General features: G+C 40.8%; 4 protein-coding genes and 1 long non-coding RNA gene across 5 annotated transcripts; 2 read left to right on the top strand and 3 right to left on the bottom strand.

Moving 5' to 3' along the window:
• Positions 1-13,434: 13,434 nt before the first annotated feature.
• LOC118885023 lies at positions 13,435-22,506 on the bottom strand. Its single transcript, XR_005017430.1, has 3 exons — positions 22,403-22,506; positions 14,155-14,281; positions 13,435-13,518 (listed from the first exon to the last, which is right to left on the bottom strand). It is a non-coding gene; the product is annotated as an uncharacterized LOC118885023 (long non-coding RNA).
• A 32,846-nt stretch (positions 22,507-55,352) lies between these two features.
• Positions 55,353-77,005, bottom strand: ZNF146 (zinc finger protein 146). Its single transcript, XM_036832987.1, has 4 exons — positions 76,898-77,005; positions 75,292-75,340; positions 66,656-66,893; positions 55,353-57,526 (listed from the first exon to the last, which is right to left on the bottom strand). Exon 4 carries the CDS (start codon positions 56,743-56,745, stop codon positions 55,867-55,869), a length of 879 nt encoding a protein of 292 aa, XP_036688882.1. The 5' UTR covers positions 56,746-57,526; positions 66,656-66,893; positions 75,292-75,340; positions 76,898-77,005; the 3' UTR covers positions 55,353-55,866.
• An 11,139-nt stretch (positions 77,006-88,144) lies between these two features.
• On the top strand, positions 88,145-108,496 carry LOC118884828 (zinc finger protein 565). Its single transcript, XM_036832858.1, has 5 exons — positions 88,145-88,530; positions 93,853-93,926; positions 98,179-98,305; positions 98,963-99,058; positions 106,413-108,496. Exons 1-5 carry the CDS (start codon positions 88,362-88,364, stop codon positions 107,681-107,683), a joined length of 1,737 nt encoding a protein of 578 aa, XP_036688753.1. The 5' UTR covers positions 88,145-88,361; the 3' UTR covers positions 107,684-108,496.
• A 22,827-nt stretch (positions 108,497-131,323) lies between these two features.
• On the top strand, positions 131,324-132,969 carry LOC118884892 (cytochrome c oxidase subunit 7A1, mitochondrial). The gene is made up of 4 exons (XM_036833032.1): positions 131,324-131,428; positions 132,146-132,232; positions 132,356-132,440; positions 132,838-132,969. The coding sequence occupies exons 1-4, from the start codon at positions 131,414-131,416 to the stop codon at positions 132,891-132,893; spliced, it is 243 nt and encodes an 80-aa protein (XP_036688927.1). The 5' UTR covers positions 131,324-131,413; the 3' UTR covers positions 132,894-132,969.
• Positions 132,970-133,712: 743 nt separating this feature from the next.
• Positions 133,713-141,971, bottom strand: CAPNS1 (calpain small subunit 1). The gene is made up of 11 exons (XM_036832996.1): positions 141,859-141,971; positions 140,768-140,982; positions 139,806-139,839; positions 139,437-139,526; positions 139,211-139,268; positions 139,049-139,113; positions 137,113-137,181; positions 136,933-137,011; positions 136,679-136,795; positions 134,397-134,455; positions 133,713-134,213 (listed from the first exon to the last, which is right to left on the bottom strand). Exons 2-11 carry the CDS (start codon positions 140,962-140,964, stop codon positions 134,187-134,189), a joined length of 795 nt encoding a protein of 264 aa, XP_036688891.1. The 5' UTR covers positions 140,965-140,982; positions 141,859-141,971; the 3' UTR covers positions 133,713-134,186.
• Positions 141,972-144,179: the final 2,208 nt, after the last annotated feature.

Raw genomic sequence — 144,179 nt, forward strand, 5'->3', positions numbered from 1 at the left:
AGATGTATAGAACTGCAAGAATTTATCATGAACTAAAATTCTGAATAATAATAGCATATGAGTCAGAAGATGGGGGACTGGAATTATAACATTTAAAAATCTTTATATTACTTGAGAAGATTATAATAAAGATACTGATTTACACTTTAAGTTAATTAGGTATGATGAAATTTCAAGAATAAGAAGTAAAAGAAAAGAGAAAATAATAGCTAACAAACTGCTTGCCATGGGCCAGGCACTATTCTAACTGCTTTATACATATTTGAACTCATTTAATCCTCACAAGAATCCTATAAGTAGGTATCACTACTATCTATATTTACAAATGAGAAAGTAGAAGCCCAGAGAGGATAAGTGAATTGCCAAAGGTCACACAGCTATTAAATGGCAGAGCCAATGACACCAAAAGCAACAAAAGCAAAAATAAACAAGTGGGACTACATCAAAAAAAAAAAAGTTTCTGAAGATGGCGGAGTAGAAGGACGTGCTCTCACTCCCTCTTGCGAGAGCACCAGAATCACCACTGGCTGCTGGACAATCATTGACAGGAAGACCCTGGACTTCACCAAGGAGGATACCCCGCGTCCAAGGACAGAGGAGAAGCCACAGTGAGACGGTAGGAGGGGCGCAATCAGAGTAAAATCAAATCCCATAACTGCTGGGTGGGTGACTCACAGACTGGCGAACACTTATACCACAGAATTCCACCCACTGGAGTGAAGGTTCTGAGCCCCACGTCAGGCTTCCCAACCTGGGGGTCCGGCAACGGGAGGAGGAATTCCTAGAGAATCAGACTTTGAAGCCTAGAGGGAATTGATTGCAGGACTTTGACAGGACTGGGGGAAACAGAGACCCCACTCTTGGAGGGCACACACAAAGTAATGTGTGCATCGGGACCCAGGGGAAGGAGCAGTGACCCTGGGGGAGACTGAACCGGACCTACCTGCTGGTGTTGGGGGGTCTCCTGCAGAGGCGAGTGGTGGCTCTGTTTCACCGTGGGGATAAGGACACTGGCAGCAGAGGCTCTGGGAAGATCTCCTTGGCGTGAGCCCTCCCAGAGTCTGCCATTGACCCCACCAAAGAGCACCGGTAGGCTCCAGTGTTGGGTTGCCTCAGGCAAAACAACCAACAGGGAGGGAACCCAGCCCCACCCATCAACAGTCAAGTGGATTAAGGTTTTACTGAGCTCTGACCGCCACAGCAACAGGGAGGGAACCCAGCCCCACCCATCAACAGTCAAGTGGATTAAGGTTTTACTGAGCTCTGACCGCCACAGCAACAGTCAGCTCTACCCACCACCAGAGCCTCCCATCAAGCCTCTTAGATAGCCTCAACCACCAGAGGGCAGACAACAGAAGCAAGAAAAACTACGATCCTGCAGCCTGTGGACCAAAAACCACAGTTACAGAAAGATAGAGAAGATGAAAAGGCAGAGGGCTATGCACCAGATGAAGGAACAAGAAAAAACCCCAGAAAAACAACTAAATGAAGTGGAGATAGGCAACCTTCCAGAAAAAGAATTCAGAATAATGATAGTGAAGATGATCCAGGACCTCGGAATAAGAATGGAGGCAAAGATTGAGAAGATGCAAGAAATGATTAACAAAGACCTAGAAGAATTAAAGAACAAACAAACAGAGATCACCAATACAATAACTGAAATGAAAACTACACTAGAAGGAATCAATAGCAGAATAACTGAGGCAGAAGAACGGATAAGTGACCTGGAAGACAGAATGGTGGAATTCACTGCTGCAGAACAGACTAAAGAAAAAAGAATGAAAAGAAATGAAGACAGCCTAAGAGACCTCTGGGACAACATTAAACGCAACAACATTCGCATTATAGGGGTCCCAGAAGGAGAAGAGAGAGAGAAAGGACCAGAGAAAATATTTGAAGAGATTATAGTCGAAAACTTCCCTAACATGGGAAAGGAAATAGCCACCCAAGTCCAGGAAGCGCAGAGAGTCCCATACAGAATAAACCCAAGGAGAAACACGCCGAGACACATAGTAATCAAAGTGGCAAAAATTAAAGACAAAGAAAAATTATTGAAAGCAGCAAGGGAAAAACGACAAATAACATACAAGGGAACTCCCATAAGGTTAACAGCTGATTTCTCAGCAGAAACTCTGCAAGCCAGAAGGGAGTGGCATGATATACTTAAAGTGATGAAAGGGAAGAACCTACAACCAAGATTACTCTACCCGGCAAGGATCTCATTTAGATTTGATGGAGAAATCAAAAGCTTTGCAGACAAGCAAAAGCTAAGAGAATTCAGCACCACCAAACCAGCTCTACAACAAATGCTAAAGGAACTTCTCTAAGTGGGAAACACAAGAGAAGAAAAGGACCTAAAAAGACAAACCCAAAACAATTAAGAAAATGGTCATAGGAACATACATATCGATAATTACCTTAAATGTGAATGGATTAAATGCCCCAACCAAAAGACATAGACTGGCTGAATGGATACAAAAACAAGACCCATATATATGTTGTCTACAAGAGACCCACTTTAGACCTAGGGACACATACAGACTGAAAGTGAGGGGATGGAAAAAGATATTCCATGCAAATGGAAATCAAAAGAAAGCTGGAGTAGCTATACTCATATCAGATAAAATAGACTTTAAAATAAAGAATGTTACAAGAGACAAGGAAGGACACTACATAATGATCCAGGGATCAATCCAAGAAGAAGATATAACAATTATAAATATATATGCACCCAACATAGGAGCACCTCAATACATAAGGCAACTGCTAACAGCTATAAAAGAGGAAATCGACAGTAACACAATAATAGTGGGGGACTTTAACACCTCACTTACACCAATGGACAGATCATCCAAAATGAAAATAAATAAGGAAACAGAAGCTTTAAATGACACAATAGACCAGATAGATTTAATTGATATATATAGGACATTCCATCCAAAAACAGCAGATTACACGTTCTTCTCAAGTGCGCACGGAACATTCTCCAGGATAGATCACATCTTGGGTCACAAATCAAGCCTCAGTAAATTTAAGAAAATTGAAATCATATCAAGCATCTTTTCTGACCACAACGCTATGAGATTAGAAATGAATTACAGGGAAAAAAACGTAAAAAGGACAACACATGGAGGCTAAACAATACGTTACTAAATAACCAAGAGGTCACTGAAGAAATCAAAGAGGAAATCAAAAAATACCTAGAGACAAATGACAATGAAAACACGACGACCCAAAACCTATGGGATGCAGCAAAAGCGGTTCTAAGAGGGAAGTTTATAGCTATACAAGCCTACCTAAAGAAACAAGAAAAATCTCAAGTAAACAATCTAACCTTACACCTAAAGAAACTAGAGAAAGAAGAACAAACAAAACCCAAAGTTAGCAGAAGGAAAGAAATCATAAAGATCAGAGCAGAAATAAATGAAATAGAAACAAAGAAAACAATAGCAAAGATCAATAAAACTAAAAGTTGGTTCTTTGAGAAGATAAACAAAATTGATAAGCCATTAGCCAGACTCATCAAGAAAAAGAGGGAGAGGACTCAAATCAATAAAATCAGAAATGAAAAAGGAGAAGTTACAACAGACACCACAGAAATACAAAGCATCCTAAGAGACTACTACAAGCAACTTTATGCCAATAAAATGGACAACCTGGAAGAAATGGACAAATTCTTAGAAAGGTATAACCTTCCCAGACTGAATCAGGAAGAAACAGAAAATATGAACAGACCAATCACAAGTAATGAAATTGAAACTGTGATTAAAAATCTTCCAACAAACAAAAGTCCAGGACCAGATGGCTTCACAGGTGAATTCTATCAAACATTTAGAGAAGAGCTAACACCCATCCTTCTCAAACTCTTCCAAAAAATTGCAGAGGAAGGAACACTCCCAAACTCATTCTATGAGGCCACCATCACCCTGATACCAAAACCAGACAAAGACACTACAAAAAAAGAAAATTACAGACCAATATCACTGATGAACATAGATGCAAAAATCCTCAACAAAATACTAGCAAACAGAATCCAGCAACACATTAAAAGGATCATACACCACGATCAAGTGGGATTTATCCCAGGGATGCAAGGATTCTTCAATATACGCAAATCAATCAATGTGATACACCATATTAACAAATTGAAGAATAAAAACCATATGATCATCTCAATAGATGCAGAAAAAGCTTTTGACAAAATTCAACACCCATTTCTGATAAAAACTCTCCAGAAAGTGGGCATAGAGGGAACCTACCTCAACATAATAAAGGCCATATATGACAAACCCACAGCAAACATCATTCTCAATGGTGAAAAACTGAAAGCATTTCCTCTAAGATCAGGAACGAGACAAGGATGTCCACTCTCACCACTATTATTCAACATAGTTCTGGAAGTCCTAGCCATGGCAATCAGAGAAGAAAAAGAAATAAAAGGAATACAAATTGGAAAAGAAGAAGTAAAACTGTCACTGTTTGCGGATGACATGATACTATACATAGAGAATCCTAAAACTGCCACCAGAAAACTGCTAGAGCTGATTAATGAATATGGTAAAGTTGCAGGATACAAAATTAATGCACAGAAATCTCTTGCATTCCTATACACTAATGATGAAAAATCTGAAAGAGAAATTATGGAAACACTCCCATTTACCATTGCAACAAAAAGAATAAAATACCTAGGAATAAACCTACCTAGGGAGACGAAAGACCTGTATGCAGAAAACTATAAGACACTGATGAAAGAAATTAAAGATGATACCAACAGATGGAGAGATATACCATGTTCTTGGATTGGAAGAATCAACATTGTGAAAATGAGTATACTACCCAAAGCAATCTACAGATTCAATGCAATCCCTATCAAATTACCAATGGCATTTTTTACGGAGCTAGAACAAATCATCTTAAAATTTGTATGGAGACACAAAAGACCCCGAATAGCCAAAGCAGTCTTGAGGGAAAAAAATGGAGCTGGAGGAATCAGACTCCCAGACTTCAGACTATACTACAAAGCTACAGTAATCAAGACAGTATGGTACTGGCACAAAAACAGAAACATAGATCAATGGAACAAGATAGAAAGCCCAGAGATTAACCCACGCACCTATGGTCAACTAATCTATGACAAAGGAGGCAAAGATATACAATGGAGAAAAGACAGTCTCTTCAATAAGTGGTGCTGGGAAAACTGGACAGCTACATGTAAAAGAATGAAACTAGAATACTCCCTAACACCATACACAAAAATAAACTCAAAATGGATTAGAGACCTAAATATAAGACTGGACACTATAAAACTCTTAGAGGAAAACATAGGAAGAACACTCTTTGACATAAATCACAGCAAGATCTTTTTTGATCCACCTCCTAGAGTAATGGAAATAAAAACAAAAATAAACAAATGGGACCTAATGAAACTTCAAAGCTTTTGCACAGCAAAGGAAACCATAAACAAGACGAAAAGACAACCCTCAGAATGGGAGAAAATATTTGCAAATGAATCAACGGACAAAGGATTAATCTCCAAAATATATAAACAGCTCATTCAGCTCAATATCAAAGAAACAAACACCCCAATCCAAAAATGGGCAGAAGACCTAAATAGACATTTCTCCAAAGAAGACATACAGATGGCCACGAAGCACATGAAAAGATGCTCAACATCACTAATTATTAGAGAAATGCAAATCAAAACTACAATGAGGTATCACCTCACTCCTGTTAGAATGGGCATCATCAGAAAATCTACAAACAACAAATGCTGGAGAGGGTGTGGAGAAAAGGGAACCCTCTTGCACTGTTGGTGGGAATGTAAATTGATACAGCCACTATGGAGAACAGTATGGAGGTTCCTTAAAAAACTAAAAATAGAATTACCATATGACCCAGCAATCCCACTACTGGGCATATACCCAGAGAAAACCGTAATTCAAAAAGACACATGCACCCGAATGTTCATTGCAGCACTATTTACAATAGCCAGGTCATGGAAGCAACCTAAATGCCCATCAACAGACGAATGGATAAAGAAGTTGTGGTACATATATACAATGGAATATTACTCAGCCATAAAAAGGAACGAAATTGAGTCATTTGTTGAGACATGGATGGATCTAGAGACTGTCATACAGAGTGAAGTAAGTCAGAAAGAGAAAAACAAATATCGTATATTAATGCATGTATGCGGAACCTAGAAAAATGGTACAGATGAGCCAGTTTGCAGGGCAGAAGTTGAGACACAAATGTAGAGAATGGTCATATGGACACCAAGGGGGGAAAACTGCGGTGAGGTGGGGATGGTGGGGTGCTGGATTGGGCAATTGGGATTGACATGTATACACTGATGTGTATGAAACTGATGCCTAATAAGAACCTGCAGTATAAAAAAACAAACAAAACAACTAATACTAAACTTTCATTGGGTTATTTGTATGGAAATATGTTAATATAAATGTTTCAGACATTACATGAAATTTCTAAAAATCTTATATTTGTATTTGTATGGAAATATGTATGGAAATATGTTAATATAAATGTTTCAGACATTACATGAAATTTCTAAAAATCTTATATTTGTATTTGTATGGAAATATGTATGGAAATATGTTAATATAAATGTTTCAGACATTACATGAAATTTCTAAAAATCTTATATGTTCTGGTATAATGTTATAAGTAATAATCCTAGTTATTACTTTAAAATGTATATCTCAGAAATAACTAATTTTCTTGTCAACTGCATTATTATGAACTTTCATCAAATCTTTAACCGTGGTCATTTTTAAGTCTTTTGTCATTTACAGACAGTTCTGGGTGTACTCTGATGATTTTGCAAATATGTTCCTATAAAAGGGTTTCATCTTCAAGAAATTCATGGAAAAGACTCTGACAAGTACAGGTTTCTGGTAACTGACTGTACTGCTGAACTGAATGAATAAGCATTTTCAGAACTCTAATGAAAAACTGATGAACTCATAAAAGTGCTAACAAAAGATCAAGATGAAAAAAAAATTAATTACATGGGACTGAGTGAACTGATGAGGATGAGTATAATTTTTGTGACTTTCTGTCTGAATTTAAAAAAAAAAAAAAAAAAATCCCACAAGGACTCAGAGGCAAAGAATATACAAATCAAATTTCACTGCAAAGTAAAGGAGCTGTTACAGTGGAGGATTACTGGACTGAATGTCAATATTATGACATAGTATGAGTGTGTTTCATGTTTGGTAATTGCAATCATTGTTGCTTTTGTTGTGGTCATCCATGTACAATGCTTGGTGTCAGTCTATTTATGTCTTGTAAAAATAAAATACAGTGTGTGTGTGTGTGAATAAAAAAAAAAAAAAAAAAAAAGCAACAAATAGAAATGCCAAGCTTGAAAGTAAATAAAACCACATACCTTCAAAAAAAAAAAAAAAAAAAAGTTTCTGCACAGCAAAGGAAACCGTCAACAAAATGAAAAGGCAACCTACTGAATGGAAGAAAATATGCAAATCATATATCTGCGGTTAATATCCAAAATCTCAATACATAAAGAACTCATACAACTCAATAGTAAAAAAATAAAATAAAAAAGTTTGATTTAAAAATGGGCAGAAGAGGGACTTCCCTGGTGGTCCAGTGGTTAAGAATCCACCTTCCAATCCAGGGGATGCGGGTTCAATCCCTGATCAGGGAACTAAGATCCCACATGCCACGGGGCTACTGAGCCCGCATGCCTCAACTACTGAACACGCAAGCCACAACTAGAAAGCCCACGTGCCTCAACTACAGAGCCCACACGCTCTGGAGCCCACGAGCCACAACTAGAGACAAGCCCGAGTGCCACAACGCAGAGCCGGCGCGCTGCAGTGAAGATCCCACGTGCAGCAATTAAGACCTGACGCAGCCAAAAATAAACATAATAAATAAATTTTTCTTTTTTAAAATGGGTAGAAGATCTGAATAGACATTTTTCCAACGACATACAGATGGCCAACAGGTAAATGAAAAGATACTCAACATCACTAAGCATCAGGGAAATGCAAGTCAAAACCACAGTGGGGAATTTCCTGGCAGTCCAGTGGTTAGGACCTGGCACTTTCACTGCCGGGGCCCGGTTCAATCCCTGATCTGGGAACTAAGATCCCGCAAGCTGTGAGACGGGCCAAAAAAACGCACAATGAGATATCATTTCACACCTGTTAGAATGGCCATTATCAAAAAGAATATAACAAGTGTTGTCAAGGATGTAGAGAAAAGGGAGCCCTTGTCATTACTGATGGGAATGTAAATTGATGCAGCCACTGTGGAAAACAGTATGGAGGTTCCTCAAAAAATTAAAAATATAACTACATATGATCCAACAATTCTTCTTCTGGGTATTTTTCCAAAGAAAATGAAAACACTAATTTGAAAAGATATATGTACCCCCACATTCACCGCAGCATTAACCAAGACATGGAAACAGCCTAAGTGTTCATCAATGGATGAATGGATAAAGAAAATGTGTGTGTGTGTGTGTGTGTGTGTGTATACACAAAATTAAACAGACAATTACCATATGATCCAGCAATTTCACTTCTGGGTATATACCCAAACACTTGAAAGCAGGGACTCAAACAGGTATTTGTACACCCATGTTCCTAGAAGTATTATTCACAATAGCCAAAAGATGGAAGCAACCCAAATGTCTGCTGATGGATGAATCAATAAACAAAATGTGGTAAATACATACAACAGAATTCAGCCTTAAAAAGGAAATTCTGACACATGCCAGAACATGGATGAAACTTGAGGACATTGTACTAAGTGAAATAAGCCATACACAAAAAGACAAACATTGTATGATTCAACTCATATGAGATATCTAGAATAGTGAAATTCATAAAGACGGAAAGTAGAATGGTGGTTGCCAGGCCCTGGTGGGGAAGAGGAATTGGGAGTTATTATTTAATGAGTACATAGTTTCATTCTGGGAAGATGAAAAAGTTGTGGAAATGAATACAGTGATGGTTGCAAGAGAATGTGAATGTACTTAATGCCACTGAATTTACACTCAAAAAAGGTTAAAATGGGGCTTCCCTGGTGGCGCAGTGGTTGAGAATCTGCCTGCTAATGCAGGGGACACGGGTTCGAGCCCTGGTCTGGGAAGATCCCACATGCCACGGAGCAGCTGGGCCCGTGAGCCACAACTACTGAGCCTGCACCTCTGGAGCCTGTGCCCCGCAACGGGAGGGGCCGCGATAGTGAAAGGCCTGCGCACCGCGATGAAGAGCGGTCCCCGCACCGCGATGAAGAGTGGCCCCCGCTTGCCGCAACTAGAGAAAGCCCTCGCACGAACCGAAGACCCAACACAGCCAAAAATAAATAATTAATAAATAAATAAAGTAGCTATAAAATTAAAAAAAAAAAGTTAAAATGGAACACACTTGTTATTCATTGTTTTAACACAATTTTAAGTAAGTAAATAAATAACTCCTGCAAATTAATTAATTATTAAGAAAATAAACCTAAACAATCTAGTGGAAAATATGGCAAAATTTTACATAAAAAGAAAGTATAAATAACAAATATACATTTTTTAAAAAACATTTAACCTAGTTGATAAAAACTAGGAAAATGTAGAACTTTACATTCACTATTGTATAGTGAAGAATTAACTTTCCCTAAAGAGAGGTCTGGCCTCTGTCCTGGTTCCTGAGAGGTAACCTCTAAAGCCTTGGAATTTCTCAAGTGATAGGAGTATCTCTGTTACTCATAGTGAACCCCTTGGACTACACCTACTCCTGGTGGCAGCTGCCCATGCCAGAAAGATGAACCATATATTTAGAGAGCTGGGTCTTTGGGCCAGGTGAAATCAGCCTCCATAGAAGGGTAGGGAGCTGGAGGCCAAGTTCAACCACATGGGTGATAACTCAACCATGCCTATGTAATAAAGCCTTGATAAAAACTTTGCACACTGAAACTCAGGTGAGCATCCTAGGTTAGCAATATTCCACGCGTATTGTCACATCAATGATGTGAGGGCTAAGCATCCCTGAGGACATGGAACCTTCGCATTTGGGAACCCTCTCAGATTCTACCCTATGTGTGTCTTCCTTTGGCTGGTTCTAATCCTTTTGCTGGTATTCTTATGCTGTAATAAAACTAATTATAAGTATAGTGCTTTCCTGAGTTCTGTGAGTTATTCTCGTGAATTATAAAATTTGAGGGAGTCCACGAAGATCCCCGAATTTGTAGCCAGCTGATCTGAAATGAGGTTGACCCTGTGGACTCCTAAACTTTCAGATGGTGCCAGAAGTCTTGTGCCAGAAGTCTTGGGCAAATTTGGCAATCTGGAGGACTGTGCCCTAACCTTGTGTTTCACTAACTCTGGGCAACTGCATTGGCACAAATTATAATGTGTGATTATAAATTCTAAGTGTAAATGAGGAAATGCATCAAAGAAAACTCTGGTACTGGAAGAGCAGAGTGGTACAGTTACTTTCAAAAAGAATTTGTCATTATCTTGAAAAATTGAATATTTACATACCCTATGAACTAGAAATTCCACTTCTAGGTGTATATCCTAGAGAAATTCATACACATGAGCAACAATAGAGATTTACAAGAATATTCATAGCAACTTAGTTCAAAAGAACCCAAATTCCACTGACCCAGAGAACAGACACATAAATTGTGATACATATGTGGCACATAATGGGATAATAGTAGACTACAATGAAAATTAATGAACCACAGCCACATGCAAAGACATGGATGAAAAAAAATCACCTAAAAAAATTTTAGGTGAAAAAAATTGGGTTAGAGAAAGCTCCATATAGTATGAAACCATTTTTATAATATTCAATAACAAAAAATCTAAATCCATTGCTTATGGGTACTAAAATTATTAAATCACATAAAAGGGTCAAAGGAAGAATAAGCACAAAAATCAGATTAGGTGCTATGGGGACATTGCGGGAGCAGTGAAACAGAATAAAAAATGAGCACGAGTTAGGTGCAGTGGCATTGTGAAGTATGCTAGTTCTTGAGATGTATGGCAGGGTCACAGATTTTTTTTATTGTTAGGCTTTAAAATTTATATATATTCTTTTTTATATCATTACCTTACCTAGTAAAAAGAGGTTTTTGAAACACACAAAAATAAGTAGAATGTTCTGGGAAGACTTTATACAGGCTAGTCACAAAAATAAAATTGCTCTTGAATTATATGGAGAGAAATCAATAGTGAAAACCTTGTACAGAAGAGAGGAACTGTCTAGAATGATAGAAATGGAACAGAACTTTCTGAAAAGCTGGAAATGCTCTGAATCTGCACTGTCCAATATGGTAGCCAGTAGCCACATGTGATTACTGAGCACATGAAACATGGCTAGTGCATCTGTAGAATTAAATTTTTTATCTAATTTTAATTACTTTATAAAGTTTATCTTAAATAGCCACATGTAGCTAGTGGCTACCGTATGGACAGCACAGCCCTAGAAGATTCTCTATTCACACTGGTTGCAAGAATCTTTATGTTGTCCCTTCATGTAAAAAACTGAAAGCTTAAATTGTGATTCACGCCTTATGGGTTTAATATGTATGAAAAATAAGGCAGAACTCCAAATAGGGAACACGTTTTCAAAGAAAATGCCAGGACCTAACATCAGAATATGGGTAAAAAATCTGTAATTAACCCTGGATCATGCATTTCTATGCTAGAATATCAGGAGCTTTAAAGGGTTTAAATTTTTTGGCCCAGGAATCTCATATCTGATCATCAAATATGAAAATATCCATCTAAATAAAGATGCATCAGAGTAGTAATTTTAAATAGAAGATAACTGTAAAAAGCAACTTATATATTTAATAGTATTTAAACGTATGATATCTGGGACTTGCTTTAAAATACTTCAAGGGTGGGGGATGCAGAGGTCAATGAGGATAGATGAAATAAGATCAAAAACATGTTAATAACTGCTGAAGCTAGGGCATGAATTCATGGGATGTCCATTCCTCTGCCCGTAATAAAGTAAAAAAAAAAAAAAAATTTAAACACGTTTGTAATGTTCTGTGAAAAAAATTAAAATCATCTCTATCCTACAATTAGAACACTATTTTAAGTCAATAAATGTTGACTAAAAGTAAATGAATATCCGTTAATGCACAGAATTGCTGCATCAAAACAAAACTAGTCAGAGGGGGAAAAAATTCAAAGATCAGTAGGAAAAATGAACAGTAGGGCTTAAAAATGCATTTCAGAAGATTTTTTTAAAAACACATGAGTTGGGCTTCCCTGGTGGCGCAGTGGCTGAGAGTCTGCCTGCCAATGCGGGGGACACGGGTTCGAGCCCTGGTCTGGGAAGATCCCACATGCCGCGGAGCGGCTGGGCCCGTGAGCCACAACTACTGAGCCTGCGCGTCTGGAGCCTGTGCTCCACAACGGGAGAGGCCGCGACGGTGAGAGGCCCGCGCACCGCGATGAAGAGTGGTCCCCGCTTGCCACGGCTGGAGAGAGCCCTCGCACAGAAACGAAGACCCAACACAGCCATAAATAAATAAATATTTAAAAAAAAAAAAAAAAAAACACATGAGTTTAGGGGCTTCCCTGGTGGCGCAGTGGTTGAGAGTCTGCCTGCCAATGCAGGGGACACGGGTTCAAGCCCTGGTCTGGGAGGATCCCACATGCCGCGGAGCGACTAGGCCCGTGAGCCACAACTACTGAGCCTGCGCGTCTGGAGCCTGTGCTCCGCGACGAGAGAGGCCGCGATAGTGGGAGGCCCGCGCACCGCGATGAAGAGTGGCCCCCGCTCGCCGCAACTGAAGAAAGCCCTCGCACAGAAACGAAGACCTAACACAGCCAAAAATAAATATAAAAATTAAAAAAAAAAAACACATGAGTTTAAAAAAGGGAAAGAAGTGGATCTAAGTTATATGATATAAAATGGCTCTTAAAGAAAAAGGGCTTTGAAATGGGAGGGAATTATGACAGATGAATAGCACAGAGAGTAAAGGTGGGGGTAAAAGGGAAGCACTTTACTTTTTTCCACGTGTTTTAGGGCTTTTCTTCACAACCCTTGGATGGGCCTTCAAGGAAGAGATTCCTCAATCTATACCTTTAAGGTGCTGCCTCCCTCCCCAGCTGGGTTCTTTTTTTTTTTTTTTTAATATGTATTTATTTATTTTGGCTGTGCCGGGTCTTAGTTGCGGCATGTAGGATCTTCTTGGCGGCATGCAGGATCTTTAGGTGCAGCATGCAAGATTTTTAGTTGCGGCATGCAGACTTTTTGGCTGCGGCATGCATGCGGGATCTAACTCCCCAACCAGGGATCGAACCTGGGCCCCCTGCATTGGGAGAGCAGAGTCTTACCCACTGGACCACCAAGGAAGTCCCACCAGCTGGGTTCTTAACTGCAGTGCCTTTCCCTACCTGTTCAATCTACTCACCTGGGCACCATCCTCCCACCATGTTCCTTGAAAAAATCCAGGGCTCTTTCCCTTGCTCTAATAAGAAAATCACATCAGGCTTAGGAATAGAGAGTCCTGTTTGTAAGAAAAAATAAGAAGACATAATCATGCTGTTCCTGAATTCAAACCCAGTCCTCAAGAAAACAGGCAACAACATGAAGGACAAGAGGAAGGTGTAAAGCAAGGAGAAGATAAAGGTACCACAAAGTGCTGCTCATCTCCGAATCTACAATGTACAAAATAATTCCCAAGGAAATAGGTAGAAATCCACCCAGACAACTGAAAATACACCCAAAATTCACAAGTTATTTGGGAATAGAAATCCTTACCTAGGACTTCCCTGGTGGCACAGTGGTTGAGAATCCACCTGCCAATGCAGGGGACACAGGTTCGATCCCTGGTCTGGGAAGATCCCACATGCCACGGAGCAGCTAAGCCCGTGCACCATAAATACCGAGCCTGTGGTCTAGAGCCCGTGTGCCACAACTACTGAGCCTGAGTGCCACAACTACTGAGGCTGCGTGCCACAACTACTGAAGCCCACGCACCTAGAGCCCATGCTCTGCAACAAGAGAAGCCACCGCAATGAGAAGCCCGTGCACCACAATGAAGAGTAGCCCCCGCTCGCCACTAGAGAGAGCCCACAACACAGCAACGAAGACCCAGTGCAGCCAAAAGTAAATTAAATAAATAAATAAAAGAAATCCTTACCTAGTAAGACCAGGTTGCTGTAATTCTCCATCATTACATCTCTATATAAATCCCTCTGAGTAGAGTCCAGGCATTCCCACTCCTCCTGAGAGAAGTCTACAGCCACATCCCTGAACATCACCAACCCCTAAAATGACAAAACCATGTAGTCCAGTTAAAATTAAAGGAAATGTTTTTCAGATGAAAGAAGAGATGGAAAAGGACACTGAGGGATGGAGAAAATACACTGAGCAAATGGGCTAAGCCAAAGATAGGGCAGAGTAAAAAAAATTAGTATAATTAGAACAAAGTGCCTCCATCTTCTTGAATATTCCTATTGCTGTAGACAAACCTCCTTCATACAGTGAGACATTCCCATTATCCCAAGGCTAGGGCTAGGAATGAACAAAACACACATTTATTTACAGTTTCCCAAATAATGAAATAGAGTAGAAAAACACACAGCAACCTGTAGGCCTGGAAAATTACTATTTATTTTAATGATCATCCCTGACTTACCAATATTTTTATTGTGGAAATTTTCAAACATACAGAAAGTTGAAAGAACTGTATAGTGAACATCTGACATGCTAATTACTACTTACAATAAACTCTTAAATATAAGCTCCTCCTTTCCCTTTTTTTTTTTTTCTTACTTCTTAAAGGAAAAAGTCAGAATCTCTCTAAAATATTTACCAAACAAACAAGCAAAACCTCTATTGCACATAATAGGACTTCGATCTAATTAAAGTGTACACCAAATACTAAGAATCATCATTTTCAGAAAGTATCATAAGTATTTTTCCTTATAATGCAAGTTCTTTAAGAAACTCTTTTTAACTGAATGTATCTTTCATCTTAGGAAGGCAAGACATAACCATTCCATTATTTTGGATATTGAGATTGAACAAGATCTCTAAGTTCCTTTACAGCTTTGAAAGTCTAAAATTCTCAAAAACTTATGCATCTGGCTAGTCTTACTTGTTAAAAAGTTCAAAACTATAGAAAAGCTAACAGTATATTGTTTAGGGATAAATAGCAAAACAATTGTGAAAAGCAAGAGAATGATGACTACAAAATTTTCTATACAGGTTACACTTTGAGAGGGAAGGCAGGGTACAAAAGGGTCTTCAATAGGCCTTCCTATTCTATGTGTTAAGTACATGAGTGTTCTATTATTCTTTTGTGGTAAGAAATACTTCATATTTTTTTTAAAGGGGAACTCAAAACTTAACAAAAAATAAACAGGCCTGTGAAGATGAGTTATCCCATTCAACAATCATTTCCACTTCATTAAACCATAATTCTGAATCAAAAAAAAAAAAAAAAACCCACAATTCTGATATGGGAGGCCCAGTGGAATGTATTTAGGCTCCATCATAGAGCACTGCACACAAATGGGAACACTGTTAGAAAAGAGTGGGATGCTAGAACAGAAAAAAGAGCGCACACATTTATGGTCAATTAATCTACGACAAAGGAGGCAAGAATATACAATGGAGAAAAGACAGTCTCTTCAACAAATGGTGATGGGAAAACTGAACAGCTCCATGTAAAAGAATGAATTTAGAACATTCTCCTATACCATTTACAAATATAAACTCAAAATGGATTAAGACCTAAATGTAAGACCAGAAACCATAAAACTCCTAGAGGAAAACAGAGGCAGAACGCTCTTTGACATAAATCAGAGCAGTATTTTTTTGGATCTGTCTCCTAAAGCAAAGGAAATAAAAGCAAAATAAACAAATGTGACCTAATTAAATTTAAAAGCTTTTGCACAGCAAAGGAAACCATCGACAAAACGAAAAGACAACCTATGGAATGGGAGAAAATATTTGTAAATGATATGAGCAATAAGGAGTAAATATCCAAAATATATAAACAGCTCATAGAACTCAACATTTAAAAAAAAAAAAGCCGATTAAAAAATGGGCAGAAGAAGTGAATAGACATTTTTCCAAAGACGTGAAGATGACCAACAGGCACATGAAAGAATGCTCAACATCGGCTAACCATAGGGGAAATGCAAATCAAAACCACAATGAGATACAAAATGGCTAAGTCTTAAATATAAGACAGGACACCATAAAACTCCTAGAAGAGAACACAGGCAAAACATTCTCTGACATAAATTGTACCAATGTTTTCTTAGGTCAGTCTCCCAAGGCAATAAAAATAAAAGCAAAAATAAATAAATGGGACCTAATCAAACTTATAAGTTTTTGTACGGTAAAGGAAACCACAAACTAAATTAAAAAAACAGCGTACAGACTGGGAGAAAATATTTGCAAATGATGCAACCAACAAGGGCTTAATTTCCAAAATATACAAACAGCTCACACAACTCAACAACAACAACAACAACAAAAAACCCAGTCAAAAAATGGACAGAAGACCTAAATAGACATTTCTCCAAAGAAGACATACAGATGGCCAACGGGCACATGAAAAGATGCTCAACATTGCTAATTATTAGAGAAATGCAAATCAAAACTACAATGAGGAATCACCTCACACCATAATTTTAAAAATCTACAAATAACAAATGCTGGAGAGGGTGTGGAGAAAAGGGAACCCTCCTACATTGTTGGTGGGAATGTAAACTGGTACAGCCACTATGGAAAACAGTATGGAGGTTCCTCAAAAAACTAAAAATAGAGTGGCCATATGATCCAGCAGTCCCACTCCTGGGCATATATCTGGAAAAGATGAAAACTCTAATTCGAAAATATACATGTACTCCAGTGTTCATAGCAACACTATTATATACATATATACACATACCTCATCTTCTTTATCCATTCATCTGTCAATGGACATACACATACACACACACACACACACACACACACACACACACACACACACACACTGGAATACTACTCAGCCATAAAAAAGAACGAAATCTTACCATTTGCAACAACATGGATGGACTTGGAGGGTATTATGCTAAGTGAAATAAGTCGGACAGAGAAAGACAAATACTGTAGGATATCACTCATATGTGGAATCTAAAAAATACAGCAAACTAGTGAATATAATAAAAAAAAAGCAGACTTACAGATATAGAGAACAAATTAGTGGTTATCAGTGGGGGAGAGGGAAGGGAGGAAGGATAATATAGGGGTAGGGGATTAAGAGGTACAAACTATTATGTGTAAAATAAGCTACAAGGCTATATTTTACAACACAGGAAATATAGCCAATATTAATAACTATAAATGGAGTATAACCTTTAAAAATTGTGAATCATGTTGTACACCTGTAACATATCATATTGTACATCAACTATACTTCAATAAAGAAAAAAAAGAAAAAAGAAAAGAATGGGATACTAAGGGACAAGACCCTGCTGCTGGGTGCCATCACTCGCTCCCTAACAGAATGGGAGGACCTGAGATGGGTTCATAGATGAAGCTCAGTTGGGCAAGGAAGTCTCTAGATAAAGAAAAGAAATGTTGGGACTTCCCTGGTGGTGCAGTGTTTAAGAATCCGCCTACCAAAGCAGGGTACACGGGTTTGAGCCCTGGTCCGGGAAGATCCCACATGCCGCAGAGCAACTAAGCCCGTGCACCACAACTACTGAGCCTGTGCTCTAGAGCCCGCGAGCCACAACTGCTGAGGCTGCGTGCCACAACTACTGAAGCCTATGTGCCTAGAGCCTGTGCTCCGTAACAAGAGAAGCCACTGCAATGAGAAGCCCGCACACCGCAACGAAGAGTAGCCCCGGCTCTCTGCAACTAGAGAAAGCCCGTGCGCCGCAACGAAGACCCAGCACAGCCAAAACAAATAAATAAATAAATAAACTTTTTAAAAAATGCTTTATTAAAAAAAAATGAGATTTCACCTCACACACCTATTAGAATGGCTACTGTTAAAAAAACAACAAGGGCTTCCCTGGTGGCACAGTGGTTGAGAGTATGCCTGCCAGTGCAGGGGACACGGGTTCGAGCCCTGGTCTGGGAAGATCCCACATGCCGCGGAGCAACTAGGCCCGTGAGCCACAACTGCTGAGCTTGCACGTCTGGAGCCTGTGCTCCGCAACAAGAGAGGCCGCGACAGTGAGAGGCCCGTGCACCACGATGAAGAGTGGCCCCCGCTCGCCACAACTGGAGAAAGCCCTCGCGCAGAAACGAAGACCCAACACACCCAAAAATAAAAATAAGTAAATAAATACATTTATAAAAAATTAAAAATAAAATGTTAAAAAAAAAAACAACAGCAACAAATAACAAGTGTTGGTGAGGATGTGGAGAAAAGGGAGCCCTTGTGCATCATTGATGAGAATGTAAATTGGCACAGCCATTATGGAAAACAGTATGGAGGTTCCTCAAAAAGGTTTTTTTTTAATTACCATATGATCAAGCAATTCCACTTCTGGGTATTTATTTGAAGAAAACAGAAACACTAACTTGAAAAGATACATGCATCCACATGTTCATAGCAGCATTACTTACAATAGCCAAGACGTGGAAGCAACCTAAGTGTCCATCAGTGAATCAATGGATAAAGAAATTGTGATAGACACACACACACACACACACACACACACACACACACACGAATGTTATTCAGCCATAAAAAAGAATGAAATTTCGCCATTTGCAACAACATGGATGGACCTTGAGGGCATTACGCTAAGTGAAGTAAGACAGAGAAAGACAAATACCATATGATCTCACTTATATGTGGAATCTAAAAACAAAACAAAACAAAAAACCAAATTCATAGATGCAGAGACTAGATTGGTGGTTGCCAGAGGTGGGGCAGGGGCAGCAAAAATGGGTGAAGGTGGTCAGAAGGTACAAACTTCCAGTTATAAAGTAAATAAGTCCTGGGGATGTAATGTACAACATGGTGACTATAGTTAATAATATTATATTATATATTGAAAGTTGCTAAGAGATTAGATCTTAAAAGTTCCCATCACAAGAAAAAAGTCTGTAACTATCTGCAGTGATGGATGTTAACTAGACTTTCTGAGGTGATCATTTCATAATATATACATATATTGAATCATTATGTTTTACACCTGAAACTAATATGTTTTACGTCAATTATATCTGTTAAAAAATGGTAATAAGAGCTATGAAAAAATAAAACAGTATAAGGGAGATAGGAAGTGCACTGGTTGAGATGCTATTCTATGTAGGGTGGTCAAAGAAGGCTTTTCCAATTTGGTGACAGCTGAGCAAAGTCTTGAAGAAGTGAAACAGTAAGTGATGCAGATATCAGGAGCAAGAAAATGCCAGGCAGGGGAATCGGCAAGTTCAAAAGCAGAGGGGGTAGAATTAAGTTACCTAAAAATATATAGAAAATCAAGTCAGAGAGGCAGCCGAGAGCCAGATTACACTGGGCTGTGTAAGCCATTGTAGAAACTTTGGTTTTTACTCTGAGTGAGATGGGCAGCCACGGAAAGTTTTAAGCCAGGGAGTGATGACCTACATTTTGGAAGAATCACCCTGGCCGCTGTGTTAAGAAGGAATGTTAGGCAGGCAATGAAAGAAGTAGGGGGATCAGTTAATAGGCTGTTGCAACATCAAAGGAGAGATGCGGGTGGCCTAGATGAGGACCAGCTGAACTTTTACATGCAAGGCTTTCAAGTTCCGAGTCGCCCTCACTCAGCTGGGCAGAGGCCTATCACCTTTCTCTCCACTATCTGGAACTGCCCCCCCTTGCTCCCAATAATAAATTAAGTCTAGCTAGAATTCCAAACTGTGGATGTTTGATAATCTAATTAAGTGCTATGTGAAGTTTAAAATGTCCAGCATTGCCTAAGCAATTCGATACATGCTGTCCACCTACAATGTTTTGATCACCTTATAGCCCCTCTTTGCCCCTTCATGGCCACCCCCACCAGGGCACTATGGGGGCACGGCCCTCTGGAGAAGAAAAAGGTTTTTGTCATTTCAGAAGAAGGAAGTATTCATGGATGTGGTCAAATCCATGAGTGGCTGTGGAGGCCAAATGGATAAATCCTTTCCAGAGGAACTTCTTCAAGGATGTGATAATAGAGAAGTAAGGAAACATAGTTCTACTAATTGAGAATAGTTTCCCCTATTATTCATAATCTGCCCTTTAAGACATCTATTTTCCTTCATGTGAATCTCCAGGGAACTTCTGAAGAGCTTGACTCTAGCTAAGAATTGGTTTGATATTTACTGAGCTTCAGTTGACAGCTCTAAAGCTTCTTCATTCTGAGGACCTCACATTCCTTTGGCCCTTTTACAAATAACTTCTGTTCCTAAAAAATTAGGGAGGAGATTTAACTATAACAATTTCTTGAGTATTTTCTATTTATTTTATTTTTAAATTTTATTTATTTATTTTTGGCTGCGTTGGGTGTTCGTTGCTGTGCGCGGGCTTTCTCTAGTTGCAGCGAGCGGGGGCTACTCTTCGTTGTGGTGCACGGGCTTCTCACTGCAGTGGCTTCTCTTGTTGCGGAGCACGGGCTCTAGGCATGCGGGCTTCAGTAGTTGTGGCTCGCGGGCTCTAGAGTGCAGGCTCAGTAGTTGTGGCGCACGGGCCTAGTTGCTCCGCGGCATGTGGGATCTTCCCAGACCGGGGCTCGAACCCGTGTCCCCTGCATTGGCAGGCGGATTCTTACCCACTGCGCCACCAGGGAAGCCCTTCTATTTATTTTAAATTGCTTAATGTTAGTCATAATAATGAAAATGGATATGTTCTATCTCAAACATATTTTTACTTAGCTGCATAAAATGCCACCTTATATTGGGATTTACTTAAAATTTCTCTATTTGTGAAAAGTAATTTTGGATTTTATTATCTCAAAGGTTGTCCCAAAGTGTTATAGTCTCTGCTTTTAGATCTATCCGTGGTTCTACCATTTTTGTAACCCTTAGTGAATTTCATTCCAGCCCTCCTTCCCTTTAGATATCTGGTGATGGAGTCCATGGATTCCAGATTGAGAACTCCAATGAGGACCATTTGAGAATTTAATTCAAAATAGACCTGGAAACTGGCCCAAGTATTTACTCACAAATTACCTGGCAAATCCCTTGTCCTATTGGTATAGAACTCTTTGATCAAGCCCCCATGTCATTCCTACTTCAAGAATATTGGCAAAGTGAAAGATCTTATCACCCGTTTGGACTGAGACTAACCAAAACCAACCCATAAATTGCATGGCTTTTGCTTGGTGTGTGGTGTGGTGTGTGCCACATATGCACTCATCTTATTTTCAACAATTCAGTTGTTATGATGAAGCCTCTTGTTTTTGCCTCACTAGGCCAGCAGAGATCTTAGAGGAGATATGGCACACAGGAGAAACTGCCAAATTAATACTAAGACGGAGGGGACATACAGGAAACTGGGTCTCTGGGTCTAACCCCAAGGCCTCCATTATGTATCCAAATGGGAAGTACTAAGGATAAGGTCTCTTGAATGGGCTTTTGGTAGTCAGGAATTGTCAGAAGAGGAAAAAAATATATACCTTGAAAAACAGAGATTTCAGGGAAGAAAGAAAAAATCCCAAAGCACTTTGATCTTGGCCTTTGGATGTTCAAAAACCATTCTTTCCTCTTAGTGAGGTAACTGAGGAAAAAAGAAGAAACTGATGGGACACTTAGCTTTTCTTGGGATCCCACACTTTCTCCAGCCCCTCTCCACCCACACACACATACAGAGGAAGGTCAGGGAAGACTGAAGAATCCAGCCCAATGCAGTTACAGGAAAAGAGCTAGAATCTATCATGGGCTCACAAATGACTCCTAGGTATGGAGTGGTGAAGCCACACTTGCAGCATCACAACCCACCCACCATGGCACACATAGTGCTATACAAGGTCACCCGGTTACATATAATCCCACATAAATACCTAGGGGACACACAAGGTCTCTATCGCACGGCCACAGGACTCCCCGCACCCACACACTAATGTCATATTAGTTGCACCTGCACAGTCACAGGCGCCTGACACCACAGTCTCAGACCTCCAAATCCTAGGCACACGGTGCTGCACACATTCAAACAATCACACACCCATTACCGGGACACACAGTTCCAAATGCAAAGTCACCTGCCCTCTACATCCCCCACAATGGCGCACAATGCAGTAACAATCACATACCCTTTCTGGGAACAAGGACCCCATACAGTCACAAGCACCCCACTCCATCACCCAGAGTGATCACCACATACTGTCACCATCACACTGCGAAGACACACTGTAACAATTACACACACACACACACGATCTCCTCTCTTCTCGCTCCGGACACGAAAGGCCGGGGCCCCAACTCCTCACCCTAGTCCTTCCCTAGTTCCGGTCTGGTCCAAAGTAGCTAAGTTGCACCGGCTTCCAAAGGCCCCTCGGCGTCTAACTCCGCGGAGCCAACAGCCCCACCGCTGCGAAACGCAGCAGCGAAATCCCGCGGGACAGAGCGTGGGCCTGCGGAGTTCTCTGGGAAATGTAGTCCAGAGGCTGAAAACGGGCCCCCAATTCCGCTCAGCGCGGAAGCTAGGTTTGCGCTCATCCACCGCCTCTCCGCACCAATCAGAACCGCAAGGGCCGGACGCCAAGCGGTTCTCAGATGGAACCGGCATACCTGCTGGAGTTGCCAGTCCTACCCATCTCTGGCAGCTCAGTTATCGCCCGTAAGCAAAAGGTGAGACCGCAAGTTCGCGGCTTAAGTAGCTCCGAGTCGCAGAGCCTCTGGGAAATGTAGTTCAAGCCAGAAAAGCAGCCAATCGGCCAGAATGCAAGTGAACTGATTCTTCTCAGCTGGTCCTGGCACCCGTGACCCAACCCGCCGGGCCCGGGAGATTTCTGGAGGTTCTAGTTCGCCCTCGGAATGCAGAGGGGATGACACACTTTTCATCTTTGTCCGTCGGGTGAGTCCAGGCCTCGGTCCGCGCAGCGCTCAGGGTGAGAGTGAATGTGGGACCTAATCTTCTTTCTGGACTGTATTGAAGAGGCGACAGAGAAGAAATCACGATCTTGAAGAGTTTGTGTGCGCGCGTGCGTCTCCGCACTCAGGTGAGGAAGAGGGCGGGGCAGAGGATGCTGAAGATGCTGAGTTGTGACCGCAGGTGTGACTGGGTGTTGTGTGTATGTGAATGTGGGTCACCTGTTTGGGAGACCAGGCTTGTATATGTGTAACAGAAATTAACCTCTGAGCCTCCTGTTAGGCTTTTGTAAAATGATAAAAGAGGGTATCTTTATGGGGCATCAATTTTATTTGAAGGTTGACAGAATTTTTTTTAATCTACTATATGCTAAACAACATTAACGGGTTATGTTAAAATAGGCACTTTTACTATGGATTAGAATGAAAATTCAACATGCTTTTAAAGCAAGAAGGAAGATTGCAAAGTAATTTATTACGAGATGCTTGGTTTTATCTGTCCCAGACCCTCAAGTATAGACACTCTTCTCTACAGTGAAACTACTAAAATATTTGGGTTTAAATCTGCCACCTTACTATTTGTTTTCTGTTTATTCCACCTGTTCACAATCTTAACATTTTCAAAGAGTACAGATTAGTTATTTTGTATAATGTTCTTCAATTTGGGTTTACCTGATGTGTCCTGATCGTTTATACATTTTGGGGAGGAAAATCCCATAAATGATGCTATGCTCTTCTTGGTTTATTTTATCAGGAGACACGCAATGTCAATATGTTCCATTACTGGTAATGTTAACTTCCCCCCCCCCCGCCCCCAGATCTTAGTTCCCGGACCAGGGAAGGAACCCGTGCCCCCTGCATGGGGAGCGCAGAGTCTTAAACACTGGACCACCAGGAAAGCCCCAGGTTTTATTACTTACAGTTTAAATGGTGTCCTTAAGATTTCTCCACTGTAGAGTTAATTAATGAGTATGTTCGATTTATCAGTGAATAAATAAAAAGAAGCCAGCTGGCAAAGGAGCCTGGGAAATGTAGTGTGCAGAGTCCCAATCCCAACATTACAGAGAACCATATAGAAGGTTCAGTGTGGGACTGAAACACAATAAATGAATAACTAGCACATGACCATCTTGGGAATTTCCTTCACCTCTTATGTTGAATTACTGGTTTCCTGGAGCTTATGTCTTCTTTTTTTCTTGATTTAGTCTCACATTTTTATTTTTTAAAAAATCCTCCATTAGCACCTTGAGAAAGATTAATTTGGAATACAATTTTGGGGCCCTTACAAGTCTAAAAACGTCTTTATTCTAACCTCTTTTGGATGATAGCTTAACTAGGTTTGGAATTTTAGGTTGGATATAATTTTCCCTTAGAATTTTGAATTATACCATTGTCTTCTAGCTTACAGTTTTTATCTTAAAGTATGATGACAATTTGATTTGTATTTTGTTGTTCTTCTTTCTCTTTAGAAGCATTCTTAAATACTTCTCTTCACACCTAGTTTTCTGAAACTTCACAAAGGTGTACTCTGGTATGAGTCTTTTTGGTTCATTGTATGGGGTATTCAGTGGACCCCTTTATGTTGAAGAATCGTGACCTATATTTCTAGAAATCTTAAATTTTCTGAAATTTTCCTCCATTCAGTTTTCTCCTCTCTCTTTCTGGAACCTTCTCTTTCTGGATGTTGAAATTCCTGATTTTATCTGTTATCTTTCTCATTTTTTATTACCTTATTTTTTAACTTTTTTTCCCCCTACAACTGAGTGATTTCCACAACTCTTTCCTATATCTGCTATTAAATTTTTAATAATAGGTATTTTATTTTTAATTTCCAAGAGCAGTTTTTATATACATGTTAATTGTTTCCTGGATATAAGATCTCCTCTTACCTCTTGGTGCTACTGTAGGGGGATTTTGGGTGGCTTTTTCCTGTGTGTGTATTTTTCTCTTCCTTAACTGTATTCATTTCCTTAGTTCTTTTTTTTTATTGTTTTCATCTGTCTTTCATATTACTAGGTTTACATTTACATATTGCTAGGCTTTTCCTAGTTTGTTGATTATTACTGTCCATTCATCATTTATTAATAATGTGCTAAAAAGACGACTGTTGTTGGGCCTCAAAACAGGCCACCCCAAGAAATGCCACAATGGCATATTGATTGTTTTGAATTAAAGTTACTTGAGAAACAGCTAGTGGGGAAAAATGATATAAAAAACACTCTGACCCCCTTCTTTCCCCTGAAAGCAGGAAATAAATCTCCCATGTAAAACTATCCTCCCTATACCAAGAGAATAAAAACCATCCTTATCACCAGAGTGAGGGAATTCAAGGCTAAGAAAGCTGTATAAACGAACTTTTTTACTGCTTCGTTAGTCTGCTCCGCCAAGCACAAGGCCCTTTTGTTAAATCTTCACAAATAATTGTTTCTTTGTCAGGGGTCCCATTTCTATGAGACTTTCATGCATATAAATTAAATTGTTTTTTTTTTCTCCTGTTAATCTGTCTTGAGTCAATTAAATTATTAGACCAGCCAAAAGAATTCAAGAGGGGTCGGGGGAGGGATTTAATATAATAACAATAGGTAGATAGATAGGGCTTGTCAACTTGTGAACTTCAGTATAGATTTCAGACATTTCTTTGTCAGCCCCAAAATGTTAATATTATAGCTTTTCTCCTAGGCTATTCCGTTTCTCCAGAGAAGAGCCTTCTCACCTCTTGACTGCCAGAATTTTGAGGGTCCAATAGTGATGAGGTCCCACCATTTATATTTTATTTATTTTTTTAAATTTATTTATTTATTTATTTTTGGCTGCATTGGGTCTTCGTTGCTTCGTGTGGGCTTTCTCTAGTTGCGGCGAGCAGAGGCTACTCTTCGTTGCGGTGCTAGTGGCTTCTCTTATTGCGGAGCACAGGCTCTAGGTGCGCAGGCTTCAGTAGTTGTGGCACACGGGCTCGGTAGTTGTGGCTCGCAGGCTCTAGAGTGCAGGCTCAGTAATTGTGGTGCACCGGCTTAGTTGCTCTGAGGATGTGGGATCTTCCTGGACCAGGGCTCGAACCCGTGTCCCCTGCATTGGCAGGTGGATTCTTAACCATTGCACCACCAGGGAAGTCCCCCATTTATTTTTTATTATAATTTTTTATTAAAGTATAGTTGATTTACATTCCACTATTTTTTTAATCCCCTGATTTCAGCATGGTGCCTCTGCCATCTGCTTTTCTTCATATCCTTGTGTCTAAAGCTTCCCTGATTCAATTTCTCTAGGGAATAAATATTCTATTCTTTGCCTGGATGGTGTGGTAGTGTATTATCTATTTCTGCATAACAAATTGCCCTACAATGTAGCAGCTTAAAACAACAAATATTTATTCTCTGAAACAGTTTCTGAGGGTCACAAATCTGGAAATAGCTTAGCTGGGTGATTCCAGCTCAGGGTCTCTTGTGAGGTTGCAGTCAACCTGCTGGCCAGACTTGACTGGGACTGGAACATTTGCTTCCAAGGTAGATGGCTCATTCACATGGTTTTTAGTAGTTCCTTGCTGGCTATTGTCAGAAAGCTTCAGTTCCTTGTTACCTGGGCCTCACCACAGGGCTGCCTTAGTGCCCTAACGACTGGCTTAATAGATTACCCCAACAACTGGCTTAATAGATTACCCCAAGAGCAAGTGATACAAGAAAGACCAGAGTACCTTTTATGATCTAGGTTCAAAGGTCTCATCCCATCACTTCCACCATAATCTGTTCATTACAGGTGAGTCACTAAGTCCAGCCCACACTCAAGGCAGGGGCCAGGGAGAGTATAAAAAATTTGTGGACATGGTTCAGAACTACCACAGGTGGTAATCACTTGGCTTAAATGGGGTTGGGGGTGCTGAGTTTGAAACTACTTGTAAGTCCTTTTTTCAGCTCCATGCTTTAACCACCTTTTGAGACATTTGGTTTCTCCAGTCCATGAGTTGTTGTAGTGATTTGTTTATAGCTTATTTTCATTGCACTGTTTTCTGTGTGCACTTTTATTTGAGCTACTTGGTTCTGCTGTTAGCTAACAGTCTTGCTTCTGCTTGCCACCTTTGAAAACTATGTTGACATAACTCATCAATTATACCAATTCTTTTTTTTCTTGTGAGTTTATATTGTCCCACTCTCCCATTTACATAACTTGAAGTTTCTGGAGGAAGCAAAAATAAATGCATGTCAATTCACTATGTTTAATACACTATGTCCTCTTTGTATGTTTATCCCTCTGGTCATTCTATCCTCTGTCCAGTCTTCTAAATAGACTTTTTTTATTAACTCACTTTCATCCTATTGGTTACTTACTCATTTTGAGATCTGTTCATTTTGCTGATTTCTGAGTTATGGAAGGTTAATTTAAAAACATTCAAAGCTATACATACAAATTAAATGTCAGTGTACTACCCAAAGTTCCTCAGTAAGAGTTTCCTCCTCAAAACTAAGGGCCATGAATTGGGATAGTGGGATTGACATATATACACTACTGATACTATGTATAAAACAGATAACTAATGAGAACCTACTGTATAGCACAGGGAACTCTACTCAGTGCTCTGAGGTGACCTAAATGGGAAGGAAATCCAAAAAAGAGGGGATATATGTATACATATAGCTGTTTCACTTTGCTGTACAGTAGAAACTAACACAACATTGTAAAGCAACTTATACTCCAATAAAAATTAAACAAAACTAAGGGCCAGTAGATATGAGCACTTGTGATTTCATTCATATTGGGTGATTCTTTAGACCTGAAACTGAAGCGTCTACCCCGTAATAACAAATATGTGAAATTTTATTAATAAAATAATAATACAAAAAATTTAAGTGATGATGATTACAATAATAATCATTTTCTGCATACTTACCACATACTAAACAGCATTTTAAACAATTTTCACATATTAATTTTTAATGCTTATTCTTTGCATTCCATTTTAGAAGAAATCTTGGAAGTTAATAAGCAGATAAGAGAGGCAACTGAAAGATTCATGAGTCAAATTGTAGATATCTCCAAGAAAATACAGTTTGAAAAAGGCAGTGAATTTAAGTGAATCAGAAAGACATCCTCTGAATTTCAGCTTCTTCAAGACAAGGCTTGTATCAATGTGACTCACTTGAAAAGAGTTGAAAACTTAATTTAGACTTAAGATATTATGAAAGAATTTATGTAAGGAAGAAATGCTATGAATAAAATTAGTATATTATAATTTATCTTACCTTATAGTGACCCCGATTAAGTGAAATCTGTATAAACAGGGATTTAGCAATAAACTTCATCAAATACCTGAGAATACACAGTGGAGAGAAAGCCTACAAACCCTGTCCATGTGGGATCCTTATATTCACATGCTTAATCTTACTAGTCACTAGAGAAATAATGCAGTAGAAGAAACCTGTACATGTAAAGAATATTGGAAAACCTTCAGTTATTCAAACTAATTGAATATGAGAAAATTCAAACTGTGGAGAAACTCAATGAATGTAACAAATTTGGAGAACTGTTTTTTCCAGAAGGAAAACTTCATAGAACGTGAGAAAATTTTAAACCTTATGAATATGAGAAAGGTTCCATTCAGATGTCACACCTCATAAGTCACCAGAGAATTCATATTGGAAAGAAATCTTATTCATGTAAGAAATGTGTGAAAGCCTACAGCCACAAATCAAATATCACTGACCATAAGAAAATCCATATGGGAGAGAAAACCTTTGAATGTAATGAATATGGAAAAAACTTCAGCCAGAAGCAATACCTCACTAAGCATCACATTGCTCACTTTGGAGAGCAATCCTGCAAATGTAAGGAATGTGGAAAATCCTTTCTTTCAATCAGAAAGAAAATCTCATTACCCATCAGAAAATTCATACTAGAGAGAAACCGTTTGGATGTAATGACTGTGACAAAGTTTTAATTCATAAGTCAAGCCTCATTAAACACCAGAAAATGCACAAAAAACTAAAAATAGAATTACCATATGATCCAGCAATCCCACTACTGGGCATATACCCAGAGAAAACCATAATTCAAAAAGACACATGCACCCCAATGTTCATTGCAGCACTATTTACAATAGCCAGGTCATGGAAGCAACCTAAATGCCCATTGACAGACGAATGGATAAAGAAGTTGTGGTACATATATACAATGGAATATTACTCAGCCATAAAAAGGAACGAAATTGAGTCATTTGTTGAGACATGAATGGATCTAGAGACTGTCATACAGAGTGAAGTAAGTCAGAAAGAGAAAAACAAATATCGTATATTAACACATGTATGTGGAACCTAGAAAACCTAGAACCTAGAAAAACCTAGAACCTAGAACCTAGAAAAATGGTATAGATGAACCAGTTTGCAGGGCAGAAGTTGAGACACAGATGTAGAGAACAAACGTATGGACACCAAGGGGGGAAAACCGCGGTGGGGTGGGGATGGTGGTGTGCTGAATTGGGCGATTGGTATTGACATGTATACACTGATGTGTATAAAATTGATAACCAGTAAGAACCTGCAGTATAAAACAAACAAACAAACAAAACAACTAATAAACTTTCTTTGGGTTATTTGTATGGAAATGTGTTAACATAAATGTTTCAGACATTACATGAAATTTCTAAAAATCTTATATGTTCTGGTATAATGTTATAAGTCATAATTCTAGTTATTACTTTAAAATATATATCTCAGAAATAACTAAATTTCCTTGTCAATTGTATTATTATGAATTTTCATCAGATCTTTAACCGTGGTTATTTTTAAGTCTTTTGTCATTTACAGACAGTTCTGGGTGTACTCTGATGCTTTTGCAAAAATGTTCCTGTAAAAAGGTTTCATCTTCAAGGAATTCATGGAAAAGACTCTGACAAGTACAGGTTTCTGGTAACTGACTATACTGCTGAACTGAATGAATAAGCATTTTCAGAACTCTAATGGAAAACTGATGAATTCATAAAACTGCTGACAGAAGATCAAGATGAAAAAAAAAATTAATTACATGGGACTGAGTGAACTGATGAGGATGATTATAATTCTTGTGACTTTCTGTTTGAATAAAAAAAATAGAATGAGGAAGTAAAATACTAGTGAAACATCTATACCAGTTAATGGTATTATTATTATTATCATCATCATCACTATTTATTTATTTATTTTTGGCTGCGTTGGGTCTTCCTTGCTGTGCTTGGGCTTTCTCTACTTGCAGCTAGTGGAGACTACTCTTTGTTGTGGTGTGCAGGCTTCTCATTGCGGTGGCTTCTCTTTTTGCAGGGCACGGGCTGTAGGCGCACGGGCTTCAGTAGTTGTGGCTCACGGGCTCCAGAGCGCAGGCTCAGTAGTTGTGGCACACGGGCTTAGTTGCTCCGTGGCATTTAGGATATTCCCGGACCAGGGCTCGAACCTATGTCCCCTGCATTGGCAGGTGGATTCTTAACCACTGCGCCACCAGGGAAGTCCCATCACTACTATTTTATTGTTGTGATTAACACCAGTTAAGCACTAACTAAATAGAACATGATTAAATAACTAAATGGTAGAAAAATTGGACCTATAAATAAAGATGGAGGATAAAAGTAAATATTTAGAAAGCTATATCTAGAGGGGAAAAAAGCTGAACTCTCTCGCATTTCCCCACATGATCTCCCGAAGTCACCAAGGCTGGATATGTTTATTGCTTGAGGAGAGACTTGCTTGTGTTGGGATTCTCCACTTTTAGACCTACTAGGTAGCCAAAGGGGTGTGGCTACCTTGAGGACACAGAGGGGATTTCTCCTTTGTTATAAAGTACACAGCTGGGGGACTTCCCTGGTGGCACAGTGGTTAAGAATCCGCCTGCCAATGCAGGGGACACGGGTTTGATCCCTGGTCCTGGAAGATCCCACATGCTGCAGAGCAACTAAGCCCGTGTGCCACAACTACAGAGCCTGCGCTCTAGAGCCCTCGAGCCACAACTACTGAAGCCCACGTGCCTAGAGCCCGTGCTCCGCAACAAGAGAAGCCACCGCAATGAGAAGCCCGCGCACCACAACGAAGAGTAGCCCCTGCTCGCCACAACTAGAGAAAAGCCCGCGCGCAGCAACGAAGACCCAACGCAGCCAAAAATAAATAAAATAAAATAAATAAATTTATTTTAAAAATAAAGTACACAGCTGGGATTTCCCTGGTGGTCCAGTGGTTAAGACTCCGTGCTTCCACTGCAGGGGAACTAAGATCCTGTGTGCCGCACAGCGCAGCCAAAAAATTTAAAATAAGCAAAAATATAAAAGTACACAGCATGCTGTACTTGTATGGTTTTACTTACTAGAGTCTCTCATAAAGCCTATGAAGGAAGGACTGGATCTTGTTCACCTCTGTGTGGTTTACAACACCTCTCTCGCGGTAGGTAGGGAAGGAAGGAAAGAAGGAAGGTAGGCAGGCTGGAGAAAAATTGACAAGCTTTCTGATTTTGAGGTCTCTGATTAGGCTTTCTTTCTGGAATGGACAGAGCAATATGTATTTCAAAAGCACTCAAATAAGGATTTCCTTGGTGGTCCAGTGGGTAAGACGCCTCGCTCCCAATGCAGGGGGCCCAGGTTCGATCCCTGATCGGGGAACTGGATCCCACACGCTGCAACTAAAGTCTGCATGCCGCAACGAAGATCCTGCGTGCCGCAACTAAGACCAGGTGCAGCCAAAAAAAAAAAAAAAAACAGCACTCAAATAAGCGCATGTTGAGTGATTAAGAGTAATTAATTATGTGAGAATTTTCCCACCTGCAGGAGCCAGTTCCGCCAATGTCCCCCATACCCCTTTCCCTCAGTCATCTCAGCAGGAAATTACTATACTATGTCTCTCACATGGGTGATGAATGTTAGAAGCATTTTAGCAGACTGTGATAGGGCCCAGAATGGGGTCAAGTAAAAGTAAATACCAGTCCTTATTAGGCGATCCTGGCCTCCAGTGGTGCATTTGCCCTGAGACACACGCAGCTTCCTGCTCTGTCATAGAAAGCAGACCTATCAGGTCACCACCTCCAGGTGACAGTTTCCTGACCTCCAGAAACTTCTTTAGTCAGGCATCACTTCATTCCTCACTCCTACACTCGACTCCTACACTTGACTCGATTTTACCACCGTGCACTATGCTCATGACAGTGCCCTGGTGTGGCCACAGGAGGAACTCAGCAGAGCACTGGGGAGTCTCCATAACGGCGGCAATAGGGCTGTTTTATGGAAACCCAGCAAGGCTGTGGCTGGCCCTCAAGAATCATTTCACACGTTCATTTTCTACCTAGTCATATGTCAAAGGGGAGCAGAGGGGCAAATGGATGGACTAGTATTCACACACGAGCTGCGGCTGACAGAATTCTGATTTTCCAGAACTAGTCCTATACAGCGGTGGATGTGGTGGTGTTAGTTGGGGTGGGAGAAGCTTCATACCATGTATTTGTTTAGTGACCCCAGGTTAAATTATATTATGATTTTTATTTAATGGCTATTAAATGCTCAGAAACTAATTAAGGTAGCATGTATTGATTCACAATTTTTACACCAATCCATTTCTTTTTGTGTTGTTCTTCTAAAAAATTCTAGGATTTACCTGTGATTATATTTGCATTTATCATGCCTATGTTGATATTTTAAAATTTGTATCCATGTTTTTTTCCAGCTCATGAACGTTTTCTTCAACTACTTCTGTTCAGTTGCTCTGGAGCCTGCCTTAGGAATATCTCTAATTCTTTATTTTGTATATCTGATCTCTGTTCTCTGTATCTATCATATTCATTCTTTTTTCTTTTGTCCCCTTCCTCTGAATCCGGAGAGAAATTTGTCTTTGACATCACTGATATGATTTTTTTTGCAGTGTCAATTTTTTAAAATTAAGTTTTAGCTCTTATCAGCTAATATCATTGCTTCCTATAGTGGTGAAGTTTTTGGTAGTTACTCAAGACTGTTAGATTTGATTATTTGCAGTTTTGTTTTTTAATGGGGGAGAAAATTTTTTTTTCTAGTAGTATTTCTGAAAACTTCTAACTGCTTACTATATAAAATTAATTTTTTAAAAATGAAATCAGAGCGGCAGTATAATAAATAAAACAATTTTAATTTGCTGTTTTAGTGTGTCATGATATAGTATACATAGTTTATTTTCTCATCATTTCTAGCATTGTTTTGGAACAGACTGGTTGGATTCATACATTTGTATTTATCCTAGCATTAAATAATGATACATGCAGTGTCTTTGAGAGAACTCAGTTTTTCAGAGACACTGACTTTGGAGTATTCATTTCCTGATTTGTTCTCTTTAATTTGAATAGTAAAGTTTCAGAAATTTAGCATTTTATTGCAATGCTTTAAATAAAGAAAACTGTTCTACTTTCTAGGTCCTCCATTAAGCCATTGAGTAAAATGCCAACCCATTCATCTCAGCTTCAATCTTATCTTGCAGACTTTTTTCTCAAAAAATTCTGACTAATAAGGTTTTCTGAAAGACCACATGTTTCAGAATTATTGCCATCCCTCCCAGTGGTGAGGGAGCTGGGATATTTATATACCAACCCTCAGGGGATGTTAATTCCCTTTCACTTGTGACCTGCTGCTCACTCATGGGCAGAGCAGTATTTCACAGGTATGAAAAAAGTCCCTAAAGCACAGAGATGCAGATATAACAGCAGAAAGTTGTCTGCAGCATACTGCTTCTCTTTGCTCCTGTTTAAAGTTACTCATGAACCCATTCTTTTCTCTATGTTCCTGAGTGCCCCATCTCCCTGCTAGGGAGAACTATTCATAAGTTGGCAGCAACCCCCCATTTAAATCAAGGTGAGTTAGAAATCAGTGTGCCCCTGGAGAGGGGACCAGAGCTACTTATGCTATTAGCTGATAGGAAAGAAGTTTCTACTGGGAGTGACAAGACTGTTGAGCTATCAGGGGTAAACCCACAGATGTGGGCACAAGGGGACATGGGCTAGGCCCTTGGGGCCAGCCTGTAGTATTCCACTTAAAATCTGGACATAGCTGCCCAAATAAAAAACAGTACCCTTTGCACCAGGAAGGCCTACAAGGCATAGCTCCTGTAATCCAGAAGCTAATAGAACAAGGTCTTATCCAACTTTGCCAGACTGCCTGTAACACCCCCATCCTCCCAGTAAAAAAAGGCAGTGGAGAATACTGCATGGTACAAGATCTGAGGGCAGTTAATGAGGCTACAGAGGACATTCAACCAGTAGTCCTAAACCCTTATACTCTGCTAGCTACTCTCCCACTGTTCCCGGACCAGAACTGGTACTCTGTCCTGAACTTAAAAGATGCTTTTGTTTGTTTGTATTCCCTTGGCTCCAGAGTCCTAAGAAATTTTTGCCTTTGAATGGCAGGACCCCAACAGTCAGCAAAAGCACCAGTACCTCTGGACAGCCTTGCCACAAGGATTTAAGAACTCTCCTACTCTTTTGGGGGAAGCCTTAACAAAGGACCTAAGGGACCTTCATTTAGAGGAGGGGACTCTCTTGCAATATGTGGATGATATTTTGGTCGCTAGCCCCTCAAAGCAACTATCAGATAAGAACACCATCATGACCCTAAACCACTTGGCAGACAAGGAATATAAAGTTTCAAGGAAAAAGGCTCAGATATCTCAGATAAGGGTCATCTACCTGGGGTTCACATAGACTGAAGGGAAAAGAAGCCTGCCCAGGGAAGGAAAGAGGCCATCTGTGGCCTCGGGCCACCAAAAACCCAGAGACAGCTCAGGGGGTTTCTAGGAATGGCTGGGTTTTGCCGAATCTGGATTCCCAACTTCGGCCTAATAGCTAACCCCCTCTACAAGGGAAAGACAATGACCGCTTTGAATGGGACTTCACCTGTGAAAGGGCCTTTAAGGAACTAAAGTTGGGCCTTTAGTTCCTTAAAGGCCCCGTTGCTTCAGGCTCCTGCTCTGGGTCTTCCAGGTCTTATCAAACACTTTAATTTGTACCTTCATGAAAGACAGAAAGTAGCCCCAGGAGTGCTCACCCAGAAGTTAGGCCCCCTTACTTGAGTGGTGGCATACTTCTCCAAACAGTTAGATCAGACAGCCAAAGGATGGCCGCCTTGCATGCAAGCGGTGTGGCCACCACTACCCTCTTAAAAGAGGCAGAAAAGTTGACTTTTGGACAAACCACAACAATTTGGACCCCACATCAGGTACCAGGCCTTGATTAATTCTAAGGGAACTGAATGGCTATCGCCTGGGAGATCCATTCAAGTTCAGGCCATGTTGCTAGACAACCCTGTCATGACCATAAAGACTTGCCAAACCCTGAACCACATGACTCAGCTTCTGGCAGAATCAGGAAATCTAGAGCATAATCCTATAGAGACAATAGACAGTTTATTTCAGTCAGCTTGACTTCAAGAATAAGCCAGTCCCCAATGTGGAAGAAGAATGGTTTACAGGTAGTAATTTTATAAAGGAAGGGAAGAGCAATGAAGTTAGTTATGCCATTAACACTTTGGGAGAAGTAACAGAAGCAAGTGCCCTTCCCCTGGAGACCTCCACTCAAAAGGCTGAGTTAAAAGCACTAACCTGAGCCCTAGAGCTAGGAAAGGGGAAGAGCCTCAACATTTATACCAACTCAGTATGCCTATGGCATTTTACATTTTATAATTTGGAAAGGAAAATGTATGCTTCTGACCACAAGCAGGTTAAACATGGGGCAGAAATCCTAAGGTTATTACAAGCCGTCATGCTGCCTAGAGAATTGGCATTCACTGCAGAGGCCACCAAAAGGGAGATGCGGAAGTAATAAAAGAGAACAGAGCAGATGCAACAGCTAAGGAAGATGCACTGAGATCTAACTCCCCCTTGGTCTTGCCCTTAATGCCAATAAAACCTGACCCTCTGAATTACACCCCAGTCTATACAGAGGAAGAACTTGGTAAGGCCGAAAGATGGGGATTCTCCCAGGAGCCATCCCAAGGTGGATGGCTGACTAACCAACATGGACAGTACTTCTTTCTCAAACCCGCAGCCTACCATGCAATAAGAGAAGCCCATCAGAGTACCCATTGTGGGAAAGAAGCCCTCCATAACTGGCTTGTAAGGATGTTGTTGACCCCAGGCCTAAGAGTCCTGATAGAGCAAGAGGTCAAGTCCTATCCTATCTGCAACACTAACAACCCAAACACTGGGCCTCCGCATGGGCCAAATGTCCAGGCAATCCAGGTAAGAGGTAACTACCCTGGGAAAGACTGGCAGATAGATTTCACTGTCATGCCCCGAGCAACAGGAAACTTCACGTACCTCTTGGTGTTAGTAGACACTTTCTCCAGGTGGACGGAGGCCTTCCCACAAGAAAAGAGACTGCCATCGAGGTCTCCAAGATATTATTAAAGGAAATAATCCTGACATTTGGGCTCGCCAGGTCTCTTCAGAGTGACAATGGGCCTGCCTTTGTGTTCCAGGTCATCAAACATACTGCCCAGGCTCTAGTGTGGATGGAGGTTACATTCTGCCTGGAGACCTCAATCTTCTGGAAAGGTTGAAAGGACAAATCAAACCCTTAAGAGGACACTGGCTAAACTGTGCCAGGAAGCCCAAGAAAACTGGATTAAGTTTTTACCTGTAGCCTTGCTTTGCTTACGCCTGGCCCCACAGGGAAAGTTAAAATTAACTGCCTGACGTAGAGAAAGGACTTGAGGACATGGGGTGGGGGGGGGGTGAGGGTAAGCTGGGACGAAGTGAGAGAGTGGCATGGACATATATACACTACCAAATGTAAAGTAGATAGCTAGTGGGAAGCAGCCGCATAGCACAGGGAGATCAGCTCGGTGCTTTGTGACCACCTAGAGGGGGTGGGAGGGAGGCGCAAGAGGGAGGGGATATAGGGATATACGTATGCATATAGCTGATTCACTTTGTTATACAGCAGAAACTAACACAACATTGTAAAGCAATTATACTCTAATAAAGGTGTTAAAAAATAATAATGGTAATAAAAACGGGAAAGTGTGAAAAAAAAATATTAACTGCCTATGAGCTAATGTATGGTAGGCCAGTTCCCTCCATGGAAAAAGAGGGACCCTTGAGTCCTTATGAAATGGAACAACTCAGATATGCCCTACAGGTGGGAGAAGCTATGAAGGCCCTCACTGCCTATGGAAATCAGGTGCTGCCTGCTCCCACAGATCTCATGCTATATCCATTCTAGCCAGGGGACTGGGACAACTGGGAGTCCTCAGGACCAATTATCCTCTAAATGAAAGGGATCATATTGAGTAATTTTGACAACTCAATCTGCCCTAAAATTGCATGGTGTCACTCCATGGATACACCATAGCAGAGTGAAGCATGACCCTAAACCCAAGACGGGAGAATCGCCCTCACAATATTCCTGTGAACCCCTTTCAGACCTGAAGCTGCTATTCTGCAGGGCTGCCTCAAATAAGTGGTGCGGCTATGAATTCACAACCTACCCACCAGAGGCTTGCACCCGCTTGTGGTCTTTGCCTACTAATAAGCTATCTTATCATCCTTCTCCTGACTCTCACCTGTGCTCCCCAGGAACTCCCCTATTGGAGTGGCTTTGAAGTTTGGCCAACTCTTACTACTGACGTGGCCAATGACATCTCCTTAACTGGCACCGCCCTTCACAAAAGTGAGAGCTAATGCCTGGATACCTGGATGGTTCAGGGATCTTATGCATAATATTAATCCTTATCCTGTTCATACTATGCATACTTCTAATACTTTATTCAACACTTAGTTAAGATGTATCAGATTCTGACTCTTCCTTTACTTATATGGGCAATTCAGACCATAGGAAAACCCTACCCATGGGCCAATAACACACTAGTACAAATAACTGCTGATATAATATGGGGTCAGAATGTCACTAACTGCTGGGTTTGCCACAATCAACCAACTAGTGACTCAGGGAGACACTCAAGGTAGGACAACCTGCACCATGGGAGGAAGTGTTGCTTCACCCCATATATTGAGGGGACCAAAACACCTCGAGTCCCATTGTCTGGGTCCAACCTACCCTGGCCAACCAGTCAACCCATAAATGTTACCAGCCAAGTGCCCTGAGCTGTTACACCAATATTGATGAGAGGTTCCAGGACACTCATAACACCTCCTGCCCCATGTGTGGCATCCCGTACTGCAAGCTTCATGATGGGGTGTGTAAGAATACCCCTCCATGCATGTGTGCCATTGGATCATGGACATCAACCCCCTATCCCCCCAGGGTATAATAGGATGCAAAACTCATTAGTGGTGAGCAAATGGGCCCAACGGATAGAAGTCCCCAGATCAGCAGGGTGGGGAAAAACCTACACAGGATGCATTCAATCAAAATCACTGGTCCAAATGGGTACCCCCTGACCACCCCATCTTGAGCCCTGCTAAGCTAATCCCCAGTCACGGGAGGACTATATGTCTTGGAAAGGGGATGATATTCTTAGGATATAAGGATGGTCAAGGTATGGCTACACAATGCCTGAATTGGAGTTGAATGGCTGGACAATGGACCACTGGGCATGTATACCCCCATCTGAATCTATTAATTTTCACTAATGATCCTGTCCCCTTGCATCCACAGCAAGTCCATCATTGAGAGACGATGGGAATTGGATTACTCATATTTGGGAGAGTAACCCTCATTAGAGCCTTGATTGGCCTGGTTGGGAGAGTCATATACAACAATGTGGTAGCCAGGAAGCTCACAGGCACAGTGGTAACCATAGCTCAAGAGGCAAGATTTTAAGATCATAAAAAATCCCTAGATTCTCTGGCCCAGATGGTAGTTGACCATTGCATTGCTCTGGATTATCTCTTGGTTGAACAAGGGGGCATATGTGCACTGGCCAACACTTCTTGCTGTTTCTATATTAATGTAACAGGTGAAACTGAGATTAGTGCAGATAAAATTCTGCAACAAGCTGTCTGGCTTAGGAAGTCTGGGGAAGATCAAACCACCTCGACCATTCGCGAAACAGTGAGAAAGGCAATTCTAAGTTTAACTTGGTTCCTCCCTTTTCTGGGGCCCTTAGCAGCCATTATTCTTCTATTCCTTTTTGGACCTTGCATTTTTTTTTTTTACTAAACACTTTCTAAAAAATTGAAGTATAGTTGATATACAATATTATATATGTTACAGGTATACAATATAGTGATTCACAATTTTTAAACATTATACTCTATTTATAGTTATAAAATATTGGCTATATTCCCCATGTTGTACAATATATCCATGTAGCTTATTTTATACATAATAGTTTGTACCTCTTAATCTCCTACCCCTATATTGCCCCTCACCCTTCCCTCTCCCCACTAGTAACCATTAGTTTGTTCTCTTTATCTGTGAGTCTGCTTCTTTTCTATTATATTCACTAGTTTGTTGTATTTTTTAGATTCCACATATAAGTGATATCCTACACTATTTGTCTTTCTCTGTCTGACTTATTTCACTTAGCATAATGCCCTCTAAGTCCATCCATGTTGCTGCAAATGGCAAAATTTCATTCTTTTTCATGGCTGAGTAGTATTCCATTATATATACACATATATATGATACCCATATATTCAGAATATATATATATATGTTTTGTAAATAAGTTCATTTGTATCATTTTTTTACATTCCACATACAAGTGATATCATATGGTATTTGTCTTTCTCTTACTTCACTTAGTATGATAACCTCTAAGTCCATCCATCTTGCTGCAAATGGCATTCTTTCATTCTTTTTTATGGCTGAATAGTATTCCATTGTATATATGTACCACATCTTCTTTATCCATTCATCTGTCAATGAATATTTAGGTTGTTTCCATGTCTTGGCTATTGTAAATAGTGCTGCTATGAACATTGGGGTGCATATATCTTTTTGAATTAGAGTTTTCATCTTTTCCAGACATATACCCAGGAGTGGGATTGCTGGATCATATTGTAACTCTACTTTTAGTTTTTTAAGGAACATCCATACTGTTTTCCATAGTGGCTACACCAATTTTCATTCCCACCAACAGTGTGGGAGGGTTCCCTTTTCTCCGAACCCTCTCCAGTGTTTATTATACATAGACTTTTGGATGATGGCCATTCTGACTGGTGTGTGATGATACCTCATTGTAGCTTTGATTTGCATTTCTCTAATAATTAGCAATGTTGAGCATCCTTTCATATGCCTATTGGCCATCTATATGTAGTCTTTAGAGAAATGTCTATTTAGATCTTCTGCCCGTTTTATGATTGGGTTGTTTTTGATATTGAGCTGTATGAGCTGTTTGTGTATTTTGGAAATTAATCCCTTGTTGGTCTCATTTGCAAATATTTTCTCCCATTCTGTAGGTTGCCTTTTTGTTTTATGATTTCCTTTGCTGTGCAAAAGCTTTTAAGTTTAATTAGGTCCCATTTGTTTATTTTTGCTTTTATTTCCATTACTCTAGGAGACTGATCCAAAAAAATATTGCTGTGGTTTATTTTGAAGAGTGTTCTTATGTTTTCCTCTAGCAGTTTTATAGTATCCAGTCTTACATTTAGGTCTTTAATCCATTTTGAGTTTATTTTTGTATATGGTGTTAGAGAATGTTGTTGTGATGGAAATGGGGTTGTTTCCTTAATTTCTCTTTCTGATCTTTTCTACCTACTCTGAATATTTCATATTGAATAAATCATAGAATATGTGACATTTTGTGTCTAACTTCTTTCACTTAATTTTTTTTTAAATTCTGTAAAACAGTTATTTATTTATTTGGCTGCACTGGGTCTCAGCTTCAGTATGAGGAATCTTTGTTGCCGTGTGAGGGATCTTCATTGCAGCATGCTGGTTGTTTTTTAGTTGTGGCATGCGGGATCTTTAGTTGCGGCTTGCAAACTCTTAGTTGCGGCATGTGGGATCTAATTCCCTGACCAGGGATTGAACCCAGATGCCCTGCGTTGGGAGCACAGAGTCTTAGCCACTGGACCACCAGGGAAGTCCCTAACATAAAGTTTTTGATGTTCATTGATGGTGATGATGTAACATGTATCAGTATTTCATCCCTTTTTATGACAATATTATTCTGTTGTATGATGGATATATCACATTTTATTTATATATTCATCAGTTGATGAATGGGCTTTTGGCTATTGTGAAAACTGCTGAAATGAACATTCTTGTACAAGTTTTTGTTTAATCACCTGTTTTCAATTCTTTGGGTATATCCCTAGGAGTGGAATATTTGGGTCGTATGGTAATTCTATGTTTAAGTTATTGAAAAACCAACAAAGTCCTTTCCATAGCAGCTGCACACCACTTAAAATTACTTCCAGCAATGTATGAGGGTTCCAATTTCTCCACATCCTCATCAACATTTATTATTTTATGTTTTCTTGGCTATCACCATCCTAGTGGATGTGAAGTGATAACTCATTATGGTTTTGATTTGCATTTCCCTAAAGAATAGAGATGTTGAACATCTTGTCATGAACTTGTTGAACATTTGTATGCCTTCTTTGGAGAAAAAGGACTTAAGTTATTTGCCCATTTTTTATTGGCTTGTTTGTCTTTTTTTATTGAGTTATAAGAGTATTTATATATTCTGGATACTAAACTCTTATCAGATATATGATTTGCAGATATTCCTCCCATTCTGTAATGCTGCTGTCTTTTCACTTTCTTTATAGCATCCGTTGATGTACAAAAGTTTTCAATTTTGATCAAGTTCAGTTTATATTTTTCTTTTGTTGCTTGTGCTTTCGGTGTCATATCAAAGTAATCATTGCCAAATCCAAAGTCATGAAGAATTTACCCTTATGTTTTCTTCTGGGTTTTATAGTTTTAGCTCTTATGTTTAGGTCTTTGATCGATTATGAGTTAATTTTTGTATATGGTGTGAGGCAAAGGTCTGACATCATTCTTTTGCATTGATTTTCCCAGCACAGCACTATTTGTTTAAGAGACTATTCTTTCCCCGTTGAATGGCCTTGGCACTCTGGTTGAAAATCAACTGACCATAGATGTATGGGTTTATTTGGGGACTCATTCTATTCCATTGATCTATCATCTCTATCATTATTCTAGGAACACACTGTTTTGCTTTGTAGTAAATATTGAAATGTATCTCTTCCCCAGTCTCTTCCTTCCTAGGCTTTTCAGTCTGTCTGCTGCTTGCTCTATTATTTTTTTTCATGGATAGCTGTGTGTAGTATATGCCTTTGAATACTTTTGACAAAGGCCTCCCAGGGGGGCCACTCCAGCCCTTATGGACCAAACGGGTCAAAATAAGCACAATTCTTTGGGAACAAGTCTGTATTGTCCACTATGGTACCAACAAGCTGCACGAGGAATGCAGGCCACCATACCCACAGCCACCTGAGGTGGGAGATAGTAGGTTGGTATGCCAAAATACCACAATTCCTTCTACTGAAATTTAGCAGCTTCTTTCTTCATTAAGTACTCCCTTGGTTTTTGTAAATTTTAAATTAGATTCCATAGTTATGAAAAGTTGATTCTGACAATTTTTGCCAGCTTAATCATTGCTTCATTGGAGGGATGGATCCATGGAGCCCCCTACTCCACCATTCTCAGTGACATCACACCCATTTCTACCAGTTATGCTTTACATATTCTACAACTCTGTTGTTTGGTACATACACATTTAGGATTTATACATTTGAATAAACATTCCTAAAGGATATTTTCACTAGGTAGAGAATTCTGGGTTGGACAGTTTTGCTTTTTCTTTCACCACCTGAAAAATGCTGTGCCACTTCCTCCGTCTCTGATGAGAAATTTGTTGTCATTCAAATTGTTTCCTCCTATAGATAAGGTGTCACTTCTCTTTTTGCTTTCAAGATTTTTTCTTTAGTTTTCAGAAGTTTGATTATAATGTGTCTTGGCTGGGATTTTTTTTTTTTTTTTTTTTACCCTGTTTGAGTTTTTCTCAGCTTCCTGAATCTGTATGTATGTCTTTTGCCATATTGGGGACATTTTCAGCCATTATTTCTTCAACTATTTATTTAGCCTTGCCCTCTTTTTCCCCCTCCCTGTGGGACCCCTGTGACACAAATATTAGATCTGTTTTTGTTTTCAGTCCATTTTCTCTTTGCTTTCAAACTGAATGATTTCCATTGTCTGTCTTCAAATTCATTGAGTCTTTCCTCTGTACTTTTCACACTGCTATTGAACCCAGCCACTGAGTTTTGTTTTGTTTCTTATATTTTCAATTATTGTATCTTTCAATTCTAAAATTTCCATTTGGTTCTTATGTTTTCTATTTCTTTTTTTTTTAAAGGGAATTTTTTTTTAATAAATGTATTTATTTATTTATTTTTGGCTGGGTTGGTTCTTCATTGCTGTGCGCGGGCTTTCTCTAGTTGTGGAGAGCAGGGGCTACTCTTTGTTGCAGTGCACGGGCTTCTCATTGTGGTGGCTTCTCTTGTTGCAGAGCATGGGCTGTAGGCATGCGGGCTTCAGTAGTTGTGGCACCTGGGCTCAGTAGTTATGGCTCACAGGCTCTAGAGTGCAGGCTCAGTAGTTGTGGTGCACAGGCTTAGTTGCTCTGTGGCATGTGGGATCTTCCCGGACCAGGGCTTAAACCCGTGTCCCCTGCATTGGCAGGCAGATTCTTAACCACTACACCACCAGGGAAGCCCTATGTTTTCTATTTCTTGCTCAAACGTTCTATTTCTCATTTGTTTCAAATGCGATTTTAATTGCTCATTAAAGCATATTTATGATGACTGCTTTAAAATTCTTCATCAGATCATTCTAACCTGTCATCTATGTTGACATCTATTGATATTTTTAATAGAATTTATTTTTTAGAGCAGTTTTAGGTTCAAAGCAAAACATCTTCATTTTATTGGACTTCACTTTATTGTGCTTCACAGATATCGCATATTTTACAAATTGAATGTCTGTAGCAACCCTGCCTTAAGCCAGTCTATCAATGCCATTTTTCCAACAGCATTTGCTCACTTTGAGTCTCTGTGTCACATTTTGATAATTCTTGCAATATTTCAAACATTTGCATTAATATTGTATTTGTTATGATGATCTGTGATCTTTGATGTTACTACTACAAACTTGCTGATGGCTCAGATGACAGTTAGCATTTTTTAGCAATGAAGTATTTTTTAACTAAGGCATGTATATTTTTTAGGCATAATTCTGTTGCACACTTAACAGACTACAGTATGGTGTAAACATAACTTTTATATGCACTGAGAAACCAAAAAATTCGTGTGACTCACTTTACTGTGATTTTTGCTTTATTGCGGTGGTCTAGAACTGAACTCACAATATCTCCAAGGGATGCCTATATTGATTTTTATTCAAGTTGAGATTTTCCCCGTTTTCTGAAATTTTCTAGTTTTTCTGTAATTTTCCATTGAAGTGTGGACATTTGGGGCATTATGAGACTAGATCTTATTTAAACCTTCAGTTTGGGCTGGCTTCCTCTGATACTGTCATAGCTGAGAGACCTGGAGACACGACCTTGTTTCTGCTAGCTGTGGGTAGAAGTCTAGGTTCCCAATTCAGCCTTCTTTGACACCTGAGGAGGGGAAGGCCTCCTTGTTATTGCTGAACAGGGATGGAAGTTCCAGCTCTCCTTTAGGCATCCACTGGTAATCACCATGGCTGGGATGGATAAGACTATATATTATAACCATCCCCCAGGTGGTCTCCACTGACACTACAGGGGTTTGTGTGGGCTCATTAACACAGGGCAGTGGTGAAAGTCCTGACTTTCCAGTAGGTCTCCCTGAGACCACCCAGTAGAGAGGTTGAGGGATGCAGGTGCCTCATTACTGCTGGGTAGAAGTCCTAGATCCCCAAAGGGTCTACACTGACACCATGGGTGGGAGTGCTGTCTCATTACCACCCAGTGGGGATAAAAGTCCCAACTCCTTAGTCGTCCTTTTCTGAAACCACCCCAGTGAAGGAGAGGTAGGGTTGGAGCACCTTTACAGCCTGGTGAGGCTTTATTCGGCCTTTGCTGGTGTGGGTGGGGCCAATCTTTTCTGTGGTGTTTGGCTTGAGTAGAGCAGCTATTACCTAAAAGTTTTTTGTCTTACTAGGCTGTCCCTTTCATTGTTCTTTGGTTAGAGAGAATGGGCTTTTTTCTGAGGCTTTTTCTTTCTACATCAATTGGCATTCCAGGGTTGCCAGCTTCTTCAGCTCCAAGTCTCAGATGTATAAGGCAAAAAGAAAACCCAGAAAACTAACCACCATGTTATTCCTTAGGTCCCATGGTTCCAACCATGTCCACCTTTCAAAGTCTTATGTTTGTTTTCTATAAATATTCAGAGTTTTTATTTGTTCTCAGCAAGAGAAATAAGGAAAAGTACACCTACTCAATGTTCTCTGAAGCAGAAGGCCCTCTTCTATTATTTTTAAATTATTACTTAATCTTATACTGTTCTTTTTTTTTTCTGGCTGCATTGGGTCTTCATTGCTGTGCGTAGGCTTTCTCTAGTTGCAGCGAACGGGGGCTACTCTTCATTGTGGTACACGGGCTTCTCACTGTGGTGGTTTCTCTTGTTGCGGAGCATGGGCTCTAGGTGCGCAGGCTTCAGTAGTTGCGGCTTGCAGGCTCAGTAGTTGTAGCACACAGGCTTGTTGCTCTGTGGCATGTGGGGTCTCCCCCGACCAGGGCTTGAACCCATGTGCCCTGCACTGGCAGGCGGATTCCTAACCACTGTGCCACCAGGAAAGCCCAATATACTGTTCTTTTCTGGCTCTTTCAAATGTCTATTATACATATAGAGCATATTCTAGATGTATTTTTATATCTTTCCTTTCATAATTTCAGTGTCATTTTTCTCAGTCCTTATCAAGCTGTTAAGATTGACTGATTTGGTACTCTGCCATAACCATCCTGCTAATTATAGTTGCTGAGTCCAATTGCTTCATTTTATTGGCCTCTGTTCACTTGTAAAGGGATTGGAATAAATAGCCTTTAGCTTCCCAATTTATCTCTAAAGATGCTCTATTACAATAATGGTTTGAGAACTAATGGTTAATTCCTAACTATGTAAAATTCTATTTCATCTGTAAAAAAAATGAAAATGGTTAACTACTAGCTATGTAAATTCTATTTCCTCATCTGTAAAATGGAAATAAGTGACTACACTTCATAAACTTGATGTGAATATTGACACATTATAAAAGACTCAATGACTGGTAGTTATTATACAAAAACCTATGATTCCTGAGAGGAAAAAGGCAGAGAAGAATAGGAAAGGCTCAGTGGAAGAGTGACAACTGATCTCTGCCTTTGATGAATATATTTTGATAGCTGGTAATTGACAATTATAATGGATGGACATTCCAAACAGAGGAAAAGGCACAAGAAATGTTGCTAATGTGGAAAAGAGCAAAGCAAGTTCTGGGACCATTAAGCAATCTATGTTTAGTTGACATATAAAGTACATGCGCTAAATTAGTGATGGATTAAATTAGAAAAGTAGAAAGTAAATAAAATATGAAAGACCTTGAATAATGTGGTAAGGAGTTCAGTGTTCTTTTCAAGAATTGAAGAATGATAGACATTTATTCTTCATATGGCAATGAGATAAAGTTGTCTTTCAGATTTCTCTGGGAGATAAACAGAGATTGCATGTTTACCCAAAGACCACATTCTGCATAGCTCTATCATCTCAAAAAATTTGCTTCTCTGGCAATTTCCTTCCTGGATTATGTATCAGACTGGAATCTTCCAATTAACTCAGCAACCCAGGCAATCATTTCACTGTTTCCACTAAATGAAGTTAGGAAGAATAAAAATTGGTTCTGGTTACATGTGAAAAGGATGGATGACTGTCTGCAATGGTCCAGAGTCCTTACACCAGAAAGCCAAAGAGAACTGTGAGGCCTCTTAAGCCCCACTTTTCGGTCCCGTCAGCACAACCTTTACAGTCAATCATACTAACCCGCACTTCCGCTCGAATACTGTCTGTGCCTACATTTCATTTTGCCCTTGGAAATGCCAGTTGTATCACAAACACTGCAAATGTGCTAAACTCAACAGTAAAGGTTTTACCTCTATTTTCTGCCTTAATTTAGCCATACTTTTTCTAAGGATTTCTCTTCCTCTTTAGGCCTCTAGAGTTGATGTTGCTCATTTCCCATGCTTCACATCCCATGGATCCCAGAAAAAGGGTGGGTGTTATTTTTTATTGCCTACACATTTGTATCCCTCATATAGCTATAAAAGCTATATAAAAGCTATGTCATATGCTTATATATCACTTCCTATACTTCAAACTACTGTAACCTGTTCAAAACTCATTCTGGGAATATAGTTTTGAGAAAAACTTATGGATCTAAGGTTTTTTGTTTTTTTTTAAGAAACTGTTGCATTTCAGCTAGACTTGCTCTAACTCATGCTGGTAGTTTTAAGGACTTATGTATCTAAGCTTATTTTCACAGAAACTGCTGTTTCAACTAGGTTTACTGATTTCCAGGTTGTGGGTTATATTATGCCTCCCAAAAAGATATGTTTAAGTCCTAATCCCAATACCTATGAATTTGACTTTATTTGGAAACAGGGTCTTTGCAGATGTACTCAAGCTAAGATGAGATCACACTGGATTAGGGTGGGCCCTAAATCCAATAACTCTTGTCATAAAGAGAAGTTTTGGACACACAGAGGAGACAAGGGGAATGGGATCATGTGAAGAGATTGGAGTGATGCAACTACAAGCCAAGGAATGCCTGGGGCTACAAAAGTTGTAAGAGGCAAGGAAGGATTCTTCCCTAGAACCTTCAAAGGGAGCATGGCCCTGATCACACTTGTGGGTTTTGGACTTCTAGCCTCCATAACTGTGAGAGAAGAACAAAATACCACAAACTTGGTGGCTTATCAAAATATTTGGTGGAAAAAAAAAAAAATATTTGGTGGCTTGTTTTAAGCTTTGTGGTACTTTGCTATGGCAGCCCTAGGAAACAAACATTCCTCAGTGACTGAAAACATCAACAGCAGTTTCTGAATTTTCTCTCTAGTTCCATTATCATTATCTGCATGGAAAACTTACCCAATTGGCTTGTCCGCCTCTTCTGTCATATACTTTCACAATGGTACAGAATAGTAATGAAAGAGCACATATCATGTGCATTATAAACTTAAGTTTAAAAAGGGAAAGTATATGTCACTTTCATTTATGCAATCAGATTTGAAAGCTTAAATACTACCAAACTTATTCCAGTAGGACTCCAAATTGGCCAAACAGGAATTCTACAAGGAATGCCATAAATGGACTTTTGTTGTTCACTTTTATTACACAATAAAAGATAGAAAAAATAAAGACACATTTTTTTTAATTTTTTTTTCATCTTGATCTTTTGTTAGTACTTTTATGAGTTCATCAGTTAAGACACATTTTTTAAAAGATAGAAAAAATAAAGAAAAGGAAAAAACTCAAAATCATCCATAATCCCAGCTATTCGGGATTACCACTCTAACATTTGCTAACCATCCTTCTTCATATTTTATTCTGAACGTGTACAGAAAGTATATTTGTATAGAAATGTATAGAAATGGTTACTTATTTTAGATCTTGTTTTGGTGGCTTCCCTATCACACTGTAGAAAATTATGTATTTCTATTGCACTGTAAAAACACATAAGGGCAGTGGAGAAAGTGACCTGAGGGTAATAAAATGTGCAACTTACACACAGCCCTCTGAGAAGGCCAGGCCTGAATGGTTATATATAATTGATGGGTGAGGAAATAGTGCCCTGAGTAGGAAAAGCCAGGTCTAGGCCATGACACAATTTGGGCCAGCTCCCATCTCTTTCAAAGAACTCCGTCTCCCATCATTTTAGGCATTCAATAATAAGGGATTAAAAAATGATGGAAATGATCATGAGTTTCTCTTGAGTTGGCTTTGCTCCTGATAGTTTTAAAATACCTGGTTGATTTGTCAATTTCTCTCTGTAGTTCTTTTGATTTGTTTTATTAATATTCTCAGGCTATATTATTTAGCAACATACATGATTAGAATTATATCTTCCTTAGTGAAGTGAAATGTTTACTATTCTCTAGTGACTTTATCTCTAGTAATGTTTGCTTAAAGACTACTTTGTCTGGTATTTAAATACAACAGCTTTCTCTTAGATACCATTTGCCTGGCATATCTTTTTCTGTAATTTTCACCTTTCTGTCCTTATCTTTTTAGAGATACCCTTGGTAAAATGGCTTATAGCTGCTTTAAAAAAAAAGAATTCTATTTCATGATCTTTACTTTTAACTGAAAAGTTGAGCCTATTTACATTTACTTGATTAATGATGTACTCAGATTTATTTCTACTATTCATTATGTGGTTTCAACTTACCTCCCATTTTTGTTGTTGTTTCCTCCTCATTTTCCTGCCTTTCTTTGCGTTGGTTTTTTTCTCACTCCATTATTTTCTTCTAGTTTAGAAGTTTTCTCTCCCTGCCACCCTCCTTCCCTTTCTTAGTGGCTATCCTGGTTATTTCAGCACGTACACTTAAATCAGTCCATCTGCCATCTTCCTGAAATAAAAGGATCTTACAATGCTTTAACCCAGTAACTCATTCACAAAAGTTTGCGTCTCAAAACTTTAGTTCTTTTGTTAACGCCACAAAACAGACATTATCATGGTTTTATAGTCACTATTCCTTAATAAAAACATTTATATTAAACATTGTCTTGTATAAATATTCAACCCTTGGTATATTTTAGTCTGGTCTCCAGTATTTTCTCCTGTTCTACATATCAACCTATTTTCTACAAGATTCCTGATGCAGTATTGCTAGGAATTGCCCTAAAGTTCACTCCTCTAACCATCTGCGTTTTCAGTTCTGTAGGATGGTAATCTCATTATATAGAACTTTCATTCAATAACATACTCTCAAAATTTCATGTGGCAGGATATGTGAATAAATGTGTCTCAAGTCTGATATTCATCTTAGGGTAGAAAAATAATCATTAGAGAAAAGCCATCATTAGTATGCTCTGGGTCAACTCCACAATACCCCCTTCCCTGCCCCAGGGCAGGCAGTTCAAATTGGACACATCTTAGGAATGTCTGAAATGAGGGGTGACTGTTGAGGAAAAAGGAATTTTTACTGAAAAATTCGAGACTTAATTAAGATATATTTTGTTGGGGACCTATGAGCATGCTTCAACACTTCAGTATGAGAGACCTCCTTTATCTCAAATCTTGCACATTCCTTCCTCTGCTTTCGTTCTAACCCATTTCATCTGATATTACACTGAGAAAATACAATTAACTAAACAGAAACTTCCTTTTATTCTCCCCACCACCAAATTCTCAGATCTGCTTGCACTGACACTTATATTCTCTTCCCTCCTGTTCAGAGAAAGTAACCCAGTTCCTATCAACCATTAACTGGGTCATCTATGCAACAGCTCATCTTCTCCCGGCCTCTCAAATACTCTTGTCCTGAAGTTACCTTACAGTTTACAAATATATTCTACCCAGCTTTAGTAACAAACCAAAACCAAAGAACCAAAACTCCCTTCCTTTATCTCACATCTGCCTCCAACTAACTTACCTCTGGGCTTCTTCTAGTGGAACACTTAAAGGGTAGTCTACTCGTGCTGCCACTCTTCCTGTCTTTCCGTTCACCCTTTAACTCTAAGAATGATAAACATTTATTGAGCATTTAACGTGCTGAGTACTGTTCTAAGATTTTTTTTTAATGTTAATTATTTATTAATCCTTACAACTCTATGAGAAGATGATGTACTGGAGATAAGGCAACTGAGGCACAAATGTTACAAAATTTGCAGAAAGCCTCATAAATAGTGGCAGGAACAGTTTTCAAACCTGATAGCAGAGCCAAGTTCTTATCAATTTACCCTATGCTAAACCAATGTGGTTTATGACCCCCGCAGTCCACCAAAAAAGCTTTTGAACAGGTTTACAGTGGCCTACATACTGCCAAATTTAAAGGACACTGGCTCATCATTTAATTTTGTAGTAAAATCAACAGAATGACCATTTCTATCTTCATATACTTAGTTTCCTTGGCTTCTAAGACACCATACTCTAAATAGGCTCCTACCTCATTAGCATAGGCGATCAGCTGCTTTTCTTTCCTCTGCGTGACTTCTAAACATTGGAGAGTACCAAGGCTCAAACCTAGGCCTTCTTATTTCCTCTAAAGACTGTATTTTACCTCAGGGATCTTATCGTATCACCTGTCTTTAATACTATCTGAAGGCTTATGATTCCAAATTCTCTGATGCCCACTTAGTGTCAAACAAGTTTTTCAAATCTAACAAACACACCTCAAACCAATTTTTTTTTTTTCTTAAAGGAAACTTTTTGATTTTTTTTTGACGTGGACCATTTTTAAAGTCTTTATTGAATTTTTGCTACAATATTGCTTCTGTTTTATGTTTGGTTTTTTGGCTTCAAAGCATGTGGGATCTTAGCTTCCCGGCTGCATTGGAAGTCTTAACCACCGGACCGCCAGGAAAGTCCCTCTCAAACCAATTCTTGATTCTATTTCCTCCCAAACTGCTTCTCCATGGCCCCTAATATCTTAATCAGCTAGCTGTAGAAGTTAAAAGTTGGCATTGTACTTGATGTCTTCCTGTTATCATGTACCTCATAAGTCCTGTCAGCTCGCCTCCAAATAAATCTCATAACTACCCATTTCCATCCATCTCCAATGCAACATCTCTATCCTAACCTCTATTACCTTGCTTCAGTGATTGATTACTCAGCCTCTAAAATGGCCACTCTGCCTCTCTACTCTTGCTCCCATTTCAACCCACTCTTCACAAAGCATCAAATGATCTCGTCAAAATGTCAATCATACTGCCACACTCAAGTCTCCTTTGGCAGATTCTCCTGGCACTTAATAAATCAAGTCTTTGATACAATGGCCTATGACCCTTACATTATATGCTACATGGCTGTATCTTCAGCCACATCGTACACTTCCCCTGCCTCCCCAGCACACACAAGAGCACTAGTAAGATCTTAAGAGGGCAGCAGCATGTTGTTTTGATATTCATTATGTATCGATGGCACGTAACAGGTAGTAGGCAAATTATTCACCAAAGTTTGCAAGAGCCATCTCTCCCATCTATTACACTGAAGTTGTCACAAAAAGCCATAACTTGCTTTATAGTCTTAGTTCACCACTAAATAGATATAAAACACTAAGCTTGTCACTTACCTCTCATTTTTTCTAGATATAAAATGGAGAAATAATACTCTCTACTACCCAGTGGAGCTGCTGTGAAGATCATCAGTTCTCAAAGAGTGGCCCCTGGCACAGCAGCACCTGGGAACCTGTTAGAAATTCAAATTCTCAGCCCCCCTCATGCCAGATTTACTGAATCAGGAACTCTGGAAATGGGACCCAGCAATAAACCCTCTAGGTGATTCTAATGTACACTGAAGTTTAAAAATTTAGATGAAAACACTGGGGGAAAAAAAAAAAAAAGTAGAGATAAATAAGTGCCAGGGTATGTTGTTATTACTGCCTTGTATGACAAAATGGTGTTTGTTATGCAGCAGTGGTAAACAGTAAAATTACAAAGTCAGGTTTTGCATAAAATAACTTGTGCTGGCTCATAGTATTTTAAACACAGAACACCTTAAACGTGAAATACATATGCAGTATGTAAGCAAGGAGAGCAGAGATAGTACTGCTTAAATAACAGATATAACTAAGGAATACCTGAAACAGTAGATGAAAGGTTATCACTGAAAATTAGGATACTTGAGATTTTGTTGGGCTTGGGGCAAGGATAAAGATGTTTTATGGTCCCTCACGTGGTTTGGGTATGATATAAGGTAGCTATTAATATGTATCCTGGCAACGTGGGCAATGTGGGAGTAACAATTTATTTTATAAATCTTGACTAACAATGATTCAGGTTTCCAATAATCTGGTCACTTGTATCTATTAGGATGGAGTAAGACAGATGTACTTAGGAAGTTCAGGTCATCTGCCTCCTGACATACTGAGTAAAATAACGATTCTGATTTTCAGATTCAACTTCCCTCTATGGGTCAACACTACCAGCCAAGCTGGATGGGGGTGAGGGGTATCCCAAGCCGCAGTCAACAGACACATTAAGGTATCCTCTTGGTTTTGTCTTAGCGTCAGGCTTTATTTACTCTGTTGACTCCAAAGCTGCAAAAACACAGGAGCAGAGTTAAGAGCTAAGTGAAGCATGTGAGATTGAGAAAAAAGTAGTTCAGGAAAATGCCTTATGACTAAAATCTTTGTTTTTCCTACTGTGGTTGATAAGCAGAGGCAATTTTTTTTCTTTTTGGCCGTGCCGCACAGCTTGTGGGATCTTAGTTCCCTGATTAGGGATTGAACCCGTGCCCTCGGAAATGAAAGTGCAGAGTCCTAACACCGCTGGACCACCAGAGAATTCCCTGAAGGCAATTTTTAAATGGTGTACAAACATCTGGTGCAATTCCTTAGTAGATATAGTATATAACATCCTTTTTAAAAAGGGGGTTGTGGAACTTCATACTAGAAAGGACTAAGACTCACATATTTAAGTGATGGTCATTCCTCCAAAACGGCTAATAAAAGATACACGGTAATGTTGTGGCATTTAGCTGAGTTTAAGAGTTGTTTTTTTGTTTTTTGGCTGCACCGCATGGCATCCAGGATCTTAGCTCCCCAACCAGGGGTTGAAGCCTGCACCAGGGATCGAACCCATGTTCCCTGCATTGGAAGCACGGAGTCTTAACCACTGGACCACCAGGGAAGTCCTTAAGAGCTTTTTAAAAAGCAGTTTAAAAAGTCAACCTCAAATGCTGTATTGCTGATGTTCACCATTCAAGAAAATTTTAAAACATTATTTATATCAAGTTACATTGTGATGAGGGACTAAATAATAAGTATCTTCAGGAAGGATTGGTTTACACAATAGATTTCTGCCTGGAGTCTGAACCACTTTTTTCATACCCATCTCATCCTCTCCACCTTTGTAAAAGAAAACAGTAACTTGATGGGGAGAATCCCTTCACAGTGTATACGTATATCAAATCCTCATGTTGTACACTTCAAATATCTTACAATTTTATTTGTCAGTTATACCAGAGCTGGAAAAAACAAACAAAAAAGGTGTATTTGTCAAAGCAGGGGGAGGAATGAAATAATCTGCAGGTTAAAACTGAGATCCAGGTGTTGGCATTTAACTCGAATTGTGAACATTCTGGGAAGATGAATGGTTTCTCTTTTTAAAAATGAAATAATCAAAAACTTTACTTTTAATGCATATGCTGTTCCCATGGAAATTTACAGGACAGGAAAATGGTCATTCCAAAGTCAGTTTATCTGAAAAACACAAATTATATGAAGTCTGTGTGTGTATCCTTATTTAAACTAAATGTTCTTAAAAATTCCTAAGCTCAAATGATATGTCACAAAATAGTGTTAGAAACGTGTAGACCATATAGTGTACACTATATCATGTAAAAATAAACTAAAACAGATTTGGATTATGCTGTCATTTTTAATTTTAATAAAATAGATAATTTCATACTACATAGAGAGCAAGTCCATCCACTCATTGATAAAATTTTAGAAATATTTTCTATAAAAAGTTTAGTAGCTGATTGTGAATGAATCCATTAGAACATGATTTCTATAGGTACAGTGTTCCCATCCTCACCCCCATTCTTGTTAATTTTGAGAAAATTTAAAAATACAGAAAAGTACAAAAAATAAGACAAGATATCCATATACCACAATCCAGAATTAACCAGTATTTCAATATATTTTCTTGCAGTCTTTTTTTTTTTAAGAGAAATGAACGTTTATATATAAAACTGAAGTCCCCTCTAACCAGTCCAATCCCCCCCTCTCCCACACGCATTCCCTTCCCTTCTCCACTCTTCACAGGCAACCACTATCAAGAGTTTGGTCTGTATCCTTCCAAACCATTTCAAAAACATTTAAAAAACATACATACATATATGTATCTATTACCAATATATAGCACTGAAATTTTGAGGGAAGTTTTATTCAAATTTACAAAACTCATCGTATTATATGTCATTCTGCAACTTTATCTTTCCCCCTCAACATGATTTTTGAGATCTTTCTCTGTAATACATATAGATCTCATTTATTACATTTTACAGATATACAGTATTCCATCATAAGTATTTTCCATTTTGTTGCTGATGGGCATTTAAGTTGTTTCCAATTTATGACTACTACATATCATGCCACAGTAAATAGCCTGGTACACATTTCCTGAGCATACAAACTCAGAGTAGAATTGCTAGGTGTTTTTCAATTTGCTGTAAGGAATGTTTCCCAACTCCCAAGGTCATAACCATTTTAGTATATAGCTTTTTCATATTACTGTTTTTAACCTAACCCCCTTGGATCTTACCTTTGTGTATAGTTCTTGGTTTTTTTTTTTCCCCTTGGAGAACAAATTTCCTCCAAATCAAATCATTTTTTAAATAGTCCCATTATATTCTCATCTCGTGATGCCATTTCTATATTATAAATTCTAATAAATGCATAGGTGTTTCCAGAATCTCTTCTGTTCTGCTAAATCAATATCATAAAAGTCTCTTCCTTCCTAATACTTGCAACCTTTTTTTTCTTTTACATTGGTGAAGAGCTCCAGATCCATGCAGATGGCAATGTTAAACATGTTTTTCCATTCCCAATTTTAGTGGAAATGCATCTGAAGTTTCAGCATTAGCTTTGCTGTATGTTTTTTTTTTTTTTTTTTTTTTTTTTTTTACTGAATATTATCATACAAATGTCTTTCTCTTCAGGATGAATTCTCTGGTGTCCTTTAAGTTTTTAGCTTTTGTTTCTCTCATTTGTGATGCTTTCCTTCAGAATGATTATTTCTGATATGTTATGAGATGTAAATTCCTGATGAACACCTTTCATGATATCCACAGGTTTTTAATGAGTATGAATTTTCTGGTGTCTAATATGGTGTGATTTCTGGCTGAAAGCTTTCCCACATTCACTACATTGATAAGGCTTCTTACCTGTGTGTATTCTCAAATGTAGAGCAAGGGTTGAGAATTGAGAGAAAGCTTTCCCACACTCATTACAACCATAGGGTTTCTCACCTGTATGGCTTCTCACATGCACCGTAAGAGATGAACTTTGAGAGAAGGCTTTTCCACATACATTGCATTCATAAGGCTTATCACCTGAATGAATTCTCACATGTACAATAAGTGACGTTCGCTGAGAGAAGGCTTTTCCACATTCATTACATTCATAGGGTTTCTCTCCAGTGTGAATATTTTGATGTTTTATGAGGTACTTCTTCTGACCAAAAGCTGTTCCACATTCACTACACTTAAAGGGTTTCTCTCCAATATGAATTTTCTCATGCTCTGTAAGGTTTGACTTGCCACTGAAGGTTTTCCCACACTCCTTACATACAAAGGGCTTCTCTCCTGTGTGAGTTCTCTGGTGTCTGATGAGGTTCGACTTCTGAATGAAAGCTTTCCCACAATCCTTACACTCAAAAGGTTTCTCTCCAGTGTGAATTTTCTGATGGGTAAGAAGGTTTTCCTTCTGGCTGAAGGATTTTCCACATTCATTACATTCAAAAAGCTTCTCTCCAGTATGGGTATTTTGATGTTTAATAACATACTGCTTTTGGCTGAATGCTTTTCCACATTCATTACATTCAAAAGGTTTCTCTCTATTATGAAAATGCTCATGCTCAGTGAGAGTTGATTTGTGGCTGAAGACTTTCCCACATACCTTACAGGCAAAGGGGTTTTCCCCACTACAAACTCTCTGCTGACTGAGGTGTGACATCTGAATGGAAGCTTTCCCACATTCACAAGATTTCTCTCCAGTATGAATTTTTTGATGAATGAGAATTTACTTTTAGCTGAAGGTATTTCCACATTTCTTACATTTGTAGGGCTTCTCTGTGTATGACCTTTCAAATGCAGAGTAAGAGATAAGGTTCAAGAGAAAACTTTATCATACTTAGTACCTTCAAAGCTTTCTCTTCAACTCTAAATTTTCTAATACTCAAATGAAGTTTTGTTACATTCACTGGTTTCTCTCCAGTATGAATTTTCTTCTACTCAATGAAATTTGTTATCTAGCTAAAGGCTTTTCAATATTCCTTAGAAGCACAGGGTTTCTCTCCAGCCTGACTTCTACATTTATGAGGTGCAACATGTGAGTGAAAGTTTTACCACATTCAGTAAATTCATAGGTTTTCTCTCCAGTATGAATGCTCTGATATCATATGGGGTTCAAAATTTTTTAAATGAAGGCATTTCCACACTGATTTACACCTAAAAGGGGTTATTACCACAAGGAGTAAGCTGTGGCAGGATTTCCAAACTAATTGATGATTCTTTCCTACACAACTAAGTCTAAATTGTGTTTCAAACTCTTTCTAGGTTAAGTTGAAAAAGGTGTTGCCTTAAAAGATATAAGGTTTGAGATCAGAGGAAGTATTTTTCCAATTTTCTTATATTCACTGCTTTTTTCCTCAGTCTGTACTTTACTGGAGCTGGATGCAACTTGCCTCCCAAGTCTTGTTGCCTCTCTATCTGCTCATCATCTTCTCAGGCTTCTTCTAAAATGGAGTACAAAGAATCATCATTTAAAGGAGTCAATGTGCTTAGAACTGTGGCTGGCACATGGTAAGCACTCAATGTTAGCTTTATGTTATCATCATTATTTATGAATTTTCCCATTACTAGTAATAAAATTTCAGATTGTGCTTTTGGGGATGAACTCGGGTAGCCCACCTCAACAGTATGAAAGAATCCTCATGACCAATGTCTCCAACTAAATTTTGAGAAGGAAACCCTTATAGAGGACCCCTGGTTGAAAATTAACATTCATATGTACATAAAGCTTAGATTATTCTTGAAAAATAATCTTTCTTATTTCATAATCCAGCAAATTGAATATAACAAAAAATGAGGAATTAACAAACAGGATAAAGAGATGACCACATAAAATTAAGAAAGTCTACCTGGGATTCCTAAGAAATGGAAAAAGGAAAAATCAACTGCTTCCTTCTAAAACTCCATTAAAATGACAAGAAAAGGGAAAATGGTACAAACTCACAAGAAAAAAGAATATGATAGCAGACATCAATACACACAGGTGTTAACAAAACTATTGGTAACATAAAGTACATGGAAGATTTTCAACACACAGAAGAGCTCAGGAAGTTCAAATAACATAAAGGTATTCCAGAAGAGGATGCCAATGTCAAGCAAGCCAATTTGTGCCACAAAATATCAGAAAGACTCAGGAAATGAAGGGAAATCAAGTATCTCAAAAGAAGGAATGAAGGATGGTTGCTGGGTGGAAAAAGAAAAGATTGTGTGAGTTGCAGCTGGACCTCTACTGTCAGTCGGGAGGACAAAGGACCACTACTCTGTAAGAAATTGAAGTTATTCTTTGCAGAAATTTAATCAGAGTAGCTCTAGTCTCAGGGACACTCAACAAATGAGATGACAGGTGCTATACTGAAATCAATGGGATCTATATGCAATATGGTGAAACCTCCAGTTCCATTATGCAGCTGATGCCAAAAAATGTTGGCAACCTGTGAGCAGGATATGAAAGGACCCTTTTCTGGACAAACTGAAAGGCCAGTGAAAAACTTAAATAGGATGCCCACCATCTAAGATGATACTTGTTGCTTGTACCCTTTTTTTTTTTTTTTTGCCAAAACGAAGTACCTGGCCACACCTGAGCTCATGAGAGGAAGGCAGTATAACGCTTCTGCAGGAGGAGACCCTGAGTCCATGAGGCATTCTATTTTTCATCCACTAAAGCCTACCAGCTGACTAGAAGCACCCAGGCACGAAAGAGCTTACATTTTAGTGAATCACTCTTAAGTATGACTGTGCAGCCAGTGTTCCACACACATTAGAGGAACCCCACTAACATGACAGATCAACATTGAGAGAAAAAAGAAAGTCTAAGGAAATAAAGGTAAGGCACAGCAAACAACAAAACCCTAAAACCAATCACAGTTATGAGAAGATATTTTATCAGTGAAACAATAACAGGATTCTGTAAGCAAGAAGCAGAAAGAAAAAGTTCCCTTACAAATTAAGACTGGGGTTGAGGGGGTGGTGAGGGGGAAGGTGGTAAAGTAGACTGTATTACCATTTACCAATAACAGGGTCTCCTAAGTGCAGAGGGGTCATACCGTTAATATGAGCACAGGTGACAAGTGTCATTTCCTGGTAGAAGTTTTGTTTGTTTGTTTGTTTTAGGGGGGCACGCCTCGGCTTGCAGGATCTTAGTTCCCTAAAACCAGGCGTCCAACCCGGCCCCCAGCAGTGAAAGCGCAGAGTCCTAACCACTGGAATGCCAGGGAATTCCCTCTCTAGACTTCTTTTTTCCCTCTCTTTTTTTCTTTTTCTTTCTTTCCTTTTTTTCTTTGGCCACACCACGCAGCATGTAGGATCTTAGTTCCCCGACCAAATATCGAAACTCTGTGCCCTGCAGTGGAAGTGCAGAGTCTCAACCACCTCCAGGGAAGTCCTCTCTAGAATTCTTAAAAGGCCCACTTGGTACCCCACAAAATGAATAATAAAGATGCATACCTAGACACATCACTGTGACATTTCAAAACAGAAAAGAGGCCATAAATGTTTTCAGAAAAAAGAACATATATCATTCAAAGAAAAAGGAATCAGAATAAAATTTCCCAACAGAAAGACAGGAAGTTAGAGATAAAATTCTGAGAGAAAAATTTTACGCTTAGCCTATCAATCTAATAAGACAGTCAAATAAGTCCATTTTTCAGATATGCAAATGCCCCAAAATGCACCTTTCCTCCCAGGGTGGTACTAGAAGATGTGTTCCACCAAAATTAGTAGACAGAGAAGGCAACAGATGTAGAATCCAAATAAGAGGGGATGCATAGGGGAAAAAATGAAGAAAATCTCTATGATAATGGTGATGAAAACCTATAAGTAAGAGCTGACTATCAAGTCAGAGTACAGCCAGTCTAGACTGAAGCAGGAGGACAAAAATTCTAGAAGTAATATCTCTAAGGGGAAAAATGGAAGGAGATTTCCCAATGCATTTGACCAGGTGGAAACAAGTATTGAGAGGGCTTTGAACTATTCTGAAGAAAGTCCAAGGGAGTCTGTGCTAAATATAGGAAACCAAGCAAGGAAAAGCACTTGGGCAAATCATCTAAGTTGTGAGCTAAACCTAGCCACTTTTCTCATGAAGCACCATTTTTTACTTTATTTTATGGAGCACCACTAATTTACTTTAAATAAATTAAAAAATGCCTTACAAACTATGGTTATTAAGCCTTGGGTATTGTTTGCCAGGAACTTCCTTCAGACAGAACAAAGTAAGACATCATCTTAAGGAAAACAACTGACAGTATATGTTGCCAATGATAGAATTCGAGTTTCAAACAAAAATTAGAATTTTGGAAAACCATAAATCCTCCACCATGAGACTGATAGCTTCCCAATACTTAAAAAACTTTTCTAATGAGACTGGTGATGTTAACAAACTGTGATGTTTTGATACTGTATAATGAGATACATCAACATTTGAAAGATCTCCATAATTCAACAGACAAATGCATGATATTACAAAATCACGCATGGGTAAGAGATCCATTCACAGTTTAAGACAAACCAATGGATTTTATGTAAGAGAACAAAAAAATGTGTTTCAAATTTCACATTATGGCTAATCTTAAAAAAAGTGATCACTTGTCAAGTGTTGGTATAGTACCAAAGAATATTCACAATTATCTGAAAAGGCTACTAAAATACTTCTCCCTTTTCTAACTACATCTGTGTGAAGCCACAATTTTTTAACATACTTCAACCAAAACAACAGGTTACAATAGCAGATTCTGCTATCTCCTATTAAGCCAGACAATAAAGATATTTACAAACATGCAAAACAATGCCACTCTTCTCACTAAATTTTTTTATTTTGGAAAATTGTTATTTTTATTAAGAAACGATATAAGTTTATATGTAATGGGGTTTTTTTTAAATTAATAAATGTTTTTAAAAGTTTCCATTTTTTGTTAAATAAAGTAAATATCACAAAAGTCCACATAATAAACCAAAACTCTTTGCGGGTCCTCAAGTTTTAGGACTGTAAATTTTATTGCTATTGGGTACTGGGTTTCCTTCTGTGGTGATGAAAATGTGATAGCGGTGATGACTGCACGACTTTGTGAATATAATAAAAACTACTGAACTGTATACCCTAAAAGGGTAGAGTTGGTTATCTGAATTATATCTTAATAAAGCTGTTATGTAAGAAAAAGAAAAAAAAAATGTGAAGAGTTCCTAAGACTAAAAACTTTGAGAACCTGATGCTCAAAACACTTCTCATCATTCATTCCACAAATACCTTCTTCCTTCTTTACTATGTGCCTGGCACAGTTCTAAGCTCCAGGGATAAACAGTACTGAACAAAACCGACAAAATTTTCTGCACCCATCAAGTTTACATTCTAGTGGACAGAGACAAATAATAAACAAATGAAGGAGATGGTTTGTTAACAAGTTTTAAGTGCTATGAGATAAAATTAGGGAAGGGATAGAGTTTCAATTTCAGATGGAGCGGCCTCTGAGAAGGCAAGATTCAAGACATGAAGGAAGAAAGAGTGATCTGGAGGAAGAGCATTCTAAGCAGTAGTTAAGTAAGTTCAGAGGCCCTGAGGAAAAGCCTGCCAAGCATGTTAAATATGCTATCAGTGAGTCACAATTACACATATTATGTTCCTTATGTCCTTTGGCTTAGCCTGATCCCCTAGTTTTTACACTTCTTAGAATCCACGGAACCTCCTGGAAGCAGCTCCAGTAACATGCTCTTAAAAAGACTTCTCCAATCTTTTCTCTTACTTCTAAACATCTTTCCCTTAACTACTAATCACAATCACATTCACTTTTCTTAAAATAAGTGTTTCATATGAAATATTTTTAAACCCAAATTTGTATGTAGCTAAGTCTTAACATGCTAACTATAATCTGAGATGCTGGATTGCAGTAACAGCTCCACTCTTTTTTTTGGATGGCTGATAGCAATTTTTTTTAAAAATAGGGGGCATTACCAAGGGGGAAAAAAGGAGGGGAGGAGAGTTTAGAGTTTAAAGACTAAAAAGACAACAACCAAACCCAAAGTTTAAACCTTGACTGGATTCTGGTATTTAAAAAAAAGCTATAGAGGGACCTCCCTGGTTGTCTAGTGGTTAGGATCTGGCACTTTCACTGCTGTGGCCTGGGTTCAATCCCTGGTCAGGGAACTGAGACCCCACAAGGCTCAAAGAGGCCAAAAAAAAAAAAAAGAAAAAAGCTATAGAAAGTATTCTGGAGATAACTGGGGAATCTGAATATGGACTACTACATAGTATTAGCACATTATGACTAATCATCTAAGGCGTGATAATGGTATTTTTGTTATATAGAGGGATGACAGTATTTTTAGAAAATGCTTAATTTTTTAGGAGTGAAGTGTCATGCTGTTTGTGTGCTGTAATGCACACAATACACACGCACTGGGATACAGATACATCAAACACGGCAAAATACTAACTACTGAATCTATGTGGTGGGTATAGAGGAGATCACTGTACTCTTCTTTCAGTGTTTTATGGTGTTTGAAGATGTTAAGAATTGATTAAAAAAAAAACCTTCCACAATAATAATTCAGATTTAACAAGTTACCACATGTGTAATCAAAACTGCAAACAGAAAATATAAAACATGGGCCTTCCTTTCAACAAGTTCGTAAGATATCCAGACATAAAAACAAAAAAACACGTAAGATGGTATTTACTAAGGACTTTTGAATTTCTGTGGGAAATGTGAAGTAGGATGGACAATCAGAGGGGAGATCAAAAAAAGAGGAAGTAACAGGTTTAAATAAGCAGGAACTGAAAAGGTAAGGTATTTCATAATCAAAGGCCAATATTCAAATAATTTTATAGAAAGGAAATATGTTCACATTTATATTCACATGGTTAACATGCCCTCTCTTGATGAGAGCAAAGTATATCTTTTAAAGGGTTTGACTGACCATATCACAAGGACCATAAGAAAAGAAATAATGGAGACCTAATTTGAAAATGGTTTGAAGTAACGTCTGGACCTGAAATAATGAGCTGAAATCTCTAATTTGTGTAGAATATTAATGATTTCACAGTCTGACACAATGAAAATGAAGTCAATTGGACAGTTGTTTATCCCGTAAACAGGTAAAATTATGGTGGGCAAGACAAAAAGGCTGGAGGTGCCAAAATAAAAATTGATATTTATAGAAAGAGTTACTTCTAACTTCAGAATGAATGAGTCACTTTCTAGGAATTAGTTTATAAAGGGAAGGAGGAAAGGCAGAATGCAGAGTTCCAGAAGCCACCTCCAGTAAGAGGATGAGGGGGGGAGGGCGCAAAAGATAAGGAAACACTTAAGACAGAAAAAGCAACATCTCAGGCCATCAAAGCACCAATTAAGCTTAAGTGGGAGAGAATTCCTAGAGGAGGGACTCAAACATAACATAAATAGATGCTTTCTTCTAAAATGATAGACATCTCTGCTCACTTTATGCCTGTGAAGGAGAAAGATAAAGAGGAAAAAAAAAGGGAAAACTGCATTGTTGATAAGAGTAGGAAGTAGCTATAATTCTAATGTCTTATGAGAAAGGATATGAGTGGGCAGCTGCCACTGCTGTTTTTAGGAAGAGCTCTCATGCACAATGCTCTCCAAAAACAAAAGGCACAGCTTCAAGGGCCATTATCACCACCTCCTTGTTTCTAACAACAGAATCCAGGAATGTAGGCTGGATGCAGGAGACTTGTTGGACACACTGGCATCCCTGAGTGGTAAGAAAAGTTAAGACTGAGCAAGAAAATGCAGAGACACCATCAATAAATAAAGCAGCTTATTAGTACAGCAGAACAGAAGTCATCACAACTTTCTATCTCCCTCAATTCCTGACTTGTGCATCCAACTGTCTACCTGAATATGCACTTAGATGATGGACCAGTAGATATGTCACAATTAACGAGTCCAAAAGGAAACTCTTGATCTATCTCCCCAAATTCCTGAAGTCTTCCTATCTCAGTAAATGGTAATTCATCTTCTTCTAGTTAAAGAGTCATCAACAACTCTTCTTTCTCTCGTAACCAACATAAAATAAGTCCATCTTGTCAGCTGTTCCTTTAAAATATCTTAAGAATCTGACTATGTGTCACTAAGTACAATTACTACCTAGATTACTGCAATAGCCTCCCATTAATCCCCTCTACCATGTTTTCTTTATAGCAGCCAAACTGTAATTCTGATCTTTTCACTCCTCACCTCACACCCCACCCCCCGCTTTTTTCCCCAAATATTTCATTTTTATTAGAATTTTTTTTTTTTTGGTGGTAGAGCATATTACGATCTCAATTATCCTAACAGGCTTTTAAAGGAAAGCAGTTCTGGGACGTCCCTGGTGGTGCAGTAGTTAAGACTCCAAGCTCCCAACTCAGGGGGCCTGGGTTCAATCCCTGGTCAGGGAACTAGATCCCACATGCATGCCACAACTAAGAGTTTGCATGCCACAACTAAAGAGCCAGCAAGCTGCCAACTAAGGAGCCCACGAGTAGTGCCGCAACTAAGGAGGACACGAGCTGCAATTAAGGAGCCGGTGAGCCACAACTAAGGAGCCAGCAAGCCACAACTAAGAACTGGCACAACCAAATAAATAATAAATAATAAATATTAAAAAAACAAAACAAAACAAAAAACCAGGATTCCTTCAGGTTCACATGCCTGGGAGGAGCAGGAGAAAAAAAAAAAAAAAAAATAGGAAAGCAGTTCTATCTGCCAAGGCGAGAAGAACCAATGTTTAGAGAATGGTTACTAAGCAGAGAGGAGTAGAGTGACTCTTCCTCCATATATGTCAGCGAACTTGAATACGCTCAGCTTTGATACCTTGACAACTTGCAAAGCATCTAATGGTGGCTTGAGCCACAAGGGATAACTGAATTATGGTATTTAACAATATTTATTGCTTGACTACTGGCTTCATACAATTTGGTGATTTACCTCAAAACCCTTTGATGGTCTACCAAAATCACTCAGAATAAAGGCCAAAGTCTATGGTTTAGACTGTTAACCTAACCAAACTTATTCTTATTCCCTTTGTTCACTCTGCTCCAGCCCACTGCCCTGATCATTATTTCTTGAACAGCACGCTTCAGCCTCAGGGTTTTTAAGACTTTTTGTTCCTTTTGGCTGAATGTTCTTCCACCAAATACTGCATGCCCCACTCTCATACTCTTAAATGCCATCCTCTTAACGAGACCTTTCCCTGACCAACTTATTTAAAATTATAACCCCCAACTGGCCCTCTCTATGCCAGTTTTCCTTGCTTTTCTCTTCTGCATAGGACTCACCACCGAATATATCTTTTACCCATTTATTCATAGTCTGCCTTCCCCAATTAGAATATAGGCCTCAAGAGGGAGGAATTTTTGACTGCTTTGATCACTGACATTTCCCTAGTAACTGAACTGGTGCCAAATACAAATCATTCAGTAAATATTTATTGAATATACGAATATACCATGTTGGTAGAAATGTAAATTGGTTTACTTCTCTTGAGAACAATGTGCCTATTTCTATCAAACCTATAAATAAACATAACTTTGACCCAGCACTTCCACTTAGAGTAAATTATGATGTAACTATATCTGCACATCTCTGCAAAGCAATATAAACAAGTATATGCACTTGCATCTTCAATTGCATAAGCCTGGAAACAACCTAAATGTCCATTAGTACGAGATAGGTTAAACAAATTAAATGTTGATAGAGAAAAAAAAGAAAACTATGTACACAATAGAATACATACCACCATTTACATGAAACGGAAAACTGAGGGCTTATATATATTCATATTTGCAGCACAGATACATAATATATGCTGGTTTATTCGTAGACTACCTCAAGAAGGATACATGTGAAACTCTTAAAAGTGACTGCATCTTTGAAAAAGAACTACAGGACTCAGGGTCAGAACAGCAGACTTTTTCACTGTATACCTGATGTTCAAAAATTTTTAAAAATTCATGTATTACATTAAAAAACAAATACTGACTCATACATCCATACACACATACACAGCAGAAAGGTAGAATTGACTTCTAAGGCAAAAACTTCTGAAAGAGGTTCATGGGGGCAGAAGGGAGGGAGGCAGGAGTTTGTTGACGTATAATGGGGGCGTTGGATAAGAAGACAACAGGAAGTGTGATTACAGATGTAAAATATAATGCTGAGGCATTTAACCACTGAAAGAATGAGAGAAATTGGTAAGTAATAAAAAGGAACCTAAATATCAGATAATATATAAAGACTTAAGACATATAAAAGAATGCACAAGGAAAGGAGTCTATACATATCAGGGGATATGAGACTGAGGGTATCATGAAAGAGAGAACAATCACACAGATGCAGTACAAATGAAGTGCGAAGTGCTGACATGCAGAATAAAGGTAAGACGGGAACCTGGTCCTCTAGCATCTGATTAAAGGAGTAGACTACTAAAAGAAAAAATGACTGGAAATGTCCTTCAGGTTTCTAAAGAATTCGTATCAAGTGATACTCTAAGACTAGGGCCTGTAAGAAAACATCCTTAAAAGCATTTCAGAGGTGGCAATGCTGACTGAACAACTGTGACCCGCCTGGTTGTGATGCACTCACCTGGACAAATTTCCTTTACACTTCTTTCTCCACCATCCAGATTTCGTCTTCTTGCTTCAACAGAAGATCACATACAGCTTGGCCAGCTTATAACCTGCTATTGGGGAAATGACACAGCACTAGAATGTTAATGCTGGAGCCAAAGTTCTGTCCTAGAACTCAGGCTGAGCCCTGGGGCCTCCTGGCCTTCCGAAGGATGAGGAAGGTGCAGTCTCCAGGAATGCACAAGGAAGCGACCCTGTGAAAAAGAACAAAGTAATGACTTTTTGTCTTAGAGATTAAAGCACACACAACTAATACGAGCAAAGGGACTATTTGGGTCCTGAATTTCAAAGCCATACACTCATTAAACCTTTTAAGGCTCCACACATCCAGAAATGGAGGAAGAAAGAGGGAATGTATTTTGAAAATTTGACCTCCATAGGAAAAGCTGTTCATACCTTACATGACTGGCTGCTACTGTTCTCTAGCACCACATTCCTATGTAGGCTCCTAAGTGGATTTTAACTGTGGCCCTTATTCCTGGATGAAATTCAATACTCATATCTATGACTATAACAACATACACCTAACAGAACTAAGCCACATGGATAAAGTTGTTCTTGACAGTATTCAGGAATAAAAACTGAAGTTTACCTGGAGTCCTAATATTTACTTTGCTAGCAATATACTCTGAAAGAAACTATATACTAAAAATATCCTGTAAATATATGTTCATCCACACATTCAAAAAAACGTTTTTAAGAACATTATTCAGACAATGGACAAAATATGAATATGGATTTTGAATTAAACAATAGTATTGGCATTATATTTTCTGATTTTGATTACTGTACCATGGTTATGTATAAGAATGTTCTTGTTCTTAGAAAATTTATGCTGAAGTATTTGCAGATAAAGGGAGCATGTATACAACTTAGTCTCAAATAGTTCAGAAAAAAAATTTACACACATATTTGGAGAATAAGAGAAGGAAAAATAAAGCAATAAAAAAGTAAACGATTGGTGAATTTGGGTAAAGGGTATATGGGACTTCTCTGCACATGTACCCTTCTCTAGAAAGGGTACATGCAACTTTTCTATAAAATTGAAACCATTAAAAAAGAAAAGCAAAATCCTAAAAAAACCTAAGTTACTACTTATACACTCTATCTACTATGTGTGTTGAAAAAGCTTGGTCACCAGCTTGTACTGGGGTGTAGCAGATGGAAGGCTTAGAGCCTACTTTAAACAGTAATGTACACAGAGATAAACATGAGAGGGCGAGTTGCCTAGAAACAGCCTGCAAAAGGAGATCAAGTTTGATCTTCTGGACATTCAGAGTGTCAGGTTTCTGAGGATCATGCAGGCAAGTATATCCATTACACAACTGCATATATAAATTAGGAGCTCAGAACAGCCTAGAATGGAAATGGGAATTTGTCAGTTGTCAGAATATCACTGCTGTTGAAGACAGGTGGAATACTACTGTGACTACTTATAGAGAACATACACAGTACGTGAAGATGGTCAAGGACAGAATCCTAGGAACACCAAAGGTCAAGGACACAAGGAAAGGTTTCACAGGAGCATGGTCGCTGCTTAGTTTCAATCTTGCAAATACTTTTCCTGAAAACCATATAAAACATCCAGAATAATGGGGTAATGGGGAGGGTGGAACAAGGGGGCAAGAAGCTAATCCATACACTACATCTGTAGTGAAACTAGTAGGGAGAATTTATGTTAACTCTAAATTATTTGTAAGTGCGGCCCAAAAACCCAAAATAGCCGAAGTGGTACAGGAACCACAATAGTGTAATAAGTGTAGCAAGAAAGACTAGATAATGGCGAGAAGTCCTTGAGGTAACAGATCTCAGAAATAACTAGCAAATATTCACTCTCAGAATGAGGGATTCACCCTGAGTGAGAACTGTTGTAATGAAGTCTAATCATGAACAACAAGACTAGCAACAAAAGAAAAAAAAAAAAAAAGCCAAACCCCCAAACTCCATATATCTCTGCCAAAGGGAAACCCAAACAGGAGGCCTAAAGAAGTTACAAAGAAGCCTAGGAAGAACTCGAAATGCTGAGGGAGATTCTCAGGACTTATGGAGTTCAGAAATCTGCAGCTAGTATTTCCTTCCAGAACGAGTAGGCCTTACCCTAAGACGGAACTAATGAAAGCAAGACCTAGATTAAACAGAAAGAGACTGCAGGGAAAGCAGAAAGAGCAGGCTTAAAAAGTACTTGGGGGCTTCCCTGCTGGTGCAGTGGTTGAGAATCTGCCTGCCGATGCAGGGGACATGGGTTCGAGCCCTGGTCCGGGAAGATCCCACATGCTGCGGAGCAACTAAGCCCATGCGCCACAACTACTGAGCCTGCGCTCTAGAGCCCACTCGCCACTACTGAAGCCCGTGTGCCTAGAGCCCTTGCTCCGCAACAAGAGAAGCCACCGTAGTGAGAAGCCTGCGCACGGCAACAAAGAGTAGCCCCCGCTCGCCACAACTAGAGAAAGCCCGCACACAGCAACGAAGACCCAACACAGCCAAAAATAAAATAATAAATAAATAAATTTATATATTAAAAAAAAAAGCAAATGCATCATCCTGGAAGGCAAGTACTATGAAGATTTATGGGAAACAGAGAGATGGAGATAAAAGTCTGCCTCAACCAGGTTAGGGTCATCTAGCCAGAGAAGGTGTGGAAGCCCTCTGCTTTTAAACACTAGAAGAGGCACATGAGCTTTGAAGTATAGAATGCTACTATGTTTCCTTTTTCCTGGTACTTGTCTATGAATATCTACCTCATACAAACATGAGAAACACAAAATATTTTGTCTGTGTCCATACAAGGATGCTTTAAGGAAAACAGTGGCAATGAACAGCATAATTTTCCAACAGTTAAACTCACCTGAAAATTACTGCCACAAGTAGATAAAAAATGAAACACAATGTAACAAAATTAATTTTTTTAAAAAGACATAAAAACTTTAAGAAGCAAGCAAAGCTATAAAAAGAACTTAAAAGATAAATGGAGAAACTGATTTAAGAAATGGTCACCCAAAAGGAGGAAATGAAAAGAAAATAGGAATGGACATCTTACTTTTGTTATATTTGACTTTTTTAAAGACTGCAGCTGGACTTCCCTGGTGGCGCAGTGGTTAAGAATCCGCCTGCCAATGCAGGGGACACGGGTTCGAACCCTGATCCGGGAAGATTCCACATGCCGCGGAGCAACTAAGCCCGTGCGCCACGACTACTGAGCCTGTGCTCTAGAGCCGCGAGCCGCAACTACTAAGCCCGCGTGCCACAACTACTGAAGCCCGCGCGCCTAGAGCCCGTGCTCCACAACAAGAGAAGCCACCGCAATGAGAAGCCCGCGCACTGCAACGAAGAGTAGCCCCCACTCACCACAACTACAGAAAGCCCGCAAACAGAAACGAAGACCCAACACAGCCAAAAATAAATAAATAAATAAATGTATGTGTATATATATATATATATATATATATAAAAGAAATCAACAAGCTTTATATATAGCACAATGACTCCATTCATAACAGCAATATAAAAGATAAAGTACCTAGAAATAAACTTAGTAAAAAGTGCCTAAAACCTATATGAAGAAAGTATTAAAACACTCTAGAAGACCCAAAAGTAAACTGGAATATATACAACACATATCACGTACATGGACAAGAATATTTAACATTATAAAGATCTAATGTCCCTTTCCCTAAATTATTTTACAAAATTTAATACAATATCAGTAAGTTTTTTTTCTAGAACTAGACAAGCTGATTCTGAAGTTTACAAAGAAAAATAAACAAGAATTAGGAAACTGAAAAAGACAAGCAATAAGAGAAGAGTAACTATAATAGATATTAAAACAAAATTATAAAACATCTATACTAAAAAGATAAATACTGGTACACGAATATAGGCTGGAAGATGGATGAGAATATAAAGTCCAGAAATAAGATCAAAAACATGAGAATTTAGTATATGATCAAAATGGAATCTTAAAATAGTAGAGTTAAGGCCTTTTAATAAATGGTGTTGGAAGAACTGGGTAGCCTACTGGAAAAACATAAACCTGGATGCAAACCTAAATATCATACACGAGGATATGAAAACCCATAGAAATTATAATCTTTTAAGGATTTGAAAGTATAGGTGAAACCTGGAGTGCGAAAGGCTTTCTATGACCATAAATGAAAAGACTGATAAATCTATTACATAAAAATAAAAACTACCTGATTCCACATGGTTTAAAAAAACAAACCACTGTGAACAATATCAAAACACAAATTTAAAACTTGGAAAAAAACCTGCAACTCATTTCACATAGGGCTAACCTTTCTAATGTAATTTAACAGCTCCTAGAAGAAAGAGATACCCTATAGTAAAAGGAGGAAAAGGATATGAACAGAGTTCCCAGATAAGTACATGTGGCCCTTAAACATATGGAAGATACTCAACCTCACCCATAATAGAGATGTAAATTAAACCTACACTGAGATACCAATTTTCACTCATACCTTTGGCAAAAAAAATATTCAACTCTACATTCTGATGATAAGGTTCTAGGAGGAAAGGTGTTCTTGTAGATTGCTAATGGAAATGAAAGTACTTAGCCCTACGTGCAATTCTACTTGTAGCAATCTACTTTGGAGATAATCTTGCATAAGTACAAAATGACACAGATGAAAAATTATTCATTATTGCAGTAACAGCAAAAGATTGCAAACAACCCAAATGTCCAAGAGCAGAATCAACTACGGTACACGCACACAATGGCATCTTATTTATAAGGCAGTTAAAAAGAAAAATATATATATAATCATTAATAAAGGATATCTCCAGGACATACTGTTAAGTGAAGAAAGTGAGGAACACAGATGTACATAGTATATCTTTTACGTAAGGACAGTGGGGGATAGGAGGGAAGAATAAACATACACTAATGGCCCAACAAACAAAAAAAATCTACTTGAAGGATAAAGAAACAAAAAAACAAGAAACTATATTTAATTGGGACAGAGAAGAATGTGATGGGGAGGGGAGCAGAATGAGATATCTCTATGAGATATAGTTTTTGTTGAATCACAGAAATGCATTATTTACTTTTTATATGATAAAATTCATTTTTAAAAAAAGCAATCCCTGAACTTGAAATTGAAACAAATGAACTCAACTGTACATTAACCTGGTAACATAATTCCTCAAAGAAAGGATTTATAACAGAGAACTTTGACTACACATCTTTAGTGGGATGCATTCTAAGGACAAAAATAGCTACAAAGAAAATTTTCACATGATACAGTATGTTTATGGTTACTACTATCAACATTGTTATTTTTGAAACCATTTTTTTTTATAGTGCAGGATAAAGCAAATAATCCTATACTTATATTAACCTGTTCCAAAATTTTTACCATAAAATACAATTAGGAGCTAAGTATGAGGTAAAAATACTGAACCATTTAAACTGAATTATAAATATTAATATGAACTCATGGTTTTTCAAAATGGGTTTTCTAGTTCCGTCTCTGAAATGGCCTTGAAACAATGTTACCTCTGCAACAATAAAATAACATCCAGGAGCTTCCCTGGGTCTGCCCGCCAGTGCAGGGGACATGGGTTTGATCCCTGGTCCGGGAGGATCCCACATGCCGCAGAGTGGCTGGGCCCGTGTGCCACAGCTACTGAGCCTGCGCTCTGGAGGCCACAAGCCACAACTGCTGAGCCCGCATACCACAACTACTGAGGCCCACGCGCCTGTAGCCGGTGCTCTGCAACAGGAGAGGTCACCGCGATGGGAGGCCTGCGCACCATGGCGAGGAGTGGCCCCCGCTCTCCGCAACTGGAAAAAGCCCACGCACAGCAATGAAGCCAAAGAAGCCGAAAGTGGGGGGCAGGGGGGAGAACGAACATCCAGCACCCAGATCTTGGTCTCCAATACCACTCTCCAGTAAAAGGAACCAGAGCTCCTTGAAGAAACAGCTAATTCCAAGTCTGGGAGGGAAGGTACAAGATGGGCCTGGAGTGCAAGATAGCTTTCAAAGTTAAATGGGGGCAAGTTAAAATGAGACAGGAGTTAGCATGAAGGAACATCCACTGACTAAAACCGTGACAATATGACTATCAAAAAGAAAACTAGCTGCAGTTATTAGAGCACAACTTTAAAATGATGCTTAAAGAAAAAGCCAGGATAAATTTGACACAATTTGAGGTAGCAATCAAATAAACGTAAAAGGAATGAAAAAACTGGAAAATCATTTTGCAACCTTGAAGAAATTATTGATTCTGCCAAGGATTATTTATTGGTGTTAAAACCATTCATTAAATGATTGATGGGGAATGGACATCTGTACCGTGCCAAATTATGAAACCATACAGATTACACTTTGGTCATAAAGGGGAAAATACAATCACTAATGGTGGACCAGTCATATATTTCTCTCCTGATGTTATGTAATTTGAAGATCACCTCTGATGTAGTCTGACCCAAAACAGGTCACAATTAGGATTTTTAAAAAATATCGGGCTTCCCTGGTGGCGCAGTGGTTGGGAGTCTGCCTGCTAATGCAGGGGACACGGGTTCGAGCCCTGGTCTGGGAGGATCCCGCATGCCGCGGAGCGGCTGGGCCCGTGAGCCACAGCTGCTGAGCCTGCGCGTCTGGAGCCTGTGCTCCGCAACAAGAGAGGCCGCGATGGTGAGGGGCCCGCGCACCGCGATGAAGAGTGGCCCCCGCTTGCCACGACTGGAGAGGGCCCTCGCACAGAAACGAAGACCCAACACAGCCAAAGATAAATATAAAAATAAATAAGACCTGGTGCAACCAAATAAAAAAAAAAAAAAAAAAAAAAAAAAAAAATATCATCAGAGGCTCTGAATTAGAACCATGAGAAAGTAACCATCACAGAAATCAAAGAACAAATCTCATGAAGGAGGCAGTTATGAATTTCTAAGGATGAATGTAACCTGAACAAAGAACTCTAACTTCCTCATTCCAGTTACAAAAGAAAATGTCAAAAAAAAAAAAATGCTTAAACATGGCAATTAAAAAACAGCATCTACATATCTGAATCTTTCAGAAATTTTTACCAGAAACAGTAAGAATGACTGTACTGTTTCTGAGGAAATTTTTTGTCCCTTTCTGAATTTTCTAAAAATTTTTATTTTATATTGGAATATAGTTGATTAACAATGATGTGCTAGGGCTTCCCTGGTGGCACAGTGGTTAAGAATCCACCTGCCAATGCAGGGGACACGGGTTCAAGCCCTGGTCCGGGAAGATCCCACATGCCACGGAGCAACTAAGCCCGTGTGCCATAACTACTGAGCCTGCACTCTAGAGCCCACAAGCCACAACTGCTGAGCCCACGTGCCACAACTACTGAAGCCTGCGCACCTAGAGCCTGTGCTCCGCAACAAGTCACCCCAATCAGAAGCCTGCACACCACAACAAAGAATAGCCCCCGCTCACCACTACTAGAGAAAGCCCGCATGCAGCAACGAAGACCCAATGCAGCCAAAAATAAATAAATAAATTTATTAAAAAAAAAAAAAATGTGCTAGTTACAGGTGTACGGCAAAGTGATTTAGTTACACCCATACAAGTATCCACTCTTTTTCAAATTCTTTTCCCATTTAGGTTATTATATTGAGCTGAGTTCCCTGTGCTATACAGTAGGTCCTTGTTGGTTATCTATTTTAAATATAGTACTGTGTACATGTCAATCCCAAACTCCCAATCTACCCCCCCACACACACACACACACACTCTTTCCCTCTGGTAACCATAAATTCATTCTCTGAGTGTTTGCTTTGCAAATAAGTTCATTTGTATCATTTTTTTTAGATTCTGCCTATCATATATTTGTCTTTCTCTGTCTGACTTAACTTCACTTAGTATGATAATCTCCAGGTCCATCCACCTTGCTGCAAGTGGCATTATTTCTGAGAAAGTATTATTCTATAGATAGTAATAATAGTACTACTTAAAATTTATCCCGTATTACTAAGTAATAAGGCACTATTCTTTAGAACTCCTGGATCTACACAACTACTCCATGAATCAGATACTATTATTTTCTCTATAATACTGGATGAGAACCTGAGGCACAAGGCAGTACCTGCCTAAGGTCACCAAGGTACAAAGTGGCAGAGGAAAGAGTCTGGTTCTATGGCCTATGTCCTCCTTTTAAAAAAAACTTACTTTGACTTTTGAATATATACTAAACTCATATAGTCAGGGGGAAAAAAAAAAAAACATAGAAAGCTATTTGCCCTTGTCCTATCTATGCCAGTACCTCTACCCGCAACAGAGGTAGCCACTCTTACTAGTTTCTTGTGGATCTTGTTTCTTAAAGGAAACAAATACAAATATATATTCTTATCTCTCCCCTTTCTTACTCCAAATGAAGCATACCATACATTCTGCATCTTGCATTTTTCACTTAACAATACAATTCTGGAGTTATTTCAGTGTCAGTATATAGAAAGCTTCCTCCTCATTCTTTTATAGAGCTGCAAATTATTCTGTTGTATACATACATTATAATTTTATCGAACCAATCTCCTACTGATGGGCATGAATTGTTTCTAATCTTTTCCTATGTGAAACACTGCTGCAATGAACAACCTTGTACCTGTATAACTTCACGTAAGTTCAGGTACATTTGCAGAATGAATTTCCATCTGTAAAATAAGTCAAAAAGAAAATACATTTGTAGTTATCATACATAACGCTGAATTGCCCTTCATAGGTCTGCTTCTTGCTAATACCAATACTATTTTAATTTCTGAGGATTTAAAATGTTAATGTTGGGGGAATTCCCTGGTGGTCCAGTGGTTAGGACTCTGTGCTTTCACTGCTGAGGGTGCCTGTTCAATACCTGGTTGGGGAACTAACATCACAAAAGCCCAGGGGAGTGGCCAAAAAAAAAAAAAAAAAAAGTTACTGTTGGGCTCCGACCTCCCCACACCCCAACTGCTTTCCTTTTTCAGAGTTTTACTAGCTATTCTAGCTTGTCTATTTTTCCATATTAAGTGCAGAATCAGCTTACCTAGGTCCAAAAAAAAAAAAAAAATCTGTGGATACTTTTATTGGGATAACATTAAATTAATAAATTTACTTAAATTTGCACACACTTCTTTAAGATGTCTTCCTATTGAAAAACACTATATTTGTTCACATCTTATGTTATGCCCTTTAGCAGTATTTTAAAGTTCTTTTCCAATAGTTTTGCACATTTCTTAAGTTTATTCCTCAATTTTTAAAAAACTGTTCTTGTAAATAATGGTTGTCTTCTATTATACCTTCTAATTGGCTGTGGCTAGTCTATGTGAAAGCTACTGATTTGTAGATATTGATTTGGTACCCAATTATTTAAAATAACGTGAAGGATAACTTAAAAGTGGATTCCTTAGACTTTTTCGTTACTTCACAAAATCCATACAACCTGGGAACATCTCCACGCATTTAGGAGTTAGGACAACTAACTAGTCCAGACTCATGGATAAACACTGCAGGAACTAAGTTTTTTTCAAAGAACGAGGGTAACCGTGCCGAACCTAGAACCCCAAACCCTTGACTCCCCAGTCCTCGGCCTTCTGCTCTATATGACACTGCTTCTCAAAATGTAAGGCTGATATTTACTCTAAATTAACAGCAGACCTATTAAAGTACCCCAAAGATCAGGATATTTGAGACCGTTTGAAGCAGGCTCCCCCTAACAAAAATTTCCTTTGAAATATTTTTGCTTGTTTAAAAAAAAAAAAAACAAACACCACGGTGATTTGCATTCTACCCCAATTAAAAAGAAACGCGCTTTTATACAAAAGTCCATTTAAAAAGTATTTACCACTTAGCTTTTATCCCCCTTCAAATCTTCAAGTAAATTAGATGTTCCAGGAAGACGGCACCGTTATTATCAGCACTTTCGACACGGGAAGTGCCGCTCGGATGTTATTCTCTCAATGCTGGTTTCCTACATCTCTCTCTCTTAGAAGCAACCATACACAACGCTGCACCCCCAGTTTCTCCCTCAATAATCTCAAACATCCGATCAAACTTGCGGTTAAACTCAGGGTCATGCAAGCTCGAACCCTCCTCAAAGGCCCCCACCCCCACCCTACATGTAGGCCAGAAGCTCTTAAACCCACTCCCCACCCTCGCGCCGCACCCCCATAGATCTAGAATCCTTCTCTTCATAACCTCCCAGACCCCATCGGCCCAAGACACCCACGTCCCACCTCCTATTTTCGCGCCACGTGGACCCAGGGGCCGGACTGACCCGCGGACAAAGACCAAAATGTCCACTCGGTGCGCTGCGCCTGCGCACTCCGAGGCCGAGTGAGCACTCCCAGAAATCTCCGCGATGCGGCCCGCACTGTCGCCGCGGCCAAGCGCAGGCTGGTATCTGATTACCTTCTATCGACAGCACCGCCGCTTTTCCGGCCTTGGACTACATTTCCCTTAAGGCTTTGCTGGTCGACATTCTATGTTTCTCCGTCTGTCTTTCCCACGCGAACTTGGCGGCCTCTTCCTGTGATTATGAAGCTCTCAGGGTGAGTACTTCTGCCTTGGAGGAAGATCAGCTCAAGCCTGGTGGAAGGTTTGGAGCCGGAACCCCAACCCCCTCTTTGAAGCCTCCCGAGGGCAGCGTCAAACGAACCAAGCCCATACTCTGAGGTATGAGGACGCCATTTTCTCTGTAGCTGGTCTGGCTTTGGACTACATTTCCCAGAGTCCACAGCGGCCCAGCGTTACGTCTCTCTTGACGTCGTGGCGAGGTCGTTAGCTCCGCAGGGCCCCGGACGCGACCACGGGGAGGCAGAAGGTGAGGGGTCTGGGAGTCCGGGGCGGGGACAGGGCGTGTCCAGAGAGCCTTGGGTTTTTGCGCGCTGGCGCGAGCGGGCTAACAATACACGATTCTGAATGTGTCTTTGTGTGTCATGGTGGTGAGTAGATTGTGCGACTGTGTGTGCCTTAGTGGGTGTGAGATTGTGGCTGTGTATAAGGCTGTGGAGGTGTCTATGATCGTGTTTCATTGTGTGTTCTAAGAGTGGATATGTGTTTGTGTTTGTGTGACACTGACCATTTGTTCAGCACCAAGTGTGTGGGTGTGAGGTGCCTGTGACTCCAGTGCTCTGACAGATTATGGCCCTGGACAGTGATAACCTCAGCCTTTCCCTGTAACACCGAGATTGGGCATGATGTCCAGTCTTCTCTGCTCTCCCTCCCCAGTGTGGGAGGCTCGGGCGATGACCCTTTAAAAATGCGCTGGTCCCTTATGATTGCTTTTCCTTGACTCTTCTCCAAGAGACGTATTGAGAGGAGAAGGAAAGAATTAACAGCAGACCTATTAAAGGTCTTTAAAATGCGCTGGTCCCTTATGATTGCTTTTCCTTGACTCTTCTCCAAGAGACGTATTGAGAGGAGAAGGAAAGAATTATTACTGAACATCCAAAAGCCAAGTTCTCCGTGCATGTTTTTCTTCTTTCCCTGAAACCCGTGTTATTTTTCGTGATGTGTGTTAAAAAAACAAAATTCAGCCAAATGTGAAGATTAATTGGGTTTATTCAACAATTCATGAATCAGGCAGCATCCCATCTACCAAGTAGAGAGATACTCCAAGGAGTTGTACAAAATGGAAGATTTTTATAGGCAGTAGGAAAGTGATGCAAGGAAGTTATTAGCAAAAGAAAAGAAAGGATTGTTTTAGGCCGGGACATCTTTTAGGGGAAGGGAATGGCAGGAGTCTTATCATGCAGATTACCTCACTAGTGCTGATCAGGAAATTTCAGATTGACTGTTTAAAGAGCACATTTTCTTTTTGTTTGTTTGTTGAGTTTTTATTTAGGAGCACATTTTCTTGAGAGAGATTGAAACTGGAGTTGTCTTGTTTGCTGTTATGGGGGCACATGACCCCATTTTGGGCTTGTTGTTTGTTTTTTTTTTTTTAACACGTGCTTTTCTTTCCTTCTCCTGAAACTTCTTGCCTAACAAAGACACACACCACCACCCACCCTCAAGTGAACTGGTGCCCAGTATTTGCCATTGGAGTGAATTACTGAGTGCTGTGGAGGTGAACTGAAAGGCCCATACCTTCCATACTCCCTACACACCTAACGTTAATCTAAATGTTTTTAAACTTTTCATTTTGAATTAGCTTTAGACTTAAAACTGTTGCAAAAATAGAATTCCCAAATACTCTTAACCCAGCTTCTCTATCAAAGCCAGAAGATTAACGCTGATAAATAACCAATCTACAAACCTTATTCAAATTTCATCAGTGTCCCTTAGTGTCCTGTTTCTGGACAAGGATCCAATCCAGGATCATATGTTGCAGTTAAGTTGGTAACTCTCCTTAGTCTTCTTTTATCTGGCACGGTTACTCAATCTTTCTTTGTCTTTCATGACCTTGACACCCTTGAGGTGAACTGGCCATTTATTTTGTAAATTCTGCAATGTAGAATGTTCCTCAGTTTGAGGTTGTCTGATACTTCCTCATAATTAAATTCAGATTATGCAGTTGAGGCAAGACTACCCCAAAAGTGATGTATTCTCAGTGCATCTTATCAGGAGACACATGAGATTAATTTGTCTCATTATTGGTGGTGTTAACTTTATTTGCCAGGTTTCTCCACCGCAAAGTCACTCTTTCCATTATAATTAATGTGTCTCATGGAGAAATACTTTAGGTCTATAAAATTATGCTGTTTTTCATCCTACTTCCACCTACTACATCCATTGATAATTCCTGCCTGAAAATTTATTACCAGGTATTTGCCAAACGGTGATTTTTTTTTTCCGGATTGTTATTCCTTCTACATTTATTAATTATAATTCTGTTACAAATAGATTTTCCTTTTCCCCATTTAATTTATTTACTAACTTACATAAGTATAGTCTGGATTTGTTTAATACTATAGGTTATAATCCATTACTATCACTATTTTATTGCTCGAATTGTCCCATATTTGGCCACTGGGAAACCCTTTGGATTGGTTCCTGTATCCTTTCACGTATCCCCTTTATTTATTTATTTTTTTTTTAGTACTTCCTTATTTTCCTGCACCGCAGGATGTTCCAGGTTGATACTGTACTTTCCCAGCCCTAGTCCTGGAATCAGCAAATTTCCCAGGGATCACTGGCTCCTTTTATTAGAAAATTATATTTAGAAACCAAGATTAGATGTGCTTATTGCTACTGGGATGTATTTGCTTCTTGACTTTCTCAGATATGAAATATATGCATCTGTACCCACACATCTGTATCTATCTGTATATATACCTATACAGGTAATCCATGATTTCATATGATATCTCCAGTTCCAGTTCAATACCACAGGGCTTCTTCTAGCCATCTCCATTTCCTTTTCTATAACTCCCTTCTCTGACAGTGAAAAACTCGGCTCTCATTAACCACAATATATTTATTTATTTGCTCAGTCTTGAGTAGAAAGTAGTTCTAACACATATCCCCAAACCCCATACAGTTCTTTTTGTATTTAGTCTTACAGTTCATAGTAAAAATACAGTACCCCCCCCAAAAAAATAAAATAAATAAAAATACAGTTTTCCCTACACCCATCTGTATGGTAATGTTACTCATTTGTAATATACATAGGTTCATTTGTTACTGTTTGTATTTTATTTGGGGTTCCCAAACACACATCCTGGTTGATTTTAATTATTTTTTGAGTATGTGAAACATTAACATGGTTCTGAAAGTTAGAATTAGACCAGAGGATCTACTCAGTTACTCCTCCATCATTCCTTCTCTCCCAATTCCATTCCCCCATTCTTTCCACACTGTTCCCAATCACCCATTGTAGGTAGCCATCCAATCTCAGTTTGTTGGGGGTTTTTATGGTTAAATATACATAACATAAAATTTACCATTTTAATTATGCTGTTCAGTAACATTAACTCCATTTGCATTGTGCAGCCATCACCACCATTCATCTCCAGAACTTTTTTCATCTTCAAAAACCAAAACTCTGTACCCATCAAACAATAATTCCCTTCGCCCCTTCCTCCAGCCCCTGGAAACCACCATTCTGCTTTTTATCTCTATGAATTAGAATATTCTAGGTACCTCACATAAGTGGAATCATACAGTGTTTGACCTTTTATGACTGACTTATTTCACTGAGCGTAATATCTTCAGGATTCATCCATGTTGTAGCATATGTCAGAGTTTCCTCCCTTTTTAAGTCTGAATAATTTTCCATTGTACATATATACCACATTCTGTTTATTGATTTATCAGTGGGCAGTTGGATTGCTAACACCTTTTCGCTATTGTGAATAATGCTGCTCTGAACATGGGTTTACAAATATCTGTTCAGGTCCCTGCTTTCACTTCTTTGGAGTATATATCCAGAAGTTGAATTGCTGGATCACATGGTATGTTTAATTTTTTGAGGAATCACCATACCATTTTCTACAACAGCTGCACTATTTTACATTCCCACTGGCAGTGCACAAGGGTTCTGATTTCTCTACATCCTTGCCAATGCTTGTTATTTTCTGCTTTTTTTATAATAGCCATCCTAATGAGTGTGAAGTGGTATCTCATTATGGTTTTGATTTGCATTCCTTTAATTATTAGTGATGTAGGAAATCTTTTCACGTTGTTTGTTGGCCATTTGTGTATCTTTGGAGAAATGTCCTTTGGCTGCGCTGTGCAGCATGCAGGATCTCAGTTCCCTGACCAGGGATTGAACCCGGGCCATGGCAGTGAAAGCCTGGAATCGTAACCACGAGGCCACCGGGGTTTGTTTGTTTTTTGTTGTTGTGTTCTAGGAGTTCTTTATATATTCTGAATATTAATCCCTTATCAAACATATGATTTGCAAATATTCCCATCCCATGGATTATATTTTCACTCTGTTGACAGTATCCTTTGATGCACAAAAGTTTTTTATTTTGATGAAGTCTACAACACGTTTTTTCTTTTGTTGCCTGTGCTTTCGTTGTCATATCCAAGAAATAATTGCTAAATCTAGTGTTATGAAGATTTTTCCCTACGTTTTCTTCTAAGAGTTTTATAGTTTTAGCTCTTATGTTTAGATCTTTGATCCATTTTGAGTTAATTTTTTAATGTAGTATTAGGTACAGGTCCAACTTTATTCTTTTGCATGTGGATATCCAGTTTTCCCAACACCATTTGTTGAAAAGACTGTCCTTTCCCCTATCAAATGGTCTTGACTCCATTGCTGAAAATTATTTGACCATATATGTGAGGATTTCTATTCTATTTCATTGGTCTAGATATCTGTCTTTTTGGCAGTACCACACTGTTTTGATTACCATCTTTGGTAAGTTTTGTAGTAAGTTTTGAAATCAAGAAGTGTGAGAGTAAGATTGTTTTGGCTATTTGGGGTCCCTTGAGATTCCGTGTGAATTTTAGGATGGATTTTTCTATTTCTTCAAAAAAATCATTGGGGTTTTCATAAGGATCGCATTGAATCTGTATGTTACTTTAGGTAGTATTGCCATCTGTCTTGGTCAGCTCAAGCTTCCATAACAAAATACCATAGACTGTGTGGCTTAAACAACAGAAATTTATTTTCTCACAATTATGGAGGTTGGAAGTCGGAGATCAAGGTGCCACCTTCTCACTTGAGTCCTCGCATGGCAGAGAGAGTGAGCTCTCTGGTGTCTCTTCTTATAGGGACACTACTGCTATCATATCAGGCCCCCACCCTTATGACGTCATTTAAATGCAATTACTTCCATAACGGCCCTATCTCCAAATACAGTGACATTAGGGGTTAGGGCTTCCAACATATGAATGGGGCAGGGAGGACACACACAATTCTAAGTCCATAGCAGCATCTTAACAATATTAAGTATTCCAAGTCTTGAACACAGGATATCTTTCCATTTATGTCTTCTTTCATTTCTTTCAGCAATCTTTGTAGTTATCAATGTATAAGTCTTTTGCTTCCTTACTTAAGTTTATTCCTAAGTATTTTGGTTTTTTTGATACTATCATAAATGGATTTGTTTTTTTTAATTTTCTTTTCTGATTGTTCATTGTTAGTCTATATAGAAATGCAACTGATTTTTGTGTGTTGATTTTGTATCCTGCAACTTTGCTGAATTCATTTTTTAGTTCTAGTGTGTGTGTGTGTGTGTGTGTGTGTGTGTGTGTGTGTGTAATCTCTAGGGTTTTCTATATATAAGATTATGTCATCTGTGAACAGAGATAAGTTTACTTCTTCCTTTCCAATTTGGATGCCTTTTATTTCTTTTTCTTGCCCAACTGCTCTGGCTAGGACTTGCAGTACTATGTTGATAGACATCTTTTCATACATATCCTTAAGGGCCTTTTTTACATCTTTTGTGTGTGTGAATTGTCCATCTCTTTTTCCTATTTACTTTCACGGGGTTTTTTTGTTTGTTGTTTGGTTTTTTTTTTTTGGTTTTGGTTTTTCTGGTGCTTTGTCACAATGTTTAAGAATTCTTTACACACTAGGAATATTAGTTCCTCATCTGTGATGTATGGTGCAAGTATTTTCTTCCAGTTTGACAGTTGTCTTTTTACTTTGTTTATGGTGTTCTTTGTCGTTGAATATTTTTATTTTTATTTAGTCAAATTACCAATGTTTTCCTTTATTGCTTCTGGATTTAGAAAGCCTTTCTAAATCTCAGGATTAAAGGGGAATTTACATGTGTTATCTTCTAATAACTGTATGGTTTCATCTTTTACATCTAGCACCCTGATCCATTTGGAGTTTAATTTTGTGTATGGAATGGGGTATGGATTTAATTTTATATTTTCTAAATGGCTATCCAGTTTTCCCAGCACCATTTATTAAGAATTTTATCTTTGCCCCACTGATTTGAAATGCCATCTCTATCATATACTAAATGTCCATATATATTGATACTTGGTTCTATTTCTAGGCCTTCTGTTCTGTTCCACTGGTTGGTTTGTCTATTTATGCACTACTACCACACTGTTTTAATTATAGAGACTTTACAGTACATTTTAATGTCTAGTACAGCTAGTTTCCTGATGTTCCTTTTTTATTGTCAAATTATTCTGTTTCTCCTTTATACCATTTATGCAGCAAAGGGTTCTGTTGGCATAGATCTACATCTTTTGGAGGGTTGTGATTTGTTGATTCATGAGTAATGGCCCCTGCATAATTGTACACAGATACCCTGGCTCATGTAACACTTGTTATTAATATTTTTGATTTTCACAGTCTGGGTTGATGAACAAGGCCTTCTGCTGTTCTGGCTTTTAGGAGTAAGAATGTGATTGGGACCTATCTCAGAAGTCTAGATTCACAAATCTGGGATAAAACTTTGTTTCAGTAACCAGATCTAATTTGATATGGGGCATTTTGGGTTTTGTGTCTTAAATTTGTTTCCGGCCAAATCCATGTTGTTCTTTTGATAAGTTACGAAAAAAACAAAAAAAAGAATATTAGCCAGAAGTACTTGGTGTTTGTAAATAAGTGGTTACAGCAGGGTTTTTAAAGAAGGTCCAGGCTCCCACCCTTAGACTTCAGGGCTCTGCAGACGCCATGAAATTTTATGCAGTTTTTGCAGATACTTTTTTTTTTTTAATACTTATTTATTTATTTATTTTGGCTGCGCTGGGTCTTAGTTGCGGCACGCAGAATGCTCACCACGGCTTGCAGGCTCATAGTTGTGGCATCTTAGTTATGCCATTCGGGCCTCTTAGTTGTGGCATGTGAACTCTTAGTTGCGGCATGCATTCAGGATCTAGCTCCCGGACCAGGGATTGAACCTGGACCTCCTGCATTGGGAGCACAGAGTCTCAGCCACTGGACCACCAGGGAAGTCCTTGCAGATACTTATTTATTTGATTTTTTTCTTGAAAGAAGGTTTATGATTTCATAAGATTTTCAAAGAGATTCATGACCCTTAAAAATTTAGAACTGCAATCAAAGACAGTAATGCCCGGTAATAATAGCCTTTGAGATGTTGTCCAAAATTTGTGCCAACAACAGGGAGTTAGAAGAGGAAGTTTCCATCACATACTACGTTCATATGATGGAATATTATTCAGCTAATAAACATATGCTTACAGAGAGTTAACCAGAACAAGGAAAATACTGTAATGATACAACTCTGAAAATGATGAATAAAAAAGTACTCAAATTTTGCAAAGATCCCATCCCCAAATTTTTTAATGGGTAATTGAATGGAGAAGAAACTGGCTACATATCTGACACCATGCATTCTGCTGTGTGTTCACTGTCTCACTTAAACTGGAAATTGCACTGTCTTGAAAATTGGTCATTCACAGGATGTTTTTGATAATGAAGCTATTTCAGTGCACCAGAGAATATGTTAAAGGACTTTTAGTTGTAACTTGTTTCAATCATACTAATTTCCTTTTTTGTCCCCACTTGTGTTATAGACATTGGCTCGATTGCTCATAATTTTTCTGCTGCTAGGAAAATAAATGTCAGCTACAACTCTAGTTATTTATTTTTGTTTAAATGGAAAGTACTGTTATGTCTTTTATTATGAAATATATAAGCTTAATGCAAAAATCTAGAAATTTTGCTAAAAATGTAATTCATCTAAAGGTAAATATTCTTAATATTTGATGGATATATTTCAAGTATTTTTCTGTGGGATTTTATAGAGTGGTATCTCATATAAATTCTGTAACCTCCCTGCCTCATTTAATAATGCCTTGACTGTGTAGCAGTTATATTTTAAAGTCACTATGTAGTATTTCATTATCGAGATGCACCTTAATTTATTAGCTTTACTACCTACTAAAGAGCATTTATATTTCTATATTTTAATTGTGAAATTGTCCCAAAAGCACTCTTGTGCATACAACTTCACGTATTTTTATAATGAATTCCTTTGGGTCAGGCATTAGACATTTATTAAGAATTTGCAAATATGCAAAATCCTAATCTAGAACTCAGGGAGACAAAGTACTTTTAAAAAGTGAGAATCTCTATTTTTAAATTACAAATAATGTAATGGGGGAGATAAAACTTGTATACGAATGTCCAAAGTAAAGGATGAAAAAGGGCACTCGTTTACCCTGATAGTATGCTATGAGAGTTCATAAGAGGAAGATATTTGTATGACCAGAGCAGTCATTGTCATGTCATATCATATCTAAGTCAAACTGATCCCATAAGAACTCTATGGAGGTGAACTGAGTCACCTATATTTCCTGCAATTTTCATTCTAATCATCAGAAATCCAAAGTATTGGGACTCCCCTGGCAGTCCAGTGGTTAAGACTTCGCCTTCCAGTGCAGGGGGGGGTACAGGTTTGATCCCTGGTTGAGGAGCTAAGATCCCACATGCCTCATGGCCAAAAAAACCAAAACATAAAACAGAAGCAATATTGTAACAAATTCAATAAAGACTTTAAAAATGGTCCACATCAAAAAAGTCTTTAAAAAAAAAGTGTTAAAAAGAAATACAAAGTATGACCAATGGAGCAAGATGATTCTATAGCTGTTCAGAGAACACTGAGGCAAATAGGGCAGGTGCAGAAACATAATAAACCTATCTGGCAAGAAGAGCTGAAAGGAAGCATCACTTATACACAGGACTTGGTCTGAATGACTTTTAGTTCTTTTCCAGGCAGGTCTCCAGCACACATAAATGTAGTTACCAAATCAAGAAGTTTGCAACAATTGGGAGCTGAGGAAGCAAAAACAACAAAAGCCATTCTGTGAAAAAGAACTGTTTTTAGAATATCCTGATCTATTATTTCATGTTCAAAGGAAGATTGTTTAAAAAAAAAGAAAGTATTTCCTTTTTCATCTGCCGTTTGGGAGTAGCTTATACTTAACAGAACTTTAAAATACGCATTTAAAAATTAATGCGTGGTTATTGAAAAACTACACTTAAGCAAAACTAAGAAAATTGAAGATCACAACCCAGAAATAACCAAAGTAATCTTTAAGGATAAAACTTCCCAGATAATGTTCAGTCTGATCTGTCTGTCTATATTGTCTATGTTAATAAATACATGTATTTTACAAATAAGACCACATGATGCCCAGTTGTTTTGTAATCTAACCAGATCTTGAACATTTTCTATGTTATTAACTACTTCATTACCACTAAATTTGTGAGTACTCAGAATTGCTGTTTTATAGAAATCTTTCATTTATTTAATATGCTATTGTCTGACTCAGAATCTTGAACATTGCCTGAGAATGTACATACCTCTCAGTGTATTGATTCTGGGTTGATGTTTAGACTGGAAAAATTTATGTTTACATCCATAAAGCTCAATACAACATTTAAAAATATGACATATAGGAAAAGTTTCAAGTTAAATCAGAAATTCACTTAAATATCAGAGTCATGTAAATATTTTGACAAATGTATAGATTGGCCTGTCAACAAAAGGGATGTGCAGATGTTCATGGTGTTAAGGAGGCCATGTTACTGCACACAAAGCAACTAGTTATTAATAACTATAATAACTGGTGATCAGGAAGTGATGTTTTAAGAAATTTTCATCTTTTTTTTTCTTTTTAGCTGCATTGGGTCTCCTGCGTGTGGGCTTTCTGTAGTAGGGGCAAGCGGGGGCTACTCTTCGTTGCGGCGTGTAGGCCTCTCATTGCGGTGGCTTCTCTTGTTGTGAAGCACGGGCTCTAGCCTTGCGGGCTTCAGTAGTTGTGGCGCGCGGGCTCAGTAGTTGTGGCTCACGGGCTCTAGAGCGCAGGCTCAGTAGTTGTGGCGCACAGGCTTAGTTGCTCCGTGGCATGTGGGATCTTCCCAGACCAGGGTTCAAACCCATGTCCCCCGCATTGGCAGGCGGATTCTTAACCACTGCACAACCAGGGAAGTCCCAGAAATTTTCATCTTAATACAATAGTTTATTATTTATATGTAGGTGTTTCTTGTGTTTAATTATGTTTAGGAAATTATTTGGGGGCTTTGTGTTAAAATGTGACTCATTATATTTTTCACATTTTAAATACTGGGAAAGAGGCTCCTGGTTAGAGTTTTTACTCAGAATGATTGCTTTGTCAGGAATAGATTACTAATGTTAAGGTGAAGATACCTATATATATCTACTTCTCATGAGCTGTCAAGTTCTCCTACTCCCCCGGCACAAGCCTTGTGTGATGTGGGATCCATGCCCTCTGAAGAATAAGAATGTCAATTTAGAGACAGGGAAAATCCAGGGATGTAACTACAAGCTTCACTGGGTGGTGTGTAGATGGCTGAACTTTGCTTAGAAGGATTTGTACAAAGATTTGATGATAGGGATCTAAAGGAGCATGATTTTGCTGGGTCAAGAACAACTTGTCCCATAACTCATAATCTGCCTTTTGAGGGCTTTTTGTTTCACACTGTTGGTTTGTGAAAAATCCCTTTGAGATGTATAGAGTTGGAAATGCACAGCTCTGCTCTGTTATTTCTGAAGCTTCCTCTGACTTTTTAAAAATTATTCTTTCTTATATTGACCAAGGCCCCAAGTCTGAATTTTTATTTAGTCAGAGTATAGCTGAATTAGCGTATTAGTTAGGACAGGTTGTTATGCTGTGGTAGCAAAGAACCCCCAAATCTCAGTGGTTTACAAAATAACTTTTTATTTTTTGCTCATTATGCATCAGCATAGGCAGGGTCCCAGACTAAAGGAGACTCCACCATCCTGTAGCTGTACCATCTGAAACACACAGCCTCCTTGGCCACCACATCAGCAATAGAAAGATTAGAGAATTATGTGGTCTTTCCAGTGCCTCAGACTGAAGTGGCACACATCACCTCAGCTCATATTTCTATTGGTCAAAACCAGTTTATGGCCCTGCCTAACTTCAGGGGGCTGGAAAATGTCATCTTCTACATGCCCAAAAGGAGAGGAAGACTGGATACTTGAAAAACTGGATAATGGTGAGACATTAGTAATGTCTACCACACTGGCTAAGACCCATTTCTTTTCCTGTGTATAGGAAGTTGCTTCTGTAAATTAGGTGTGAATTCTTTTTGGAGCAAGGAAGACATCCTGGACTGTGGAAAGAGGTTAACAAGAGGCCTGTGCAGAGGTGAGTGAGGAGACTAAGGAAACAGGAAGCCTTTTATATGAAAGCTCACCTCCTCTGTGGGAAGTCAGTTACTGTTTGAGAACACACCCCACAAAGGCTCTAGAACTATGGAGAAGATTAAGCTCCTTCAGCGTACAAGTTCCCAGAGACACTTCACTGTCACTCATATCACTCCATTCGTATTTTCTTTTATAATCTATCCCACCCCATGAGGAGGAAGGAATTAATTGTGTTATTTATGATTATAAAACATATGCTTAAAGGAAAACTTGAAAATACAGGAAAACAGGGACTTCCCTGACGGTCCAGTGGTTGAGACCCCATGCTTCCAATGCAGGGGGCGCAGGTTCCATCCCTGGTCGGGGAACTAAGATCCTACATGCAGCGTGGTGTGGCCAAAAAAAAAAAAAAAAAAAAAAAAGGAAAAGAAAAAATACAGAAAAACAGATTCCCCCATAATTATACACCTAGAGACAAATGTAAAAATTTAATTGAAAATCCTTTCAATCCATTTTCTGTGCATACACATATGCACGTATATACACATGTGTATATTTTTCCTATAAAAATAAGATTACATATACTGTTTTATTACCTACCTTATTCACCCAAAGTTGTTTAATATCTTAACATCAGCAAAGATATGTTTTTATGGCAATAATGTTTCCATTGTATGGATACGCTGTATTTTGTAGGATATTTAAATCCTCTCCAAGTTGTTTCCATTGTCAACAGTGTCTCCATCATACGCCCCACACTCATCTTTTGGATAGAGTCTCAGATATAGAATTACTTCATCAGAGGACATACGTGGTTTAATTTCTGCTAACATTGCCTTGTTGCAAGTTTATACCAGCTATAATCTACTGTGTGTGTCCATTTCCTCACATCATGCTATTGTGAAGTGTCATCAGTCTTTTAAAAATTTGCCAAATTGATAACTGTAAAATGTTATTTCCTTATTGCTTTAACTTACATTCCCTTCATTACTAGTGAAGTTTTAAAACTCTTGATAGGTTGAGGAGCCACTTTATTATCTAGTGAGTTGCCCATGCATATCCTTTGCTCATTTATCTAAAATTACTGCTTTTTTCTGAAAATTTAATTTAATTTTTAAGAATTAATTAATTTATTTATTTTTGACTGAGTTGGGTCTTTGTTGCTGCGTGCGGGCTTTCTCTAGTTGCAGCAAGCAGGGGCTACTCTTTGTTGCAGTGCGCGGGCTTCTCATTGCGGTGGCTTCTCGTTGTGGAGCACAGGCTCTAGGCGCGCGGGCTTCAGTAGTTGTGGCGCACGGGCTTAGTTGCTCCGCGGCATGTGGGATCTTCCCAGACCAGGGCTCCGAACCCATGTCCTCTGCATTGGCAGGCGGATTCTTAACTACTATGCCACCAGGGAAGTCCCACCTTCCATTTTCTCTTGAACTCACTCCAGCCAAGCTTTTGTGTCCTCCACTCTAGAGAATCCACTTTTGTTGAGACTTCTAATGATCTTTCTAATGCCAGATCCAATGGACAGTTCTTGTTCCTCATACCACTTGACCTATTGGTAGCATTTGACAGTTGTTCTCACCTTCCTTCTTGGTATACTTTCTTCACTGGGCTTTCAGTGAAGCCCAATTCTCTTTTTTTCCTTCTATTCCACTGATGTCTCCTTTTCAGACTCCTTTCTTTTTTCCTTTTCATCTCCCTGTTTTCTAACTGTTGGAGCCCCTCAGGCTCAGGTTTTGGACCGTTTTTCTTCCTTACCTTTAATCACTCTATAGGCAATCTTACCTACTATCAGAGCTTTAAATATCAACTGAACATCAGTAACTTCCAATTTTATATTCCTACATTTGGACTTTCTCTGAACTCCCGGATCGAATGTCTAATGGACATCTGGCATTTCCACTTAGACATATAATAAGCATCTCAAGTATTAAGGTAAAACAGAATTCATAATTGGTCCATCCAAACCCGCTCCTCTCACAGTCCGTTGTGTTAAAAAATGGCAACTTCATACCTCTAGTTGCTCAAGCCAAAAACCCTAGCATCTTGGCCTCTTTTTTTTTCTTTTATACCTAAAATCAGTAAATCCTGTCAGCTCTTCCTACAGAGAATATCTAGAATCTGATCAGTTCTCGTCACCTCCCCCATGACCATACCACCCTAAGGCAAGCCCCTCAACCCCTTGCCAGGATTACTGCAGTAACCTTCTCACTGGTCTCCCTGCTTCCCCCCCTTGTCCTCTTAGTCCATTTTCCATGAGTGATCCTTTTAAATGTAAATCAGATTATGCCATTACTTGGTTTGAAGTGTTTCAGTGGCTTCCTGTCTTACTCAAGAGTAAAAACCAACGTTCTTACAATGGCCCACAAGCCCCGTGTGATCCAGCTTCCATCTATCTCTCTGGCCCTCATTTTCTCACTCACCCCATTCCAGCCACTCTTGTCTCCTTCCTCTTTGTTGTTAAAGCCTGCTCTTGCCAGAGGCCTTTGCATTTGTTGGTCCCTCTGCTAGGACTGTGCTTCCCCTAGACATCTGTGTCCACGTGTCACATTCCCAATGAAAAGCCTTCTCAGACCACCCTTCATTCCCCCATCTCCTTAATCTTTTTATTTTCCTCTATAGAACTTTGACCGCTTTACATATAAATAGGAATATCAGTGTCAGTATATCAATATTTGTTATTGTCTCCTTCCATTAGAACGTGAGACACGCTGGGACGGGCTGGATTTGCTGTCTTCCTTACACATAGAACCATGCCAACTGAGGTGGGAACTCAGCAAATATGAAAGAATTCCTGACTCCTTTTTCTCTCTCTGCATCCATATCCAATCAGATGCCAGAACCAGTTGATTTTACTTCTCTGACACCTTGAATTCATCCCCTTCCTCCTCATTTCCACCATCACCATCTTGGGTCAGGCCTTTGTTTGCTTGGGAAAGTACAGGCACCTTTCAGCTGATCTCCCTGACTCCAATTTTACTCCTCTCCACTAAAATAATCTGGCCATATTGGCCCTTTCACTTCCTTTTTAAAAATTCTTCAGTAGCCTTCCATTCATTAATGGGTGAAAACCGAACTTGTATATATTCAGTCAGTATTCATTGGTCACCTTTATACTTCAGTCACTGTGGCCCGTACTATTTACAGTGATGATGAGACCTGGCCCTCATAGTTAATGTCATAAGCATTATCTTCCTCTAGATTCTAGAATTAATTAAATTTAAATTCAGATTAACTAAAATTAAATTAAAAATTCAGTTCCTCGGTCATACTAGCCACATTTCAAATGCTTAGTAGCCACATGCAGCTAATGGCTACATTATTGACAGTACAAGATGTGAAGAGTTCCATCATCACAAAGGTTCTATAAGACAGCAGTGGTCTAAACCTTGCCCCAAACTGTACAAGTCATTCGCAGTTATTCTCTGCAATCCAAACACACCGTCTACTTCTGGTCCACTGTCTTTGCCACTGTTCTTCACTTTGCTCAGAATGCTCTTCTGTCCCTTTTCTGTCTATTAAAATCCTCTGATTTTAGGCCCCAAATCATATTCTGTAACTTACAGGAAATTTTCCTTGACACCAGCCCCCAGTGATTTAACTAGTCTTCCTTCTGACCGCACCCCTCCCCACCATGGGAACTCAGCAAGGTAGTCTGGCTGCTTACTTTAGCACTATTGGAATTATTTCCTGCTGTTGCCAATGGAAATCAAAGAAAATGGATGTGACATCTCTGCAGGTGGACGGCAGTAAGAGGGGCTTATTTAACTTGCTTCTCAGTGCAACTTGATAGGAGAATACAACATCTTAAAGTTGCATATGTGTAGCACTAATGTTTCTTTTTAAATAGTTGGGGGAAAATGACCTAGAAAACCAAATTGCAGTTTGGTAGCCAAAATTAACTCTTGGTTTATTTGTCCTTTGTGTGTGAAAAGTCCTACTATTCTGTGCGTCCAACTTCCTCACGGATCTGTTGATCAGTTTTGGTTCTTCTTAGTACTATTGAGATCTATCCAGTTGATACCAACGGCCTTAGCGGCGGCAGACTCTGAAATAACTCCTTACACCTTTCTGGCCTGCATTTCTCTAGACTTCACCCTCCAGGGAGGAGTTTTCTTTTCTTACTTTTTGACTGTCTTGCACACCATATGCACTAAGGATTCTGGAAACTTCTAGCATGACTGCAAAGTGGCCAAGAGAATAAAGTCCTTGATGATAAATCACAGTATATATAAAAAAAAAAAAAAGCGTGGGTGCTCCTTGCACCTGTAATTAGAACCAGCCTTACTACCCTCCTTAAAAACCCCTGAGTTCTCATTATCTTGAAGTAGGCCGTTCTCCACCAGCCTCAGCAGCTCTCAGCCAGAGAGGAAGTGATGTTCTTCAGGAAAGCAGTAGAGAGGGCTTATGTGGAAAATAAGGATTGCTGGGCCAAGAAGCTTCTAGAAATTGAGTTCCCACTCAGGTCAATACTCTGGATGTGGAGGTATGCCTGTAAGATGCCTGTATTACTGTTGTTTTTTTGCTCCTGTCTGATAAGTCCAGCTGGGGCTGGAGGCTTTGATGAAGCCTCTTGTATGGATGGTGTGGCCCTTTTTGAACTTAGAAGGAGGATGTAGAGCCGGGGAGGTACCCAAGAGGTTTTGCCTGTTGAACCCAGAGAAGCTGGAAAACTTTGTTTAAGGTTGTCTTTTTCACAAGGTTTGGCCTGCACAGGTATGCTCTGCTCCTAGCCTGTAGGTACCGTCCTCATCTTTAAGGGGTAAAGTCTGAGTGAGTCTGAGTTGTGATCCTCCTTGCTGCAGCTGCAAAGGAAGGCCTGCTTGGTACAGCTAGCTGGGAGTTGTCTAGGCCTCATCTAGGGTGTAGATTAGCATCAACAAGATAGGGACTGTCCCAGCCAGAATCCCTCCTAACTTGCTTGGATTCTATGTCAGTGCCGAAGCACATCTGCCTTGAATCCATCTTTCAGTTTCCTTATGGTTTAGGAAGGGGCTGGGTTTTGTTAACTCAGTAGTTCTTGGCATTAGTGTTGTGTGGTGGGACAAGGGGAGAGCAAAGGAAGCAGAGCAGGGACCCTGGAAGTACAGTTGTTTTAAGCTCATCTATTTAGGCGTGCTGAGGCAAGCTCGGTTTATGAAATTTGCCCCTTCTCCCCCTACTCTGTTTTCTTTTTTCAGGACTCTGCACTTGTTCAAGAGAAGAATCTAAAGAAATCCAAGCAGGACAGGTAGTTCTAAAAGCCATGACCCAGGTAAGCTGAAGTTTCCTCTATCCTTGAAATAATGCCAACATTTGTGTTCTTTATCCTGAGACTTCCCTGTCTGGCTGAGCCCCATTCAGTAACCTGCTCCCAGTTCCTCCATTGCAGGGAATGAGCAATGGTGCCTCACCTCCCTTTGTGGCCCTCTCTTCTCCAACAGTGTTCACATACGTGCACAATGTTCTTACCAGAGCACCAATGGAGCAGAAATATATTCTCTTGAGAGAAATTTGAGAGCTGCCCTTATCAGAACCATGGCTGAATAGAGCCAAAGATAAGATAACTTTGATCTTTTCCATTAACCCAAGTAGTTTCCTTTTTTCTTCTATTTTAAAATATCACCCCCTTTAAAAATCATAAAACATTTCACAGTATTGAAAAGTACATACAAAAACATGTCTATAACATATATATGGTATAAAGAATAATAAAATGAGTTGATATAGTTGTTTAATGTACCATCTAAGCAACCCTTATCCCTTCCCACACCCCTTCACATATCGTATTACCACCTCACCAACGTTAATGACTACTTTTAATTTTGTGTTCGTTAGTACTTTGATTCTTATAATTTACCATATATGAATGCCTGCTGAACAGTATACTGTTGAGTTTTTAATTTTTAAATTTGATGTACAGTTGTCATATTCTCTATATTTTTTACCATATTTTTTCACTCAACACAATGTGATTTCAAGTTATTCATGTTAAGTTGTGTAGCACTAGGTCAGCAGTTCTTAAAGTGTGGTCCAGGAAGACTTTGATACCCTTTCAGGAGGTCTAGGGGTCAAAATTACTTTTATAATAATAATACTAACACATTATTTGCATTTTTCACTCACAACTCTAATGAGTGTACAGTGGAGTTTCCCAGAAGCTATGTGAAATGTGTTATCCCAACAGATTGGGGAGTTCCCTGGTGACCTAGTGGTTAGGATTCCTGGCTTTCACTGCTGTGGCCTGGGTTCAATTCCTGGGTGGAGAACTGAGATTCCGCAAGCCACATGGTGCAGCCAAAAAGTAAAATTAAATTAAATTAAATTAAGTCGGCCAACAGATTGAATACAGAAGATGTGAAAATCTAACTCTTTCATTCAGCCAGTCATTAAAGAGATTTGCAAAAATGTAAAACAGTGCTACTAAATTTTTTTATTTTGACAAAGTTATTTTTCATAAAATGTGTGTTATTTATGTTAACATGTAACAGGTTTATTATTAGTTATTTGAATAAATTAATAATTTTTAAAATTTATCTCTTTTAATTTCTAATCTATTGATAGATTTAACCAGCGTTAATGAAAGTCTTCAATAACGTTAACAGCTTTATTTATTGTACATATATATAATTCACATACAATGAAATACACCCATTTAAGTATATAGTTCAGTGCTTTTTTAGTATATTTGCAGAGTTGTGCAACCATCAGCACAAACCATTTTAAAACATTTACATCACTGCCAAAAAAAATCCCGTTTGCATTAGCCGTCACTCCCAAATTCTCCTCCTCATCCCCTGGCAACCACTAATTTACTTTCTGTCTCTATGGAATTGCCTTTTCTGGACTTTTAATATAAATGAAATCATTGAATATTTGATCTTTTGTGTGTGACTTTTTTCACTTAGCATAAGTGAAGCTTTTTTTTTCAAGCTTCCATGATGTAGCATGTGTCAGTACTTTGTTCATTTTTATACCAAACAATATTCCATGGATATGTATAGACCACATTTGGTTCAGCAGTTCATCAGTCTGTGGACATTTGAGTTGCTTCTACTTTTTGGCTATCATGAATAATGCTGCTATAAGCATTGGTATATACCAATGTTTTTAGGTAGACATAGGTTTTCATTTCTCTATACTTAGGAGTGGAATTTCTGAGTAACATGTTAACCCTATGTTTAACATTTTGAGGAACTGTCAAAACTGTTTTCCAAAGTGGCTACCCCCATTTTACATTCCTACCAGCAATGTAAGAGAGTTCCAGTTTCTCCACATCTTCACCAATATGTGTTTTCTGGGAGTTTTGTTTTTTGTTTTGTTTTCATAATAGCCATCCCAGTGGATGTGAAATGGCATCTTATTGTGGTTTTGATTTGCATTTCCCTAATGATTAGTGATGTTGAACATCTTTTCATGTGCTTATTGGCCATTTGTATTTTTTTTATATACATATATATATACATCTACATATATACATTATATATGTATATATACACATATATATACATCTCCACTCTTTTTTAGATTCATCCAGGGCTTTCTTTTTTTTTTTTTTTTTAATTAATTAATTAATTTTTTTTTTTTTTTTTTTTTTTTGGCTGTGTTGGGTCTTCATTTCTGTGCAAGGGCTTTCTCCAGTTGCGGCAAGCGGGGGCCACTCTTCATCGTGGTGCGCGGGCCTCTCACCATCATGGCCTCTTTTGTTACGGAGCACAGGCTCCAGACGTGCAGGCTCAGTAGTTGTGGCTCACGGGCCCAGTTGCTCTGTGGCATGTGGGATCTTCCCAGACCAGGGCTCGAACCCATGTCCCCTCCATTAGCAGGCAGATTCTCAACCACTGCACCACCAGGGAAGCCCCCCATTTGTATATTTTCTTTGGAGAAATCTCTTCAAGTTCTTTGGCTGGTTTATAATTAGGTTGTCTTTTTTATTATTGAGTTGTGAGAGTTCTTTATATATTCTGGATTCAAGTCCCTTATCAGATAAACAATTTGCAAATATTTTCTCCCAGTTTTGTGGGTTGGAATTTCACTTTCTTGAGGAAATTATTTGCAGAACAAAAGCTTTAAATTTTGATGAAGTTTATTTTATCTTCTGTTCTTTTTTGTTTCTTTTTTGTGTCTGGTGCCATATCTAAGAAACCCCTGCCTGACCAAGGCTGTGAAGATATACTCCTATGTTTTCTTCTAAAAGTTTTGTGGTTTTAGCTTTTACATTTAGATCTACGATCTATTTTGAGTTAATTTTTTTTTTTAATATTTATTTATTTATTTATTTATTTGGCTGTGTTGGATCTTCGTTTCTGTGCGAGGGCTTTCTCCAGTTGCGGCAAGCGGGGGCCACCTTCATCGCGGTGCACGGGCCTCTCACCATCGCGGCCTCTCCTATTGCAGAGCACAGGCTCCAGACACGCAGGCTCAGTAGTTGTGGCTCACGGGCCCAGTTGCTCCGTGGCATATGGGATCTTCCCAGACCAGGGCTCGAACCCGTGTCCCCTGCATTGGCAGTCAGATTCTCAACCACTGCGCCACCAGGGAAGCCCTTGAGTTAATTTTTATATATAGTGTGATGTGGGGTCGAACTTCATTCTTTGCATATGGATATCCACTTATTCCAGCATTATTTGTTAAAAAGACTAATCTTTTCCCGTGAAATTATCTTGGTTGGTTTAATTTAATATGTGGTAGTCCTTAGGGAGCTGGTAGAAGATGCCTTTCTTCAGAGAGGTTTTGGACCTAGGAGTATTCTCAAATTTGGCACACTTTAATTTTTCTCCTGGGGTTTCCCCAGCTGCATGAATTTCAACCTCACTAAAAATGAGACAACCAGTCATTATGTGCCTCCTAAGGGGATGCTATAGGAAGTACACAGTACGACCTCTGACATATTTATATCCCCTAAAAAATATGGAAGTAGAGCAACATGTTAAACTATACCATGAAGATAAGATAAGCCAAATCCAGAATATGGGAAATGCTACTGATTCAAATGTTTGTTTAATGAATAAACAGCAATAAAAATTTTTAAAGGGCCTGTGGGGGCTATAAGAGATTTGAGAGACTTTAGGAAATCTATAAACTAATTGCAAGGAGTGGATTTTGTTTGAATCCTGATTTGAACAAACCTACTGTCAAAAATCACTTTCGAGAAAATTGGGGCAATCTGAAACTTGATCTGGTTATTAGGAAATTATTGTTAATTTTATTAAGTGTGATAGTGATATTCTGGTTATTATGCCTTTTTTAAAAAGTCTAATCTGTTAGATACTAAAGTATTTGTGGCTGAAATACTATAATGTTTGGTATGTGGGATTTGCCTCAGAATATACCAGGGGTGAAAAACAGAAAGGAGGACCTAAAACAAGATTTGCAAGGTCTTGTTAAGTTACTGAAGCAGAGTGATGGATTCATGGGGGCTCATTATACTATTCTCTGTACTTTTGTGTATTTTGAAAATTTTTGTAATCAATTTAAAAAATAAAAGTCATTTCATTTACTATTAGTGCATGGGTTTATTGTTTCAGGGATTGGTGACATTTAGGGATGTGGCCATAGAGTTCTCTCAGGAAGAATGGAAGTGCCTGGAACCTGCCCAAAGGGACTTGTACAAGGATGTAACTTTGGAGAACTTCGGTAACTTGGTCTCACTAGGTAAGGACATTGTATAATACAGGACCAGCCAGGAAACAAGGCTCCCAGGGACTACAACAGTGGGAGGCTGTTACCACCTCTGGCTGGAGGGGGTAAAGAGAGAAAACACTGCCACCGGAAGATGGTGAGAGCTAGAGCCATGGAGAAGGGCCGGCTGGTAGCCACTGTCGCTACCTCCAGAACTCCTGGGTCAAAGGAGGGAGCGAGAGGGATAAGAAATATCCTGAACTGTCTTCCTGCCCACTGATGCTTTCCATCTCCCAAACCTAATGAGAAATGATAGGACCAGGGTAATACAGTCCTTACAGGTAAGCTGTCTGGGGCACAGCTGGGCACAGAGCAGGGCCAAGAGTAGCAAGGAATGGATTGGGGAGAGGGAGAGGGCAAATGGAGAATAAAATTTCTGGTTTCTTCGTGGTGAATTTCTGGGAAGACTCACAAGTTTCTGGCTAAGTTTCTGTTCTCTGTCTTCAAGGGAATTGTTCTGTGCTTTGTTGAAGTGGAAATGGGTAGTGCCATTGGCACCTCCACCTTCCCATCCTTTGGACAACCTTCACACCTTCCTTTATGTAATTGCCTCTCTTCCTTAGCAACCAAGGGACTGGGTTTGAATTTGGAAACAGCACGATCATGCCCCATTTCTTTTCCTATGAACAGGACTTTCCCTTTCTAAGCCCGATGTCATCTCCTTACTGGAGCAAGGGAAAGAACCCTGGATGGTTGTAAATGATATGACAGGACCATGGTGCCCAGGTGAGTGAGGGCTGATCCAATGGGGGGAGGTCACTGGGAATAATAGTCCAGCAGGTGAGTCAACTCCTAACAGTAACTTGAGTTACTGTCAGGAAACTCCCTCAAAGCCCTACCGAAAACTGAGGAATAAAAGCCTGAGACGTGAAGCCGTGAAGAACAAAGACCTTGCCAGTGTCAGCTACCAAGGGAACCTTGCCTTTATCCTCATTAATTCCTCTCTGTTCTTTCTTCTCTTACGTTTTCTTCTCATTTCAAAAAGGAATGTGCCCCTCTCCGGTGGCTGCTATTTTACCTGTAGTTTGGATCCATTTTTCTGCAAGTGTCTTCATTCCTTAAAAAGTATTTATTTTCTTAAAACAGCTTTTCAGTTCACCTAATTCAGCAATTCATTTATTCTCTTAACTTTTGAGAGGTAAGGATGTGTAGTGGCTGAGGGAATACTCTGGAATCAGATTTTCTTTTTTTTTTTTTAATTTATTTGGCTGCATCAGGTCTTAGTTGCAGCATGTGGGATCTTTCGTTATGGCGCGCGGGCTCCTCTAGTTGCAGCGCACGGGCTTCTCCCTAGTTGTGGTGTGTGGGCTGCAGAGTGTGAGGGCTCAGTAGTTGCGGTGCATGGGCTTAGTTGCCCCGTGGCATGTGGGATCTTAGTTCCCCAACCAGGGATTGAACTTGCGTCCCCTGCATTGGGAGGCGGATGCTTAACCACTGGACCACCAGGGAAGTCCCTGGAATCAGGTTTTCTGAATTCAAATCCTGGCTCTGCCACTTACTAGATCTGTGAGTTTAAGTAAGTTACTTAAATTCTCTGTGCTTCAGTTTTCTCCTCTGAAAATGGGATTAAAAATAGTGCCTTCTTGGGGCTTCCCTGGTGGCGCAGTGGTTGAGAATCTGCCTGCCAATGCAGGGGACACGGGTTCGAGCCCTGGTCTGGGAAGATCCCACATGCCGCGGAGCAACTAGGCCCGTGAGCCACAACTACTGAGCCTGCGCGTCTGGAGCCTGTGCTCCGCAACAAGAGAGGCCACGATAGTGAGAGGCCCGCGCATCGCGATGAAGAGTGGCCCCCGCTTGCCACAACTAGAGAAAGCCCTCGCACAGAAACGAAGACCCAACACAGCCAAAAATAAATAAATTAAAAAAAAAAAAAAAAAAAAAATAGTGCCTTCCTCATGTAGTTATTGTGGCTTTTTTATGAGTTAGTATGTGAAAATGCCCAGAACAATGCCAGGCAATAGTGACCACTAAAAAAATGTTAGTATTTGTAACTGGCACTTGCTGGACAGACTTGGAGCCTTTGAATACTTAGTTATGTTACTACCTCATGACTTCTCTGTATTGTTGTCATTTATTTTCATCTGGGATCATTTTTTCTCTATCTGAAGAACACCCTTAATATTTCCTTTTTTGTAGGTCTGCTGTTGACAAATTCTCTCAGCTTTTTTTTTTTTTTTTTTAATTTATTTATTTATTTATTTATTTGTGTTGGGTCTTCGTTTCTGTGCGAGGGCTTTCTCTAGCTGCGGCGAGCGGGGGCCACTCTTCATCACGGTGCGCAGGCCTCTCACTGTCGTGGCCTCTCTTGTTGCGGAGCACAGGCTCCAGACGCGCAGGCTCAGTAGTTGTGGCTCACGGGCCTAGTTGCTCCACGGCATGTGGGATCTTCCCAGACCAGGGCTCGAACCCGTGTCCCCTGCATTAGCAGGCAGATTCTCAACCACTGCGCCACCAGGGAAGCCCCTCTCTCAGCTTTTGACCACATGAAAATGTCTTTATTCTGCCTTTTTTCTTGTAGGATATTTTCACTGAGTATGGAATTCTGTGTTGGCAGGAATCTTCTCTCAGCCCAAAGAAGAACTCATTCCACTGCCTTTTCTCTTCCAATGTTATCAATAAGTCAAGTTGTTCCAAATTTTGGAAATGTTCCACATATATTTAAAACTAGTGTTCTTTGAATGGGGGCATTCACCTCTTTAACTATAACCCTTTTGATTATGTGATTTAGAGTCTGTATGTCCTTTTAACTTTCTCTGTATTCCACTATCAAATTCTGAGAGCTCTAATTGTATTATATATTTGCTACTACATATTACATTTTTATAAAGATGAAATATAGATCCTTGTTGCAAATTGTATTTTTATCAGTACAGTCCATCTTCATTTTGCCACTTAGTGGCATTTAACCTTGAATTCTATTTTTTCTGATATTAGTATAAAATGCCCTGTTTTTGTTAGTTTAAAAAATTATGGTGTATCTTTGCTTATCCTTTTTTAAAAATTATTGCCATTTTAAGTGTGTCCATTATAATCAGAATTAGAGTTTCCTTTTTTAATCAATCTGAGAGTCCTTGACTTTAATAGCATTTAATCCATTCTCATTTATTGTGATCATTCATGTGTCTGTTCTTACTCCTCCCATTTTATCTTATATTTTCTTTTCCTCATTCTATTTATTTCTAGCTATTCCTGTTTTGCTCACATTTTATGACCCTTTCTACCTTTAAGCAATTTTGAAGTTGTACGTCCTATTGCTTTGTAATAGAATAGTCTTTAACTTGACTTTTAAGAAATGTGTTTAAACCTGTGTTTCTCTTCCCACCTCAAGACTGAAATAGAATTTTTTTCTTTTTAGTAAAGTTTTTAAAAAAATATTTTGAAATCATTCTAGTTTAGACTTATAGAAAATTTGCAAAATTATTACAGAGAATTCCCATATACCCTTCACTCAGCTTCCAAATGTTAACATTTTTTGTAACCATAGTACAGTTATCAAAACCAGGATATAACATTGGTGTAATACTATTAACTAATCTACAGCTCTTATTAGAATTTATCACTTTTTCTCCTAATGTCCTCCTTCTATACCAGGATCCAGTCTGGGATCCCACTTTGCATTTAAGTTGTTTTGTCTCCTTAGTATCCTCCAATCTGTGACAATTGCTCTGTCTTTCATGACTTTGATCCTTTTGATGAGTACTCTTTTGGAGATGTCTCTCACTTGTGTTTGCTTGGTATTTTCTCATAGTTAGATTGAGATTATGCATCTTTGACAGGAATACCACAGAAGTGATGTTGTGTCCTTCTCTATGCATCATATCAGGGGTTGCCTGATGTTAATATGGCTTTTTACTGGTAGTGTTAACCTTGATCACCTTGGTTAAGGTGTTTGTCATGTTTCTCTCCTGTAAAGTTACTACTTTGCAACTGTAAGTGGTAATTATCTTGGAGGGAGCTACTTTGCAACTATATGCTGTTTCTCCTCATTTTGCCTACTGGTTTTAGCATCCATTGGTGGATCTTGTCTGTAACAATACAATAGTGTTGCCTTGTGTTGATTTTCTATGTCCCTTATTGCTTCTGCATTTATTAATTGGAATTCTTCTGTAAGGAAGGGCTCTCCCTACCCCCTTTCCCATTCATCTATTTATTCAAAGATTTGTTTCTATCAGTATGGGCTATTTATTTATTTATGTATTCTATGAGTTATAGTCCAAAAATATCATTGTTTATTCTGCTATTCAAATTGCTTATTGGGAAAGCTTTGGCCATTTGGGAACACCTTCAGGTTGTATATATATTCACAATGTTGTGCAGCCATTATCACTACGCATTTCCAGAACTTATTCATCATCCCAAACAGAAACTCTGTACCTGTTAAATAATAACTCCCTACTTTCCCCTCCGCCCTGCCCCTTGTTACCTCTTTTCTACTTTGTCTCTATGAATTTGACAGTTCTAGGTATCTCGTGTAAATGTAGTCATGCAATATGTAGTTTTAGGTTCATTCATTTATCAGAATTTAATTCCTTTTTAAGACTGAATAACATTCCATTGTATGTATATACCACATTTTGTTTATTCATTCCTCTGTTGATGGACACTTGGGTTCTTTCTATCTTTTGGCTATTGTGAATAATGCTGCTCTGAGCCTTGGTGTACAAGTATCTGTTTGACTCCCTGTTTTCACTTCTTTGGGGTATATACCTAGGAATGAAATTGCTGGATCAGCTGGTAATTGTTATGTTACTTTTCGAGGGCATTTCTTAATTTTTAAGAGTCTTTTATAAATTGTGAAGATCAGCCCATTATCTATGATATAAGTTTCAAATATTTTCTCTGTCACTTGTCTTTTGACTTTGCTTTTGGTGTTTTTTGTTCATGTGCAAGTTTTTTTTTGTTTTTTGTTTGTTTGTTTGTTTTAAACATCTTTATTGGAGTATAACTGCTTTACAATGGTGTGTTAGTTTCTGCTTTATAACAAAGTGAATCAGTTATACATATACATATGTTCCCATATCTCTTCCCTCTTGCATCTCCCTCCCTCCCACCCTCCCTATCCCACCCCTCTAGGTGGTCACAAAGCACCGAGCTGATCTCCCTGTGCTATGCGGTTGCTTCCCACTAGCTATCTATTTTACATTTGGTAGTGTATATATGTCTATGCCACTCTCTCACCCTGTCACATCTTACCCCTCCCCCTCCCCATATCCTCAAGTCCATTCTCTAGTAGGTCTGTGTCTTTATTCCCGTCTTGCCACTAGGTTCTTCATGACCTTTATTTTCCCTTAGATTCCATATATATGTGTTAGCATACTGTATTTGTTTTTCTCTTTCTGACTTACTTCAGTCTGTATGACAGACTCTAACTCCATCCACCTCACTACAAATACCTCCATTTCATTTCTTTTTATGGCTGAGTAATATTCCTTTGTGTATATGTGCCACATCTTCTTTATCCATTCATCCGATGATGGACACTTAGGTTGCTTCCATGTCCTGGCTATTGTAAATAGAGCTGCAATGAACATTTTGGTACATGACTCTTTTTGAATTATGGTTTTCTCAGGGTATATGCCCAGTAGTGGGATTGCTGGGTCGTATGGTAGTTCTATTTTTCGTTTTTTAAGGAACCTCCATACTGTTCTCCATAGTGGCTGTATCATTTACATTCCCACCAACAGTGCAGAGTGTTCCCTTTTCTCCACACCCTCTCCAGCATTTATTGTTTCTAGATTTTTTGATGATGGCCATTCTGACAGGTGTGAGATGATATCTCATTGTAGTTTTGATTTGCATTTCTCTAATGATTAATGATGTTGAGCATTCTTTCATGTGTCTGTTGGCAATCTGTATATCTTCTTTGGAGAAATGTCTATTTAGGTCTTCTGCCCATTTTTGGATTGGGTTGTTTGTTTTTTTGTTATTGAGCTGCATGAGCTGCTTGTAAATCTTGGAGATTAATCCTTTGTCAGTTGCTTCATTTGCAAATATTTTCTCCCATTCTGAGGGTTGTCTTTTGGTCTTGTTTATGGTTTCCTTTGCCATGTGCAAGTTTTTTGTTTTGTTTTTCACCTTTACATAATGGAATTTATCAGTCTTTTGATGCTTTTGGATTTTGAGTCATTATTTAGAAGGTTTCCCTATACCTAGATTATAAAGTAATCTACCACATTTCCTTCCAGTTTTTGTATGGTTTCTATTTTCTTTTAACATTAAAACTGTATTCAGAGTTTATTCTGGTATGTGGTGGTATAACATATGGATCTAATTTTATCTTTTTCCAAATGACTATCTAATCCCCACATTATTTATTACAAAAACTATTCTTTTCTCCTTTGAGATACCACCTTTATAATAAATTCAATTTCCATATAAACTTTAGTCTATTTCTGGCCTTTCTATTGAGTTCCATTTGTGTGTCTCTAGAATCCAATATTTATTCATCAAGCAATCCGTTATTGCTGCTATGTGCTAGGATTTGGTGACAACGGCTAGTGAAAAAGGCTTTATTTCTGCCTTTAGGGAGGTAAAAAAACAAATCAACAGATGAGTAAGTAAATGAAACTCTAAGTACAACTGAAGAAAGTGTTATGACAATAGGACACACATTGTGGGAGAGAGAATCAAAGTATATGCTTAGGGTTATCAGGCTGAGAGCTTTTTGAAAGTATGAGTTTTAATCTGAAACATAAAGAGAAAAGCAGCCATACAAAGGGCCCAGGACAGGATTCGCAATAGACAGAAGAACCTGATGAGAGGTCTAAGATGGAAAAGACCTACATTTATTCTAGATACTCAAAGGAGGGCTGTGTTACATAAGGAGGAAAGGGAAGAGTATTCAATATGAAGATGCATTGTCCTTGGTGGAGATAGAGTGACAGAGCGACAACAAAGACAATCAGGGACCTGCTTTGCCAAGAACCTGTGAACCATGGCATTGAATTTAGAATTTATTCTAAGTGCAGTGGGGAGGCTGTGAAAAAGTTTAAGCAGAGATTTTCATTTTGACTGACATCAGCATCATATGGTAGGAAGTGCTAAAAATATAGATGCCTTATTTGTATGAAATGCCCTGAATAGGCAAATTCACAGGGACAGAATTAGTGTTTCTCTGCCATTAGTGATTGCCAGGGGCTGGCAGGAATGAGGAATGGGGAGTGGCTGCTTAATGGGCACAGGGTTTCTTTTTTATTTTTTTTAAATTGAGGTATAGTTGATTTACAATGTTGTGTTAGTTTCTGCTATACAGCAAAGTGATTTACATATATATATTATATATATTATATATATAATTACACATATATATATATATATACACACACACATTCTTTTTCATATTCTTTTCCATTATAGTTTAATTTCGGATATTGAATATGGTTTGCTATGCTATGCAATAGGACCTTGTTGTTTATCCATTCTATATATAATAGTTTACATCTGCTAGTCCCACACTCCCAATCCAGCCCTCCCCCACCCCCCCCCACCCCACCCCCTTGGCAACCACAAGTCTGTCCTCTGTGTCTGTGAGTCTGTAGCACAGAGTTTCCATTTGGGGTGATGAGAGTGTTCTGGAATTAGAAGATAGTGGCAATGATTGCAGGACACTGGGAATGTACTGCAAACCATGGAATTGTACACTTTAAAATGGTTAAATGGGAAATTTTATGTTATGTGAATCTTCAATTAAAATATATATATATTACTTTTAAAATATGTGTAGATATGTATGTATACACATGTCTTGGCCCTACTCCTGTAGATTTTAATTCAGTGTGGGGTGCTGTTTGGACATTTGTTTTGTTACAAGGCTTCCTGGATGATTCTGATCTCTGTCAAACATGAGAACCACTGGCTTAATTTGTTTTCTTGCCCCTTTCTGGCACCATATGAGCTCTTATCATATTTGTGCTTTCATGTGCTTTTTAGAAATTGCACAGCAATATTTGAGACTTATAGAAGCAATTCACCTATTATGGTTATTATTTTCATTTTGTCTCTCTAGTCTCCTGTAGAATTTTTAAATTTCTCTTAGAAGAAGAGAACAGGTTGTATTTACTTTTTTTTTATTTTTCAGACTTGGAGTCCAGGTGTGATAAATTTCTACAAAAAGATATCTTTGAAGTAGAGTCATTTGATTGGGAGCTGATGGAAAGCCTTACATGCTGTGCTTTTGAGGGCTCCAGTTTTAGAGATGACTGGGCATACAAAGGCCAGTTTGAAAAACAACAAGTAAATCATGAATGCTCTTTCAAGCAAGTGAAAATCACCTATGGAAACATGCCCACTTTTGAGCATCATACATCCCTTACCCTACATCCCAGCAATGAGACTGGCGAGAAACTGATTGAATGTAATGAATGTGGGAAAGCATTTAGCCGTGGCTCACACCTTATTCAACATCAGAAAACTCATACGGGTGAAAAGCCCTTTGAATGTAAGGAATGTGGGAAAGCCTTCAGTCGTACCTCGCACCTTGTTCAACATCAGAGAATTCATACAGGTGAGAAACCTTATGACTGTAAGGAGTGTGGGAAGGCCTTTGGTCGTACTTCAGAACTTATTCTACATCAGAGACTCCATACTGGTGTCAAACCCTATGAATGTAAAGAATGTGGAAAGACCTTTAGACAGCACTCACAACTTATTCTGCATCATAGAACTCATACAGGTGAGAAACCCTACGTATGTAAAGACTGTGGCAAGGCTTTTATTCGCGGCTCACAACTTACTGTTCATCGGAGAATTCATACAGGTGCTAGACCCTATCAGTGTAAAGAATGTGGGAAAGCCTTTAGACAGCATTCACAGCTTACTGTACATCAGAGGATTCATACTGGGGAGAAACCCTATGAATGTAAGGAGTGTGGCAAGGGCTTTATTCATAGCTCAGAAGTTACTCGACATCAAAGAATTCATTCTGGGGAGAAACCCTACGAATGTAAAGAATGTGGAAAGGCCTTTAGACAGCACGCACAGCTTACACGACATCAGAGAGTTCATACAGGTGACAGACCCTATGAGTGTAAAGATTGTGGGAAGGCCTTTAGTCGTAGTTCGTACCTTATTCAGCATCAAAGAATTCATACAGGTGACAAACCCTATGAATGTAAGGAATGTGGGAAAGCCTTTATTCGTGTTTCACAACTGACTCATCATCAGCGGATTCACACTTGTGAGAAACCCTATCAATGTAGGGAATGTGGAATGGCCTTTATTCGTAGTGCACAGCTTACTGAACATCAGAGAATTCATCCTGGTATCAAACCTTATGAATGTAGAGAATGTGGGCAGGCCTTTATTCTTGGCTCACAGCTCATTGAACACTACAGAATTCATACTGGCTAGAAAGCCTTGATGTTAGGGATGTAGCAGAGCCTTTATGTGGAATTCATGCCTGACTCAATATTAGATAATGCATAATGTAATGTAATTATTGTCAGAGAACCTTCATTTGTCACCTCCATTATGGAACATCAGGTAACTCATACCAGAAGAAAATTCAATAAACATGGGAATTCTTTTTGCCTCACACTCACTGTTTACTAAGCATCAGAGATCTTACACTGAAAAAAAATTAATATGAATATAGAAAACCCTCCTGTTACCACTCAAAATATGTTAAACTTCTGAGAATTCCTAATAGAAAATGACCCTATTAAAACATTTGTGACTGTGCCTTTCGCCATATACCTTACTTCACATTATCTCACTTCCAGCAATTACTGACTGTATAACATTGGGCAAATTATGCAATGTCTGTGTTCCTCAGTTTACTTACTTTTAAGCAGTGATAATTATATGTACCTAACAGAGTTTCCGTGAAGATTGTCAGATATTTTATATAAAGCCTATGCTCAATAAATACTATTGTCATTAATTAATAATGGTATTACTGTTAAGGAGTTCATGTGAGAGGAGGGCCTTATGAATGTATCAAATATCCAAAGCCTTCAAAACCACTTGTTAGGATAATTCATTCTGAAAAACAGTAGTAAAGTATAGTTACCATGAGAACATCTTCATTTAAAAGGTTGTAAATTTTGAAGATTAGAAATTAACAGAAGAGTAGCCGAAAGAAATCTGCCCATTTAGGAATCTAAAACCACCTCCAAGTATAACTTCAAGAGAATCAAACTAAAATTACAAACTAGAAGTGAATGGCAGTGGGGCTTCCCTGGTGGCGCAGTGGTTGAGAATCTGCCTGCCAATGCAGGGGACACGGGTTCGAGCCCTGGTCTGGGAAGATCCCACATGCCGCGGAGCAACTGGGCCCATGAGCCACAACTACTGAGCCTGCGCGTCTGGAGCCTGCGCTGCGCAACAAGAGAGGCCACGATAGTGAGAGGCCCGCGCACCGCGATGAAGAGTGGCCCCCGCTTGCCGCAACTAGAGAAAGCCCTCGCACAGAAACGAAGACCCAACACAGCCAAAAAAATAAATTAATTAAAAAAAAAAAAAAAAAAAGAAATGAATGGCAGTGAATTCTGCATATCAAAACCAGGTCAGTGTAACCAAAGCTGTACTCCTGTCAGAACCCAAGGGTTAAAGGTAGGGGCTTTGGGACTTCCCTGGTGGCGCGGTGGTTAGGAGTCCACCTGCCAATGCAGGGGATACAGGTTCGAGCCCTGGTCCGGGAAGATCCCACGTGCCGTGGAGCAACTAAGCCCATGCGCCACAACTACTGAGCCTGCACTCTAGAGCCTGCGTGCCACAACTACTGAGCCCACGTGCTGCAACAACTGAAGCCCACGCACCTAGAGCCCATGCTCCGCAACAAGAGAAGCCACTGCAATGAGAAACCCACACACCGCAACGAAGCGTAGCCCCCAATCACCACAACTAGCAAAAGCCCACGTGCAGCAGCGAAGACCCAACGCATCCAAAGATGAATAAATGAATAAATTAATTAATTCAAAATAATTTTTAAAAAGGTAGGGGCTTTGTTCTCCAAGTAGATCTACAACACCTACTCATTGCCAGTCACATACTAAACGCATTAAATGAATGGTCAACCCTAAAAGTTAGGGGAAATTACCACATAAACCCAAGTCAACAGTAAGAACGATTATTAAAAAGAAAAGAAAAAATGGGACTTCTCTAGTGGTCCACTGGTTAAGACTTCAAGCTTCCACTGCAGGGGGCGTGGGTTCAATCCCTGCTCGGGGAACTAAGATCCTACATGCCACATGGCGCAGCCAAAAAATATGAAATCAGAAATGACAGTAGACTTAATCTGAAGGTTATTTAACAATATAATAGACAATTGACAACTCTGATATAGAAAAAAAAAACACATTTAGCAGTATGAATGAGGAAGGGGTGGATTTTTTAAAAATAGCAACTATGCATGACTTTATTCTAATATATTTAGAAATCTAGAGAGAATGGATTTTTACAAAAATAATCAAAATTGGTTCAAAAAGATGTGGGATTTCCGAACAATCAGTGATTGTGGAAGGACATAAAAAGTCATCAAAGCTCTGTCCCTTTAGAAAAAACAATTTTTTTTGTTTTGTTTCGTTTTAATTAATTTATTTTTGGCTGCGTTGGGTCTTCACTGCTGTGCGCGGGCTTTCTCTAGTTGCGGCGAGTGGGGGCTACTCTTTGTTGTGGTGCACAGGCTTCTCATTGTGGTGGCTTCTCGTTGTGGAGCACAGGCTCTAGGCGCGCGGGCTTCAGTAGTTGTGGCACACAGGCTTGGTTGCTCCGTGGCATGTGGGATCTTCCCAGACCAGGACTCAAACCCGTGTCCCCTGCATTGGCAGGCGGATTCTTAACCACTGCGCCACCAGGGAAGTCCCGAGAAAACAGTTTAACGTACAAAAACCTTAAGGAACAGATAATCCCTGAGAGAAGCTTGCCGATTCATCTTCAAGGCTAAAAAATTTATGATAAAAAACTCAACAAGAATAACTCCTGAAAAACAAATTGTAGATAATAATTATCATTTGTGAAGATAAATATAAATAAAATTCCAGCTAATTTAATCCAGTCTATTAAAATTAATTTTAGATGGAATGTCTGGAACTGTACCTACTCTGGATTAAATATGTTTTTAGAATTTTGATGTTGTAACTCCAGGATGTGACAGTGATGGGGAAAAGAGCCTTGATCCAACTCCAGGGACATCCAGATCAGGGCTTGTGAATGACTCTGAGGAATCTTAAAAAACACATCCCCTCAGCCCTTGGGGTAGCCAGTCAGTGTCTGGGGCAGAGGACCCATTGCACCCTGATGCCATCCATCTTCTCAGTCATCCTGAGTGTTCAGTAAAAGCACCTGCATTTTCTGCATGTGCCACTGCCTACAAAGGGTTACAAAGCAATGTGCTTTATGTCATTTTTCTTTAAGTGGCTTAATGATTAGGATGTACAGTTGGAGGGGCTCAAATCTATGACATTAAAAATTATCACTTTGAATAGCTAAAACACAGGCACAGGATAAAAATTTTAAAGTTAAATTTTGTATTCACATAAGTGAACCTCCACACATTACCCTGTTGCCGTTTATGTAGCAATCACTGCTATCAAGTTCTTGCATATACTTCCTGATTTCTCCATTTGCCTAAGTGTAGACATGCACATAACACTCTTTATAAGAATGTTTTACATAAATGGTAGCAAATTTCTATACATTGCTAGTTTTGCTTATCCATACACCTTGGAAGATTGGACCATGTCAATACATATATGGTGGCCTTATTCTTCTGTAACAGCTGCATAGTATTCTCTCATATGTGTGTTTCATAATTTATTTAACCTTATCAATTTAGTTTATTTTTTGCTCTTTCCAACAATCCTATAATAAATATCCTTGCACATACATTATTTTGTATATGTAATGTATATCTTTAAGATGAATTTCTAAAAGTGGAAATGTTAGATCAAAATAATATACTTTTTTTTTTTACTAGCAAACATCAAAAAAAGTGTATATACTTTCTTTTAAACTTTCTGTCCTCACACTCTTAGAATGTACCCCCAGTGCCCCATGACCAGCTTCAGTAATTATCAGCTCATGGCCAGGCTTGTTTTATCCATATTTCCACCCACTCCCCCACCTCCATGTTATTTTTGAAGTAAATCCCAGATATATCATTTCATCTATAAAAATTTTAGTATGTACCTCTGAAATATCTCACAAACGTTAGAAGAGTTTTCACGCCATAAAAAAATTGACAGCACTGCCTTAATAATTAACATTGCATACCTGATAGCCATGTTCCAATTTCTAATTGTTTCAATGAAGGTCAATTTTTGAAAGTTATCAGGATCCAAATAATGTTTCACAAATTGCAGTTGATTGTTGTGTTTCTTAAGTCTGAATCTATCCTTCTCCTTCATCCTCCTCCCTCCCGGACTCCCCACCCCCACCCCGGCAACTTACTTTTCAAAGAAACTAGTTTGTTTGCCTTGGAGAGTTTCTCAGAGCTTGGTTTTTGCTGCTCATCCCAATGGGTAGTTAAACCTGCTCCTCTATCCTTGGTATTTCCTATAAGTTGGTAGTTGATGTCTAGAGGCATGAGGTTCCCATTTTTGTTGTTTTTAAGACTACTTATAGGTGGTTAATATTGAGAGACATAATATTTAGGTGTCTTTCTTTTATGATGTTAGCAGCCTTGATGGTCAATTGGTAAATCTAATTAATTTATTAGGGATTGCAGAATGATGATATATTATTTTTTCTTCCTTTATTGCTAGAATATTTTTAAAAAGAGAAACTTCCCTTCAACTACCTGTTGGTTATCCATGTTACAACAAGGAAAGGCGGGTAGATGCTTCTTTCTTCTCTTTATTGGTTTTCAAAATAATGAGTTGGTTCCCTAACATTCTGCCATGGTAATCACTGAGTTTAGAGGGGTGTGTATGTGAAGCATATTCAGTATGTTTAAATCTATTTCAGGTGTACTCTCATTGATGCTCAATTGTTCCATGTGTGGTTTGTGGGATCCTCTTCCAATTTGATTCCTGTGTCCTTTTGATATGACCCTGCGAGTCTTTGATCACTTGCCTGCTATCCTAGCCACAATAGGATGTCCAGGCTCGTCTTGTTCATTTCCTAGCTCCCACCTTGAAGTAGCCATTTTCCAAGGAATCCTTTTTCCTTTGGGTATTTTGGTACTTTCCAAAATGGTATTTGGAACTGCAGTCGCTAGGTGTGCTTCATTCTCCTGGTTGGGACATTTTTTTTAGGTAAATATACAGTTTAGAGCCGTTTTATACACATTGCTCAAGTGCCTTCAGGAAGATGGTGCATCTATGGCGTCTGCCCACTTTAGAAGAGATCCCAAAGCACCACATTCATCTACCCTAAGAAAACCATTTATTGAAAGTTCACCCATTTGATGGGTGAAAAATGGAAAAGTCGCTTTTGTTTTACTTGCATTCCTTTGATTATGACTAATAGAGATGACCATTTGTTCACACTATTTGCTGACCATTGGTATTGCTTTCAGCATGGTGCCTAAAATATAGTAGGTGGTCATAAATATTTGTTAATTGAATAAATTAATTGATGTTCATATCCTTTATTCATTACGATTGAAGTAGTCATATTTTTCTTCCTTAAAAACAGATGTTTTTGAGAGGAATAAATGTGTATAAATTCCTAGTACAATGCCTGAAATTCAACCAAGTGTTAGTTCCCTGCCTTGCTGTTTGCCCTACATTGTCATTCATGCCTCTGATTTGGCTTATTTTCTACTTAAGGTAAAGAAATTGAGAGTCAGAGAGATTAAGTAGTTTGCCCAAGGCCTCTTAAGTGGAGAAATCCTAATTTCAAGGACAAGGGCAAGATAGGGTAGAGTTTCACAGTGTCTAAATTTCAGAATGTATAACTGAAAAGGAAAAAAATCAGTGTTTTTTCAGATAATCTATAACTGCAGTCATGTCATGGCCCTGACACAGAAAGTGGCAATGCTAGGATCAAAAGGATGAAAGAGCTTAGTAAGAATGGGGTTTTGGTTTTTTTGTTTGTTTTTGTTTTGTCCTTATAAAAAAGTAAAAATGCTCAAATAGAATACAGAGAATATAGAAAATGAGAGGGAAAAATATTTTTGTGGTACCTTAAACATAAATGTTATCATTTTTGCATATTTCTTTCTAGCTTCTAAGTTTTTAAAAATTCACGCTATGTCTTTATTTTGGAAAACTTCAAATATACACAAAAGTAGAAAGTATAGTACAGTGAACCCTCAATATTCTCATCACCCTGCTATAAAAACTGTCAGCCCATGGCCAGTGGTGTTTGTCTACACTCACATCTACTTCCTCTTTCACTGGATTCTTTTGAAAGTTGAACTCAGATGTTATATGATGACATCTGAAAGTATTTCAGTAATTATCTCGTAAAGAGACTTTTTAAAAATATCAGTTAGGGGGGACTTCTCTGGCGGTCCAGTGGTTAAGACTTCGCCTTCCAATGCAGGGGACGTGGGTTTGATCCCTGGTCGGGGAACTAAGAGCCCACATGCTGCAGGGCAACTAAGCCCACACGCTCGAGAGCCCATGTGCCGCAACTGCTGAGCCAGTGCTCTCCGGAGCCCACGCGCCACAGCTAGAGAGCCTGTGTGCTGCAACTAGAGAGAAGCCTGCCTGCCGCAACGAAACAATCCCACATGCTGCAACTAAGACCTGATGCAGCCAAGTAAATAAATAAAATAAAATATCAGTAAGGGAATTCCCTAGTGGTCCAGTGGTTAAGACTCTGTGCTTTCATTGCCGAGGGTGCGGGTTCAATCCCTGGTTGGGGAACTAAGATCCCACATGCCGTGCGGCGTGGCCAAACAAAAAAAATTAATTAAAAAAATATAGGGGCTTCCCTGGTGGTGCAGTGGCTGAGAATCTGCCTGCCAATGCAGGGGACACGGGTTTGAGCTCTGGTCTGGGAGGATGCCACATGCCGTGGAGCGACTAGGCCCGTGAGCCACAACTACTAGCCTGTGCGTCTGGAGCCTGTGCTCTGCAACAAGAGAGGCCGCGATAGTGAGAGGCCTGCGCATCACGATGAAGAGTGGCCCCCACTTGCCACAAGTAGAGAAAGCCCTCGCACAGAAACGAAGACCCAACACAGCCAAAAATAAAATAAAATCAATTAATTAAAAAAAAAAAAAGAAGACTCCTTCCTAAAAAAAAAAAAAAAGTATATATATATATATATATATATATATATATATACACACAAATATATATACAGGGACTTCCCTGGTGGCACAGTGGTTAAGAATTAAGAATCCACCTGCCAATGCAGGGGACACGTGTTCGAGCCCTGGCCCAGGAAGATCCCACATGCCGCGGAGCAACTAAGCCCATGCACCACAACTACTGAGCCTGTGCTCTAGAGCCCACGAGCCACAACTCCTGAGCCCGCATGCCACAACTACTGAAGCCCGTGCACCTAGAGCCCATGCTCCGCAACAACAGAAGCCACTGCAATGAGAAGCCCACACACCACAACAAAGAGTAGCCCCCGCTCACTGCAACTAGAGAAAGCCCACGCGCAGCAACGAAGACCCAACGCAGCCAAAAATAAAATAAAATAAATGTATTAAAAAAAAAATATATATATATATATATATATATACACACACACACATATCAGTAAGAATTAATAATCCTGGGCCATTAGTAGGGAAGACAATAAAATTTTCTACCAGATCCCCCTGGTTTAAGCTGATTCTCATTGTGATGGCAGAGAAAGTTGTTTCATATGTATTAGGAGAATTAGAAACTTAGGAAAATGTTTTCCTAGAAACAACATTCTTTTCCAAAGTTCTCTCTTTTCTTTTCAAAAAGAAAAAAATTTAGGTGCAATTGTGAAATGTGAAGCGTTTTTTTAAATTGTTTGTTTGTATTAAACAAAATTGACTGACTTGGTACAACTCTTAACTATAAGATTTCTACATCTTTGATGTGTTGAGAATTGTATCTGTTTCTTTACTCCTAGGAGGCAGTCAGACATTTGTTGAATGACTGAGTTAATAAATTAGGCAAATGATAGAATATTTTTATGGGTAGTGAGAAGATGTAGGTGGGGAACCTTCCCTTTACAAAAAAAGAAAAAAAAATTTTTAAAGCTATAGATGTGAAATTTCACACTTAGAAGTCACCATGCAGGGGTGGGGGGTGGGAGGAATTGGGAGGTTGGGATTGACATATATACACCATTGATACTATGTATAAAATAAATAACTAATGGGAACCTACTGTATAGCACAGGGAACTCTACTGAGTGCTCTGTGGTGACCTCAATGGGAAGGAAATCCAAAAAAGAGGGGATATATGTATACATATAGCTGATTCATTTTGCTGTACAGTAGAAAGTAACACAACATTGTAAAGCAACTATACTCCAATAAAAATTAATTTAAAAAATAAATAAAATTATCATTATTAATCGTGAAAAAAAAAAAGTCACCATGCCTTTAAAAAAAAAAAAAAAAGAGGAAGAAGTCACCATGCCTTAAACCCTGGCTGAAGAATTTCACAAATCATTCTGAAGAATTCACATGTCAAACTTTATTTCCAAAATTAAAATATTTCATCTTTATTAGATTCATAAGCAACATTAATGATGGACAAGGTTGCTTTACTACTCCAGCTAGAATCCCTCAGGCACCTCAAGTGTAATATCTAAAGCCAGGTTTATAATTCCACTCCCCCCAACTTACAGCTCCAAAGTCCTCTTTTGCTTCCACATTTCTAATATATTTTCTCTAACGATGTACCCAGTTCTGGTACCTTATCTTCCACATTTGAAATATTAGCTTTAGAATCAGGTCTGGACTCTGTCACTAACTAGATGATGATAACCTAGCCTCCCTAAGCATCCATTTGGGGCTCATAATAGTACCTCATGGAGCTATCATGAAAACTTAAATGTGAAGAACCTGGCAGAGTTACCAGCACAATAATATGAATAAAATCAGAAAGGAAAGTTTGATGTTACATAAGAACTGAAAGTTACTTAAATAATTGCAGGCATACCTAAACTGAGCCATTCTTAGTCATATAAATAAGTTCTTCTAACTGTCTTTTCTCTCAGCAAATGGCCCCCATTGCCCACCCAGCTACTCAGGGACCATCCTTGGCCTCCCTCTCCCTGGTTATTTTGAAATCTCTTTTGCTTCTACCACTAGGACATTTCTGGAACAGACACACCCCTTTGCTGAGTACCACGAAGAGGTACTTTAGGCTGATAAGCCCTGCAGCCAGAATTCCTGAATTCAAATTCAAGTATAGCTACTTTACTTGCCAAGTGGCCTTGAACTAGTTTCATAATTTGTATCTAGGCAGTAATTTTCAAGTGAAGATATAAATAATATATGCTTAGAACATGCCAGGAACATAGTAAAGGTTGAGTACATTTACTTTTATTTCAATTCAGTTCAACTATATTTATTGAGCACCTACTATATGCCAGGCACTGTTCTAGGCCCTGGGGATACAGCAGTGAGCAACACAGACAAAAAGCCCCACCTTCATGGAGGTTGTATTCCAACGGGGAGAGAGATCAACAAAATGAGTAGATTTTGTAGTGTGTTGGAAGGTGTTATGCATTGAGGTGAAAAAAGAGCAGGGTAAGGAGATCAGGAATGGAAAGGAGGTTGCAATTAAAGTGATTACTAGTTATTGTCATCACCAAGTATTTAATAATTATTTATTTATATATGTTAATACTTACACATTTCTTATTAATTAATGAACTTGTTACTATTTATAGTTACTAAGTGCTAATTGTTATGTAGTATAATCGGTGATCATTTTTTATCATTGTTACAATTTTTATTATTGTCTTAAGTCAGCCCTCATCGTCCCTTATCTTTCACCAGAAAGCTGGATCTAGGGACTTCCCTGGTTGTCCCGTGGGTAAGACTCGGCACTTCCACTGCAGGGGGCGTGGGATTAATCCTGGTCAGGGAACTATGATCCCACATGCTGCACAGGGCAGCCAAAAAAAAAAAGCTAGGTCTAAAACCAAATATAAGTATGTTACATCAACGGTCTTCGCTCACTTAAGGAATAGAGGCCAAGCTCCCTGACCTAGCTCTAAGCCTCCTCCTCCCACTCAACCTTGGATCTATACCCTGCTTGGCGTACCAGCTCCAGCTCTCAGCCCTCCCTCTGGAACTACCTAAGCCACTTGCAGCTCAACCTTGCAGCACATTATTTCCTGTGATGTAATAACATGAGAAACAGACAAGGTCACTCGGTGACCTCATGTGAAATGAGAGAGAATGATGCTCTGCAACTATACAAATAACATCAAGGTTCAGGGTAAGATTGTTCTTCTAGCTTCCGATACCCAAGGTAAGAACTATTATAGTGCTAATAAACATAATAGATTACTTTTAGAAAATGAAGGAACATTACGGTCCCTTTTAGTCACTAAACTTTTCTGAAACGTTATTCAGATGATATGCAGTGTGCAAATGAATCACAACTTTGTAATTGTTTCATCTAACAGAAAAGATCCAGTAGTAGACTTCCTAAGATAGGGTGCCAAGGTCATCAATTTACTTGGTCATCTTCCTACTGCAATAGAAATAAAAGTGGCTCTGGCAGTTTAAAAACATCACTGGCTTAATTGACTCTGCTAAAATAAGAATCTGAAGGAAAAAGCCTGAGGTGGAGGGGAAAGGTACCAGGAAAGACAGGAGATTTTCTCGGGCAGTCCTTCACCTCCATTAGATGCCCAGAGTCCTGATATGGAAGGAAAGATGCTCCAGGCCTTGGCAAGCAAACACATCCATCTTCAGGGAACATGGATGGCCTCTAACTGAGGACAGAACGATTGAAATCCAGAGGGCATCCCCTGGCTCAGGCTCCCTCCTGGGATGGTCAGGGTCTTGAGACACTTTAGCTGGGGAAAGGCAGAGAAGAGGCTCCCAGACTCACCTGACTGCCCTCCCCTCAATCTGGGGCATCAGTCCTCACCCTCTGACGTGCATACATCCATCCTGACACCCACACAGTCCTGCAACTCTTTCCGCTTATACCAATTGGGAATCAGCCCCTCCTCCTCTCTCACCCACATTGCCTGGAGAATGTAGTAACAGCCCCATTTTACAAAAGAAGAAACAGACTTGGGTGGTTAAAGCTAAGCAAGCAACAGAACCAGGATCTGAATTCACTTTGGGCTTATTAGCGAGCTCAGTAAGACACCTCAGAAAGACAGTAAGAAAAAGCTACAAAATTAACAGACAATGGGAAAAAAACAAAACTGAACTTATTTAAAGCCAAAACAGTCCTCAAGGCCTTTAACACTACTTAAGCACTTGCCAAGGGCAGTCCCTGTGCCAGGCCTCTCTTTTCAATTACGTTCAACTACAGGGTTACAGACAGCACCATACCAAAGTAACTGGCTGTGAGGCTGAATAATGGCTTCCCAAAGATGACCACATCTTAATCCCCAGAATCTTATATGGCAAAAGGGACTTTGCAGATATGATTAAAGTAATGGGGAGATTATCCTGGATTATCCAGGTGAACCCACTGTAAATCACAAGGGTTCTTAAAAGAAAAAGGCAGGAGATCAGAGTGAGTATTAGGAGATGTGACAATGAAAGCAAGAGGTTGGAGGGATTCAAGGAAGGAGTCACAAGCCAAGGAATGCAGGAGGGGACTTCCCTGATGGTCCAGTGGTTAAGACTCCCCGCTTCCATTGCAGGGCACACAGGTTTGATCCCTGGGTCGGGGAACTAAGATCCCGCATGGCATGCAAGGTGTGGCCAAAAAATTTAAACAAACAAAAAAAAATTACCAAACTGATTTCCAAAGTGGTTACACCCTCTTGTATCCCCACCAGCAATGTATGAGAGTTTTCATTGCTTCACATTCTCTCCAATATTTGATATGGCCTGTTCTAAAAAAAACAAAAGGAATGCAGGAGGCCTCTAAATGCTAGAAAAAACAAGGAAATAGATTCTTACCTAGAGCCTCCAGAAGGAGCTAGCCCTGCCAATATCTTGACATTTGCCCAGTGAAACTGATTTTGGAATTTTATCTCCAGAACTGTAAGAGAATAAATTTGCATTGTTTTAAGCCACTATGTTTATGGTTACTTGTTACAGCAGCAATAGAAAACTGACACAATGGCCAAAGTTTGAAGGGTATTTGGTTGGACAAATTTTCAGGAAGTTATTTCTTACCAAGTAATTATATATTATAAAAATATATTATTATATATTGTATTATTATAAATATAACAGTACACTAATATTATTTAATAATATTTATACAATATTACTATATTATTATTAAAAGATAACAAAATGATACATTGTTTTTGGAATAGCCTTGGGAAGCAAACTTGAAAAATACATCTCAAGAATGCTCACAAATGCTAGTGTAAATTAGCATTTTTCAAAATACAGAATAAGGAAACAAGGAAAATTCATTCATTCCATGTTTTCAAAATACAGAATAAGGAAACAAGGAAAAAGCTGAAGGAAATCAAATTTTCACTCTTTTTTCAAAATACATAAGTAAAAGTAGAAATCCTGCCTTTAGGAAACATTATCTTGGAAAAGCATCAGAAATGCACACACTATCAGAAATATAAACCTAATTTACAAAATCCTAGTAGGCATTTTGAACATTAGCTATTACAAAATTGCAAGACAGATAGTTCTTTGGTATATATAGCCTAAGACAAAGTGAGAATCTTGAATGCAAAAAAGAGAAGTATCTCATCATGTATAGGGAGGCCTTAGTAAGATAAACAGCTTATTTCTCAACAGAAATCATGAGGACAAGAAGGCAGTGGGATGACATATTCACAGTGCTGAAAGAAAAAAACAAAGAATCTATATCTGACAAAACTGTCCTTCAAAAATAAAGGAGAGGACTTCCCTGGTGGTGCAGTGGTTAAAAATCCACCTGCCAGTGCAGGGGACACGGGTTCAAGCCCTGGTCCAGGAAGATCCCACATGCCTGTGTGCCACAACTACTGTGCCTGTGTTCTAGAGCCTGCGAGCCACAACTACTGAGCCCACGTGCATTAACTACTAAAGCCCACGTGCCCTAGAGCCCATGTGCAGCAACTACTGAGCCCGCGTGCTGCAACTACTGAAGCGTGCACACCTAGAGCCCATGCTCTGCAGCAAGCAAAGCCACCGCAATGAAGTTGCCCCTGCTCGCCACAACTAGAGAAAGCCCGTGCACAGCAACAAAGATCCAACGCAGCCAAAAAAAGTAAAAAATATAAATTAATAAATAAATATTTTTTAAAATAAAGGAGAAATTAAGATATTCCTATATAAATAAAAACCAAGAGATCATTGCTAGCAGACCTTCCTACAAAAAACGCAAAAGAAATGCTTCAAGCTGAAATGAAAAAACACTTGACAGTAACTAAAATCCACAGGAAGAAGTAAAGAACACTGGTAAAGATAACTACAAAGATAAATATAAAATGTATTTTTTTGTTTGTAACTCCTCTTTTTTCCTACCTGATTTAAAAGATTACTGCATAGGGCTTCCCTGGTGGCACAGTGATTAAGAATCCACCCCCCAATGCAGGGTACACAGGTTCGAGCCGTGGTCTGGGAAGATCCCACATGCCGTGGAGCAACTAAGCCCGTGTGCCACAACTACTGAGCCTGTGCTCTAGAGTCTGCAAGCCACAACTACTGAAGCCCGTGCTCCTGGAGCCCGTGCTCCACAATGAGAAGCCCACGCACCACAACAAAGAGTAGTCCCTGCTCACCGCAACTAGAGAAAGCCCGCGTGCAGCAACGAAGACCCAATGCAGCAAAAAAGAAAAAAAAAAGAAAAAAAATTTTGGTATATGGTGTGAGGGAGAGTCCAACTTAATTCTTTTGCATGTGGATATCCAGTAGTACCATTTTTTTAAATAAATTTATTTTATTTATTTATTTTTGGCTGCATTGCTGTGCGTGGGCTTTCTCTAGTTGCAGCGAGTGGAGGCTGCTCTTTGTTGCGATGCCCGGGCTTCTCATTGCAGTGGATTCCCTTGTTGCAGAGCACAGGCTCTAGGCTCACGGGCTTCAGTAGTTGTGGCACGTGGATTCAGCAGTTGTGGCTCGCAGGCTCCAGAGCACAAGCTAAGTAGTTGTGGCGCACGGGCTTAGTTGCTCCGCGACATGTGGGATCTTCCTGGACCAGGGCTCGAACCTGTGTCCCCTGCATTGGCAGGTGTATTCTTAACCACTGTGCCACCAGGGAAGCCCACCATTTTTAAAAATACCATTCTTTCCCCCACTGGATGCTCTTGGCACTGCACTTTACTCTTATCTATCATCTTATTTTTGACCACAAGCTTCACAACTACCCCTGGGTATGAGGAGGAAGGGAAGGAGGGAATGGTGAATACTAATATGCTTTTTGGAAATTTGCAGAAAAGTTCACCCCTTTAGTCAAAGTTCTGAGGTTAATTTCATACTGGCACTTCTGCTTAGTTACGAAGTTAAATTTGAGAGAATTTTATCTGCTGCTAGCAAAACAAATGTTCCACTGAGTTTCAGTTACCAACTTTCAGTGCATTTTTTGAAAGGACATTATCAAATGAGACTTCTAAAAAATCCAACTGTACATGTTATTTGAACTATTAACTGTCCTTAGAATGGATCGTTTTATTATTAGAAGAAAAAGAATGATGAAATGAAGAGATGTGTTCAAGTTCCACTGCTGGATCTGGAGACATAAATAATGGAAATATTGAGAAAAATGTTGATTTAGCAGACTTCTTGGAGCCACATTATAAAAGGAAATACATACAAGACTATATAATGAAAATTACTTTTTTAATGGTTTTATCAAATGTATAAAATTCAATGAAAATGTCATGCCACAATATATTTCTCTGTAATTATATTCTTGCAAACAAAATTTTATTTATTATTTATTGATTTGTTTTTGGCTGTGCTGCACAGCATGCAGGATCTTAGTTCCCTGACCAGGGCTCAAACCCAGGCCCCCTGCATTGGGAGCACACAGTCTTAACCACTGGACCACGAGGGAAGTCCCTATGGCAAAAAGAACTTAATTAAACATACATGGACATACAGCTCACCCACCTGATGATATGTCCAGAGGATGGATGCTTTGATATGCTGCCCAGATCACTGTTTCAGGACCAAGGCACTCAATTCTTCATCTGCTTAGAGCATTGGCTAGCAATGCCTTGCAGCTGAGTTCCTCCTAGTGCATGGTCTCAGCTAAAGAAAGGTTTCAATTTATAACTATGTGTAGTGTTGGAGGTTAACTAGACTTATTGTGGTGGTCATTTTGCAATATATACAAATATCAAATCATTATGTTGTACACCTAAACTAATCATTATATGTCAATTATATCTAAATTTTAAAAATTTTTAAAAGAAAAACAAAATAATAAAATAAAGGTTTCCATGTAACATCCCCTTCCCAGAGATAGCATGCATACATCAGAGATATTGTGAGCTTGGTTCCAGAGCACCATAATAAAGTAAATATAGCAATAAAGTGAGTCACACCAGTTTTTGGTTTCCCAGTGCATATGAAAGTCATGTTTAGGGACTTCCCTGGTGGAGCAGTGGTTAAGACTCCACACTCCCAATGCAGGGGGCCCGGGTTCGATCCCTGGTCAGGGAACTAGATCCCACATGCATGACACAACTAAGAGTTCACATGCCATAACTAAGGAGCCTGCCTGCTGCAACTAAGACTGGCGCGACCAAATAAATAAATATTAAAAAAAGAAAGTTATGTTTACACTATACTGTAATTTATTAAGTGTGCGAGAGCATTATATCTTTTTTTTAAGTACATACCTTAATTTAAAGATACGTTATTGCTAAAAAATGCTAACCTTCATCTGACAACACAGGGTTGCCACAAACCTTTACTTAGTAAAAACCACAATATCTGCAAAGCACAATAAAGTGAAACGCAATAAAACGAGGTATGCCTGTATCCAATTACTAGTTGATGCTGGGGATTCCAGCCCCATTGTCCCAATTTGGAAAACTCTTAGAGGCCATCCAAGTTCCACAGCTCCCCAAGGTCTGATATAGAGCACCCAAGGAAGAGGCCCTCCTGGTGCTGAGATCCAGACCTTGTTGGAGAGGGCATGGCTATGGCTCACCAAATGGCAGAGAAGTGCTAGTGGATCTTGCTGGAAATTTGCCCTTTGGAACTTGCTGGAAATTCACTCTAGTGTGTTCAAGGGGAAGTGTCTCGCCTGAGGCACTCTGCTATAAAACCACCCAAGGGAGGTACTAAAGAAAGCTGCAGGCCACTAGGTGCTGCTTGGCTGCTATGCGCTGTAGTGCAGGCCCTGGTTCTGGAGAAGCTGAGAACGCTGTAGGAACCTGGTGCTGGAGAAACTGCCCACACTGCAGGAGCTGGGCACTGGGGAAGCCAAGCACATTGCCAGGAGCCTGGCAATCGAGCACACCAGAACCAGGATACAGAACGCTTTTTCATTCTGCAGTCTCTCTCCATCAACCTCTACTGATGAAGCTTATCATGATGCCAGCTGGCAAAGGAAAAATATTTGTTTAATGGGTCCATATTTGTTTTCACAAAGCAGACAAAAGGGCAAATTTAGGAATATTACTCAGCCATAAAAAGAAACGAAATTGAGTTATTTGTAGTGAGGTGGATGGACCTAGAGTCTGTCATACAGAGTGAAGTGAGTCAGAAAGAGAAAAACAAATACTGTATGCTAACACATATATATGGAATCTAAGAAAAAAAAAATGGTCATTAAGAACCTAGGGGCAAGACGGGAATAAAGACACAGACCTACTAGAGAATGGACTTGAGCATACGGGGAGGGGGAAGGGTAAGCTGGGACAAAGTGAGAGAGTGGCATGGACATATATACACTACCAAACGTAAAATAGATAGCTAGTGGGAAGCAGCCGCATAGCACAGGGAGATCAGCTCAGTGCTTTGTGACCACCTAGAGGGGTGGGATAGGGAGGGTGGGATAGGGAGGGTGGGAGGGAGATGCAAGAGGGAGGGGATATGGGGATATATGTATACGTATAGCTGATTCACTTTGTTATAAAGCAGAAACTAACACACCATTGTAAAGCAATTATACTCCAATAAAGATGTTAAAAAAAAAAGGGCAATAAATCAATAATCAACACAACCTACCCCTTTGACTAATTAGCATCCATATGCACCCTCTACACAGGTGTGAACCCCTATACAACAGCAAAAACAAGAAAAACTTTATCGTTGTATCTAACAAGATACAGCTGTCCTCCTTACAGATGAAGAAATTCTCACCCTTTCCCCCAAATGAGGAGATGCACAGACCCAAGAGTCATTGTATCCATCACTGGCTATATTACTACTCAAATTCAGTCACTCTGACTAAATACTAGTTTAAGGCCAAATTGTAAATTAACTTCCAACAACTTGCATATAAAATAAAAATGGATGAAGGAAAGAGAAGAAAACAGTTAGCATATACAAATAAACACATAATAGGCAAACAGGAAATATGCAAAGTCACTACAATCCTCATTTTTGTAACTGGTCACCAGGTCATAATTGGTATCTTCTTTCTTCCACAACCCATTCTGCATTTCCACCACCCTCAGCCAGAACCTCAGCTAGGTTCTTTACCTGGTGGGGTAATCTGTTTTGATTGCATTGTTAAAGAAGGGTTCTTTTACCTTAGCATTATTTTTATTGTACTTACATTTGGTGTGGCATGGTATCAGTCAAAAAACTTATTCTGGGAATTTCCTGGTGGGCCAGTGGTTAGGACTCAGCGCTTTCACTGCTAAGGGCCCGGGTTCAAACACTGGTTGGGGAACAAAGATCCCACAAGCCATGTGGCAGGGCCAAAATAAAAAAAATCAGGAAAAATCTTATTTTGGGATATGGTGTGTATAATTTTTCCATAATAAATCAACTGGTAAGTTAGAACTCTACCTCTCAGTAATAAGGCTATATATCCCATCAAACCTACACTGTTGTGATATACTAAGAAGCAATTTTTTTTTTTTTTTTTAATTTATATTTGGCTGAGTTGGGTCTTTGTTGCTGCGCGTGGGCTCTCTCTAGTTGCGGCCAGCAGGGGCTACTCTTCCTTGCGGTGTGCGGACTTCTCATTGTGTTGGCTTCTCTTGTTGCAGAGCACAGGCTCTAGGCATGCGGGCTTCAGTAGCTGAGGCTCGCGGGCTCTAGAGTGCAGGCTCAGTAGTTGTGGTGCACAGGCTTAGTTGCTCCGCGGCATGTGGGATCTTCCCGGACCAGGGCTCGAACCTGTGTCCCCTTCACTGGCAGGCGGATTCTTAACCGCTGCGCCACCAGGGAAGCCCAGAAGCAATTCTTTTTAGGCCATCAAATCTGGCATAAATTTGATAGTCTATTTCCTTAGAGTACTAATACTCCAAACTGTACAATACTTTTCATTTATGTGACATATCAAGATAATTTTATGAGGGAATTCCCAGGCGGTCCAGTGGTTAGGACTTTATGCTTTCACTGCTGAAGGTGCAGGTTCAATCCTTGGTCGGGGGGGAACAAGATCCTGCAAGCTGCATGGCATGGCAAAAAAAAAAAAAAAAAAAAGATAATTTTATGAAAGTTTAGTTTTATTTACTTATTTATTTTTAAATTTATTTATTTATTTATTTTTGGCTGCATTGGGTCTTCATTGCTGTGCGCGGGCTTTCTCTATTTGCGTCGAGTGCGGGCTTCTCATTGTGGTGGCTTCTCTTGTTGCAGAGCACAGGCTCCAGTAGTTGTGGCACGCAGGCTCAGTAGTTGTGGTTCACAGGCTCTAGAGTGCAGGCTCAGTAGCTGTGTTGCAGGGGCTTTGTTGCTCCGTGGTATGTGGGATCTTCCCCAACCAGGGCTCGAACCTGTGTCCCCTGCACTGGCAGGCACATTCTTAACCACTGCGCTACCAGGGAAGTCCCAGTTTAGTTTTATTTAAATTTAACTTTATACTCACAGGATTGAACATACTAACAGGATTACTAAAATGCATTGTTAATCAGTACACATTAAACTGAAAAATTTGTAAAGGAAGTACAAGCAATGGAGCTACAAGTATGACCAGAAAACATAGTGGAGCTATTAAATTGTTGGAAGAATTATAGGAATAATATCTTATACAACAAAGCTTTGGCACCCAAAGAGATTCTTCTGAATCTTATTAGATGCATTTAAAAATGCAGCAAGAATTGTTAAAATGAAGCTCATCAAAGAGCTGAATTAATGAAATAATATATCTTGTTCAAACACTGGAGCTATGATACTGAAATTTGTTGATTGGCTGGCATCAAGGTGAAGTTCTAGACATCGTCAGTCTTCTGGTTTCAACCGGTCTGGGGTCTAAGTGCTTGAGGTCAGCAGTTTCCATCTGGTGGGAGTCTGGTTCCTTACAGGAACAACTTAGGAATGTGTGTCAGACCTTTATGTCTTTCAGGGAACTGGGGGTTCAGTGACTCTGCTACATGGTTTATAGTCTAAATTGTTACCAGTTTCCCAGCCCAACAGCTATTTCTTATTTCTACATCTTCATATTTCCTAATCATTTTTAACCCTTGAGTCAGCCTTTTGGGACTTTAGGAGGACTGGGAGACTAAAGCAAAAGCCTTTTACTTAAAAAATCAGGGACACAGGGGCTTGTATATGGTTTTAAGCTCCATATCGCCCCTAAGCAATTAACATTAATTCCTTCATATAATAAAATTTTCAGGCAGTGTTCACATTTCCCCATTGGGTCATATTATTTTTATATTTTTTGTTTGTTGAAAACATATACACATTGCTTGTTCAAATCAGGATCAATAAGTATTACTGAATGAATTTGCTGATTTCAGGAACAAATTATCCTTTTATGACTGGGGGAGGCTGAGTATATTTTTGTGGTTTTGTTGTTGTATTTGGAGGGTTTATTTATTTATTTATTTACTTTATGTGCATAAAATTTCCCTGTAAGGATACACAAGAAACAACACAGAATGGCTCCCCTGGAGAGGAACGCAGAGAGTCCTCAGAGGGAAGAAGACTTTTCTTCCTATTCACACTTACGAATTTTAAACCATCTTGAACTCATGATCTATTCAGCAACTGGGTGGATAAAAGTAAAAAGTTTTTAAAAAGCAAGTCCTAAAACATCATCAAAAGGGATTGGAGTGTGGGAAGGTAGCGGTGGGAGGAGCGTTTTTCCAGACCTGCCACAAGATGGCAGCAGAGAGATACCAAAGCTTGGTTCTGGACTCTGGAAGGCTGCTTGGCTGGAATCAGTCTCTCTCTCCACTCATGACAGGTAAATGCTGGTGGGTTCCTGCCCACCTCTATGCTGAGCTGTGAGACTGTAGCTGAGCTAAAACACCCTCAGATTCCTGACCAACAGAAACTGTGCAATAATGTTTATTGTTGTTTTAAGCTGCTACATTTGTCACTTGGCATTTATATACTAGAACTCATACCATTCCACCAAAAAATATTTGAGTATGCATTTCTAAAATGTAGAGACTCATTTTTAAAAAACACAACCACAACAGCTATAAAATTTTAAATTATTTACCATAATAAAACATCCAAGCAGTCTAGTTAATAACACATGCCAAAGTATTTGAAGTAAGAGTACTGATATCTGCAATCTACTTTGACATGGATCAAAAAATGATATGGGGGACTTCCCTGGCAGTCCAGTGTTTAAGACTCCGTGCTTCCACTGCAGGGGGCGTGGGTTGGATCCCTGGTCGGGGAACTAAGATCCTACGTGCTGGGCAGCACAACCAAAAAAAAAAAAAGATGTGGCTTGATGGACTGATAGAGGCATAGATGGCTAGTTATGTGATAAAGCAAATGTAGCAAGATATTTATTATAGAATCTAGGTGGTGGGGCTTCCCTGGTGGCGCAGTGGTTGAGAATCTGCCTGCCAATGCAGGGCACACGGGTTCGAGTCCTGGTCTGGGAAGATCCCACATGCCACGGAGCAACTGGGCCCGTGAGCCACAATTACTGAGCCTGCACGTCTGGAGCCTGTGCTCCGCAACAAGAGAGGCCGCGATAGTGAGAGGCCCGCGCATCGCGATGAAGAGTGGCCCCCACTTGCCACAACTAGAGAAAGCCCTCGCACAGAAACGAAGACCCAACACAGCCATAAATAAAATAAATAAATAAAATTTGAAAAAAGAAAATGCTCCCTAGAATCTAGGTGGTGGCGATATGAATGTTTACTAGAAGATTCCTTCACCCTTTCTGTATCTTTGAAATATTTCATAAAATGTTGAGGGAAAAGTCAATCATTGTCCAAATTTCCAATTGTCTCAAAAATGTTTTTTTGGTTTTTTTACTGTTTTTTCATATCAAGATCCAAATAAAGTCCACATGTTGAGACTGGTTGGTATATAAGTTGTGTGTGCTTTAAACCACAGAATTTTGGTGCCTTTTTGTTATAGCAATAAGTGTTCATGCTAACACAGGGCAGCAGAGCTTACATCCCCCAGCTGGTTCCTTATCCTGAAATTGAGCCCTTTTGTCCTGCAAGTTGATGAACCCGTTCCTAAAGGAGACCTGAGTGATGGCAGCAGCAGCTTCTTGCCTAGGGCTTCCTGACCAAGGTCAGTGCTACAGGGTGTGTTCTGGACTCTATCCCTGCAGGGGCAGCATCAGAGAACAGCTTTCCTAGGTCAGTTTTCCTAGGTCCTGAGACTCATTCCTACAGGACTAGCCTAAAAGCAAGGCATATGTCCAGTGCAGTTGCACAGAGCCCCACACTCATAAGTGTGGTAGGCTTTTGTTCGTTTGTTTTTTGGCCGAGAGGCTTGCAGTATCTTACTTCCCCAACCAGGAGTCAAACCCGAGTCCTCAGCAGGGGAAGTGCAGAGTCCTAACCACTGGACCTCCAGGGAATTCCCCTCAGAAGCGTGGGGTTTAATGCTCTGTGGCTGCCGTCTTGTAATTCTTCACGTTATCTTTGAATTTGTGTTTTATAAGTGAAGTCTGCTGGGACGATGGAGCAGGCACCAGGGGCTTGGGGCCTGACCCGTATGCATCCTCTCCTCCCACCACTCTCCACCTCCTTGAGACAGGCTCTTAGCTGCCTATTCTTCTGCCTCCTGGGGCCCTGGGCGTAGGGAGGGTCCAGGTCCACCACACACATCCCATGGCCTCTGAGGGCAGGGCAGAGTGGCAGCTACCCCCTCCTCAGTTGGCACTCCATGGCACATTTAGCGGGTGACCCGGCAGGGGTGAGGGTCCTGCCCACCTTTGATCCAGGTTCCTGGCTCTTCTTGGAAGGGAAGTTGCATCACCCTGTAGGGAGCAAGCCCGTGGGAAGGAGAGATGCCTTGTTTGACTTCTCCACCTCTGGCCAGGGCACGAGTTGGTCCAGTGGCTGGTGGGGAGAGGAGGAGAACCCAGCAGCCAGCAGCCGTGTGTGTACGCACACACAAAGTTGCAAGGCAGGTCCCCCAGGTGACTGTGAGAGTTTGTCCTCACCCCAGGGTATCCCTTACTCTAGGGAGCATGACATTGAATAGCAAATTAAAAACACCATGACAGGTTAAGAGCAATCATGGAAGAAAGAAAAAAAGCTTTATATTTTAGTACTTTTAACAGCAATTTTTTTTTCCTGCTGTTTGAACGAGAGATCCCACGTTTTCATTTTGCACAAGGCCCCATAAATTAGGTAGCAGCCCTGCTTAGAAGGCACTCCTTCAGCCTCTCCAAACTTTCTGGTATCCAATTCTCAGAGCAGTTTCTGTTTTCTTCCCTGAATACTGATCCTACATGACTGCAGCTAACAGGGGACAGCTGGGTGAGTGAGCACATGTGCGGCCACTTCCTGGGGATGCCCAGAAACATCTAGATGACTAGAATCTAGGGGAAGCACTGAGGTCCTTCTTTGTTAAGTGGGTGGGAGCGACCAAGTTAGAGAACATTTGGGTTATACTGTATTTCCTTCAACGAATATTTGTCAAATCTACCCATGCGGGACTTCCCTGGTGGCACAGTGGTTAAGAATCCGCCTGCCAACGCAGGGGACACGGGTTCGATCCCTGGTCCGGGAAGATCCCACATGCCGCAGAGCAACTAAGCCCGTGCACCACAACTACTGAGCCCATGTGCCTAGAGCCCGTGCTCCGCAACGAGAAGCCACCGCAATGAGAAGCCCACGCACCGCAACAAAGCGTAGCCCCCCTCTCCGCAACTAGAGAAAGCCCCCGCGCAGCAACAAAGACCCAACGCAGCCAAAAAAGAAAATCCACCCATGCGCCAGGTGCTGGGGATGCAGTGGAGTCTAAAGTCAACAGACAGATAAATAGAGCAACTACACCGTTTTCCAGGGTGAAGAACTGAGTGCGGAGGTGGGGGTAAGATATGAATGAAGAAGCAAAGATGGTGGCTATGAGGCGGAGTCATTTTGTGTGCATGTTTAACTTATGCAGAGTCAGCTACATGGATTCACAATAAACCAAGAGAGATAATGAAAAATAACTAAACAAGGAAAATTATCCTGCCTTTCATTCCACTCAGTGAGGAAGCAGCATATGCCCCCGTGAGTATGAGATACGGGCGTAATCTACTACTTCCTTGGTTCCCATCACTCACCTGGATGAGGTGTGAGTTGAGTGCATTTTCCATACTACATGGTCCCTAAACCCAAAATGAACATTGACGTTTAGCCAAAGCCACAGCAATCTGTTTCAACATGGGAGGGAAAAGGACTGCACTTGACATAATGAAAGATGGTATCTTACCTTCCTTTACTCACTCTCCAACGTCTGTCGGATAGGGAGAGATCCGAGGAGACCCGACGGAGGACTTGCACTTGCCCCAGACCGATGTCACCGCAGAAACAACCCAAAAATGAATTCTGTGGAACCGCTTTCCCCTCCACGCGGACCAACAGAATTCCGAGTTGAGTAACAGATGGGTGCTCCAACCATTTGGCGCTGGGATGCGAGGATGGGGTTGCAGCGTCTGCTCCGCCCACCTATTGGACGAATCGGAAAGCGGCCGCCGGGACCTCGCTGTCCCGGGGCGCGCCGAGGGCGTGGCCTGGGACTCCCCCGGAGGGGAGGGCACCGTCTGTCCTTGGGCGGAGAGGGGAGGTGACTCCGGCCGAAGAGGAGGACGCAGGATGAGGGCCCTGCGGGTGAGGGCCCCCACGGGTCGGGCTGGGTCCCCCAACCCGGAAGCCCTCGCCCCTATACGAGACTCCCCAAACATGCCGGGATCTGGGGACTTGGAACGTGAGCCCCCTTCAGGGCTCGGGACTCCCTCCTAATAAGCCTGGGGCCCCCTCCCCCCAGCTCCCAGTCCAAGAGCTTCTGAGACAGCCGGGGACCCGTTAACATGGCCCAAAGCCCCGAGTTTGAACTTCTTCCCTTCATCCAGGGCTCCCGTTATACCTCGGGACTTAGGCACCGGGAACGTAACACCCCTTCCCCGCCCCCGAAGCTCTCGGGCAGCCGGGAAATCCCCCAGGCACTCCAGATCCTGTCCTGACATTCCCGGCACCTGAGCTCCTCCCATTAATCCAGGAAACTGCAAAAAACCTCTCCGGGACTTGGACCCGCAGAACATGAGTCTCCCTTCTGGGTCCAATCCTCTTCCAATAGTACCCTCTAGACAGACTGATAGCCTCCAAGCCAGACCCTCTAGGCACGAGTCCCCTTCTTCTGGGCCTTTCTTGACAGGACACCCTCCCCCACTCTTGCTGCCAGTTCGGATCTTGCCTTTGAGACGCTCCCAAGGGACAGGACCGTCCCCGAGTCAGAGCCTCGGAAAGTCCGACACCCTCTCCCCAGCGGGACCTCCTCCGGGACACCCCTCCAGGCGCCTCCAATACCCAGCCATCCCCTCTCCACAGGTCTCCCAGGCACTGGTACGCTCCTTTAGCTCAACCGCCCGGAACCGCTTCGAGAACCGAGTGGCTGAGAAACAAAAACTCTTCCAGGTAGGCGGGGCGGGGGGAGGACCCGGGGCCGCCTGCTTGGTCCTGAAGAGGAGTTGGGCAGGCAGGGGCTTAAGGTCTACCGAGTAGGCAGCGCCTTTCCAATCGTTTACCCCCAACATCCAGGCGGACAATGACCTCCCGGTGCACTTGAAGGGCGGTCTAACCGACAACATCCTGTATCGAGTGACTATGGCTCTGTGTCTGGGAGGTGAGTGCAGGGCCCGGCTCGGCCTGAACTGCGGGAGGAGGCGGGACTCGAGATGGAGTGGGGAAGGGGCTGGTTCCAGCGCTGGGGTTTTGGGAGGGGATTGGGTTCTGAGCTGGTGTGGGACGGTATGGGGCTCTGGGCTGGCAAATAGGGAGGAAGCACCCTAGGGCTTGGGCTTCTGTCCCAGGAGGGCGGCTGGGCTAGTGATGGGTCTGGGGAGAAAGCCCAAAGCCTGGTCTGGATCAAGGTCCAGCATTTCCCCAGTTGAAGTGCAGTTTGGGAAGGGAGCTGGAGCCTGAAGTAGGGCTGAGACCCAGGATGGTGACTGGGGAGTCTGCAGGGGGCTCAGGGAGGGAATTAGGGTCTCATTCTGTATCCCCCCACACTCCCTCCCTAGGCACTGTCTACAGCCTGTACTTCCTTGGCTGGGCCTCCTTCCCTCACAAGAAGTGAAACCAAGAAGTCTGCAGGACCTGAACAAGCATCAATAAATGTGCTGGCTTCCTGGGGAAGCCAGCCCGGCTCTGTCCTCCGTGTGTGTACCTCCCAGCCTTCCACCAGCAAGTGATCTCTGCCCTGTGGACAGACCACTGCCCCAGCCCTGAGTCTCCGACGCTAGACCAGGGCTATCCCTAGGATATCTATCGCTGCCTCTCAGCCCTCCCAGAAGGGCTGGGAGCCCCACACAGCACCCCTGGGCTGCCCCTCCGGGCCTGGGGACCTGGAATGGGACAGGGGCTTTGTATCCTGGGATGGCAGCCCCTCTCCCTGCAGAGGCCGGAGGGTGGGAAGGAAGATGCTGAGCATAATGTATGACACACAGAGGCAGAGGCAAGTGAGGACAGACTCACTCAAGCACAGAAGCTGAGAGGGGCAAACATGGCCTTGGGGGACAGAGCCAGGGGTAGCACTGAGACTTCCCACCAGCGTGGCTCTTGGAGCAGAAGCAGAGATGGTCCAGGCTTCTAGTCTTGGCCTCCGCAGGCTCTGTGAGAGATCTCACCAAGAATGAGGCTACAGGGACTTCCCTGGCGGTCCAGTGGTTAAGACTCCGCACTTCCAATGCAGGGGGCGCAGGTTCAATCCTGGGTCAGGGAACTAAGATCCCACATGCAGCGGGGCCAAAAAAAGACCCAAAAAGAATGAGGCTACAGCTCAACTGGGATCGAGAATTTGAAAAAAGACCAGGACTAGAAGACAGGCGGAGGCAGACTCCCTCTGCCCCAAACAGAGCCAGAGCCACCCCTCAACTCTCAGAACAGGAGGCAGATCTCAGAGAGAGCAGCAACTGGGGTGCATTTATTTCCTCCTGGGCCTGGCAGGCTGGGAGCAGAATACAGACACAGGCACTGGGGCATGTGGCCTGTTATAGCCTGGAGTTCAGCTGCCTGGGTGGTAACTGAATGGGTGTGCCAGGGTGTGTAGGGACTGGAGTCATCCTCCCAGAACTGAGAAGGGCCCTTGGGGTGTGCAAGCAACACAAACGTTGGGCTTGGCACAGATGCAAGAGAGGGATTATGGAGTAGATGTGAGACGGGTGTGCTGGGGCAGGGTGTGTTGAAGCATGTTGGGCCCTGGCTGTTGACTGAGAATCCAGGTGCCAAGGGCTGGGAGAACAGAAAGGCCTGTGGGTCAGCAGGAGCCATGAAGATGTGACTGCAAACAAGGATCAGCCCTGGGGGAGACCGAAGAGTCCAAGGCGACTCCTAGAGCGAGGCGATGAGGGGGCAGGTCTGGGACTCCCATTCAGGAATACATGGTCAGCTGTAGCCACTGGGGAGAGGAAGGCACTGAGTGAGGATCAGGGAACCTAAGAATACCAGCAGCCCTTCTCTGCCCTCACCCAGGGGTCGCTGGGAAAATAGGAGGGAGCGAGCCCCAGCCCAGAGCTGGTACATGGGACTGAGGGGAGGGGCCCCCTGCTAGGATCCCACATCCCAGGATGGGGGTTCTTACCTCCTGGATGTTCACCTGGATTTGTCCAGTGCCATCTCTGTCAAGAGATTTGAAGGCACCTGGTGAAAGGAAGGGTTGGAGGGATTGGCTTTTAGGATAAAAATATATTAATAGATGGGATGACAATAATAATGGCTAGTACTCTGTGCCAAGCAATGTATAAAGCGCTTTCCATGTATGAACTCATTTAATCCGATTCTGTGAGATAAGTGTCATTTAAAAATAAGGCACATGGGCTTCCCTGGTGGCGCAGTGGTTGAGAATCTGCCTGCCAATGCAGGGGACACGGGTTCGAGCCCTGGTCTGGGAAGGTCCCACATGCCGCGGAGCAGCTGGGCCCGTGAACCACAATTACTGAGCTTGCGCGTCTGGAGCCTGTGCTCCGCAACAAAAGAGGCCGTGATAGTGAGAGGCCCGCGCACCGCGATGAAGAGTGGCCCCCACTTGCCGCAACTGGAGAAAGCCCTTGCACAGAAACGAAGACCCAACACAGCCAAAAATAAATAAATAAATAAATAAATAAACCCAACGTAAAAAAAAAAAAAAAAAAAAATAAGGCACAGAGGGATCTCCCTGGTGGTCCAGTGGGTAAGACTCCACGCTCTCAATGCAGGGGGCCCGGGTTCAGTCCCTGGTTCGGGAGCTAGATCCCACATGCATGCCACAACTAAGAAGTCCACATGCCGCAACTAAAAAGAAAAAGATCCTGTATGCCGCAACAAAGATCCCACGTGCCACAACTAAGACCCAGCGCAGCCAAAATAAATAAATAATTAATTAATAAATGTTTTTTTTTTTAATGAAAAAAAAATAAGGCACAGAGAAATGTAGTGATGTGCCCCATGTCACAGAGCAAAAAAGTGAGGAAACTGGGATTGGAACCCTGACTGCTACCCACCTCAGTAATGGGCTCCATATCCTGACCTGCATGTCCCCCATCACCCCTCTGCCCAAGCCCCAGCCCCAGCCTCCCACTGACCGGCTCCGCACGGTTCCAGCCTAAGCAGGCTACCGGAAGGAGGTGCTGCACTTCCTGCTCCTACAGTCTGGTGTGGTCCCCACTCCTGCCCTGAAACTCGACTCCATGTTCCTCACTCACAGCCAAACCAGTAGGCAAACAGGCGCCCATACTGTCTTTGTGGCTTCTCTTTCACTCACCACTCAGTTACCACCCTCAAGGGCCCACTAGCCTAGTACCCCGGATGTTGCAGTCACTGCTGGCCCTCTTGCTGGTAAATCCAAGGCCATTTCTTGGGCCCTCTCATACATGACTTTTGGCATCATCTGCCCTATCGTCCTCTCCCACCTTCCCTTCATGTCCCCGACATACCTGCCCCCTTTTCCTCTCCCCATGCTCTTAATGCATTGTCCTCCCTGGGCTCTTGGGAGGCCGGGAGGTCTTCCTAAAGCTAAACCTGAGACCCTGTCATTCCCCTGCCTGGACCCTGTCCACTGTCCCCAGTAGAGTCTGAGCACCCCTGAACTTGGCATTCACAGCCTGCACAGCCTGACCAGGCCCATTGCTCCTGCCTCCTTTTATGCAACTCTCTCAGACAAATCTGAGTTCAAATTCTAGCTTTGCAACTTCCTAGCTAAGTGGCTGTGAGCAAGAAATTTTGCCTCCTTGAACCCTAGGTTCCTCCTCCAGAAAATGGGGACAATAATTCCCACTTCGCAGGGCTGTCTCAAGGATTCAGTGCATTAATGTTCACAAGAGCCCTCATGATCCAGCCCCTACTGACCCCTCCCAGCCTTATGTCTCCCCATCCCACCCCCTTCCTTTTTAGCACTCTGAACCAAGTCCAACCAAAATCATCCAAAGCACCATCTACGCTTTCCTTTCTAGGCCTTCGCACAGGCTGTTCGCGCTGCAGCGCTCGTCCCCACCCTCTTGCTGGGGTCACTCCTCCTCATCCTTCAGGTCTCCACTCACATGTGCCCTCCCTCCTCCAGGAAGCCCTCCTTGACCCCTTAAGCTGCATCAGGTGCCTTGTTAGGGTTGAATAGCTGTGACAGCTCCCCCAGTCACAAATCTAAACCCCATCTGCCCTGAGCTTCCCCCTCACAGCCCTCATCGCTCTGCCTAGGCTTCCCCGATCCCACTGTCTGGTAATTTGCCTCCCCTCCTCTGGACTGTGAGTAACATGAGGGCAGAAACTAGGGCTGTTTCAGTCACTGCTGTGCCCCTAACATTGCCCACCTCAGCGTCAGGCTCAGAGGAGGCCTGGCGGATGGAAGTTGGACAAATCCCCACCCAGGAAGACAGCTGGGGTGTCACTCACGGAACATGGCATCCAGTCTGACCAGGCAGCTGATGAAGTTGTCAAAATCCATGTTCCCTCCCTCATCTGAGTAGCGTCGGATGATCATGTTGTAGAGATGCTCATTCAGGTGGAATCCTGAGAACGACTGTCTCTCAGGTGTGGGGGCCACGGAGCCCAGCCCTCCCAGCCCCAGGATTCAGGCTCAGCCCAGCTCAGTGGGGGCTGCCTCACCAGTCCCACCCCCAGCCCCATCACGTTCCCGCCAGCCACACCTGCTGCCTCAAAGGCCCCCGGGAGTTCACTGCTGCCAATGGTCCCTGAACCGTCAATGTCAAACTGTTTGTATATGGCCTGTGGGGACAAGGAGGTCACGGTTCAACTAAGCATCATGGGGCATGGCATCTCCATGGCTTGGGGGTCTCTGTAATAGGAGTTTCAGAGGCTGCGCACACCTGCCACTTTTTGATGTTGTTCCACAAGTACTTGAATTCCTCGAAGCCCAGTTTGCCGGTCGTGTCACTCTGGTGAGAGGGTGTTAAGAATAAATGTACCCAGATGTGTGCACTGTGTACATGATGATGATAATGGCCAAGCAGGGGAATCTGGGCTAAAACCCCAGCTCCCATCCCACCCTAGTCATGTCACCTTGGGTGTGGCTTCATTGTTCATTTTGCCATACTTATTTTAGTCTATATTTCTAAATGATAAGGACTCTTTAAACATAACCACGGGGAATTCCTCATTTATAAAATTCTTCAACAGTAATTCAATGTTATAAATGTTAGGACGTAAAAAACAAGGGTATATGGGACTTCCCTGGTGACGCAGTGGTTAAGAATCCGCCTGCCAATGCAGGGGACACGGGTTCAAGCCCTGGTCCAGGAAGATCCCACATGCCGCTGAGCAACTAAGCCTGTGCGCCACAACTAGTGAGCCTGGGCTCTAGAGCCCGCGAGCCACAACTACTGAGCCCACGTGCCACAACTACTGAAGCCCGCGCACCTAGAGCCCGTGCTCCGCAACAAGAGAAGCCACTGCAATGAGAAGCCCGTGCACCACAACGGAGAGTAGCCCCTGCTCGCCGCAACTAGAGAAAGCCCACATGCAGCAACGAAGACCCAATGCAGCCATAAGTAAATAAATAAATATATGATTTTAAAAAAGAAACAAAAAAAAAAAAAAAAAAAAAAAAAAAACAAGGGTATCTTAGAACTCTAAGGAAATAAGGTGATGAGAGTAAATACCTGCTGGGTTTGTGATAAAAAGTGAATGAGGGGCTTCCCTGGTGGCGCAGTTGTTAAGAATCCGCCTGACAATGCAGGGGACATGGGTTCAAGCCCTGGTCTGGGAAGATCCCACATTCCGTAGAGCAACTAAGCCCGTGCGCCACAACTACTGAGCCTGCACTCTAGAGCCCACGAGCCACAACTACTGAGCCCGCGTGCCACAACTACTGAAGCCCATGCACCTAGAGCCGGTGCTCTGCAACAAGAGAAGCCACCACAGTGAGAAGCCTGCGCACCGCAACGAAGAGTAGCCCCCACTTGCAGCAACTAGAGAAAGCCCACGTGCAGCAACGAAGACCCAACGTAGCCAAAAAATAAATAAATAAATATAAATAAACAAATAAATAAAAGTGAATGAGAGGGCTGTATATTGGTATAAAGCCCTTAGCTCAGGGGTTGGCACTTGATAAATTCTCAATAAATAGCAACAATGGCCAAGACTTATCAAATGACCAAGTACATGTCAGATAGTGCTAAGCTTCTCAGGAATGTCACTTTTGTCACTAAATCCTCAAGACACCAGTCCCACCAGTATTATACCCCAGTGACAGAGAAACAGATTCAGAGCTGAAAAATCTACCTGGGTGAGATCATGGTAACAGTTAGCATGTACACACCACTTATGTGCTATGTACTGTGCTAAACCATTTGCGTGCAACTCCAATTTGGTATCACCATTATCATTCACCCGATTTTACAGAGAGGCAAATTGAGGCACAGAGAGGCTCAGTAACCTTGCTAAGGGCAGAGCTGGATTTGTTTAACCCTATGCAACATGTTATGACAGCTGATGTTATTATGTATTGCCGTATGTCCAAGGTGGGTGTGTGTTCTGATATATACATGTCTACATCTGTGGGTATGAAAGCTACACACTGACTGCCCCAATCATGCTCTCAGAAAATCCCCTCTTGGGAATTCCCTGGCAGTCCAGTGGTTAGGACTCCTCACCCTCACTGCCGAGGGCCCGGGTTCAATCCCTGGCTGGGGAACTAAGATCCCACAAGCCGTGCAGCACAGCCAAAAAAAAAAGAAAGAAAGAAAAGCAAAAAAGAAAATCCCCTCTTCACCAAGGCCTCCACCAGACTGCCCTCAAGGATACATCCATAACAGCCACCATGCTGCGACATGTGTCAATGCCAAAACCATCAGTCTTCAGATCAGGATCTGTGGGATGCAGGTTGAAAGTCAGAGGCCAGAGATCACAGCTACCCCAGCCGCCATGCCTCTAAACCTGCCCTGTGTGTTGACCCCAGTCACTCACGTCGGGTCACGACTTTGTTGAGAATGTTCATGAGTTCTGTGGCACTGACCTCCATGTCCTAGGGGGAGAAGTTAGGAATGGGTCAGGGGTGACTGAAAGGGGTCTGGGCATGTCATGAAGGAGGATGGGAACTTTGGGATTGCCATGGTCAAATGTACCTGTAAAGGGCATCCAGAGGGAAGGCATGGAAAGGTTAGGACACTTCTGAGGGCCCCAGGTTACTTACCTCTCCAGCCAGTTGGGCAAAGAGCCTCCGGAACTGCCGGACCTCCTCACTCTCATTGGCCTCGATGTTGGAGTAATGGGTGCGAGGGGGCTGCAGAGGGAAGAGATCTCAGAGCAGGTAGGGGGAGGGGTGCCCTGGCCAGGACAGCCTTAGGTGGGAAAGTCAGAGTGGCCTGGGTGGCTGCGTGACCAATGAATGAGAAGTGGTCAATGAATAGGGAGTGGATATAGCAAAGTTTAAGGATGTTACAAGGGAGAGACTTAATGAGACAAATTTCATAAGGAGAGGTGTGGGGCTTCTTCAAAGGGACAAGGATGGGTCCTTGTCCCTTTGAAGAAGAGGGGTCTCCGATTATGAAGGGTGGCTTACCGGGGGCTCTGGGTTGTACTGCGCAGCCGCCTCACTGAAGGGAAACAAGGGGGAGTTAGTGCCAGGGGGCGGGGCCTCCAACGGGCAGCACCAGCCCCCACACCCCAAGCCCCCAACCCCCAGCTCGCCGCCCTACCTACCTCTTCCCTCCGCCCGCCTCATCAGTCCTTGTCCTCACCTGTCCCTATCCTCGCTGCCCTGGTTGTGCCCCCACGGTAGGACACCCTCTTGCCAGGGCACACCTACGCAATGGCAGATTCCTCAAAAGACGAGAGCTCACTTCATAGAAGCTCGGCCCCAGCTTCCCGGGGCCCCACCCTCCTGGGTTCCACCTGTCTAGGAACCTGCTCCATCGCCACGGCTTCTGAACACTTGTGTCTTCCCAAGATCCCACCCCAGCTCCATTAGTTCTCACCCCTTTAAGGGATCACACTCAGTGGCCAAGACTAACGAGGCCCCTACCGACGCCCTGCCCTACCTCCACCAGGACATTTTTCTATTTTAACCAGGCAGTTCCCAGCCAGGCCCTGTCCCTTCAAGGCCATATCCCCTGTCCCATTACGGTTAGACCTCTTCTGGGCACACCTCATTGACCCACCTACGAGGGCCACGCCGCGCCCATAAGGCTAGCCTTGCCCCCATGAAGTGATACCCAGCCTCACTGGCTCCGCCCCCTTAACGTTTGTCTCCAGGTTAGCGGAAGTAGGCCGCGCCAGCCCCATTAAGCCCCACCTCCCAAAGCCCCGCCGGTCCCATCCGATTGTGCCCCCACAACAGACTACCCCCATGTCAAGCCCCGCCCCCATGAACTCATTACGGTCGGCCCCCTCAAGGCCGGTCTCCTAGCCCAGGCCCGGCCCAGCCTAATTAAGGTTCCTGGTCAGTGTCCAGGTTACCCCATTCTATCCTGGCTGGACAAGCCTCTTCCTCCAGGCCCCGCCCCTCCTCAGGCCCCGCCTTACCTAATGGCGCTAATGACCCCGCCCAGGATGCGCATGGCAGTTCCGCCACCACCACCGCCGCCGCCGCCTCCTCCTCCGCCGCCGCCGCCTCCGGCCCCGCTGATCAGGCCTCCGAGCACATTCCCTAGGCCCCCGCCCAGGCCCCCGCCTCCCCCGCCGCCTCCTCCACCCTTCAAGAACGAGTTAACCAGGAACATGGCTGTGACTCAAGATTCCTGAGGAGGGAAAAAGGAGTCAGGTGGCTGTCTCGTCCCTGAGCCCGCCCCTTCCCCCACAGAAATACGCATTTCTGACTGCTGGACTTGGGGGAGTGATATGAAGCCTCTAGGCGGAGACCTATCCTCCGGCTGCGGCTTAAGGGTCCATTCGGGATGGGGTCTGGGCTTCTGGGGGAAGGTAGTTCTTGGCTGGGTGGCATAGGGACGCAAGATCAGGTTTGAAACCTCCTCCCGGTCCAAAGGGTCCGCGTCTGGCTTGAAGGACTCTAGGCTGAGTCTACGCATAGGCATCATTAGGCACCAGACACCGGCCAGGTCAAGTGGGGTTCTCGAGATGGGGGTCCCAAGCTGGCTCTCGAATCTGAGATCCAGAGCCCTAAGACTGATTTAGGGGTTTGGGGTGGGTCGGGAGCGTGGATCAGAAATTCTCCGCCTGGAGGCTCCTGGAGCAGAGTTTAGGAAATCCAGAATGTGGGCTTGAGGGTTTAGGTACAACCAGCAGCGGGATTACAGTCTCATCGCGGTGTCTATGGGTTCGGGTCTAAGATATTGAGTGTGAGTCCCGGGGCCCGGGATAACGGAGTCCCCGTTAGAATTGAGAGCACGGATCCAGGATCGTGGTCCTGGAGGCCACACCCAGGGCTGAATTTACGGGGTGCCTCTCAAATCCATGGGCTCCTATTTTAGATCCTGAGAGGGAGGGTGGAAAAGTCCCCGCGGCGGGATAACTAGGGCCGGACAGATCTGGGGGGTCGGATCTGAGATCGTGGGTGTGGTGGACCCCTGAGGCCAAGATTTGAGGATCTCTTCGGGTCGGGAGGCCTCCAGGGCCGGGTTTACGGAGTGCAGGGGGAGTCCGGACTGGGCGCTCACCACCTCGCTCGCGCGTCGGCCGGTCCGCTAGTCTGTGCTGCTCCGGGGCCTCCGGCTGCGTCCGGCTCCGCAGGGAGGGGCGGGTGACTCAGGCGGAAGAGGCCGGATTAGGCACTTGCTGGGCGGCCCAGCGGCATCCGCACGGTCCTAGAGCCGACATTGAAACTCCGCGTGTGCCTGCCGGCACCGCCTCCTGTAATGGGGTGCGGCCGCCCGGGCTCAGTCCTGCGTTTCCGGTGCCTCGCATTCCGACACCGCCCTGACTTTAAAGAGCTGAGGTCTTTCCCTACACTTGGTTCCAGGTGCAGGCACCCGGGGACGAGAACTCCGAGGTGACTTGAGGACTCGTCGTGCCCAAGGTCACCCCCTAGTGTTGTAGTGTGAATGTTCGCCCCAAAGCCAGCCTCCACCCGCTCACAGATGTGGTTTTCGGCCTCCTCGGAAAGGAACTCTTGGGGCTCTTGGCACTTGTCCCCTATCCTAGACTTGTCGCGACAAGCAGCATCTGGAGGCCCCGAGTTATGTTTGGCCCACAGTCCGGGGACAAGCGCCCGCATCTGTGGCGGGGATCCTGCGGCACAGCCCTGGTGGCGGTCCAGTTCCGCCTACGAATTGGACTGTCTTGTGCCTTCTCCATCCACACCCCTTGACCCCCTGAGTCAGGGTCACCAGGTCACCATTTTTCCTGGACGGGCCCAAAGTGTAGTCTCAGTCTTACAGTCTCTAAAGAGGGGCCCAGACACAGGAAGAGTCCCCTGGCCACAGCCTGGTTTCTGAGACTAGATGTTCCCAAGGTCGGGTGGTGGGCAGGGTGCGGAGTGCAGCTGAGAGGGAAAATGGCAACCGAAGCCACCTCTGGGTGTCTTTCCCTTGCTATCTGCTTCCAACGTCCAACGTGTGAGGGCCCAGTACTTTTTCCGGGCTCCTCAGAGGGAGCTAAATCTGGCTCCCCCAGGCAGTCTGGCTGTCTAGCCCTTAGCCTCTCCCCGGGAAGCTGGCTCAGCTTGAGTTTGAATCCTTACTTTGCGCTTAATAATTTGGGATCCCAAAACGGTGAGCTGAGCAACAATCTCCTAATCTGTAAAATGCGAACAAAGGTTTCCATGCCCCAACTTTCTAGGCCTCTATCAAAATTAAGCAGTAAATGCTTAGTAAATGGTAGCTATTATCCTCTGTGTCTGTTCCTTCCTCCTGGAGCCCACCTGGGTTCCTTAGGTGGTTGATTCTTGCTCCTCCTTAGGTAATACTGATAAAAAAATAACTGCCAAGCACTCTCCCAAGTACTTTACGTATATCGGGTCATATGTCCTCATAACAGTCCTGTGGGATGGATGCTATACATTATCTCCATTTTACAAATATGTAAACTGATTCTGAGGGTAAACTCCCAAGCCTGTACTCTTGAGCACTACTGAAACCGAGCAGGACCCTGTAGGACTCCTGGGCAACGGAAGCCTTTCTGTGTCCCCCGTTTCTTGTTTGTAGGAAATAGGCTTCAGCCTCCATGACCTTCCTTGAGCTCCAGAGGGCAGGTTCAAACAGCTGCTAATCAGGGAAGGGAGGGGATGCAGAGACAAGGTAGGAGCAGTCAAGAAACAATAGTGCAGCATTGGGACAGGATCCTGGTTGCACCTCAAGGAATACACATAACAATATCTTTGAGCTCTTCTGCAGAACTAAAACCCCCAACAAATGGAAGATGTTAACTATTTGATGAAGCATTCTTCATTCCAGAGAAGTGCATCAGGAGACCACCTGAGGCCAGATTAAAGAAGTACAGGCCCTGCACACACCCTGATCCTTATCACCAACCCTGCCCTTGAACCACTGCTATTAAACTCCTCACCAAATCCCCCGGGTTGGGACACAGTTTTTGAGGCCATGAGCCTGTTGTGTCCCCGTTTGCCTGGCAAAGCAATAAAACTCTTCTTTTCTACTTCACCCAAAACTCTGTCTCCAAGATTTGATTTGGCACCAGTGCACAGAGGCTGAGTTTTCAGCATCATTACTCTAACGCACTGACTCTTCAGTAATATAATTAATATGATAATAGCTCAAATAACAAGCACAACAGACAGAACCCCAGTCACAGCTGTGCTTCCTGAAGGCTTGCTGGGGCTGCTACATAAGCCTTATCTATGAGGCAGGAACTAACAGGAGAGAAAATGGAATCTCTGAAGGCAGGGTCACTTCCCTGAGGTCACAGAGGGTGGCAGGACCAGGTCTGAACCTGGGCTTGGCTGATGCCAAAAACTTTTGGTGATGACTAATCTGGATTCCCTTCTGACCACACCCCTCCCTGCCAGTCTGAGTAGCTTCCT

Source organism: Balaenoptera musculus, chromosome 19, assembly GCF_009873245.2.
Source record: "Balaenoptera musculus isolate JJ_BM4_2016_0621 chromosome 19, mBalMus1.pri.v3, whole genome shotgun sequence".
Lineage (NCBI taxonomy): Eukaryota > Metazoa > Chordata > Mammalia > Artiodactyla > Balaenopteridae > Balaenoptera > Balaenoptera musculus.

Excerpts from the sequence above, each read along its gene's own strand:
- CAPNS1 (XM_036832996.1), bottom strand. The coding sequence starts at position 140,964 with ATGTTCCTGGTTAACTCGTTCTTGAAGGGTGGAGGAGGCGGCGGGGGA. Across the intron at positions 139,527-139,805 it reads AGTACAACCCAGAGCCCCCG|CCCCCTCGCACCCATTACTC; the intron begins GTAAGCCACCCT and ends TTCCCTCTGCAG. Across the intron at positions 134,456-136,678 it reads CAGACTGGATGCCATGTTCC|GTGCCTTCAAATCTCTTGAC; the intron begins GTGAGTGACACC and ends TCCTTTCACCAG.
- LOC118884892 (XM_036833032.1), top strand. Across the intron at positions 132,233-132,355 it reads AGAAACAAAAACTCTTCCAG|GCGGACAATGACCTCCCGGT; the intron begins GTAGGCGGGGCG and ends CCCAACATCCAG. Across the intron at positions 132,441-132,837 it reads TATGGCTCTGTGTCTGGGAG|GCACTGTCTACAGCCTGTAC; the intron begins GTGAGTGCAGGG and ends CTCCCTCCCTAG.
- ZNF146 (XM_036832987.1), bottom strand. The coding sequence starts at position 56,745 with ATGTCACACCTCAGTCAGCAGAGAGTTTGTAGTGGGGAAAACCCCTTT.
- LOC118884828 (XM_036832858.1), top strand. The coding sequence starts at position 88,362 with ATGTGGTCTTTCCAGTGCCTCAGACTGAAGTGGCACACATCACCTCAG. Across the intron at positions 93,927-98,178 it reads TTCTAAAAGCCATGACCCAG|GGATTGGTGACATTTAGGGA; the intron begins GTAAGCTGAAGT and ends TTATTGTTTCAG. Across the intron at positions 99,059-106,412 it reads GACAGGACCATGGTGCCCAG|ACTTGGAGTCCAGGTGTGAT; the intron begins GTGAGTGAGGGC and ends TTTATTTTTCAG.